At 38.8% G+C, this 112,488-nt stretch overlaps 4 protein-coding genes across 4 annotated transcripts; all 4 read right to left on the bottom strand.

Moving 5' to 3' along the window:
• Positions 1-3,486: 3,486 nt before the first annotated feature.
• On the bottom strand, positions 3,487-18,914 carry LOC113246944 (membrane-spanning 4-domains subfamily A member 12). The gene is made up of 7 exons (XM_048217652.2): positions 18,868-18,914; positions 14,729-15,008; positions 10,867-11,004; positions 10,202-10,258; positions 8,359-8,475; positions 3,926-4,036; positions 3,487-3,736 (listed from the first exon to the last, which is right to left on the bottom strand). Exons 2-7 carry the CDS (start codon positions 14,993-14,995, stop codon positions 3,677-3,679), a joined length of 750 nt encoding a protein of 249 aa, XP_048073609.1. The 5' UTR covers positions 14,996-15,008; positions 18,868-18,914; the 3' UTR covers positions 3,487-3,676.
• A 20,895-nt stretch (positions 18,915-39,809) lies between these two features.
• Positions 39,810-52,426, bottom strand: MS4A1 (membrane spanning 4-domains A1). The gene is made up of 7 exons (XM_057317343.1): positions 52,319-52,426; positions 46,731-46,905; positions 46,184-46,303; positions 44,994-45,050; positions 43,258-43,494; positions 42,444-42,545; positions 39,810-41,579 (listed from the first exon to the last, which is right to left on the bottom strand). Exons 2-7 carry the CDS (start codon positions 46,887-46,889, stop codon positions 41,361-41,363), a joined length of 894 nt encoding a protein of 297 aa, XP_057173326.1. The 5' UTR covers positions 46,890-46,905; positions 52,319-52,426; the 3' UTR covers positions 39,810-41,360.
• A 5,040-nt stretch (positions 52,427-57,466) lies between these two features.
• MS4A5 (membrane spanning 4-domains A5) lies at positions 57,467-76,284 on the bottom strand. Its single transcript, XM_026487720.1, has 5 exons — positions 76,132-76,284; positions 72,318-72,446; positions 69,925-69,981; positions 68,795-68,947; positions 57,467-57,562 (listed from the first exon to the last, which is right to left on the bottom strand). Exons 1-5 carry the CDS (start codon positions 76,282-76,284, stop codon positions 57,467-57,469), a joined length of 588 nt encoding a protein of 195 aa, XP_026343505.1.
• Positions 76,285-87,443: 11,159 nt separating this feature from the next.
• Positions 87,444-107,707, bottom strand: MS4A14 (membrane spanning 4-domains A14). Its single transcript, XM_026487721.1, has 6 exons — positions 107,570-107,707; positions 105,592-105,720; positions 102,994-103,044; positions 100,257-100,406; positions 97,434-97,532; positions 87,444-89,501 (listed from the first exon to the last, which is right to left on the bottom strand). Exons 1-6 carry the CDS (start codon positions 107,705-107,707, stop codon positions 87,444-87,446), a joined length of 2,625 nt encoding a protein of 874 aa, XP_026343506.1.
• Between the last annotated feature and the right edge of the window lie 4,781 nt (positions 107,708-112,488).

Below are 112,488 nucleotides of genomic sequence, written 5' to 3'. Positions count from 1 at the left end.
GTTTGGCCAGCATCTGCTCCATGGGACAAGGGAACAGTTGTGACTGATTGATTTTTAGAGGGATTTAACAAATGCTGCAAAATATACTCTGGAAAAAGCTTTCAGAAATGTTGTGCAGGCCAGGCATGAATCAATGATGTATATGTATCTGTGATGTATTTGTAGATTCTGGAAAGATAACTTTGAACCCATGCATTTCATGAAATCTTGACCAAAGTCTTAGAATTTAGAATTGGTTGATGCCCTGGAGCCCTAGAAATCTAATAATAAGCTGTGTTTTTCTGAGGAGGGAAGACAGTAAATATAGGATACACTTGGGTTTTCCTTGTATAGCTTTAGTTATATTTCTTGAGCGAAGTGTTGGTACTCAAACCCACCATTTATTACTTTTACGTGAAAAAAGCATGTGTATACTGGCATTAAGATAAAGCCTGCTCTATCCTGTTTTGTATTACCCCACATAAAAAGTATGTAAACCTTAATTTTGTGTAATAGCTTAGCACAGTGTTTGGTCACAAAGTAGTAATATAATATATTTTTTTGAGCAAGTGAATGAATAAATGAGTAAGTTTTTAGATAATCCAGAATGAAAATCCATAAGGTCTTTAGTAATTTAGTGTTAGTATTATAAGTAATTCCGTATTTTAGCAATTTAGTATTAGTAACAGGCATATGACTTCTGTGCTGGGATATAATATTTCTACTCCAGTCACTTTCTCAGGTCTTAGGTCACAGGTGCATTTTTAGAAAGCTTAGAAGATTTAAAACTTAAAGTTAAACTTTGATTTTATTTTTCACAGGAAGTCTAACACTTAGATGACATAAGTATCCAAGGAACAGAATCTTTGTTTTTCTCAAGTGCAACAGTGCCCCGTACAGAGTAGGCACTCAATTAATTTTGATTAGTGAATGAATGAGTACTTTCCCTAGTTGCATAAAAACACGATTGCATTGTTTAAAATGAATCCACCATATAAGAATTTTATGCTTACAACATAGTTAAAATTGCAGAAGTAGGCAGTCTTGTTTTTTATACTGTAACAAGCCTCAATTTAAAATACAAATTTTAGATGGTTGAAACCCACATCTATTAGCATCCTTTGACTCTCCAGCAAAAAGAGGAGTTAGGGAGGCAAATCAAATGACATTCTAGATACCAAGTTAAGGGACACTCAGTTGTGATTAAAAGTAAAAGGGTAACTTTCAGGAGACAAGTGCTGAAAGTAGTAGTATTATATGACTGCATCCCTTGTCTCCCATTAGAGAGGTAGGTAGTTCCTTCCACATGCACTACAGGTTGACTATAGAGAAACATGGTTGTTTGTTTGCTTGTTTTGGAGCTACAAATCTCTGAGTCTACCCCAGACAATAAGAATGGGAGTAATGGTTAGGAGCACTGCCTGAGCTTGCGGGCCAGATTGCCTGCGTTCAGATTCATGCTTCAGTCTTTGCTGACTGCATGTCTTAATGGCAGATTTCTAATCTCTCTGCTATAGTTTTCTCATCTGGAAATGATGTTGATTATAGTACTTGTTTCACAGGGGTGTTGTGAGCATTAAGTGTATTAATTTATGTAAGGGTTTGGGGATGTGTCCAGCACATAGAGGGGGCTAAATATTTGCTATTATCATTATTACTACTACTAAAGTAAAATGAAAAATAGAATATGTTTGACGGAAATTTATTTCAAAAATCAACTTTGCTAGAAATGCTTCTCTTCCATGAAGTCTTACTTTTTAAGTCGTTTATATAGATTTACAGTATGCCACTCCTACAGCCATTTTGGGGGCACTATTTAGTTTCTAGACCCTCAGACCATGGGGTATATGTCTTTACTTTCACTTAGCTGCTGAGCTTCATGGTGAAGGACGCAGCATTCCTGATCACTCAAATTGCTAAATAGTTGGGACCAAGGGAGACCAGGAAATTTGGAACTATGTCATATTCACCTGACATAATATATCTGCTTTCCCAGATAGAGAAATTCCATTCTTCTCATCTGCCTCTTCCTTGATTTTGATTTCTCTACCTACCCTTTCCCTATATGTTTTGTCCCATTTGGCTTGTAAAAATAATTCTGAAGCTTCAAAAATGGGTAATACTTTGCTGTTTCCAAACCGTTTTCACATAATGTTGTCTTATTTGATTTTTACAACAGCTCTACTAGAAAAAGGCAGATAACAAGTTTTGATCACTCTATCTGTCCTTTTTATTTTCTTCTCTCCTTAATCCAGTTTAGATTCATAGTCTATCATTGCCGTAATACTTTTGGCAATATAGCAAACTTTTTTGCACCTTTGGTATTTTATCATCCCCTCTTGCAAAATCCTAATCCTGGATGAAATGAAATAGTGCTTTATCTGGATTCACATCTGAGCAACGAAGTCTTGCCGAAGAAATCAGTTTGTGCTATAAATTTGTGACCACTCCTTCAGATGTGCCCTCGGTACAGCCTGCCAGTCCTCTTCTGTTTCTCTGATCAGTTTATTCTCTATTTCCATGACTTTTCTAACACTATCCTTTCTGTTCAATATTCTGATTCTACACATGGCCCCCACCTTGGGCGTGACCTCACTTCTGCTTTGATGGGGATGACATGAGCCATCATAATGGAACCTCCTACATACTCTGTACCATCCCTGCAAACCTAGTGATATCTGCAACAATGACATCTTCCTTTCTTTCTGTTATGTGGGTAAACCACCTTTCCTCATGACTTAGGCCATGCCTTCCATATACACATTTGATTTCTTGATACTTACACTGCAATCATCCCTTTTCTCTAATATATTCAATAGCTTTCTGTCTTATCTAGATTGTTCCCATTAGCTTTTAAACATGCCCATGTTATCCCCGTTTCAGAAACAAAATAGCCATAACCCAAATAAAACTCCCTCAGTGTACCATCCTTGGCCTGCTCTTGCCCCATTGCAAAAGAGTTTAATGTACATGAAAATACTCTGTAAATAGCAAATGTAGCTATCCAGGAGTCAGGGTTTGATGAAATTAATGTACAAAATACTGTGAGCCATTTTCAGTCTTCTGGTCATCTGCCTTGGCAGCATGGTAGTGGTATGTAGGAAGAAACAGTGGCAGAGAAATGCATGCAGTTATCATTAGTGACAAACTAAGAAAGATCTCAAACACAGTCTTGAAAGATGAGCAACCATCGTGGACAGTAGAGGCCAGCTTCTGAAGAAGTTCTCAAAGAGCAGTTTAACCTCATGAGATTGCATGGTGCTCCTTTTTGTTTTTAACCAACTTCTTTTTAAAGATTTATTTATTTATTTATTTATTTATTTATTTATTTATTTATGGGAGAGGGGAGCATGCATGCACATGAGTGGGAGGGGCAGAAGGAGAGGGAGAGAGAATCTGAAACTGTCCACATTGAGCGCGAAGCCTGACGCGGGGGCCTCATCCCAGGATCACAACCTGAGTGGAAACCAAGAGTCGGATGCACAACCGACTGTGCCACCCAGGCACCACTCCTTTTTTTTTTTTTAATAATGATTTTTTATTATATTATGTTAGTCACCATACAGTACATCCCCGGTTTTCGATGTAAGGCTCGATGATTCATTAGTTGTGTATAACACCCAGTGCACCATGCAATATGAGGCACCACTCCTTTTTAAGTGGCATAAGTGAAGTAGCCATCCTTTCTGGGAGGAGCTTAAGAAAATCCTGGTGCCAAGGGGCTGGCTGCATACATGTTGGGAATAACCAGGACAGGCTGGAATGAATAAAACAAGCGGTATTGTTACTACAATCCTATTGTGTTCTGTGCCCCACCCTGCTCCCCGCCTCATGACTCGAGGACAAAGTGCACTCTGGTTAACCCACGGTGGGACTTAGCTGACACTTGTCTGTATTTCTCCAGCACATACTCAACAGTATTTTACAGAAAAGACGCCCAGCTCACCCTGTTGTTTTTGGTGATTGCTTGTTTGGCAAAATGGGCTGTAGTACAATTTGTGCAGAACTCCAAGAGGGAGAAGATAATCAGCATGGCTGCAATTCCTTTCCCAGACAGCTGAAATCAGGAAAAAACACACCAAGATGTTGATTAATCAAGAAGTCTTCACAAAGGCTTGAGAAGGTTATTGACTCATCAAATGTGCCATTGCTCTTACTCAACTTACTCCATGATTGTTTCTCTGTTATCCTCAAATGCTTATTACAGGGGAATGTGAATTAATTTTGAATTTTCTTTAAGATGCCAGAAGACTTTCCTTTTCTCCAGACTATTTAGAAACATTAGAAAGGAAGTATATATATATATATTTTTCTTTCAATGGCTTTCTTGTTTTTATAAAAATGTTACCTACTTATTAAAAAAAAAATCAAGCTATATAGAAAACAGTCAGTCATCCCTAATGTCACTGCCTGGAAATAAGGAAAATTGAAATTTGATGCCTGTTATTCTAGATCTCTATGTAGAGGCCAAAAGGCAGATAGAGAAATGGATGCATGGAGAGACAGCAAGAGAGGAAGCACAACAAGAGAGAGGATGAGAGAGAGCAAGAGTTAGAAACACCGTTCTTGAAGAATGGAATGGTTTTGTACTTACTATTTTGAAGTGAAAGTATTACTTGATTTTTAAAAGAATAGAAATAAGTAAATTAAGTCTGCAAAAATTTAAAAGTTTAGGGAACCCATGAAGAAGTTGAAGTAACTTTAAACTGACAAGTTTCAATTTTAGACAGTATGAAATGATTGCTATGAAAAATGAGCCAAGTGGCGCTCTCATTTGACATCTCTCTCATCTTCCCTCTCTTCACCCCCCAGTTTTTGGTGATTATGTCATTTTTCATGTTTTTATTTTTTGGGGGGTAAACATTAAAAGCTTTATATTCACTTCTATAGCTGTCATTTCTCCAGTTGTTCAGTCTCACAGTTTTAGATGAATATTTAAATGGTTTAGTGCTCTTCACTCATCTTACACAGCTTCTCCCTGCCCTTCTGAATCTTGATTTAATTTACCTTCTGTGTGGTAGAATATTCCTTTTTTTTTTTTTAAGCACCAGTGTGTTATCTTTGTTTACTGAGAGTATCTTCCTTTTGCTCTTATACTTGTACAAGAATTTTATTGGATGTGTTATTCTTTTTTCTTTTTTTTTTAAAGATTTTATTTATTTATTCGACAGAGATAGAGACAGCCAGTGAGAGAGGGAACACAAGCAGGGGGAGTGGGAGAGGAAGAAGCAGGCTCATAGCAGAAGAGCCTGATGTGGGGCTCGATCCCAGAACGCCGGGATCATGCCCTGAGCCGAAGGCAGACGCTCAACCGCTATGCCACCCAGGCGCCCCTGGATGTGTTATTCTTGAGTCACAGTTTCTGTTCGTCAAAACTTTATGACATTGCTTCATTGTCTTCCCTAATTGAATGTTGCTGTGGTGGAGACTGAGTCACACTGATTTTTTTTTTCCAGCTCATAGGCAATTGGATTTTTCTGCCTAAAACCTTAAAAAATCCTTTGTTGTACCTTCTGTTGTAACAAGGGTCTATATCTATATCTATATCATCTATCTCAATTAGTTTACATCTCTTTCTCCCAGTATAGGTTATTCCCTTTCAGTGTACAAATTCAGTTATTCTCTTATTTCAGGATCTGTTTTTCAGTATTACTGGATACTTTTTTTTCTGTACCTTTTATTGGATTCTCTAACTCAGGGAAACCACTTATTATGTTGGATGAAACTTGCCTGTCTTCCATGTTTATCATCTTCTCTCTAATTATTTAATATATTTATCATTTTCTTGTGTGAAGACTGTGATTACAGTTTTTCTCTCTACCATTTTACCTGAGTCCATTCTATTTCTTGCTGTGTGTGATTTTTTTTTACTAGATCTATAATAGTGGTTTGGGGTACTCAGTTGGTGTTCTTTTTATTTCCTTCTGTCATTTTATTTTCTTTCTTTTTTTTTTTTTTTTAAGATTTTATTTATTTATTTGACAGAGACAGAGATAGCCAGCGAGAGAGGGAACACAAGCTGGGGGAGTGGGAGAGGAAGAAGCAGGCTCATAGCGGAAGAGCCTGATGTGGGGCTCGATCCCATAACGCCGGGATCACGCCCTGAGCCGAAGGCAGACGCCCAACCGCTGTGCCACCCAGGCGCCCCTGTCATTTTATTTTCTTGTTAATGATTTTCAATAGTATAAAATGCTCATGGGGAATCTTCTGTAGATAGTTGGGTAATGTTTCTTCCATATTTTTTTTTTTAAATCTGTACGACTGACATGCTATGGTTATAACATGGCTTGACCTGCTACTTGGAAATTACTTTTGTTGTCTCTGGGTTAGATTGAAAAATGTATACCTAGGATTGAATTGAATACCAACTCCTGAAACCCAAGTGCTATGTCTGGGTCATGTGGTAATCACAGACTGGAGTCACTGTTTCAGAGGATAGGAATTTGAGCTAAAATTTGAGGTTGTGGCTTTGCAGATTAGTAAGGAATCTAACCACGAGAATGAGGAAACTCATTGTATTCCCGATTTATGTGACTCGCATCCCCATCAAACCATGGCATATCTTGTGAGGAAGCGGGAGGGCACATGTGTTTGCATCCATTTTATTGTCTGATATATCTTTTATTCCAATCAGTTAATTGTATCTTTTGCTGAAAATAAATAATAGACATCAGAGTGTTTCTGCTGACCCCCTAACCCACGGGAATCTTAAGTCTTCTTTCCTTTTTCCTTCCTTTTTTCCTTTCATTTCTTCCTTTAATCACTCTAATGTATTTGGATAGTTTCTCTACCATTTTTTTTTTCAATTTTCTCATTCTTAAAGTGAACAACTGTATACAGGCTTTATGATTGCTTGGATATGGTGTAGGCGACTTTTCCTTAATTATATTTCTACTTAACTGCATCCACTTTGTCTTCCTTGTTTCCAGCTTCAATTTCAGGGCCACATATTGTTTTATGTTCATTTTAATGAGTGCTAACCATGCAGCTGTAGAAGTGAAAGAAATGGTTTAGCTGGCACTGAGCACAATTCTTGCTAGTGAATGTAGACTTTGCTTTCGCTTTCTTTTGAGAAATGTCTATACTCAGACCTGCCCCAAGGTGAGAGGTATATTTTGTTCCTGTGGATTTCTGCTCATTCCTCCACATTATCAAGGTGCACTGGAAGATGTTAATTCTGGTGCCCTTTCCTACTTTTCTTGAGGTTTTGGGGTGCTACACAGGGGCTTTTACCATTCAGGATTTGCTCGCTCCTTTCCTTCCTTCCTTCCTTCCTTCCTCCCTCCCTCCCTTTTCTTTTCTTTTCTTTTCTTTTCTTTTCTTTTCTTTTCTTTCTGATTTTATTAGCGAGAGAGAGAGTGAGTGCACAAGCAGGGGGAGGGGAGAGGGAGAGGGACAACCAGACTTCCCGCTGAGTGGTGAGCTGGATGCAGGACTCGATCCCAGGACCCTGAGATCATGACCTGAGCTGAAGTCAGATGCTTAACTGACTGAGCCACCCAGGTGCCCCTGCTTTATACTTTCTTAGAATTGACTGCTGTCCACCTAAATCTTCTTAACTCCAGATGGGAGAGCATTAGTGAGACTTGTCCATATTTTTTGGTGTCCTGCTTTTCTTAGTTTTATTTCTGGGGAGTAAAAGACAGGATCGGGAGCTGTACTTTCTTCTTCCACCTTGAGACACAGCAGAATCATTTGGTTTTTCACTTGGATGCCAATTTAAAAGGTAGTTTTTGAGTAATTTTTGTTTTTCAATTTGGTATTATAGAGGATACATTTTGTGTTCTTGCTTCTATCCACCTCACTTACCAGAAGTTCCCTCATATTCTTTCCTACTTAAAACTGCTTCTGTACACTTTCTCTGCTCTTGGGGTAATTGTCAGAGTCCATGCTTTGCTTAATATGATTGATAATGGATGATTCTGTTTTGGGAACATTCAGAAGCATGTGTTTCATTTTGAAGTTGCTTCATTCTTTGAGTTTCTCTAATAAAGTGAAATGTCCTTATGGCAGCCAGTCTCCCCTCATCCCATTCTTACTCTAACATAAAACTACTCAGTAACTTGACTGTCTTATTTACATAGAATTTAAAGTCTTTGGAAAATTCTATCTGGGTATCTTTAGTGTCTTTAGGTGTTTTCCCCATTGTTCACGTGGTTAACAGTGAGACCAATAAAGGATGTCCTTTCTGCCCCAGTTCCTCTGTAGAGGTAGCTCTCCCACTTTATTTTGCAGTCCTGGAGATCACGTGACCAGGAGTAGGGCTGGAATAGAAAAAAGGATTTTCCACTAGGGCTACTGTACAGTCATAAGAGATAAAAAATAGACCTGCTGTGTGAGAGTGGAGAGGAGGCCCGTGGTAGATCATGTGATACTTACAACTGCCCAGTAGTCTTGGTTGGGTAGGCCATTGATGCTCACGTCCACCAGCAGCAGAATCACTCCAATGAAGGCAAAGCAAGCACTGACAATGTTCATTCCTAGGCTGCTTTTGATCTAATGGAGATGACAGGAAAAATCATATATAGGAGAAAAAAATTAAATGAAGTAAGAATCAGTTACATGTAATGGTTCTTAATCTTTGAAATCTTGAAAAAATTTTTGAAGCTGAAATGACTTTTTTTCCTCTCCTTTTTGAGTTTTCATGAAAACTATTTTGTATGCAGCCTAAATGTAGTGTACTTCTGAAATCTGTAGAAAAATGTAAATAATACAGAGCAGAAGCTCATCTATTAGGCTTGCCTAAAAGCCTCATGCACAGTAACAATTATATTCCCTTTTTAAAGAAATAAAACAACAAATAAACCATTAATGAACATTTTTCTGTGACAGGCACTGTGTTAAATTATTTAAATACAATATCTTACAACCACTGTATGAGGTAATACTACATAGCATCCAATTTTATAGGTGGAAAAGCATGTATGCAAAAGCATCTTTGCTGATAAATTTAGAAATTGATGAAAACCCTGAAGTCTTTCTAGGGACTAGATAAAAAAACCCCAGATTTAGAATGAGGAACTCAGTAGGTTTTTGTGGGTAGAAGTGTATGGGTAGAGTACAAAACTTTCCTGTTTCTACAAGAAGATTTTGACATTAGCAGACTAATTGGGAAGTCAAGTCTGCAGCTGACTTGCCAGCAGTGGCTGAGTTCTTTAGAATGCATGATTGCTTCAGCATTGCTTAGGGTCCCCTGGAGGCCTTTAAAAGGCTGCTGGAAAAAATTGCTTCAGGTACCATTTTAGTAGTTGTCTTCTCCAAATGGACAGCTTCTGTGCTGAGACAACCCCAGTTAGAGGGAAGGATCCATAAATGGTGCAGAGAAAGGGTGTTCTACTTTCTTTTTTTGATTACAACAGAAGTGGTTAATTGGGATTAGGCTGATTTAGTTTAGTTCAGTTTAGTTTAGCCTACTCTTTAGTCTAGTCTCTAGTTTAGTGTTTAGTGTCTAGTTTAGTGTCTGTTATAGCCTGTAGTCTAGTCTCTGGTTTCTAGGAGAACATGAGCAGCATGGTTCTGTGTTCCCATTTTTCCATTCTTTCCTCTTGTGCTGAATTAAATATAATCTTGAAACCACCTCTGCTCTAGTTGTCGCTATTTCTTGGCAAATCATTTTCTTTCTCCTGTTTCAAAAGTAGACCAGAAAATTGCAAAAGGTGGAGAGCTGTGACCAAGAGAATTGAAAGACCTGTCTCAGTGATTATTTTTATAAACTCTTTTTGCGTACCCAGTTGGTGCTTTTAGTGATGATTTAACACAGTGTAAAACAAAAGTAAAATCTGAGTAAAAATAGGAGATATGTGCAAATAAAACATAAAAATACAAGGCAAGGCAGAACTGAGAAATGGCAAATGAATAATAGAGCCTTTGATAGTGAGGTGGCAGGTGGGTATTTCCTGACTCCTATATTCTGCTTTGGACTTCCCCTAATGCAGTGTGACCCAGCTGAGCCAGGTAACCTTTAGGATAAGCTAAACAACCTTATCTATACCACTTCTCACTTTTGTGATTAAAGAGTCAGAAGGTGGGGCTCTTCCATTTCTGAGTGGCGAATTGTGTGGACCGTGCTGGGGCACACATACCATAGAGGCAATCTATAGAAATATTTTTGGGAAAAAGCACTCCCCTTTGCATTTGCTGAATCCACTTTCTCAGTTTTCCTTTCTAAATCGATTAAATGAATCTTCAAAAGAGTTTAAAAAGTAGAAATATCCTGACTTACCAGACTAGGGGAAAGCTTCTTGGATGCCAGTATAGAGAGAGTACCAGTAGTAATGAACTGTAGAAACAGACACATTTATTTATGAAAGATGGGTTCTTCAGTCCTGGGAACTTCTCTCTTTGTAGGAAAGATTGGTCTATTTGTGTTCATCTAGTTTCCCTCTCAAAAATTCCTCTCCTACTTCTCCATTTTTCTGGAGTAACCTTCAGAGATTGTTTCCATTTGACTTCTCCCCCCTTTTTTTTTCTTTCCTTAGTTTTTCTGCATGATAGGAGCTTATTATTTTGTGAGCTTACCTTGTTCTGATGACCTCCAAGCTCACAGCTCAGTCTCTTGTCATTATCACTTGCATAGTTTTAATCATGCTTCCTGTCACCTCCTTTTGCCTCTCTCCACCCAGTGTATACATTTCCATTTAAAACGTAATTGGGAACTAAAACTTTGACTTGTTGGTTACTTGAACAGAGTAAACTTGAGGGTATGAGTTTAAGCTGCAGGTTAAAATGGAGAACAGAATCTTTCCCTTATTTACCCAACCAGAGCTGTTATTTCTCAATTTTCCAGCTGATCAGATGCGGGGCTTATCAGCAAATGACTTGTGCATAGGCTGGGGGTAGCTGTCCTCGATAAACTGAGAAGGAGAGGCATTCTAGCAGTCTACTCACAGAGATGCCACCCCAGAATGGATATCCACTAATAAGAGCAAAGGAAGCAAATCCCAAAACTTGTCCATAAACGACGTTCATGAAACCTAAAATAATTCCGAAACCAATGTGCATCAATCCAATCATGATCTGGATTGCCTGAAAAAAGAAAACAGGCATTTTAAAGTTGCTTCTTCATTTACAGGCACTAATGAAACATTTACTGACATTGCTGCTGCTGCTTATTTATTGTCCCCTCTGTCAAGCTCCACGAGTGTCCTTTAGGCATGCTACCTGTACAGCGAGGTGGACCATGAAGATTTTGGCATACACTGGAGCCAGGCCCTCAGTGTAGGCCTTGTCTGAGGTATTTGGGTGGCTTTAAGGGTGGTGCAAGGGGAGTTCTTCAGAAGGTGCTGCACGCATTGGTGTCCCCTGAGAGCCTCTAAAAGACTGAAAAAAAATGCTTTAACTATGACTTTTATGGCTATTTCAAATGGACCTATTCTCTATTTGGAAGATCCTAGTTATGGGGAAAACATCCATGAAGGAAGTATCAATGAATTTATGGGCCGTTGACTGCATATTTGATAATATTCTAAACACTTCACATTTATTGTTTCGTATACTCTTCCCAGCGACTGGTTGGAGACACAGAAGTGTCTGTTTTAGTCTTCTCAGGCTGCTATAAGAAATGTGGTGCTACCGTCAGAGTAGCTTCTAAACAACAGAAATATATTGCTCACAGTTCTGGAGGCTGGGAGGTTCCAAGTTCATGAAGGTTCTTCTGGTGAGGGCTCTCTCCCTGGTTGCTAATGGTATCCCCTCACTGGGTCCTCACGTAGTGGAAAACGCTCAGGATCTCTGAGGATCCTCTTTCATTAGCCCATGCATGAGGGCTCCACCTTCCCGAACTAAGAAGTACCTCCTAAAGGCCCACATCCTAATACTATCATTGTAAGGGTTAGGATTTCAACATAGGAGTTTTGGGACATCGTTCAGACCATAGCAGTGTCCACACAATTACTGAGCAGCAGATCTGGAAAGTTAATACAGCAAATTGATTCCAGCACCCATGTCTTTAACTATTGAATATGGCCTCCCCTCAGGCTTAGCTCCAGCTCTTCCATGAAGTTATCTTGATTATATTAGTCAATTTAAGCTATCTTTTTTCTTTCTAAATTTCTTTTTTTTTTTTTTAAAGATTTTATTTATTTATTTGACACAGATAGACAGCCAGCGAGAGAGGGAACACAAGCAAGGGGGAGTGGGAGAGGAAGAAGCAGACTCATAGCGGAGGAGCCTGATGTGGGGCTCGATCCCAGAACGCCAAGATCACGCTCTGAACTGAAGGCAGATGCTTAATGACTGAGCCACCCAGGCGCCCCCCCCCTTTTTTTAAGGATGTAAATTTCTGTTTTACCTGTAAATTATACATCTTATTACTTGGTTTTGTACTCATTTATATTGTTCTTTTTTTAAATTGCGGGTATGCAAACATTTTCTTTTTGGCCAAGACATATTCTCAAAGACAGGGGGTACATCTTTGTACCTCTTAGAGCAAAACTTTCCTTCATCCTGAATAAACAAATTTGTGAGAAATAGGCGCTTCTAGTTTTGGCCAGAAGCTAACTCTAGATTTACCATTTGTTTCTTCCCAAGCTTACATCTTATCTGTCCAAGGAGACTGCAAATACAAAGATTGCTATGTTTATTTCTTTAATAACTTGCTATTGAATACGGTTAAGTTATTGAGTTGAAACAGAATTGGAAAAAAATCACAGCTTCCTAAATAATGCTAAGAGATTAGTATTTTCTTTGACTAATGAATTTCTTTGAGAATCATAAAAGCTATGACTCTTCTCCTTGAAAGACTATTCCTACACATCCATCCATACACACACCACACTTTTGCATGTGACTTCAGCGGTGTCATGGGCTAAAACCAGTCATGGATCTCAGTTGAAGAACTCCTGCATTAGGCATTATAACTGGTTGTTACAAGCTCTTCCTTGGAGAACAATTCACTTGTCTGGCCACAAACTTCTTATTCTCCTCCTTGCTGTCATCTTGATGGCAGGTAGATATTGGATTAATACTGGCTTACTTTTCTCCCAGTGTAACGCTGACTCTACCGTTTACTGACCAAACTTGCCTACGGGCCAGACCGTAATGTGGTCATTTAACTCATTCTGGAGTTTTGGCCACAGAACTCTTTGCGTTCTGAGTCAGTTGGGGCAGACGTTGCACGTCCTACCACCTGAGGCCCCTGCATTGCTGTGGTGGCTGGGAGCTGGTAATAGCGTGAGTGTATAGTCTTCAGGGAGACGAAGTAGCTTTTGCCAGCTGCGGCTTTTAAAAACAAAATGGCATCCGTCACTTTAAAGTACTTTTCTTGTGTACCCGTTTGTTCAAAAGCAGAATGCTCCAGTGTTTCCCCACTCCACTTGGAGTACAAGCCAGAGCCCCTGTCCTCCAGGCCTCCCAGGGTCTGGCCCCCACCCCTCCTCTGCCCTCCTTGAGATGATGGTCTCCCTCCATCATACTGTTCTACTTTACTGGCCTCCTCCCCATTCTTCAAACACAGCACTCACATTTTCCTCTAAAGACCTTTCCAACTTGACCTGGAAGCTCTTACCCTGATATCTGCGTGGCTTGCTCCTCCCTTCATGTCTTTGCTCAAATGTCATCTTCTAAGGAAAGCCTACTCTGATCAACTTGAAATTGTGACCCATACACTTCACTGCCTGGTACTGATTATCCCTTTTACACTTCTTTATTCTGTCCATATCATTTATCACCTTCTAACACATCATGTACTTTAGTTCTTTTTTATGTGTGTAGTCTGAGGTCTGTGATTCTAATCTATATGAGGGCAGAGATTATGTCTGTTTTGTTCTCTGTAGTATTCCCCACACCTTTGTGGGGCTGGCTTTGTGGGGTGCTAGTTTGTCCCTTTGCTCAGTGGGAGCAGGAAATTTCCTTTCTCTACCAGGAGGAGGAGATGAGGGGCCACCCCCACAGCCTAGACCTGCCTGCTAGAGGGGGCAATGCTCATTTCTACTTTTCTAAAGTGGTGAAACTTGAAATAGGTAGTGAGATGGCTAGACAAGTTTCTGGTACATAATGGGCACTAGTATAACATACTGAGTGCTCCAGCAGAGAATTGAGAACTGCACACAGGGAGAGGCAGTACTGTGTGGTGGAATCGTTAGTGGCATGTATGAGGTACCTGGAAAGCACAGCAAAAACTAGCAATTCTGTCTCTGCAGGTGGAATCTTCACAAGCATGTCTTACAGTGCTTACATAAACAAGATTATGAGCGTTCGAAGCGCCCTTTGTAGAAGTAACATGGCAGTTAAGTGATAACGCCTGCACAGGCCCTGAGTGAAAGGCACAGCAGAGGGAATGGCCATGAATTTTTCTACACCCAGTTTCCCCAGACTGCCCATTTATAGTTGCTTCTGTTTTTAAGGCAGCCGTCAGTGTTCATTTTAATGTGAATTCACCTATATACAAATACCGGGCTTGCGACTAATCTGAGACAGGATTGAGGGTGCCCAAAATGTCTTTTACAGAAGTGATACCAAGCTAGAAGTAGTGCTGTTCCCATAATGTCAGTGTTACTGAATCATCCTGCTAGGAAGAGTCCTTTGTCACCTGTTAGAGTCTTGCTTGAATCTAAAATAAAGTGAACTCAGGGTAAAGTCTATATGCAGATGAATTATTTCTTCCTTAAAGGGACACGGTTTCCAGAGTAACAGAACTTTTTAATGATTGGATGTAGGTCATGAGATCAAAAACGTCTCTCCACCTATAACTTAGAAGTACAATATAACCTTGCAAGTTCAAAATTAAAATTCTCATAGTAAGTAGACTTACCCCTAATATCTTTGCGTCTTCTCTGAAGTTTGTGGTTTCTGTTCCTGTAGCTGGGTTTACCACCTGTGTATTTACTGGGCCTTGCTGACTGTTGGTGATGATTCCTGGAGACCCGAAGAAGGGAGGCTGACCACTCTGAGCTTGGTTTCCCAGGTGTATGAAACTCACAGGTTGTTGAGACCCAGGAGCCATGATGTGGCTTCGTGGATAAGGATTGAGTATGGTTTCATACATTCGGGGCTGGGTTGTTGGCTGGGATGACATCATTGTGTCCTAAGTACTACAAAACACATCAAACAGATCAATTTACCCACAAAAAAAGTTAAAGAAAATCTTGTCAAATGTCAAATTTCTATGTAAATACTATAGAGCAAGTGAGCAAGTAATGGGTAATGACAACCAATGTGAACATGATCCTCATTTGACTTTGGAATCTATACACCCTATAGTTCAAAGGAAGTCAAGGAGGGGAAGATAGGAGTAATTTTATTTTCCAATTCCTATTTGATTTTGTAAAGTATTTGTATATATTAACCTTCCCTGAGTTCATTGCATCTGAAGGACAACAGAGGGAGGGAGTTTGTTTTGTTACTCATGAAAGAAATTGAGGAAGACACAAAGAAGTGGAAAAATATTCCATGCTCATAGATTGGAAGAACAAATAGTTTAAAATGTTTATGTTACCGAATGCAATCTACACGTTCAATGCAATACCTATTAAAATACCATCACCATTTTTCACAGAGCTGGAACAATCCTAAAATTTGTATGGAACCAGAAAAGTCCCCAAATAGCCAAAGTAATGTTGAAAAAGAAAACCAGAACTGGAGGTTTCACTATTCCAGACTTCAAGCTGGATTATGAAGCTGTAATCATCAAGACATCATGGTACTGGCACAAAAACAGACATATAGATCAATGGAACAGAATAGAGAATCCAGAAATGGCCCCTCAACTCTATGGTCAACTAATCTTTAACAAAGCTGCAAAGAATATCCAAAGGATAAAAGACAGTCTCTTCAACAAATAGCATTGGGAATATTGGATAGTCACATGCAGGAAGAATGAAACTGGACCACTTTCTTACACCATACACAAAAATAAACTCAAAATGGATGAAAGACTTAACTGTGAGGCAAGAGTTGATCAAAATCCTAGAGAAGAACACAAGCAGCAACCTCTTCGACCTTGGCTACAGCAACTTCTTGCTAGACACCTCTCCAAAGACGAGGGAAACAAAAGCAAAAATGAAGTATTGGGACCTCATCAGGATAAAAAGCTCTTGCACAGCAAAGGAAACAGTCAACAAAACTAAAAGGCAACCTACTGAATGGGAGAAGATATTTGCAAATGACATATCAGATAAAGGGCTCGTATCCAAAATCTATAAAGAACTTATCAGGCTCAACGCCCCAAAGAAACCAAATAATCCAGTCAAGAAATGGGCAGAAGACAGGAATAGACAGTTCTCTAAAAAAGATATACAAACAGCTAATAGACACATGAAAAAGTGATCAACATCACTCGGCATCAGAGAAATACAAATCAAATGCACAGTGAGACACCACCTCACACCAGTCAGAATGGCTAAAATGAACAAGTCAGGAAATAATAGATGTTGGTGAGGATGGGGAAGAAGGGGAACCCTCTTATACTGTTGGTGGGAATGCAAACTGGAGCAGCCACTGTGGAAAACAATATGGAGTTTCCTCAAAAAGTAAAAAATAGGGCTACCCATTGACCCAGCAATTGCACTACTAGGTATTTATCCAAAGGATACAAGCAAAGTAATTTGAAGGGTCACATGTACACCGATGTTTATAGCAGCAATGTCCACAATAGCTCAAATATGGAAAGAGCCGAGATGTCCATTGGTAGATGAATGGATAAAGAAGACGTGGTATATGTATATGATGGAATATTACTTGGCCATCAAAAAGAATGAAATCTTGGCCTTTTGCACTGACAGGGATGGAAATAGAAGGTATTATGCTAAGCAAAATAAGTCAGAGAAAGACGAATACAATATGATTTTATTCACATGTGGAATTTAAGGAACGAAACGGAGGATACTGGGGGAAAGGAACAAAAAATATGATAAAAACAGAGGGAGGCAGACCATGAGAGACTCTTAACTATAGGAAACAAACAGGGTTACTGGAGGGGAGGTGGGTGAGGGGATGGGGTAACTGGATGATGGACTTTAAGGAGGGCACTTGAAGGAATGAGCACTGGGTGTTAATATGTAACTGAAGAATCACTAAATTCTACCCCTGAAACTAATAATAATAAGTATATGTTAACTAAATTGAATTTAAGTAAATTACAAAAAAACTCAAAGTGGCTGGTATGAAGATCAAGTAATCCTAATACTTAGTAAGCTGTTGAAGCTGCCCAGCCTATAGCAAGCACTCGATAAAAGGTAGCTATCCTGTTATCAGAGCCCAAAGGCTAGGTTTCAGAAGTGGATGTAGGCATATGAAAAGTTTATAATGGAGATTGGACTCAAAAGGTCAATGCCAACACCAAGGAGATAGGAGATGAGAGCTCAGGATGCAGAAATTAATCAGAGTAAGATTTTTTCTTGATTTTTTTTAAGTATTAAAGCAATTAAATAATTTCTACGTGTATGTGATCTCATTGCCTCCTTCCTTTCCTGTTATTGTCAGTTTTGTTTGTTTCATTGAGAAATGTAATATGAAACCTAAGTCTTCTCATTTATTTATCAACATTTTTAAATTTAGTATCTGCTGTTTACTTTCTGGACTAAGCCCTATTCTATGAGTTCTATATAGAATCCAGATTACTAATGGTTTATAATGATTATGCTAGTCTCAGAAGCATTCTTACAGGGTCAAGTTCTGGTTTTATAAAAAGAATTAAAGAGTTGAGCCAGTCTCAATCCTTTGACTTTACACCAAAATGACTTAATGTGTAAACAGCTCTACTGGTTACATAGTTTGGTACAAAAGGAAGGAAAAATGCTTGCAGAAATAACTAAGTAATTACGCAGTCGAAATGAGGATAATCCTGAAAATGATGTAAGAAAAGGGAAACCAATAATAGACTATTTTCATTGATTGAACCTATCATGGAATTTTTTTCTTGACTATTAGTAAAGTACTATCAGTTGTCTTTTCATCTAAAAATTAGACCAACTGTAGTTACTTGTAAACTCAAGAAACACATCAAAAAATAGGTCTGACAAGATTAAAAGGACAGGTCCGTCACAAATAAAAATTGGAATAATTTACTTTATTCTAGTTTCTTCCTCCCTTCCATATGAATTTCACTTTTAACATTATAGGGTGAAGATGACTGCTAAGTTTGATAAAAGGTTGTAGCATACAGTGGAGCATAACACCAGATCATTTCTACTGTGTCATCCAAGTACATACATAAATAAAAATACTGACTTAGTGAAAATTAGTGATATTCCCCACCTATTTTTGTTTTTTTCCCCCATAAAAAAGCACCTTAATTAAAATATGTTACAAAAGCAGTGCTACAGTGTTTTTGCTGGGCTGTGTAGTCCTGTGGTAGCCATGTTATCGTCTGATTTCTCACACTGGGACATTGCTTCCCCTTGTTGATTAATAGTCATGGAATGGCATACATTTGAACCTCCTATGTGTCCCCTCTCTTAGCATGAACTTTTGATTTTTTTAAAAGATTTTATTTATTTATTTGACAGCAAGACAGCACAAGCAGGGGGAGCAGCCGAGGGAGCGGGAGAAGCAGGCTTCCCGCTGAGCAGGGAGCCTGATGTGGGGCTCGATCCCAGGACCCTGGGATGATAACCTGAGCCGAAGGCAGAGGCTTAACCAACTGAGCCACCCAGGCGCCCCTGAATTTTTTATTTTTTTTTCTTGAAGTATCTTTTACCTGTGTTACAGCAACTGACAGTCCTTTTTTATTTCTGTCCTGTTTTTCATTTTTCCCTATTTCATTTCCTGTTCATCCCTCTCATAACTTCTTTTCCCTTGTTTATCTTCTTGGCCTAAGTTAAGAGTCAAAGAGTTGGCTTCATCCCTCTAACCTAGAGGGTGGGATGCTGCAGAGAACCCACACAGACCAGCCCTCCTGTTTATGCCCATTGATTTGGGTGAAGAGATAGATAAATAAGTCAATGGACTTACTCTGTTCCTTTGGCACCTGTCTGCTTTCTCTTTCTCCAAGTTCTGTGCCAGCTGGAAATGTTTATCTGGGTATTATAGGAACTTTTTACTTCCTCGTGTCAATCCAACCTGTCTCCTATCTTTATTTAATTCCAAAGTCCTTCTATCCTTGATGCTCTTCCACCCCAAGTGGATACATAGTCCCAGTTATAAACTTTGTAATATGCTTGCTCTGCTTTCACAGTTTCATCCCCTTTGTCCTGGGAAGCCTTTTCTGGCACACCCAAACACTTACGTGCTCGTTCTCTCCAGCCCCTTTGTACTTTCTGATACTCATTAGTGCAACATCATATTGCATTTCAATGCCTTTTAAGTTAGATGAACAAAATTGGAAAATGTAGATAACAAAAAAGAAGAGAAAGTATAAAAGCATCCATACTCCCACCAGCCACACATAAGCAATGATAATAGTTTCATTTAGATTTTTATTTTATTATTTTATTATTTTTTAAGCTTTTATTCATTTATCTGAGAGAGGGAGACAGAGCACAAGCAGGAGAGGGACAGAGGGAAAGGGACAAGCAGACTCTCCGCTGAGCTAGAGCCCAACATGGGGCTCGATCCCAGGACTCTGAAATCATAACCTGAGTCAAAGTCAGATGCTTAACTGACTGAGCCACCCAGGTGCCCCTCATTTAGATTTTTAATCTTTTGCTTGGAAATATGTATTTTACAGAGAGACATTTATGATTTTGTAAAATCACCAAATTAGGATCATCTTGTATATACGTTTTATAACCTGCTTTTGTAGCTTCATGTTTTAAGACAGCTTTTCATGTCAATGAACACCTAAGTATTGTTATTCTTAATAGTGGCATGCTATTCCATTTTGGGAAGTGTCTTACTACATTTCAGTTCTTTCTCTTCAGGCCTGTCTCACAGATACAACTGAACACCTTAAGGGCAGAGGCCAATGTCCCTTCCCTAGCGTTGTGTATTATATAGTGTCTTAACCATGGTAAGATCTGTTTAATATATGTTGAATGAGTCAGTGGAGTGAATACAGATTCTTCTTCCATGTTCTTTTTTTCCTCCTATATATACTTTTGAAGATTTTCTTTCTCTTGTGGTTTTATATTTTTATGTACTCTTCTAAAAGGGAAAAATAGGTACTGAAGATTTATTAATGCTGTGAGCTTAGGAAAGTGGCAATTTCAGACAATAACATTGCTCAAAGGCTGAAGGTGAGTGAAGGACAAGAAATCAGCATTGTTTTAGAAAGACCACAGAGTCATAGTAACTGGCTGGCAAGTATCTCATGATTAACATGATTCGTATTATCCAGACAGCAGAAGAAGAAAGGTGAAAATAAACAGTGTTTTTTAAACCTAGAATGCCCTCCCTTCTCTTGTGGCCTTGCAGACCCACCTCCACGCAGTAAATCTTACTTCGTAAGACTTCTGCGTTGTTCTTGTTCCTTGCTGGTCTCCAAAGTGTGTGGTTGGTGCTGCTGGTGATGATTCTTCATGTATTATTTTGATTCCTATTTCTCAGCCAGTCTCTAACTTCTAAGAGGGCAGGACATATACCATCATTTCATAATCTCTTGTGTGTGACTAGCTTAGAAACATTTTTGTAAAACTGAGTTTAACTTTAAAGAAAGGTGACATGTTACTAGTTAAACGTTAATTTTTGAAATAAACTGCTTGCTTTGTTTTTATAAAGGGAAGAGAAAACTTCTTTCAGAGCTCTGAAATAAGGGCTACCAGGAAGTAAAAGTATTCTAGAACATGAGGTTTCTACCTTCAGTGATCTTATCCAACAGCTGAGATAAAGTTGTGCCCATGGTGGCCTCCTGTGGGCTTGCAGTTCTATGACCTACAACTGAAAGGATTTCCAGAGAAAGTATGGGAATTATATCAGTAGATAATGACACCCAACAGAAGAAGGGATATTTGATACTAGTTGCTATTATTATGATAGTGTAGCTAACAGTCATTAAAAGCTTATGCTTTGATGTGCCTCATTCTAAGCGTTTTTCATAGGTTAACTTTATAAAACTGAGTTATGAGTAACTTGCCCAGGATCATACAGTTAGTAAATGCTGAAAATTAAGACCCCGCAAATACCACTTTTACATGTATTGTAAAACCTGACTTTCATTGCAAAGTTGGACTGCTCTCTGTCCATAGTAATTTCTGTAGGAAACTGAGCATCAGCCCTTTGAAGCATGCAAATGTTTTCCTTTCAGCACAAATGGGTGGAATTCTTTCAATAGGTTCCCTGCCTTAGGGGTACTTCCTGGGGTAAGCAGGTCATAATCTAAATTTCTTTTGTCTGTTGTTTTCTTGATCACATCCTGTTGTTTCACAGAAGGAAATTAAGATGCTGATGTATGAATTGCTGAGTTATATTTTGTTAACATTCATTCTCAAATCAAAGGCTAATACACCTTAATTAAAGAATTCTCTTTTACCAACAAGATAATACCCTTGCTGTTTTTCTATGGAGTTTCAGCATGATTTCAAGTATTCTCATGTCATTTATATCAACTATATTAATTTCTTGGTCAACTAAAAGTACACCCCTACTCCATTTCTCTAAAAAGTGGACAGTATTGCCTTTTTTTTTTTTTAAGATTTTATTTATTTATTCGACAGGATAGAGACAGCCAGCGAGAGAGGGAACACAGTCAGGGGGAGTGGGAGAGGAAGAAGCAGGCTCATAGCGGAGGAGCCTGATGTGGGGCTCGATTCCATAACGCTGGGATCACGCCCTGAGCCGAAGGCAGACGCTTAACCGCTGTGCCACCCAGGCGCCCCTGGACAGTATTGCCTTTAATTTTTCTTGCCAAATCACTCTTGCAAGTTAATAGCCCATTTCACTGACTTTATGTTGTCACTGGATTGTCATTTTAGAAGTACCTTAATCTGTGCCTGCTCGATTTCTCGAAAACCGGAAACAGAGGAGGGGTACGGCCCTTGTGAGAGAATGCCATGCGTGTTCACAGGTATAGTGTCTGTCTTCTTTCTTGTACAGCATCTGAGAAATGCAGGCTAGCTATTAAGGTGGGTTCTTTGTCCTGCAGACTGGTTAGCTGTCTACTGTTTTCTCCTATTTGTTTCTATGTAAAGGCACATTGTCCTGTATTAAGAGAAATTGCTGGTCAGTTTTTTAAATTGCGTACATCCCAGTCTTCTAAGCTTTGCACATGTAACTGAATGATCTTCTCTGGCAAAAATATTATGGAGCAAATGATTTGTTCTTTCAGTGAAATTTTTCTGTGTGTATACTTACTAGAACTCTACTGGAGTTCTGTTATTACAACGTAAATACAATGAAAACACTTCTCTCGTTAGCTTTTCTAATAAATAAGTCATTATTTTAGAAAGTTTTAAGTCTGGGGAAATTGTGAAGCTGGATTCCTAAGAAATTAATCGACAGTCCAAATTTTAGACAAGATCCAGGGAGGCATGGCCCGAGCCTGATTTTGTGCGGGTGTGAGGCTCCCCCCTGGTTCCACAGGTGGGGTGGAGGAACAGGCCAGGGACACAGCCCTCCAGCTCAGTGCTTCACAAACTAGCTGTGAAGAAAGACCATTAAAATTTTTTTCTTCTCAATGCATTGGGAGCTAAACAGTTTTGGAAAATATGGAAAAAAATTATTTACCAGGAAAAAATTTAAAAAACTTTTCAAGTCCAGTTCTTTTGTTAGAGTCAGTAGGCATAAAATTATAATAAATATAGTCTCAGGAGACATAACAGGAAAATAGTAAACAGTCACGTATTTGAAACCATTGATTCATAAGCAATTAATATTATATTGCACATAACTTTTTGGCTTTTCAAAATTGTAGCTAAATGAAAAGTTACAAAGGAAATCCTGAGTTCCCATGTTAAAAGTCTATACTCATGCTTAGAATGAACATTGTGTAAGCTTATAGTGAAAAGTTTAAAGTTCCACATTTAAATGAGTTTGTTTCTTATTTGGTTATTCTAAATTGCATCGAGGGCAACGCTACTTGCAGAGGATAATGTATTTTTAAATTGTTTCTGTGTTTTGTTTTAATAATACTCAAGAGTAGAGAAATCAATCACACAGTGAGTGGTATGATGATAGGAAAAGGAGAGATTTTAGAATATTTTCAGCAAACGCCGGATATTCATTTTAACATTTTATTCATCATAAGGTAAGTGATGCCGTATTTTCACATTACACTTTCAGCCTATCAGTAGTCAGTTCCAGCAATTTATCCTGTAAAGTTATAGAGTAACTTTTTTTCTTTTGATTAAAAAAATGGATTCTAGAAAGGTTAACTTTTGATTTATGGAGCTTTTTTTTTTTTTTTTTTAAGATTTATTTATTTAAGTGAGAGAAAGAGATAGAGCACAGGAGGGAGGGACAGAGGAAGAGGGAGAGAGAGACTCAAGCAGACTGTGTGCTGAGCACAAAGCCAGACGCAGGTCTCATGACCCTGAGATCAGACCTGAGTCAGACGCTCAACCGACTGCACCACCCAGGCACCTCTGGACCTTCTTTGACGGGATATAAAATTCAGAAGGTGATTGGTCATGGCTTTTTGAAGATATGTTAATATCAAAATCATCCAGCATTTCCTTGCTAGTTGTTCGATTACCTGCCATCATTGTTTGTAATCTGTTTTTTCTAACTTTTTGGCGTTTGCTTTTGCCCTTTTATCTTTTCATTGTAAAACATCTTGCTGCCCTCTTGGCATAGAAATATTCAGAGTATTCCCTTGCAGGGAGCTGGGTCTGACTGAGTCTTAGATCCCTACGAGCCAACCAGGAGGAGGGCAGTCAGACAGACGCAGAGTGCACTCTTGAATGGATGCATGCGGGTTCCAAGGTTGTGGCTTTTTACAAGGCTTAGAAACTGCGTTTGTGTGGTTTCTGAGCCTGAATTGTGGCCTCAAATGACAAGGGTGGTATGAAGAAGTAATTTGACATAATGGTGACAGAATTCACCACCAGATGTCCTTCGTGGTTAATCTTTTTTTTTTTTTTTTTCATTTCACTTTTAATTTTTTTTCTGGAATATCAGGAAATTAGTTAGCTTGGAACCTTGGGAGGCAAGAAAACATGTCTTTGTGCTTCTCCCCTGACATTGTGTGATCCTAGAAAGTTATAACAGTTGGGAATCTTAGAACAGTGCTTGCACCGTGTATCTTTGGGTCAAATACCTTGAACCTAAAGAAAGTATTTGTCTGCTAAAGGCCTTGAATTCTACTAGGTATGGATTAATTGGTTTTGTGTCACTGGTCAACACTAGGAAAGTGCAGAAGAACAGAGGATGTTTTAAAATTCACTAGCTATTTACTGAGGTCCAGTTCAGTGCCAGGTACTGCCTTATGTTCTGATGAGTGAACAGGACAGAAAGTACTTTCACACCCTTAGGGGCTGTGTCTTTTAGGGGCTCCTCTTCCTCCTGTTCTGCATGAAAGCTTCAACTGAGCCGGCAGGCCCAAGTTTCCTAAAATAGGATCCTCTCATCAGAGCCCTCCAGTTCATGACATAGGTAAGGGTAAAGGCTACAGACATTGTCAGTTACTTATATCCTGTTCATGAAAGGGTGGGGGATGTTTCTGACATATTAGTACCTTCCATTTCACCAGTGGGAACCCATTTCTAATATGCCACTGATGTAGTTTTGGAAGTTAGTGAGGAAGAATTCTTGAGACCTCTTTGGTGCAAAAAGGTGATTTTATTACAGCAAGGGGACAGAAAGCTGCTGCCCTGGGGTTGTGAGGAATGGCTAACTACATACTTGGGAGTTGGGGGAGATAAGGAAAAAGGGAGGTGTCCAAAAGGACTTTCATGTGGTAAAGAAGACCCTTCTGGTTACTGGAGGCCTGACTATTATCAAGATAAGGTTGTTTTTCCCTCTAGCAAAGCATTAACATTAAGATAGTTGGAAGTTTCCTGGAGGAATGTGCCACGTATCCCACCCAGGAGTTGGGGTGTGGGGGGGGTTACGGAATGTCAGTTTGTGCTTTGTCCCCAGCTTGCCTTCTGCTCCCTCAACACCAGTGCTATGTCAGAAGCCACCCATGTGCAAGACAAATTATGACATTTATTGCTGTAATTAGCAAAGTGTCTAACGTCAATAGTTACAATTAATTGCCTCCGGAGAATGGGTTTCATAATTAGAATGCTAGTTAACCATCACCATTTCTAATTTACATGGTAGTAGCTACATTGGTTTCTAGCTTAATGCTGCTAAAAAGTAACCATTATTACACTGCACTGTAGTGTTTGAATTATGGATATTGTAACCCTAGGTCTTACCCACAGCTACTCAGACTGAATGGATCTGTAATGGGGTTCAGAATTTTTAATAATCATTCCCAGTTGAAGGGAGCCACCATGTTTTGAGAATCTCTGGATTATTGTAGTAGAGGAATATAGGAAGCTAGAAAAAGCTATAGAGGCAGGAAAGCAAGCTGAATAGTTTTCATTCAATGAATACTATTTAGTAATAAAGAGTAATGAACTGTTGATGCATACAACAACTGCTGGATCTCAGGGGTATTATGTTGAGTGAAAAAAGCCAATCTCAGAAGGTTACATACTATATGATTCTACTTATAGTATAATCTTAAAATAACAAAATATATGTGATGGTGGACAGATGGCTTCCGGGGTTGGCAATGAGGGTGTGCCTCTGAAGGGATAACATGGGGGAGTTTGTGGTTATGGAAGGGTCTGTATTCTCAAGGAGTGTTTTTGGGATGGTAGAAGCATTCTGAATTTTGACCGTGGTGGTCATTACATGAATCTATACACATGATAAATGAACTATATACACATAAAAATATTGTATGTAAAAGCTGGTGAAATAAGTTCTAAGGTTTATTAGTTAGTAGTATACAAATGTCAGTTCCCTGGTTTTGGTAATTATACTATGATTATGGAAGGGGTGAGCATGGGGGGAAGCTGGGAGATAAGTACCCCAGGAGCTTTCATACTATTTTAGCAACCTGTTTGTGAATCTAAAATGATTTCAAGATGAAAAGTAGAAACAAACAACAAAACAAACCTAGGTGGACGTGAAGTTATAAATGTAAATGTTGAAGATGGTGTTTGAAAAGAGAAAAAGAAGGCCCAGCCTAAGGTGGGATCTAATTCACATACCCTGGGTTCAGATTCCTATTTTTGCTCTTGCTAGTTGTGGCCTTGGGCAAGTTAGCCTCTCTGTGCTTCAGTCAGCTCATCACTGAAAAGGGGACATCGCGGTCAGTATCGATGCCAAAGGCTCATTGTGCCGGTGAAATGAATATGTATACAAAACACTCTGTATAGTGTTGGATACACAGCAAAGACTCAGAGACTTTCCTTATTTGCTTAGAGAAGTTGGGAAAGAACCATCAGGATGGGGGTTAGAGTGGCTGCGGGGACAAGGGCAAGTGCAGGACCCCAGAAATGCCCTGCAGGGCCGGAGGAGGAGGACAGCCCTGCCCACCTGCAGAACCCGTAGGAATACACAGTGGGGACTCACCTGTTGGCTCAGAAGTTACAGACAATAGAATTAACTACAGTAGTGCTTTGAACTACCTCTCTCCTCTCTCAGAAAGTTTGAGCCAAGAAAATAAGAGCTGAAGTACTTGGAACTAATGTTTGGGGGATATTTGGAGGAAAGGAAAGTTGTGTAGAGGATACAGACACATTTACTTTTGTTCTAATCCAAGTGCCTTGAGAAGTTAGTGCTGCTGATGGAAGTTATGTCAGAGGTGATTTCACTAGGTTCTTAAAGAATAAGGTCTAACGTAATTATTCAGAAAGGATTGACTGAGCAGGAACTGGGGATGCTGAGGAGAGTAGAAAAGCTGATATCCTAATGAGAGAGTCAGTGAATGAAAATCAAAGAAATATGCAGTTACTCTGCAATCCAATCAGTTCATAAGAGAAGAATTTACAGTGCTTGGTGGGGAAGGATTTCCGCAAGTCATCCTTGAGCCTGCCTTTGAGCAGGACTTCCTGTGAGATAAGCAGTCTGTGGGATCTTTGGGGCTGAGAAGCAGTCTTTGGTTTAAAAGCAGTGGCCTGAGAATGTCATTTTGGCTAATACTGGGATCCATTAGCAGCCTCTAAATCCTCTTATTGACTCTCCTCCCAAAAAAATCAATTAAAAAGGGTGAGTGGCCATGTTTGGTGGTCACCTTTCATATTCTCCCATGAGTTTTTGAGTGGGAGAAATGCAGCCCACTCTCTCCCTGTGTTAGGAAACGGGTAGGGATGTGGGGAAACACAGGACTGGTCAGCTCCTCTCTCCATGTCCAGATGGACATCCTGTTCACTTCACCTTCTTCCCGCTCCTCCCCATGACTTACTGCCTTCTGGCATGAGAGATGAAGGAAGTGCACTGCGGGCCTGATCTCTTGATTATGGGGGGAAGGCCCTGAGTTTTCTCCTCCATGATCCTTCTCTGATTTTACAGGATACCCCCTGCCCTCCAAGCACACCTTAGCTTTTGCATTATTAATAAAAGATTCTTTTTGTGGGTATAGTCTATCACAAAATGTTCATTTTTTTTTTTCAGACAAAGCAAAAGAGCTTCTGTAGAAAATGATTTCTGCCAATTATTGGAAGGTAGACTATTTCAGGGAGAAGAGCCATCATTTAAGTGTAAAGAACATAGCCAAACAGGGGTGCCTGGGTGGCTCAGTCGTTAAGTATCTACCTTCGGCTCAGGGCGTGATCCCAGGGTCCTGGGATCGAGCCCCACATGGGGTTCCCTGCTCCGCTGGAGCCTGCTTCTTCCTCTTCCACTCCCCCTGCTTGTGTTCCCTCTCTCGCTGGCTGTCTCTCTCTGTCAAATAAATAAATAAATAAAATCTTTATTAAAAAAAAAAGAACATAGCCAAACAAAGAAGCCACCACTTAGAAATTTTCTCTTCCAGATGCCTGCCATCCATCCAAGAGTGAATATCCAAATCTAAACTTCTTTTTTTATTTTTAACACTATCTCTGCCAGAAGTTCTATCTGGAGCCAGTCATATATCTAATTTCACTAAATCTGTCACATCATTGTTGGTAGGATGCACAGTTATTTTATAAAACACTAAGAAAGTAAAGTGGTATCACTTAACCTGTAACACTGTGCAATTTCAAAGATGTTATAATGTGAAAAAAAGGGTGAATTGTAGAATGGATAGAAGATGGTGCATCTTTAAAAGAAAGACAGAGATTTTCCTTCATAGCCTTAAGAGAGACGGTAGGAGGAAGGATGAGGAGTTTGTCGTTAGACTGATTTGTGAATCGCAGTGGCCCTCTTCCCGGCCCTGTGACTTTGAGAAGTGACATTTCTTTAAACTCCATTTCTTCATCTGTAAGATGCAATCACACCCACTGCAATTGGGTAGAGGTGAGGAATAAAAGATTTACTGGTTGTAATGCTTCTACCCTAATGCCTGTTACATGGCGTATATTTAACAAAAAGCAGTTTCTCTTCCCCTTATTTAAACCAATATATTTCTTGTATTAATTTAAATCCATTTCCTCGTTTCGGTCCTCTCGTAGTTCTAAATCGAGATGCCTTACGGAAGCAGTCTTCGTTCCAGCAGAGCATCGCTCTTTCTTGCCATTGCTGTCCCTTTGCTCTTCATCCTCATTCCTGCTCTGCCGGTTGGAATGCAGACCTCAGTGATTCATTACCTGACTCATTCATTACCTGAGCTGCTTTGCATCTAGACATAAGCAAGAGGAGCTCATCTGCTTCTGGATGTCTCATCTAGTTCTTGGTTTTACCTCCTCTTGTTAATACTTTTTGCTTCTTTCATAATCTCTGAATGCCTCATTCTCTGCTGAATATCCAAAAAGAGCAATTCTCATTACTTCAATGATGAACAGTAGCTTGGCTCAGCAGGGTTATCCCCCTGTTCAGTGTCTTCCTCTTTCTTAGGTAATGCTATAGAATGCTGTTAAATATTGCCTTCCCGTTTTCTCTTTTTTCTCTGATAACATTCTACTCCTATCTTCTTTACTCATTGTATCTTTTCTGTCACCAACTCTACTCTTTATTAAATTATCTCTTCATTATCTTTTTTATTTCACTTATTCACAAATTACAGCATCCACCTTCTTTAAAGGTGCCCCCTCCAAAAAAAAAAAAACACCCCAAGAAAAACAGAGAAGAAAAAAGAAGAAAAGAAAAAGAGAGGTAGAGAGAGAAAAAAGGAACAGAGCTTTATTCCACACTATTTGGGTCTTGTGGTTTGTTGTGTCTTGCATTTCCACTGTGTTTTAAGTATTTGATATTACTAATTTACTAAAACCATAAGCAAAGGTGAAACAGTTTAGCAGGCCAATAAAATGAAAAAGGGAAATTCAATTAATATATTAGAATGCTATTTCATTTCACTAGCAATAAGAAATTATCAAGATGACATACAAATTTTCTGCTTCATGAATTAATAAGGAAGAGGGTGTGTGAGACAGAGAGTCGTAATTTATTAAAATTATACATCTGTCTTTTAGGGGGACAGTACATCTTATCTACAAACTATTAGAACAAATTGTCACATGTGAAAAAATATTGAAATCCCTTTGATTCACTATTTCACTGACTTCTAATGTAAATTTCTTTAATAAATGGATAAAAGAAGAATAAAACTGAACATATTTTGGTAGTTAAATGAGAAAACAGATACCTAGATATTTGGACAGCTAGATAGAGTGTATAGCGAGAGTCAGCTGGAGTGCTCACCAACAGGATAGTTGGGTAAAATAATTCTGGCATTTCTAGTGATGGACTAATACGTAGCCATTAAAATAAGTATATGGAAAGATAAAAATACATACATGAAACCCATTATAGGGATGCCTGGGTGGCCCAATCTGTTAAGCATCTGCCTTCAGCTCAGGTCATCATCTCGGGGTCCTGGGATCAAGCCCTGCATCAGGCTCCTTGCTCACAGGGGAGCCTGTTTCTCCCTCTGCCTCTGCCTCTCCCCCTGCTTATGAATCTCTCTCTCAAATAAATAGTCTTTTTTTTTTTTTTAAAGAAACCCATTATAAATGTTACATAGAGAAAAAGAGTATGTCTCTTGATTAATATGAATACAAGTAACCATATAAGGAACTGCTTTTCAGCCATCATTATTTTATAAATATTATTTGAGGACCTTCTCTGTATCACACACTCTTACGTGCTGGAGGTTCAGTGAAGAACACTGCAGTCAAGTCCCAGCTCTCAGGCACTTGTGTTTTTGGAAGGAGAAATGAACAAATAAAGGAACATCAGATTGTGGCAAACGAGTGCCAGGCAGAGAATTACAATGAAGTGGAAGTATCTAGAGAACAAGGTGAAAATTGGTCAGAAAGATCATTAAATTTTATGCTGTCTTTTTTCCCTATCATTTCTTCAAAATTCTTGAAATAATGTCTTTAGGATGCAAAAGTGTATTTTAAGAACTGCTTAAAGTGATAAGAAGTTAGCTAAATTCTTTTATCTTAATTATTTGGATTCCACAGAAGGGATTTAGACCAGTGGTCCTCAAACCAAAGCACCTTAGAATCACGTGAGAGTTTTTAAAATTTCAACTTTAAAAGAAAAAAAATGCATGTGTCTGCTTCGTGTAATAAGTTTCAATAAAATTTTCTACCATCTTGTGACTTGGATTGTTCCTGCCATACACTTAGATTCGCTGCAGCTGTTTCCTGCAAACGTAAAAGCATAACTTTAACAGGTTTCATTTCCTACGAAGACGAAAGCACAGAGTGGCGGCTGGATCTTTCCGCAGCTCTTTTACTGCAGGAGCTGTTGAAAAATGGTGCCAGAGTTATTTACACGATGAGAGCTTCTAGGGCCAGCGACTTCTCTCTTCCTTCATCTCACCTGGTTCGCCGAGAGCTACTGCTCTTGTTGCTGATGCTGCAGCCCACGGATTTGTTCCGACAGCGCTGCATATTCCTTGCTCCTATCAAAGCTGAGAATATACTGGTTTGAAGATCAGGGACACTGTGAAAGCCACCCACAGCTGTTAAGTTGTCAGAGTGTAAGTTTGAAGTGATACAACTGAACCCCGGCTTAAGTGTCCACACTTGGCCACAACCTCTTCACCACTCACTAGTGACAGCAGGTAAATACATCTGAATGACGTGAACCCCACAAGGGCAGGAATTTTTGTCTGTGTTGTTCACTGCTTACATACTCATCACTTAGAACAGTACAAACAAAGCACATGGTAGGTGCTCAAAAAATACTTGAATTTGTTAAATGAATGTAGCCTCATACTTCTGTGTCTGCAGATTTTAGGCTGCCTAGCATTCTGGGTAATTCCCTCCCTGCTTCTCTCTCAAACCACTGAATCATCTCTCTGTTTCCCTTAAGGACTATACATCCCAACGCAGATGCTCTTACGGTTTAAATGTTTTCCTGCCACATTCACTTTTTGGTGAATCGCAGTGTGTCTTCTTTCCTGAACACCCCTCTACGATTGTTTCTCCTAATGCTGCCAGTGACTGCCTGATTCCTGAACCCAGTGGCCTCTACTGAGTCCTCATGCTTGAGGACTGCTCAGCAGCACTGCTCTGCTGCCTCCTTGCCCTTTGAGACACATGTCTCAGCGTCCAAGACAGGATACTCAAGAAAGTCCCTCTCCTACTTCCCTGGACATCCTCAATTTCCTCCTTACTAATTTCACTGTCTGTGGCAGCAGCTAAGTGTGGGCATTCTTTACAAAGTGTCACCCTGCCCCGGAAACTCCCATTCATCAGCTCTGTCAGTGTTAAGTGAATCCTTCCGGCAATTCCATTTTCAGTCCTGTTCTGCCATCTGATTTCCGAACTTGGATTTGCAGGTAGGTGTCTGCGTATCAGAATGAATCTTTAGTCTATAATGTGAAATCCTAGAACCGGTCCAGTCTGAACTCATGATCCAATTCCTGTACCTGCAGTTTCTCAGCTTCTCATCTCTCTCCGTTAGCATCATCCCCATCTCATGCCCTTCCCACCCCTGTCATCCAAAGTCAAAGCAGAGAGAGATCTTGGATTTCTTCCCCTTTATAGCTAATAAAGTCCTTCACATCCATTAAGTTCTGCCTGCTCCAGAATATCTTTAAATACACGCTCCGTTTTTTCTAGTTTTTAATTCAGGTCTACTTTCTTATTTATTCCTGTTGTCTCACTTTTTTTCTGAACAACTAATTGTAATTTCTTGTTTACCCACTCAAACACTTCCAGTGATTTCCTAATGCTTAAGAATCTGAGTCCAGATGCGGTAGGCATTGAAGATTCTGCATACTGTGGTCCCAGCCTTTTTCTATTGCCTTGGGTCTAACTACCCACTAATTTAACGAAAGCCCATTTAGGTGATTCTGTTATTGCCCCTGAGCACAACTAGAATGTTTCCGTTTTCATCCTGTATAGGTATTGCCCCACCTACCTGGAATATTTTTCCTTATTCTCTTACTATAGAATTTCTACCTATTCTCAATTCAATTCAGATCTTTCCTATTCCATGAGATTTTCTTGCAATAGTCTAAGCCCTCATAGAACTCACTCATTTCCTTAACACTGTTGAGCAACTATTTTGCACTATACACTAGGCATTTTACTGTTATTTAGTCCTTCCCGGCCATCTTCTCTTTTTTTTTTTTTTTTTTGAAGATTTTATTTATTTATTCGACAGAGATAGAGACAGCCAGTGAGAAAGGGAACACAAGCAGGGGGAGTGGGAGAGGAAGAAGCAGGCTCATATCAGAAAAGCCTGATGTGGGGCTCGATCCCATAACACCAGGATCACGCCCTGAGCCGAAGGCAGACGCTTAACCGCTGTGCCACCCAGGCACCCCCCGGCCATCTTCTATCTCTTTTAAAATTATTTTTATTGGAATACATTCACACACCAAAAACCCACCCATTTTAAGCATTTTTAAATATATTCTCAAAGTTTTGTAACCATCACCACTATAAATTCCAGAATATTTTCATCACCTCTGAAGGAAACCTGAATTAATTAGCAGTCACTGACCCTTTTTCCCCACTCCCAGCCTCTGGCAACCACTGACCTTGGTTCTGTTTCTATCAATTTGCCTGTTGACAGGCATTTTGTATAAATAGAATCATAAATTTGTGGCTTCTTGTTTCTGGCTTCCTGTACTTAATTAGATGTTTCCAAGATTCATCCATGTTGTGACATGTACCAGAATATCGTTCCTTTTGATGGCCAATAATGTTTTATTATATGGATACACCACATTTTCTTTATTCATCAGTTAATAATAGACATTTGGGCTGTTTCTGCTTTTTGTATACAAGAACATTTGTGTACAAGTTTCTGTGTGATCGTATGTTTTCGGTTCTCTTGAGGATACACCTATCAGTGTACTACTGGATTTTTTAGTAACTTACATTTAGCTTTGTGAAGAACTGCCAAATATATTTTTCAAGGAGTTACACCATTTTATATTACCACTAGTAATAGTATATGAGGGTTCCAATTTCTTCAAATACTTGGCAACTCTTGTTACTTTCCTTTTGATTACAGCCATCCCCGTGGGGGGTGACGTAGTTTCTCATTGTGGTTTCGATTTGCATTTCCCTAGTGACTAATGATGCTGAGCATCTTTTCATGTGCTTATTGGCAATTTGTATGTTTTCCTTGGAGAAATATGTACTCAAATCCTTTGCCACTTTTTAAATTGGGTATTTGTCCTTTTAATTGTTGAGTTGTAAGCTTTCTTTATACATTCTGAATACTAGGCTCTTATCAGATATATGATTTACAAATATTTTCTCCCCTTTGGTGGGCTGTATTTTCACTTTCTTTATTGTGCCGTTTGAAGCACAAAAGTTTTTTTTTTTTTTGAAGCACAAAAGTTAATTTCTATGATGTCCAATTTATTTTTTCCTTGTTCCTTGTGCTTCTGATGTCATTCCTAAGAAACCTTTTCCTAATCCAACGTTGTGAAGTTTCCACCCTTGTTTTCTTCTAAGAGTTTTCTAGTTTGAGCTCTTACATTTAGGCCTCGGCTCCATTTTGAGATAATTTTGTGTGTGGTGTGAGGTAAGTGTGCAATTTCATTTTCATGTGTCTATCAGTTTTTCCACCACAATTTATTGAAAAGATTATTCTTTTCCTATCAAATTTTCCTAAACCTCTACTGGTTTCTTTTTATTTTTCCAATAAAATAAAATTTTGTTGTATGTTTTTATTGAAGTAAAGCTAACATACAATATCCTGTTAGTTTCAGGTGTATGTATAATCTTTCAGTGTTTTTATGCATTATGAAATGACCTCAAATTAGTGACCATTAGTCACCATATAAAGTTATTACAACATTATTGACTATACTCCATTTCCTGTGCTATATATTATATCCCCATGACTTATTTATTTTATACCTGAAAGTTTGTACCTCTTAACTTTCTTCACTGATTTTGCTCCCCCCTCCCCCCGCAACGCCTCCCCTCTCTGGTAACCAACAGTTTGTTTCTTGTATCTGTGAATCTGTTTGTGTCTTGTTTATTCGTTCATTTTGTCTTTTAGATTTCACATGTAAGTGAAACCATTTGATATTTGTCTTTCTTTGTCTGACTTATTGCATGTAGCATAATGCCCTCCATGTCTGTCCATGTTATCTCAAATGGCAAGATTTCATTATTTTTTATGGTTGAGTAATATTCCACCATACACACACACACACACACACACACACACACACACACACACTTCACATCTTTCTCCATTCATCTATCATTGGATACTTAGGTTGCTTCCATATCTTGGCTATTATAAATAATGCTTCAGTGAACGTAGAGTTGCATATCTCTTTGAATTGGTGTTTTTATTTTCTTTGGATTCTAAGAAGTAGAATTGCTGGATTGTATTATAGTTCTTTTTTTAAATTATTTTATTTTAACTAGACTCCACGCCCAGCATGGAGCCCATTGTGGGGCTTGAACTCATGGCCCTGAGATCAAGACCTGAGCTGAGATCAAGAGGCAGATGCTTAACTGACTGAGCCACCTAGGTGCCCCCATAGTTCTATTTTTGGTTTTTGAGGAAACCCCATACTGTTTTCCATAGTGGCTCTACCAGTTTACATTCCCACCAACAGTGTATAAGGGTTCCCTTTTCTCCCCCTCACCAATACTTGTTTGTTTTTTTTTTGTCTTTTTTATAATAGCCAATCTGCCCTGTGTGAAGTGATATCTCATGTGGTTTCCATTTGCATTTCCCTGATACTTAGTGATGTTGAGCATCTTTTCTGTTGTCTACCTGTATGTCTTCTTTGGAAAAATGTCTATTCACGTCCTCTGCCCATTTTTTAATTGGGTTTTTTAAAATATGAAATTGTGTGAGTTCTTTATATATTTTGGATATTAACCCCTTATTGCATATATGATTTGCAAATATCTTCTCCCATTCAGTAGTTTACCTTTCTGTTTTATTGTTGGTTTCCTTTGCTGTGCAAAAGCTTTTTAGTTTGATATAAACCCATTTGTGTATTTAAGCTTTTATTGTGTTTGCCTGAGGAGACTGGTACAAAAAAATATTGCTAAGATTGATGTCAAAGTTTACTGCCTATGTTTTCTTCTAGTAGTTTTATGGTTTCAGGTCTTACATTTAAGTCTTTAATCCATTTTGAATTTATTTTTGTATATGGTGTAAGATAGTGGGCCAGTTTCATTCTTTTGCATGTTAGCTGTCCAGTTTACCCAATTCCATTTATTGAAGAAACTGTCTTTTCCCCATTGTATGTTCTTGCCCCCTTTATCATAGATTAATTGCCTATATAAGAGTGGGTTTATTTCTGGGCTTTCTATTCTATTCCATTGATACTATGTATGTTTTTGTGCCAGTACTATACTGTTTTGATTACTATAGCTTTGTAGTAATGTTTGAAATCAAGGAGTGTGACAACCTCTGGTTTTTTCTTTCTCAACATTGCTTTGGCTCTTTTTGGGTTTTTCCGTGGTTCCATACAAATTTTAGGATTCTCTGTTCTAGGTCTGTGAAAAATGCTTTTAGTATTTTGAATCTGTAGATTACTTTGGGTAGTATGGACATTTTAACAATATTAATTCTTCCAGTTCATGAGCATTGTGTATCTTTTCATTTATTTGTGTCACTTCAATTTCTTTCATCAGTGTCTTACAGTTTTCAGAGTGCAAGTCTTTTATTTCCTTGGTTAAATTTATTCCTAGGTATTTTATTCTTTTTCATGCAATTGCAAATGGGATTGTTTTCATTAATTTCTCTTTCTGATAGCTCATTATTAGTGTATAGAAATGCAACTGGTATCTATATGTTAAGTTTGTATCCTGTGACTTACTTCATTTATTAGCTCTACAGTTTTTGGTAGAGTTTTTAGGGTTTTCTATATCTAGTGTCATGTCATCTGTAAATAGTGACAGTTTTACTTCTTTCTTTCCAGCTTGGGTGACTTTATTTCTTTTTCTTGCCTAATTTCTGTGGCCAGGACTTCCAATACCATGTTGAATAAAAGTGGTTAGACTGGGCATCCTTATTCCTGATCCTAGAGGGAAAGCTTTCATTTTTCATTGTTGAGTATGATTTTAGCTGTGGATTTGTCATATGTAGCCTTTATTATGTTGAGGTACATATCTTTCGTACTAACTTTGTTGAGAGTTTGCTTATCTTTTAATATGTACCTTTTTAAATTACTTCTGAATCACCTCTAAAATTTTTGAAGGCTGGGAACTTCTCTTATCTTTAGGTATACCCATCTGTACTTAACACTATGCCTTACCCATACTAGGTGCCTGGTGGATATTTTGCTAATGTCTCTTTCTCCAACCAGATAGTAAACTCTAAGAGGAGAGATCTCTGCTCATTTTTGCTCACCAGTAGGCTGAGATCAATAGATATTTTTGGATGAATGAATGAATGATTTCCGAATGATTAGTTTGTGTCTTACTTTAAAATTTTTGTTCTTTCTTGCAGCAGAATGCATACAAGGTAAGAGTAGTTTTCTTACAGTAAGGGGAGAAGTGAGTAAAGGGCAAACATGATTCCAGAGGAAAATCTTAAGTTAGCTTTGATTTTGCCACCATATGATCCTACCATATTCATTTTATATTGCTTGGTCCTCTTTTGTTCAGAACGTATAATCAAGTATTGAATTAAAAGAAACCCCTTTAAGAACTGTAGACTTGGGGTGCCTGGCTGTCTTGGTCAGAAGAGCACACAGCTCTTGATCTCAGGGTTATGAGTTTGAGCCCCACGTTGGGTATAGCAATTACTTAAATAAATAAAAATAAAAAAGAAAAAGAATTTTAGACTTAGGAAAATTTCCAATTTTAACCTTCCCCATCAATGTTTTAGATTTTGCACCAAGAATTTAAAACATATCAAATCTGTGAATGAATTTGTGCTAAATCAATCTGAAGCTACCATTTCTATGTATTGAATCTTTGACTATTCTCTTGTCAAAGTGTAAAATTAATTTCCTGGCTTGATGTCATTACTTCCTACTTTGACAATGCTTGAAGTGCAAAGCCACATTTTGAATAATGAGAAGAGGAAATGTATATCTTGCTCATGTTTTCTGCAGCTCCAAACATGATTTCAAAAAAAAAAAAAAAAAAGGCCCTTCATACCCAATTGTAGAGAAATATTGAATTATTCTATATTGACTCAATGAAGTACTAAGTTGCAACTAAAGATAACTTATGAAAATTATATGCCAATAAGGAAAAATATGATATAATGTTAAGTATAAAAAGCAGATTAAAAGACAGCATGGTACTGGTGCAAAAACAGACACATAGACCAGTGGAACAGAATAGAGAACCCAGAAATGGACCCTCGGCTCTTTGGGCAACTAATTTTTGACAAAGCAGGAAAAAACATCCAGTGGAAAAAAGACAGTCTCTTCAATAAATGGTGCTGGGACAATTGGGCAGCTACATGTAAAAGAATGAAACTTGACCACTCTCTCACACCATACACAAAGATAAACTCTAAATGGATGAAAGACCTCGATGTGAGACAGGAATCCATCAAAATCCTAGAGGAGAACATAGGCAGCAACCTCTACGACATTGGCCACAGCAACCTTTTTCATGACACATCTCCAAAGGCAAGAGAAACAAAAGATAAAATGAACTTGTGGGACTTCATCAAGATAAAAAGCTTCTGCACAGCCAAGGAAACAGTCAAAAAAACTAAGAGGCAGCCCATGGAATGGGAGAAGATATTTGCAAACGATACTACAGATAAAAGACTGGTATCCAACATCTACAAAGAACCTCGCAAACTCAGTACACAAGAAACAAATAAACAAATCATAAAATGGGCAGAAGATATGAACAGACACTTTTCCAATGAAGACATACAAATGGCAAACAGACACATGAAAAAATGTTCAAAATCATTAGCCATCAGGGAAATTCAAATCAAAACCACACTAAGATACCACCTTACGCCAGTTAGAATGGCAAAAATTGACAAGGCAAGTAACAACAATTGTTGGAGAGGATGTGGAGAAAGGGGATCCCTCCTACATTGTTGGTGGGAATGCAAGTTGATACAACCACTCTGGAAAACGGTGCAGAGGTTCCTCAAGAAGTTAAAAATAGAGTTACCCTATGACTCAGCAATTGCACTACTATGTATTTACCCCAAAGATAAGGATGTAGTGAAAAGAAGGGGCACCTGCACCCCAATGTTCATAGCAGCAATGTCCACAATAGCCAAACTGTGGAAGGAACTGAGATGTCCTTCAACAGATGAATGGATAAAGAAGACGTGGTCCATATATACAATGGAATATTACTCAGCTATCAAAAGAACAATTTCTTAACATTTGCTGTAACATGGACGGCACTGGAGGAGATAATGCTAAGTGAAATAAGTCAAGCAGAGAAAGACAATTATCATATGGTTTCTCTCATCTATGGAACATAAGAACTAGGAAGATCGGTAGGAGAAGAAAGGGATAAAGAAAGGGGGGGTAATCAGAAGGGGGAATGAAGCATGAGAGACTATGGACTCTGAGAAACAAACTGAGGGTTTCAGAGGGGAGGGAGGTGGGGGAATGGGATAGGCTGGTGATGGGTAGTAAGGAGGGCACGTATTGCATGGTGCACTGGGTGTTATATGCAACTAATGAATCATCGAACTTTATATCAAAAACCAGGATGTACTGTATGGTGACTAACATAATATAATAAAAAAATATTGAAAAAAACAGATTATATAGTGATTGCAACTAGGTACAATTATGTATTGCTGTGAACTGGGGTGACCAACCATCCTGGTTTGGCTCTGGCTATCTGGGTTTTAGCACAGAAAGTTCTGCATCTCAGGAAGTCCTTCGGTCCCAGATAGACTGGGATGGTTGGTCACCTCATTAGGAATAAATTGCCAAAGGGATAACTGGGGAGAAATCATAGCAATTACCTTCATTCTTCTTTAACACTAGACGTTAGTGCTGTCTCATGAGTTACATGAGGTCAGTAAAAACTAACTTGAGATCATAAAAATGAATAAAATAACTAATATAACAGTATGCTAATTACACTTGAATAAAAAATATATATAAAATAAAATTCTTAAAGACACAAGGGATTCAGAGATGGATCCTCTATATATTCCAGAAGTGGAGAAAATAAGATAGAGGTGAGATCTTTTCTTCCTTGAAGGTTTTGTCATTAATTTTTTCCCTCTGGTTTGCCACTGCTCTTGTCCCTTTCCTCTAGTTCAAGGCAAGAGTGCCTGCCTCATATTTTAGCCACATTCTGGAGTGCTAACTGGGAGAAATCTGTTTCTCGATTATTAAATTTTCCATGAAAAATTTCCTTGGGGCTCTGTGTGTGTAAGAATACACTGGCATATATAGTTACGTCCAAACATCACACAGTTCAAACCCAGATTGAGCTTAGATGAATATGAGTTTAAGGCTATGGGAGCTTCCCTCGTGGGCTGACATCACAAGCACAGAGAAGGCTGGGCAAACACCATGTTGGAATCACCGGTTTCAGACAAGAACACAAATATAGTTTTATTCATTTAAAGCTAATTTTGAGGACTTTACATAAACAGAGAAATGTCTTATCTCTTTTTTTTCTAATCACAGAAAATAGCTTCTATTGGTTGTCCCTAACAAAGTAGAAATATCACAGGGAGTGAAAATTACTTAACATATAGAAAATGCTTAAATGTAATTGATAGATTATAGTAACATTCTTTCTATGTAGGGTACTAGTATGTCTGAATAGAAACAGGAATTGAGATGTAAGGTAGCTATTACCTGAGATCTGGAATCGTAACTAATCATATTATTTTCAAGCATGATCTTCTTTTTTGAGAATGTCCATAGCACTTAGTGTCTGGATTATGTAATCTAACAGCTAAGTATATATTAATCATGTAGGTAGTTTTCCAAATATTGTGAATTTCTAAGTCTTTTTATCCCCAAGGAGTAAAATTTGATTCCTGACTCTTGTGTCTCTCAATACCCATTTCATGCTGGTCAGAGAGCAGGTGCTTACTAACATCTGTCGACTTTGCTCAAGTAGTTTATGCAGGCAGTTTGATTATTTCAAACATTATAGGATTTGAGTAAGAAGATCTGGGTATGAAATAAGGCTCTCAAAATTACTAGCTGTGACCATTGACAAATTACCTTTACTTATTTATAAATTACTTAGCCTCTTTGAATCATTTGTAAAATATGGATAGGTTTCTTTTTTTCTTGTTTATGGAAGATCAAATGTAGTTATTTGATAAACTACTTTGGGAACTAGAAATTACAAATACAACTGTTGATTATCATTTAAGATTTGGGTACTCATTATGGCATTTTCTTTGATTCTTTCTTCTCTTGCCTAAAGGCTAAAAGTAGGTAGACAGTGCAACCAAGAGCCTAGAGCAGGAGTTAGGAAGAGTTAAGACAGATACAGATATGTCCATTTATAAGCTGTGCTGTTTGTGCAAAGAAAGGGTTGGGTATTGGCCACTTAGAGCTTCCCTGATGGGGTGTGATGTTCTAAGAATGTACCACAGTGTCAGCCCCATAGAAAGATAGCTGGAATAGTTCCTTATTGCACCTCATTATTACTATTTTTTACCTTCCTTAAGACAGGGGTGCAAAAGAGACTCTACAAAATACGTAGATGTGGAAGGAATTAAAGATAGTTTCGGGATGGCCTGGAGCCCACATTTATATTTCTCATCGGGGCCAGAGATGGAATTGCCACTCTGACCACTACTACAAAGCCTTATCCAAGGAAAAGGCTAGTGAGAAATCATGTGGGGCAGCACCTAGTCTGTCTTGTTGTAACGTAAGCAAGCTGCCCCAAACAGGAAGCATGCCGACATAGTTGACTCAATGGCTGTATTCTCTGCATGAAAGAGAGAGAGAATGCGAGCGTGAGCGAGCTGTGGTCACTCCATGCAAAGGTCAGAGGGACACATGGAGGATACTTGCAGAGGGCCTCAGGAAATGGCAGTGGATATGTCTCTTGGAAGCTATGAACACTAGTTTCTAATGCCTAAGAAAAGGAAACAGAAAGGAAAAAATTCATCTAAGGAATGCTGTCATTTTCTATTGGTGAAGATTCCTGATCCTGGGGAGGTTCTGGAAAGTTTACTTCCATTTCCTCTTCTTCTTCTTGGACTGGAATAATTTCAATCTCTTCTTCATTTTTTGGCTGGGAAGATAGTTCAGTCAGCTCAACCATTTCTTCTGTTGTTTCAATAGGCTGTTCTTTTTTTTCTTCAGCAGCTAACAGGACAACTACATCCTAGGACACAAAATTAAACAATTTTGTTTGTGACATTAGCACATTTGTCAACAAACTCTATGAATATTTATCAAATACCTCCTGGTTTTTATGTTGTTTATATTATTTCCTATATGCCTCCAAATACCAGGATTGATTTCCCAACGGAGCAAATCACTTATCAAAGCTCATCTTCAAGGTCAGCAGATATTTGCCCTTTGCCTGGAAGGATCACACAGTATTTGGGAAAGAACACTGCAGTAATAGAGGAATTTAGATTCTAGTTTTGATTTGCCTTTATTGGATATAACCTTGAGAAGGTCGTTTTCTCTCGAATCCTGTTTTTCTCATCTGTGAAATGAAGGAACTATGATGATTTCTAAATTTGAATCTAACATTCTGTGGTTCAAAGTAGTTGATAATCGATCTGTCACTGGGATATTCGTATCTCCCAATTGTGGAGCCTCTTTGAACCTATTGTGGAAGTGGGATTTGATGAAAAGGTGCAGTTTGCGGGGGGGGGGAATACTGAGAAATGAGGTGGAAGAGCTAGTGCTTTTATCAGCCTTCGACCTTCAGCCATCCCGCTCTTACACATTAAGTGTGGAATCATGAAATCAAGATGGGCACGTGGAGTGAAGTGGAACTCAAGGTTAGTAAGTGCACATACTAGAGGGCTGTACCCTCTGTCTAACCTTTAGACTTATTTCAAATTTGAAGATACTTTTGCCTCATTAGGTATTTTCTGCTTTCCAGAAATCTGCCAAGGACATTTTTCATGAAGCTCCTAGTCTCAAAGTTATATTAAATTCCATTCTCCATAAATGATTTTTTGTAGACAGGATTTCCTAGATCGGGTGAGTAGACGGAGTGGCTACTACTTACAGATTTAGGTTTGGAGCACAGTTTTTTCCATTCATTCTCAACAATGCCAGCTGTCACAAGTTTCTGGAAGAAGGTAAAGATCACCATCACGGCAAAAATGCCCTGAAGAACAACGGAAAAAACGAGGGCAGAAATATAATAATGGCTCAAAGAATATGGTAGGTGCTCAGTCAGTGAGTGTTGGCTAACATTAAATGATTAAAAGGTCAACTCTGTAGGTGAGGAATGACCAACTGTAAGAGCTGCTCCACCACAGATGGTTAATGCATGCTGCCGATAGAGGATAAGGCAGCAGTAATTAGTTGAAGAATCAATTCTGTGTCGGAAAAATTAACCGCTGAATCCCAAATTAAGTTGTGTCCAGCTCCAGGTGGTATGGTATCACAGCTAAGAAAACCTGTCTATACTTGGAAGATGCATTTTCCCCCTTCAAACTGTACCCTAAAAACTCATTGAGGCAAAAGATGTTCATGATAACTTAGGTACTTCTTCAGTGTTCATCTTAATCATACTAATAAATATTAACCAGTAATAATAACAATAATAATAATAATGCTAAAGCAAACACATAGCACTTTCTGTGTACCAGTTCTAAGTGTTTCGCATCTGTTAACTTATCACTCAAAACAGCCCTACGAGATAAGTACTGTTAATTCCCCCATTTTACAGCTGAAGAAACTGAGGCAGAATGTGGTTAAAATTCTTGCCCAAAAGCCATATAGGCAGTAAGTAGCAGGTATCTTCATCCAGAGTTGACACTCATAATAAAAGTGCTAAACTTCTCCCCTGAAAAGAAACCTGATTTCACACTTACCAAGAAAACAGATCGTATGCTATCACAATATTGTATAGACAGAGAGTTTTTCTCAGCGGGGTTAGCCGGTTCACAGTTGTGTATGTTAATATATGGCGTGGAAACTTTAATAAGATTTAAATTCTCCATTTTAAAAAAATGGGAAATGGTAATATTAAATATGTCCATGATCAAAAAAATTATTCCAGAAATAGCAGCAAAGAGGCTCAATGAGTTCATTATCATCTTCCCTTTGATCTGAAATGGAGACATGAAGATTTGTTAATGGGGTTTGATTTCATTTGGGGAATCTGAGCTAGGAAGGAATTCCAGATCCCATTTCTCTGACTCACAAGGGCGCTACACCAAAATCATACTAAATTACACTTCTCTTAGTGGTTTTAGTGTCCTTGTCACTGTAATGTGACAACCTTCATCTCTAACTCACGTTCCTTCCTCAGTCTTCCCTATCTCATTTTACCCCTTCACATCCAATCAGTTTATCAAGAAAAAATTCTAGGAGTCATCCTAAATTCTTCTATTTTTACCCTTGCACTTCCTTTCATTGCCACTGCCACACCCTGGTCGGCATTCAGTAAATATTGGTTGAGTAAGTGAATATAAATACTGTTCAGATTGTATCTGTCTGCAAAGGAAGGGAGAGGGAAGAGAGAGAAGGAGGTCCTTCCATCACAATGAAGTGAAATGGTACTGTGGGTGTAGGGAGGGAAGGCACAGAAGGAACCCTCTGGGTCTGTACCATCAAGTGGAAACAAACAGTGGCAAGAACACCACCACCTACTCCCTGTTGACACAGGTTGCATTCAGCCTCAGTCTACCATCTTTAAAAATGTCTTTAGGGCTGATGTCTCCGGGTAGCATAGGTAAAGGTTGTCAGAGTGAGTGTTCTACTTGTAGGAATGATCAAGGGTCGAAACAGGAAAATATATATGACAAGTACCTAATAGTTTAGGTTATTGATTATTTTAAAACATAACATAGTTCTTCCCTGGCTATAAGACCTAGAGACGGCAAGTCAGTAGGACTGGCTATATCTGGAGAATAAAACAACTTGTTTTTTTCCCCCCAAAACTGAGTCTGTCAGACCACCTCTAGAGAGGAGCCATTTCTATCCACTCAGTCCCTCACTGACTTTGCAAATGACACACATTAGTAATAACTTATTAGTAAGTATAAAAAACTTGGGGGAAGAACTTGCTGGTAAGTTCAGGACCCTGGGTGTAAATGTGTTGTGGGATTATACAGTAAGTCCCTCTGTAGCTCCTTAAATTCTCTGAAGCACTTGCATGTATATCGGCCCATTTCATCCTCTTGACAATGTGGTAGCACCATTCACAGAGGTACATAGAGGTAAACTGACTTGCTCAAAATTAACGAGGATTGAATTCATCACAGTATTGATTAGAGTTTTCCTAAATGCTGGTCTAAGAGAAATGACACAGCTCTCAAAGAGATCTGTTAGTCTCACACAACATTCAACATTCCTAAGACCATAAGCATGTTGCTGTTCCTGGCTCTGCCTTTAGTTGTGTTTCCATGGACATAATTAGGTAGGTCTCATTTCCAAGTTTATCATGAATAACATCACACCAGCTTTGTAGAGAATCTTTTGCATTTGGGGATTGAGAGATAACTCAGTGCGACTGTGATCCCAAAGGTCTTTAAAGGTTTTTGTTTTCAACTGAGAAAGTAGATATTTCTCTGATGTGGGGAAAAAAGGACATATGATTACTTGCCAAACTCTTCCTGGGGTCTTTGTCCGCTGCTGCCAGGAGTGATCCAGAAATGATATACTGTGAAAAAAGAGGTGGTGGGTGGAGAAGGTGTGGGGGACATGGGAGAAGAGGCAGAGAGGGAGGTCACTTTTCACATTGAGAACTGGTTGTAAAAAAGCTATCCACATTTCCAACCACTTTCACTGAAGTGTCCAGCCATTTTTACAGTCCTCATTCATTTTTCAGCAGTCATATTTCTCCTTTATTCATGCTCAACTATGTTCAGTCTATGCCTTTTATTCAACTAACTGGGGAGCTGTGACTAAGAATATAGTAAGACCAGAAGCAGAACTCATGTTTTAAGGTCAATGAATACTAACAACTGTGAATTTCAAAGTTTTCTTTTTCTTTTTTAAACTTATGGAATTTCTCTTTGGAGTTCACAGTGATTTCAGTGACTTTGATGCCAGTGAAGAGTGATCAGTGTGGAAGGAAATCCTTGGCCTGAAGGCCATAGGCGCTCCACCAAAATTTTGGCTGCTACAGGAAATGATGGCAATTATTTCTCATCTTCCTTGTCTACCCTTCAGGCCACAAAAGAGAGGAAACTCTTGTTTTAATCCATCTCTCTTTGTTCTGAAAATTTCAGTGCTGGGCACATCTTTATAGTAGCAGCTATGGAAGTGTAGCGATGGTATAAACACAGCTGCCCCATACCACACCCAGACAAGGTTACAAGCTTGGAAAACATAGTAGATGAAACAGCCATAAGGATTGCTGCTCTGCAGATATGCCAGAAGAGATTCATTTGGGATGGGACTGATTTTACCACTTGTGACAATAGCTGCACAGAATTGTAGGAGGAAGGACCAGGTGGGAGGGAATGGGATGCTCCTGTGGCTTCCTGTTTCTGAAACACCATGCCGTACAGTCCAAATGTTTAGTGCCCTTTTCCCCCCTCTCCACAATGACTTTGCAGAGGTCCCACTTTGGACAATCTTCCTTCCCTGTGTAGATTCCTGGCCAGGTAGGGCATCTCTCTGAATTCACATGAAGCATGACCACTGACTTTCAAGGGGATTCATGCTCAATTTAGTCAACCTCTCTCTCCCACTAAATTACTTTAACCTCATAACCTATTTCCCAGCCATATACTTTCCTCAGCGTTTTTGTCTGCATCATTTCCCAAATGGTTGTTAGTTTTTACTCACCATAATGCCTCCCCAGAGAGGGTACCACACAGTTATACAGATGGGTGCATAGACATCCATGTGAATCATCAGGAGGCCACCGAGGGCAGTGTGGAAGAGCCCATTCATAATCTGGACAGCCTGGAGAGAGAATGAGGGCACTGATGATGAGCTGAAGTCATCATAAAGTCAGAAAACAAAGGTAAGGCTGGAAGCCCTGGCTCCTGACTTGGGGGTGCGTAAATTGCCTAAAGGACGTGGCGAAGGTGCCAAGACCTTTTTTTGTTCAGACCCATTTTCCCCACCGCCTGGGGCATTTCCAAGGCAGACGTGCCTGAGATGCTGGTGGGAGACCCCTAAATATGCAAATCACAAAATCAAAAGGAGATAGATCACTGTAGTAACTTCTCAGCCCATCCCTCATTTGGCGCATTGTGTCAGACACAAAGAACACCTCGGGTTGGATCAGATACCTTCTAGTTGGATTGCATTCTGTGCCTGGCCTATGGCATTTGCTTCTGTAGGCCAGAGAGTCTCTAGGATACAGAATGGAGTGCAGCTGACTTACCCCCAATGCCTTAGATTCCCTCATGAAGAAGTTTTGTGTAGGGCCCACCACTGAAGGCATCCTTTTGGGAATTATTTTTTGAGCAGGATGCATGGCAGTAGGGCCTTTCACAGGACCTGCTTGGAAAGTTCCACTCATTGAATTTCTGGGTGTCGTCATTTCACCCTCAGAACTCCTAAAAATAAAACAAATAATAAAATGGGGGGAGAGAGCAAGAATAGGATTTTCAGCAGTCTTTTGACTCATGCATCTGAATACTTTTCTCCATATTCTTTCCATGAGTGTCATTGAGACAATGGCCTCTCCCCAGTGGCTTTGGGTCTGAGGCAAACCCTACTGCTGTGTTTAAAGACAGGATCTGAAGGGGGCATCTCAGTCAAGGACCTATAGGCCCAGGGATCCCTGCCAGAATTCTTGACAACAATGGGGCACACTTTATCATTGTAGAGAAATCCATGCTTGTCTGTCTGCATGTCCTGGGTGTCTCTCATCCCTGGATGCCTTTCTTACACTCTCATATTGGAAAATGTATTTTGACTTGTCCTCATCCTTTTGCTTATCGGCTTTTGTCCATTGTGCTGGGCCAGAGGCATCATGAAGGAGTATGGTGAGGAGCTGGTTCTAGTCTTCCTCTACCATCAACTCTGCAACCTCGAGGAAATCAGTTTAAGGAGGCTCTCTGAGGTTGTATGTAAGACTATGGCCTCCTGAGACAGGTTGCCTAGGTTCAGATTGTGATTATTCTGTTTGCTGTGAAACTACGGGCAAGTTCTTTAAATTCTCTGGGCCTCAAGTTTTTCAACTGTAAAATGGTAATAATAATTCTTGCCTTATAGTGTAGGGTTTCTGTAAGACTTAAAGGGACTGACGGGCTGTACATGGCTGCTGTCTTTTCATTCAGGTGTAGCTCAAACGTCAGCTCCTCAGAAAAGCCTTGCCCGAATCCTCAGTCCACAGTGATCCCTCTTTCATAGTACCCCAGTTTTTTGCTTCGTGGCACTTAGCACTATGGGAAATTACCTTGATTACTTGCTTGCTTGTTTATTGGCAATCTCTCCCTACTAGAATGTAAATTCCACCAAAGTAGAGACCTGTCAATCTTGCTCAGTATCTAAATTATGTGGATTGAGTAGTTTCTTAACACTGCTGAGGAAATAAATGTATGTAAAGCACCAGCGTCTGTATAATTATTACCTGTTTTTGTTGTTCTTTAAGTTCTTAATATTATTACCTTTAGGAGCATTAGTTTCTGTTTTTGCCATTGGAAAAATGAGACCAGTACCCCTGTCACAGACACGTTGTGAGAAATAAGTAAATTCACATATGGAAGTGCCTCGTACGTGGGGAAAAAGTAGGAAGTGCTATCTGTTCTTAGCATTCATGATTTATTCATTTCTCAAGTTAGACAGTGATTATTACCAAGACCCTTCCCAGTTCTCATGTTGTAAGACTGCTCAACTTTCTTCATCTTGTTTTTCCTTTTGGCATTTATTTGTTTACGTCAATTACTTACATGGATTCCATTGGGTCTTTCCTGGGCCCTGGAAATCTCTCTTTAGGGACATGTATTTGGTCTCGTCTTTGTCAGCTGTAAGTCATGTAAGGGGCCTTGGACCATGACTGTCCATCCAGCTTGCCTTTCCTATTGAAGTCACACCAAGCCGGGTGCCTGCAGAAGTGCTGTGGGACAGGGCTTGGGAGTCGCCCAGGCCTCATGTTTGCACCCACTTTATAATGACAAAGAGATTTCACATCTGGAGTTCATATAAGCCTCACAGAGTGGACAAGGGATGAATTGTTCATTCTGTTTTGTAGAAGAGGTGACACGGGCACGGAATAGTTAGGTCACTTGTTCTCAGTTACATGATGACTGGAGATTGAAAGTGAGGGCTTGGACCTATCTAATAAGATATCTGGCTGCTTTGGGCCCTGTGCAGCATAGGGGTTCAGCCCTTCAGTTATGACCTTCTCCCCTCTTCAGATGGATGTGCTATTTGGATGACCAGAAAGCAACTGAAAACACTATTTTTCAGGTCTGTGGGCTGAAGGGAAGAGGGGAGTCTTCGACTGGGTGCTTTGCACTGGATTTTGCTCCACCTTTCAATGATCAGGTGTCATGTGGTCTTGGAGGTTTTGGTGCTTTGCACCACAAACCAACCAACAAGATCACTGACGAAAAGGAATGTATCATAATATAGCCCACAAAGGAGTTTACAGACCGATTGTTATCACCAGGCAGAATTTTTGGAGCTGGTTAGAACCTCAGAAACCATTCTGTTCATTTGACAAAGAGGAAGCTGCAGCCCAGGGGTGGGCTGTGGCTCGTTACAGACCTTGCACTCAGTGACAGCCGAGCCAGAAGGCGGTCACCGCAGCCCTGAGGCTGGTGCTTTTTCCGCTGCCTCACGGCCAGACCACGTAGTTCAGTTGTTTACCTAGCACCCTCTGCATGCCTGGGATGTCATGCATCCAGTGCCAAGCCTGACGCCTGCCTTACTAAGTAGGCATTTTATCTCTTTTGCAGATATGGAAGTGCAGGCCCAGAGAGGTAAATTTTCCCATTGGTGGGAAGGGAATGAGCTGGGGTCCCCACACTCCTCTCCAGAGGGCTTTTCTTAGTGAGGACATCTTAAAGAGCAATTCTCTGGATAAAGGAGATGAGTTGACTGGTATTGTTTTAATTTCTCCTTATTTTTCAACTGCCTGAGGCTGTGTCTATTTTTGGTGAGATAAACCTCCTGTATAAGCAGTTTCTACTGGGGTCGTGCCTGCAATGGCTAGTGGCAGTAATGACCATCGGGGAGAAATACTTTATTTCGCTATTAAAATTGATGTCTCACTATGGCAACTCTATTTCTATGAAGTACTTTCAACACATATTATTGTAACATAGTAGTTTATAAACATACCCATTTCAGTGTGCTACTTCATTTTTTTATGGAAATAATCTCTCTAAATGCCAGGGCATTGTAGACTAGGTAATGAAATTTTTGTTGTATGGGAATATATAAAATTAGAGCACATACTCCTAAGGATAGCATAGGTTCCTGCAGCTTTGCCTCTCATTGTTTTTTAATTATTCACAATGACTTAAACAGTGCCCAACACACAGCCGTGCTCAAAGCCTCGTTGGTACTTGAGCAGGGGTTACTGGGCACGTTGGTGATCGCAATGGAATTTTGTTTTCACTAAACTATATTACCATCAGGGCTCAGTCGATCAGACACTGCTGCATCTTATTATAGTGACTTCTGCAAATCTTTTTTGGTTTTTAAAAGGCGCCACTGTTTCTCTGTGCATCCGCTGCAGAAAATCTCACAGCCTTTATGGGTTTTGGTTCAAATAATGACTTTTAGGTCCAGTGATTACATCATTTAATGAGAAGTTCAAAGCTGCCTAGCTTTTGTTACCTCAACTTCCTCCTTTGCCACTCAAAATAGTTCTGCATTTTTATCCTTTCTGGCCTCATGCACGTATTATTTCTGAGGAAGGGTGTTCTGACTTCCTTTGCCTCTGCCTGTCTCCTCAGCCCATCTCCTTCCACCGGGATGTAGGTCCTTCAGAGCAAGTGGGTCTTGTATCCTCAGTCTTTATTTGCGGTGCTGCACCGCAGAACATGCTAGCCTGGCTCTGCTGCTTGCGACTTCTGCCCTCTCACCATTCAAAGTAGTGTTTGAGAACGTGAGATGATTTGCAATTCATAATGTACTAAACACTCAAACAGTAATAGTTACTGGACCTTTTTATGATTAAAATATGTTGCAGTGCCCCCATTCCCAAAGCCCCTTCCTTCGATCTGGCAATGTTCCCAGCCGCTGCCAAGTGTCTCTTCTCTTAGGGCCAGGTTCTTCCAGGCTTGTCGTTCCAGTCCGTTCCTCCACTTCCTCACCACCCACTCACCCTCCATGCTTCGCTGCCGCTGGCGGCCGGAGCCGCTCAGCTGAGGCTGCGCTGTCCAAGGACCGTGCTGCAGAGTCAGTGGTCTTTCCTCAGGCGTGACCGCTCCCATTGCTTTATTTCTGTTTCCCTGTGCCCCGGGTTTAAAAAGAAGGAGCCACGTTTCTCTCCAGCTCCTTCACCCCCCTGTTCGGTCAGGGGCCAAGTCATGCCGTTCTTCCTCTGTAAGGTATCTCATCCTGTGTGTGGACCATTTTCTACTTCCAGTGTCACGCCATGAGTTTGATTCTCATTTCCTCTCCTGGTTTAGCACAAAAATCCTGCTCTTCTGCCTTCGGTCTTCCTCTTGTCTAATCCATCCTCTGCAGGACTGCTAGATCAGGCCCTGAATCACCGATTCAAGGCCTGCTCGTCCCGAGCTTGAGAGCTTGAACTCTGTCTGGGCTGTCATTGCCTCCGGCAAAAACCTGCACCTGGCCCCCCATGGCCTTCACAGTGCAGGTCTCTGTCCCTTCTGAAGCTGCACCCCCCTGCTCCCCACTGAAGCCACTGATCTGGACACATCGCCTGCTTTCTTTGGAAACATGTCTACATTGAAATGCTTCCCTCCCTCCCCCTTCGCTGCCAGACTCCTCATTAGACACTCCTGTCATCTGAGACTGTCCGGCGTGGCTTCTTCAAAGCCCCCAGCTCTCTGCATTCCTTCCTTGTCACCCAACTATTTTTTTTCTCATGAAGTAATACCGTAACTCCTCTAATGGGGTGTACATTTCTTAAGGGATGTCCTGCTAGGGTTACATAGAGAACCTATTTTCTACTTGTACTATGAACTCAATAAATGTTAAACTGAACTTCTTCCTCAGGGAATATTTACACATAAATGCTGAGGATGTTGGACCAAAAGGTGATCGTTTCACCTCACTTGATGACCAGTGAGATCAAGCCATTTTGTGGGAAACGGGAAAGGTAATCACATTATATACTGGTTTTAGGAAACAGTTATGACGTGGCTAAAACTCATCTTTGTGGCCCTTCCTTAAATCTTCCTAGTCTGCAGTGTCCACTCTCACTGTAGGCTTCTGTGATAGATTTGAGGCAGGATTTTGTGCTCAGTGTGATGTCCTCCCAGTCCCCTCCAGAAAATGGTAGCCTGTGATGTTTAACAACATCTCAGGGTATTCACATCTAGCAGGATATCTTTGGAGAAAAAGCATTCAAAACAAGAGAAGTCGAAATATTTTCATGATAGCCGTGGCTGATCATTTTCTTCTTTGGAACCGGGTGGTTCTAGGAGCTTTAGGATTTAAGCTCATTTAATCTTATAAGGCAGTGGGTAATACCACTGCTCCCATCTTATAGGTGAGCAAACTGAGGAACGTAGAGGTTTGGTAATTTGCCTGTAGACTTGTAGGTGGTGGAGCTCCAGTTTGAGCCCAGGAGCTTGGTAACCACGCTCTTGTCTACATTTTGCAATCTGCTGCTTTTGTAGAATGGCAGCAGGCTCTCTCTTGAGAGAGGGAGTGGTTAAGGGAGGGGGTGGGCAGCAAGCCCTGGTACCCCTCCTCAAATTGTGACAATACCAGAAAACCTGACCGGGGAAACCCTTGAGTGAATGGCTGTCTCCCAAACCATCCAACGCTTTACCCACCGCTCCCTTTTAGTTGCTTAAAGAAAGCAAACTGGCTCCTTACCTGAGTGTCCAAGGCCTCCGGGCGCGTGGCTGATTTGGATGCTTGCTGCTGAGTTCACTTCCACTGCTGGTGTCTCACGTACACAGGGGTGAGTGACATAAGGCAGGTCTGGGGCCTCTCATAGATACCAGGTGACAGGAAATCAGTGGCTTCTGCTACCTTGGCCTTTGCCCCAATCACTTTGGTTTAATGCACACTTACCAGAGCCAAAGGATATACAAAAAAGTTTCTGCCTTACCAGGAGGTTTCACTTCTTGAAAAGGACCCCAGGGGACTGCCTGGCGTACTTTACGCTACCTTAATTAGAAGAACTTTGCAGCCCCCACCCTGTAAGCAGGTGTGGATGGTGGGTCCCCAAGGGCAAGAAGGGCTCTAGAAATTCTCTAAAGATGGGCTGTTAGGACTTTTACCTTTTTACTTCACTTTTAGGAGTGAGTAGGTGGGAAGAAGGCATCCAAGCGGAGAGATTCAGGAATCATTAAGCCCGGTCATTTGGGAATGTTGTAGGTATCCCTCTCCAAATATTGTCCATGTTTACCCATCTTAGGGTTCTAGTGGGACCATGTATGTGTTGTGTGGGATTTACTAGAAATGGCCTTAAAGTATACTTTAGTGCTGTAGAATATGTCCTAAGAAGCTTGAGGTAAGAGTTCCATGTTTTGGGATACAAACAGAAGTAGCCCTTTTACCTACAGCCCCCCCCCCTTTTTCTTCCATCTGCTCATTCCCTTGTGTCCCCTCTCTTTTCAGTCTGGCCTGGAGCTATGCCACTGCTAGATCAAGTGAGGGAATGGAGGAAGCCGGTAGCCAGGAAAGTGTAAATATTTGGGAAAGGAATCAAATAAAATTTTGTCCAAAGGTATTATTTCCCCTGCCCCCACCATGTACAACTTTTATGTTCGTATGTTGGATTTTTCTTGCTTTTTTTTTTTTTTTTTTTTTTTTTTTTTTTTTTTTTTTTTAAAGATTTTATTTATTTATTCGACAGAGATAGAGACAGCCAGCGAGAGAGGGAACACAGGCAGGGGGAGTGGGAGAGGAAGAAGCAGGCTCATAGCGGAGGAGCCTGATGTGGGGCTCGATCCCAGAACGCCGGGATCACGCCCTGAGCCGAAGGCAGACGCTCAACCGCTGTGCCACCCAGGCGCCCCGGATTTTTCTTGCTTTTAATTTCCTTGTATGTTGCCTTATTTTATTAGAGACCCAGGGCTGTAGTAGGTAGTTTGCCTAATCTAGAAGGCTGGAATATGTCAGCTCTCCTGCCAAATTTGAGGTTAATTTCTACCTTCCCTCTGTCTCTCCTTCTCCCCCTCTCCCTTCCTCCCTCTCTCTTCCCACCTTTCTCTCTCCCTGACCTCCTTCCTTTGTTTTCTGTTTCTCTCTCTGCCTCTCTCTACACGGTTTGGATCAGAGGGTTAGAGCCTATAGGTAGGAGTAGTTCTGGAGTGGCTGATTTTGGGGCAACATCAAAACAAATCCTATCTCCCCACCGTGGAAACAGTTCATTAGTGAAACAGGCTACCATTTGAATAGAGAACTTGCTGTCATCAGGTATACACGAGTAAAAGGCATGCAGTCACCTCTCATAAATCTTACAGAGAGAAGAGGAGCGGAAACACAAGATCTGCCATCTATTTAAGCTTCTGGTTATAGGTCTGATGATCTGCTGGAGTGCTTGAATGTTGGTGAGGGATAATAATTACAGGAGATGTGAACTGTGGGTTATTGTGAGGCCTGAGGTTGGAGTCCAGGACGGTGGGTGGTTACCGGAATGTGCCTTCATGTTAGTTGGCATGGAAATTTGGCAAATGCCTGGCATCAGTGAGGCTTGGACTGGGCTCACACAACCTGAATTTTCATGTCCTTTTCTCTGTATAGGCCCTGTTTTCCGAGTCTGTCTTAGAGTGTTTGCTACTCTGTTTTTTGTGACCAGTGGGATCAGTTGGGCGGCTCTTATGTGATTCCTCCTGAATAAACTTGAATTTGAATGTATATAAACAAACTAACTTTCACTTTGTCTTTGCTGGTTTGGATTGATTGACTTTTCAGTGCTTGAGTGTGTTGAAGTCCCCACTATAGTCTGGATTTGTCAGTAGTACTTCTGTGTTCAATAATTTTTATTTTTCTCTGTAATGTTTGAGGATATTAGGTCAAACATTTACACATTTAGAATCGCTCCTCCTCTTGTCATTACCTAGTAGCCCTCTTGCTTCCAGATGATGGTCTCTTCCTTCCAGATGATGGTCTCTTCCTTAAGGTCTGCACAAAAGTTTATTAACTAAACTTGAATTTAATTCGTATTTCCCTTCCTTTTATTTCCGCTAACTCCTAACACTCTTTTTTTTTTTTTTTTTGTCTTTGGAACATTTTGCCTCTCCTACAGAAATTACATCATAATTACTTGTGTCCTTGCCTTACTCAGCCATTGAAAGTCTCTATGTCCCTTGGAAGTGGGGCCATTTTTTCTGATTGCTGTGAGACATTGTGATTCTGCTTTGGTTCTTTCTCCCAGCCAGATGATTATCACAGTGCTATCCAGTATCAGGAGAGCTTTGTAGTTTATGAGGTCTTCCTTCTGTTCTGAGGGACTGCTTTATATTTTTAACAGGCAGATAACATGAGTTGAGCACCTACTTATAGGCCCAGCACTGTCCACGTAACACCTATAGTATTGGTTCCATTTTATAATTGTGGGGACTAACAATCAGGAAATGAGGGAAACTGGCTCAAAGCCACAGATGTGATAAATAGTGATGCCTAGAAAGCAAGAAAACCTCAATTATAAATTTAAAAGAAAACCTACCATTTACCATGTGATTTTTAAGTTCCAGGCACTGATTAAATTAGATCACATTTCATTTAAAGCTCATGGTAAACCCATTAGGTATTATTATTGCATTTTAGCCTAGGAATTTAAATCTCACAAAGGTTAAATAACTTGTTAAAGCTTTAAATTGCAAAACTGACATTTAGACCTTGGGTCTGACTGAAGAGCCCTTACTGTTAGGTGATGGGGAGTCTCACCCTTAAATGTATGTCACATACCCACACATCTCAGCCTCACTCAGGCGCCAGATATTTTTCATCAGAACATGACTCCACTGGGAATAAATTTTTTAAACAAATATTTTTTCATTAGAATCTCACTCCCCTGCCTCCTGCCCTCACATACATACCCATAGGCCTTTCTCCTTCCAGCTTACGTCAGCAATGGAAACCTGATAGTTTATCTCTTTGCACATGCTAAGTGTTTTCTATACCAAAAGAAGCATAGGATAATGAGATTTGGAGTTAGGCATCTTGACTCAAATCCTGGCTCCAAACCCTACTCACTTTTGTGGTCTCAGAAAAATCAACCACGTTGAGCTTCAGTTTTCATGCCTGTGACACAGGCTAGATGTACCTACCTCAGAGGGCTGTCGTGACAGCTGGGATGACAGAAAGAAGATTCCCTAATGCTTAGCAGGTGTTCAGTCAGCGGAAGGAAACATAATGTAAGGCAGCCGTCTCCCTGTGCGGCCTGGGAAACTCCCGGAGTCCTTGAGGCTCTTGTAGGGTGTCTGTGACCTCAAAACAGCTTTCATTATAATACCAAGACTTCAGTTCCCCTTTCCACAAGTTTATAGCAGTCATCTCCGCAGGCTGCAGCACATGAGGTACCACATCAGACTGAACGCAGAAGCGGTTACTGGAATCCAGTTGCCTTCCATTAAGCTAGAGAGAACCTCTGCATTGGAATCACCTAGAAAGCTTTAAAAACTATTGATGCCAGGCTCTCGCCACATTCTGACTTAATTGCTATGGGGTGATATCTGGTGCATTTGGGGGCAGGGGGGCACATTATTAAAGTTCCTCTGGTGATTTGAATGTGCAGTAAAGTTAAATTGGCCTTTGTTTTCCAGTGGGTATAAAGTTTTTGTTATGCAAGATACGTTCTAGAGATTTACTGTACAACAGAATACTTAGTTACTAATACAGAATTGTACACTTTAAAATACGTTAAGAAGATAGATCTCATGCTAAGTGTTCTCATCAAAAAACAAAGAAACAAAACCCCACAACAGAGCACAAGAAAATTTTGGAGCTGATGGATATGCTTAGTACCTCAGTTATGGTGACGGCATCAGGGGAGTACATAGACATGAAATGTGTGCATTTGTTTGTAAATAAACTATAACTAAAAACAACTAAAAATAAAAATAAAAAAATGTTAAGTAAGCTGAAAAAGGAGATCTGTAAAACTATCAATGCCACTCTTCACACTCATTTTTTTTCTATTTTGGAAAATAACAGTTATGTTAATAAAAGGTTATTTGTGTTAATGTGTAATGAGTCTTCAGAATTTTTTTCAGAGTGTAAAGGGGTTCTGAGACCAAGAGTCTAAGAGGCGTTGGTATGTTGGTGCAGGGATTGAGCCCCCGGGCTCTGCAGCCAGACTGCCTGTTGATATGGCTCTGCCATTGCAGGCTTTGGCACCTGGCGCACTTTATTACCTTCTTTAGGCTTCAGCTTCCTTGTCCATGAACTGTGTATAATAATAAAATTTGCCTCTTAGACTTTTTGTGAGGTTAAATGAGTAATACACAAAAAACCTGGGCACAGTGTCTGGAACGTTATAGTAGCTTTCACCAATCTATGCCCTCCTTGTTACTATTCTAATTGTTATAAGCGGCTAACATTGATGATCTTGCAGTATCAATGCAAACTCTGTGGGCCAAGCCATTCTTCCAACCAACTCATTTTTTCCACACAACCATGGAGAAGGAGCCACGAGGTAGCCTTTTGGAGAAATGACCAGGAGATGTCGTAGACCTGGTCACTCCACACCGTGGGCTTTGGGTCATTTCTTTGTACAGTTTCAACACTACATTGCTGTCCTTCGGTTCAGTGAATGCATGACTAACAGAGGAGGTGGCATCAAGATGATCATGTGATTTGGGGAGAGGAAGAGATGGCATTGCAAAGATGCAGGATGTGTTTTATTAGCCAAAATGTTCCCAGTCCCCACTCCCTTAAGTCACTCCCCTTTACTTCCGACAGTTGCCAGCCTTAAGATCCTGTGTTCCTTCTGGCTTTTTCTCACAAACATAATTCACCTCTTGATGATATTATAACACATCTTTATTCCCACGGTGATATTCAGCACCATTAGTCACAACAATAAAAGGGTTTCCTCAAAACTGAGAAAGACAGAGAGATGAATAATTCAATAATGCTGAAGGCCATCAACATAATCAAAATTCCCTGTAACAGAAGAAAAAAAAAGAATCATGGTATTAGCACAATAATGGTTTTTCTGATACCAATGAGGTAGCAATGCCCAGTTAAGAAAAACTGTCCCACATGTCTCAAGTGTGTCTGATGCTCAGGAAGTAAAATAGTGGAGGATCATGAGAGCGTACAGCTGTTTCAGCACAGGAAAGCACAGCACGGCAAGGGACAGCACAGTATTTTCTCAGAGAAAGTCATACAAAACAATCCACTTTCTATATCATATGCCGGATATGCTCCATTTCATAAGTATATACAATACAAAGAAATAATGTCAAAACATGGTGTGTTGAAGGAGAAAGAAAGGTTAAGAAATAGGAAAAAAAATAGAAGCAAATAGAAAAGGAAAGAAAAAGAGGGGAAAAACCCTAAGGGCACAGACAAAAGAGGAACATGTAGAAAAAGAAAGCATTGGCAAATAGTACCATCTCCTGTTCATTGTATCAGCCCTAGAGACCATTTTCAAACGCTTTGTAGCTTGGCAACAGAGAGCATGAACGGGATACACACCTTGTGAGGAGCCCAGAGGCTGGACACACAAGTGTTTTGCCAGTGAAAGTTTGTGAAGGTTGATATGGTTAACATTCTGTTCTGCAGCTGTATCTATCTACATGTTTTAAGCATAGGTCTAAATATTGTTTATTTTAGAGTCACATGGTTTTTAATGGCCACATGATAATATCTCATGGTATAGTTGCCGTAATTCATTTATTCTGTAGTGACAGTGGAAATCATTTATTTCCTTTTCCTCCTCTTCTGTTGTGTTTGTTCACTCTTAAAGCTCTGAATACAATGCTTCAATAAGCGTTCTTGTACACGTGCCCTTATATGTAGGTGTCTAATTGCCATGGAGAGAGCTACCGTGGTATCTTTCATTGAAATAAATGCCTCCTTGCTTTCCAAAATGGTAGTAACATTTCAGATATCTGCCACGGATACTCAGGAACATCCTTTTCGCCATTTTCCTACCTGTGATAATTTTTATAACTTTAATTTTTGCCAATCTAGTGGATGTATTTTAGTCCACTATTAATTTAATTGGCATTTCCCTGGCTACGAGTGAATTCGAGCATCGCTCTGAGTATATTTGGCCACCACATTTGCATTTTTGTAAATTCCTTCCTCATAATCTTGTCCATTTTTTTACATTGTGTTCTTGACTTTTTGTATGTAAAAACATTGAAACTGCTGTTATCTGCTTTAAAAATATTTTCCACTTCTTTTACCATACCAGATTTTAATATGTAAATATATATTTTACCCTTTTTTGATTCCAAATCAACATATATTATACACTCCCATCACCCCAGTAAGTTCACTTGTGACCCTTCCCAGTCAGTCCCCCGACTCCATCTAGAGGCAACCACTATTCTGATTTCTAACACCATTTAATAACTTTGCCTGTTCGTTTTTGTATGTGAATTTGTTTGTTCAGTATAATGGACTGAGATTCATGCATGCTGTTGCATGTATCAGTAGTCTGTTTCTTTCTTGTTGCTAAGTAGTATTCTGTTGTTTGAATAATCAGTTTCTCTAGCCACTCTGTTGTTGATAGGCATTTGAATTGTTTCTAGTTTTTAAGTTATGAATAGGTTTTATGTAAACAGTCTTGTATATATTGCTGACACGTAAAATACGCCTGGTTAATTTTAATAGAAACTACCAAATAGTTTTCCAATGTGGTTGAGCCATTTTACATTCCCACCAAAAATGTATAAGAATTCCATTTGCTTCACATTCCTGCCATCATTTGGTTTTGCCAGTCCTTTTCATTAAAGTCATACTGGTGTGCATATGAACATTGTGATTTTGAATTTGCATTTCTCTGGTAACTAATAATGTTGAGCACATTTGTACATGCTTACTGACTGTTGGCATATCTTTTATTGTGAAGTGCTTGTTCAAGTCCTACTCATTTTTTTGGTCTTTTTATTATTGATATTTGGAAGTGCTTAATATATTCTGGATATGGGTCTCCAGTCCGATATATGCATTGAGGAGATTATCTCCCATTCTGTTCCTTGCCTTTCCCTTTTTTTTTAATGGAGATATAATTGACATATAACATTGTGTAAGTTTGCATTCAGTGTGTTGATCTGAAGCATTTATATGTTGCAATGTGATTACCATTGTGGCATTAACTAACACTTCTCTCATGTCACATAATCATCATTTCACTTTTTGTAATGGGAACAATTTAAGATCTAATCTCTTTGCGACATTGAAGTATATAATACAATATTGTTAACAATAAGTACAATGCTGTGCATTTTATCTCCAGAACTTTTTCATCTTCTAATTGGAAGTTTGTACTCTTTGACAAACATCTGTCCAAATTCTCCACCCCACAGCCCCTGGTAACAACCATTCCACTCTGTTTTTATAAATATGGCTTTTTAAGATTCCACATGTAAGTTATATTGTACAGTATTTGTTTTCCTACATCTAGTCAGATGGAGATCTAATTTAGCATAGTATCTTCAAAGTCCATTCACGTTGTTGCAAATGGTAGGATTTCCTTCTTTCTTGTTGCTGAATAATATTCCATTGTAAATGTACCACATATACATCCATTGATGTTTCCATGTTTTGGCTATTGTAAATAATGCTGCAATGAATATGAAGAAGTTCATATCTTTTTGAGTTAGTGTTTTCTTTTCTTTCTGATAAATAGAAGTGGAATTGCTGGATTATATAGTAGTTTTCTTTTTAATTTTTTGAGGACCCTCCATATTGGTTTCCATAGTGGCTGCACCAATTTTCATTCCCACCACTAGTGCACAAGGGTTCCCTTTCCTCCACCACCTCACCAACACTTGTTATTCATAATAACCTTCTAACAGATGTGAGGTGGTATTTCATTGTGGTTGTGATTTGCATTTTCTTGATGACTCATGATACTGAGCATCTTTCCATGTACCTGTTAGCCATCTGTTACGTCTTCTTTAGAAAAATGTCTATTCAGATCCTCTCCCCATTTTTTAATTGGGTTTTTTTTTTTTTTTTGGCTATTGAGTTGTACAAATTTTTTATATATTTTGCTTATTAGATATGTGATTTGTAAAATTTTTTCCTATTCCATAGGCTTCATTTTCATTTTAATTGATGATTTCCTTTGTTGTGCAGAAGCTTTTTCAAGTTTGATGTAGCCCCACTTGTTTATTTTGCTTTTGCTTTGGGTGTCAAATCCAAGAAATCATTGCCAGGACAGATATCAAATAGTTTGCTACCTATGTTTTCTTCTGGGAGTTTTATGGTTTTAGTCTTACATTCAAGTCTTTATTTTGAATTGATTTTTTGTATGGTGTAAGATGGTAGTCTAGTTTCATTTCTTTGTATGTGGCTGTTTAATTTTCCTAATACCATTTATTGAAGAGACTGTCCTTTCCCTGTCATATATTCTTGGCTCCTTTGTTGTAAATTAATTGACCATATATGCATGGGCTTATTTCTGGACTCTCTACTCGTTCCACTGATCTGTGTGTCTATTTGTATACTAATACCACGCTATTTTGATAACCATAGCTTTGTAGTGTAGTTTGAAAATCAGGAAATGTGATGGCTTCAGCTTTGTTTTTCTTTCTTTCTCAAGATTGCTGGTGCTATTTGGGGTCTTTTATGGTTCCATAAAATTTTAGGACTATTTTCTATTTCTGAGAGAAATGTCCTTGGCATTTTGATGGGGATTGCATTAAATCTGTATATTGCTTTGGGCAATATGGACATTTTAACACTATTAATCCTTCCAATCGTGAACAGGGGATATCTTCCCATTTATTTGTGTCTTCAATTCTTTCATCAATATCTTAAAGTTTTCAGTGTACAGATCTTTCACCTCCTTGATTAAATTTATTTCCAGATACTTTATCTTTTTTGGTACAATTGCAAATGTGATTGTTTTCTTAATTTCTTTCTCATAGCTCTTTATTAGTATATAGAAAGGCAATGATTTTTGTATATTGATTTTTATATCCTGCAATCTTATTGGATTTATTAGTTCTACTAGTTTTTTGGTGGAGTCTTTAGGGCTTTTTAGGTATAATATGTCCTCTGAAAACAGAGATATTTCTGCTTCTTCCTTTCTGATTTGGATGCTTTTTCTTTGTTCTCTTCTCTTCTCTTCCCTTCCCTTTTCTTTCTTTCTTCCGCCAGTTGTTCTGGCTAGGACTTCTTGTACTATGTTGAATAGAGATTATGAGACTAGGCATCCTTGTCTTGTTCCTGATTTTAGAGGAAAAGCTTTTGGCTTTTCACTGTTTAGTATCATATTAGCTATGGGTTTGTCATATATGGCCTTTATTATGTTGAGGTATGCTCCTTTATCTCAGTGTGTTGAGAATTTAAAATTTTTCATATTGAATTTTGTCAGATTCTTTTTCTACGTCTATTGAGATGGTTATTTGATTTTCATCCTTCATTGTGTTAATGTGGTATATCACATTTATTGATTTGTGTATGTTGAACTATCCTTGCATCTGGAATAAATACCACTTGATAATAGTGTATGAGACTTTTAATATACTATTGAATTCAGTTTGCTAACAATGTGTTGAGGATTTTTGCATCTGTGTTCATCAGGGATGTTGGCTTGCAATTTTCTTTTCTTGTAGTGTAGTTGTCTGGTTTTGGTGTAGTTAATCCTGGGCTTAAAAATTGAATTTGGATCCTTCTTTTCTCTCTCTCTCTCTCTTTCTCTTTTTTTTTAAGAGTTTAAGGATTGGTGTTAATTCTTCTTTAAGTTCCTAGTTGAATTCACCAGTGAAGCCATCTGGTTCTGGACTTTTTCTCTTTTGGGAGGTTTGATTCCTGGTTCAGTATTCTTACTAGTAATTACTGTGTTCAGGACTAATTTGCCAATACCAATTGTTTTCAGTTTTTGTTAGTCTGATATCTTTACTTCAACTTTACTTTTGAAGAACATTGTCACCGGACACAGAATTCTGGAATTTTGGCAGTTTAAAACATCATTCCACTGTTTTCTGGCCTCTGTCAGAGCTCCAGATGAAAAGTCAGTTCAAAGTTTACCTTTGTTTCTTTGAATGTAGTGTACTCACGCCCACCCCCACCCCCACCCCCAGCTTCGTTTTAGGTTTTGCTGTTTAGACTTTTTCCCCCCAGAAATTTGAGTACCTTGTGCTTTATGTAGTTTTCCTCGTATTTTCCTGTTTGTGGTTCATGTCTTCTCTTTTTTTTCCTCATTTTCTTGATAGTCTCCTTTATCACTTTATTGAATTATGAGGATAATCTTCTTTCTTTTCTATTTATATCTTTTTTATTATGTTATGTTAGTCACCATACAGTACATCCCTAGTTTTTGATGTAATGTTCCATGATTCATTACTTGGGTATAACACCCAGTGCACCATGCAATACATGTCTTCTCTTTGATTCCTTTACAAAATCATCAGCCATTCTCTCTGTAAGCATTAGTCCTGTGCTACATTTTCGTTTTCTCTCTTGTGGTTCTTCAGTTGTATATAAGGCACATTTTTCTGTTCTGCTCTGTATGTCCCCTAAGTTTATTCTTTCTAATATTTTATATCATTTTCCTCTCTCCAGGCATTAGTCTTCATATTTTACACTGATTCTCTTCCTGTGCGCTTCTGATGTGTCTAATATGCTGTTCGCCCTATCTGCTGAGTGCTTAGTTTCAGTTACCATAGCTTTCAGTTCTTTAAATTCCAATGACTTCTTTCTAATAGGTGTCATCTCCTGTAATATTCTCCGACTTGTTCTCTTCTCTCTTGGACATAACAGCCATGTTTATTGCCAAGTTTATATCTGATGACCCTACCATATGGGTCACCTCTGGGTGGTTTCTATCATTGATTATTTTTTTTTAAAGATTTATTTATCTATCTTAGAGAGTGAGAGAGAGAGAGAGTGGGGGAAGGGGCAGAGAGAGAAGGAAAGAGAGAATCCTGAAGCAGACTCCCGGCTGAGTACAGAGCCCAATGTGGAGCTCGATCCCAGGACCCTGAGATCATGACCTGAGCCAAAGGCAGACACTTAACCGACTGAGCCACCCAGGCACCCTGATAATTTTGTTTTTGTTTTTCAGATGTTCAGTCCTATCTTCTGGTATGACTAGTTTTTTTTTTGTTTGTTTTGTTTTACACTTAATAATAAATGTAGTATGCAAAAAATGGTGGAAATTCTAAATTATGTTATCTTCCTCTGGGGATGAGTTAATTTTCTTCCATGAGACAGATTAGGGGAAGGTTACCATGATCACAATAATTCAAGGATGAATTTCAGTTTTGTGAGGCTGGTCTGTGTCCTTTGTGCTTAGTTCTAGGGTGTAGTCTTTCTTCAGAAGTGAAATTTTGGGGTGTTTACCAGACTCCACTACCCCTCTTGGTGGGCTCTGAACAATGTGTGTCCACAGTACTGCATGACTGCTGAAATCTCTTCTTGGCCTTTTAGCCTCTTAGCTTCCTATCAGCTTGGCTTCTGAGCTTTGCATCCTACATATCTTAGGTATCAGCAAATAACTTGTGGAGGAAAGCGATGGAGAATTTTGGGTTTATTCATTCAACGTGTACAACTCTCACAGGATCCTTGCACTTTAAATCCTGGCTGCCACGGTTTCTTTCATGTTTGTTCAAATGGAAGGTTTTTGTTATTTTAATAAGCTTTTAATAAAAGGTGGTTTTCACTAGAGAGATGCTCTGATATAAATTATTCTGTCATAACAGAAAAAAAGGATTTGTGTATTTTACTAGTATTTTCAGTAAACCATTCATTGGCTATTTTGATCCTTTCTAATATGTGCATGATTTTTTTTTTTTTTTACTAATTTACTAATTTCTTGTCATTATATATTAATTGCTTTGTTCTTCTTTCTTTGGGCTAATTTTTTCTCCTTTAATCCCTGAGATTAATATTTGGGCCATTATTTTTCAAAGTTTCATATTTTATAGTATCCACATTTCCAAGCTATGAATTGCCTTAAAAGTATTGCTTTACCTTTGCCCTCAAGTTTTTGAGCTTCATCTCAGAACATCTTTGGATTCATATTATGATTTCTTCCCTAATCCAATAATGACTTTGAAGCCTACTTCTTAGTATCCAACCATGCAGGTTGAAATTATTTTTATCATTGTTTATTGTTTTATTGCATAGGACATACACTAGGACTTCAGCCTTTGGTATTAATCCAAAATTGTTGTATTTACCAATATATAGTCATCTTTTGTTAGTATGTGTTACAAAACTGTGTATTCTTTGTTGTTGGGTATAATAGACTAATACCTATTACTTCTAGTTTTTTACTTTTGATGATACCATTAAGTATTAAAACATATCAAAGTCTAAAAGTTCTTCAAACTTTCACCCTCTTCTCAAGGAAAACTCAGGTCCTTAGCAAACACCAATAACAAAAACACCATTTGCTCCCTTCTCTACTTATATGTTAATGCTGATTGGTATTTTAAATACTTTTTTAATCTCAATATATATTATTATTACTGCATTACACTGGCAGTATTCATTTGTATTTGTCCACACATTTATCACATTCTTTGTTCTTCATTCCTTCTTGCATATCATTGTGCTATCATTTTCTTTCTATTTAGAGTTCATTCTTTATTCCTTTAATCCTGGTTGCAGGAGGCAAGCTCAATTTTTGTATCCCTAAAAATTTTTCATTTCACTTCATTCTTCTAAGATTTTTTTTCTTCTTTTTTTCTGTTTCAAGTTTTTATTTAAATTCTAGTTAGTTAACATATAGTGTAATATTGGTTTCAGTAGTAGAATTCAGTGATTCATCACTTACATATAACACCCAGTGCTCATCACAAGTGCCCTCCTTAATCCCCATCACCCACCTAGTCCATCTCCCACTCACCTCCCTCCAGCAACTGTCAGTTTTCTCTCTATAGTTAGGAGTCTGTTTCCTGGATTGACTCTCTCTTTATCTTCCTCCCTTTGTTCATTTGTTTTGTTTCTTAAATTCCACATATGAGTGAAATCGTATATTTGTCTTTCTCTGACTTATTTCACTTAGCATAGTACACTCTAGCTTCATCCATGTCATTGAAAATGACAAGATTTCATTCTTTTTATGGCTGAGTAATATTCCATTGTGTGTGATATATCTCACAATAATGGGTAGTGAATGATAGGTTATTTGCTGGCAGTTATTTTTTTCAGAACACTGGAGATATTGTTCAGTCTTTTGACTTTTATTGTTGCTTTTGAGAAGGTAGGTATCAGTCCAGTTCCTTCTACTTTTTCCTTTTGGTACTTTTCATAGTTTTTAGTTTTTGTCTTAGTTTTAGTTAAGATTACTGAGAATTGATAATGAAAAGAAACCATGATTTGAAAATTAATTGTACTTTGACTCAGCAAATTGGTGAAGTGTACCAAAGCATGATATGCAAGACCAAATAGCTAAGTTCAAGGTTTTAACATAAGATGTCTCAGAGCTTTATGTTCAAAATAGGGCCACAGAGAGATGTTTTAATGGTAATTCCATGTGAATTCATGTTTTCCAAGAATTAGACCATTGACTGTCTCTGCAACTCTTCAAGTTTGCAAATCTAACCACTTCCTTTCCAGACTACTATTATTCTCCCCTAAAATTACCTTATGACTCTTCCAGCTGATGAAATCCTATAAATGCCCTTTTCTGTTTTCCTCTATTATGTCTGAGATGCTATGCTCCCCCTCGATTAGCAGATTTAATAAATTCAGCCTTTAACCGTCATTGATTTTCCTGGTGGTCTTTGAAGGTGCTAGACAGTCACAGAGGCCCCAGAGATGTCTAGTCAGACCCCTCATGATTATCGTTCTGGTCCTTTGACTCATTTAGTGCCTATTCCACTGACTGCCTGTGAGCAACCCTGTCCAGGGTTTGCACATCTATGTTGATGAGGTGAGTCTAGCACTTTTTACTGGGTAGGGTTTATTTTATTTGTCCTAGGAATCAGGTTTCCCAGGACTTTTTCATTATCCCTGCACATCTCTTCTTGTTTTCTTTTCCCTTAGTGGGGTGGGGGTGAAGAAAAAGATAGTCTGCCAAAGCTTTGCCACATTACCCATCTTGTCTATCTGCCTCTTATCTATATTTTTGTGTATCTATAAGAATAAATCCTAGGAAAGGAGTTATGTCTTGTTAGCCAGCCACCAGGACTAATAAGTGAGGTGTCTCTTTGACCAATATCCTTTCTAGGACCTATTGTCTTGGATTACTCATTAAAATCTTTTAAGAACCTTCTCCAGCCTTGTCTATATGTAGGAAATTGGCTGTAGGAGAGAGACTTCACATTTTCCACCTGTCGGAGGCTGCTGATTTCTTGTGTCAGCAAGCAGAGGTGGATATTCCAAGGCCTTCACTGTCCCTATTATCTTCTTATTTCCTGGTAATCATTGACTAAATTCTCCAAAATTATTTCTGTATTATATTTCACTGAATGATTTGACTTTCATTCTGATAACTGTGATTATATAATAAATTTGTCAGTTTTTTCCACTAACAGACGTGGACTACTTTTCCTTGCCAGACATCTAATTAATCAGTCTTTGTGACCTTAGGCAGGTGATTGGTTATTTTGGAAATATCATCAGGGAAAGAGTACACTTGAGCCTTGTTGAATAAGATCTTACTAAAATCACCACTACCACACTTATTACAGACATTAAGCTGTAGTCCTCTAGAAACTTTACAAAAGTAGGTGGTCTAAAAGATAGGACAGCTAATACACAGGTAGCCCAAGCCCCTCAGAATTAGGAATTAGATTGCTTCCACTCAAGGTGACTGGAACAAAACTACTCTCACTCAAAATGACCAGCGCCATTGATGGTGATGGGCTTATACTCTTGGCTATTTTATCTCCTCTATGCTAATTCAAGGTTCTAGATTATTGGTAGACAACTCTACTAACACAGCACTACCAAGACAGCCTTCTTGAAAATCAGTATTGTCATGTTCCTTCATTCACTTATACTGACAATAAGGGACAACTCCTGAAACTGATCCAAGAAGAAATAGGAAATCTAAATAAACTGATAACAGGTAACTTAAAAAAACTTCCCACAAAGAAAAGCTCAGACCTAGGAGACTTTACCAGTGAAGTCTTCCAGATGTTTATGGAAAATTCAACATAGTTTTTCTCAAAATTTACCAGAAAGTATAAAAGGAAGCAATATTTTCCAACTCATTCTATAATGCCAATATTAACCAGACACAAAAAACAAAGACACCACAAGAAGAGTATAGTCCAATATCCCTTGTAAATAAAGATGCAAAAATCTTAAAGTACTAGAAAATTGAATCCAACAACATTTAAAAAGAATTATACAGCATGACTGAGTGTGATTTATCCCCAGAATGTGAGGTTTATTTAAGATAGAAAAGTCAATCAGTGCAATGCACCGTAACAATAGAATAAAGGACAAAAACCACATGATCATCTCAGTTGATACAGAAAAAGCATTTCACTAAGTTCAACACACATGGTAAATATGTTCAACAAACTAGGGGGAGAAAAAACTTCTTCAGCCTGATCAAGTCCATCTGAAAAACCTTAGCCGACATCCTGCTTAATGGTGAAAGACAAGATGTTTTCCTTCTAAGTGAGGAAGAATATCTGCTCCTGCAACTTTGATACTTTACTTCTATGAGGACTCCCTTTTCTGTAGGTGATTGATTACTTTCCAGCTTTCTCGACAAATTCTGATGGGTCTTGTTGGCTGTTTTTTTCTCTCCATGTAGATTTACATCTTTTACATTCCCTTGAACTAATATTAGTGGTGTTTTGGAAAGAGCAGAAATAAGTGCCTGTTTTCAGTATATACCATGTTTTATCAGAAGTCCAGTCTAAATATTAAAGCCAAAACCAAAACCATAAAAACATTCCACTTACGACTCTAAAGCATATCTGGGACTAAGAATTACCATCATACTGTGATACCTGCATTTTACTTCCTGTATCACTCTACCTTTTATATTATACTCATTGGTGTACATGTTTTATCTTCTCTACTCATCTATGAATTCTTGAAAGTGGGAGTTGTATTGTGTTTATTTCTCTATTCCACAATGCCTGGTATAACCTATCAGATATTATGATTTCTATAAATGTTTGTAAATAAAAGAAAATACATGTGTCCACAACATTATTTGGATTTTGCTGATTGGATGCCAATAAATCTTTATGATTACACCCATTACTCCTAGCCATAAAAATGCTGCATACTTACAATGAATAGGGTGGCAACAGCCTGACACTGACTAATCGTTTCAGCGTAGCCACAAAAGAAGTGTTGATCTAGAACGAGACCAAATGTGAGGAGAATGGTTCCAGCTGTTGCTGCCAGGGCACTAAGAGAATTCATTATTCGGCTCAGCTTCACCTGAAAGAGATGAAGACCGTAACACTGAGTCTACAGACAAAAAGCAATGGTGGGGAAGACTGGAGGGAGGGTTCTAGTCACAGCATTGCAATGCCACAATACAGCTGTGTGATCATATGCGAGGCACTTCGTCCTTTCGGGCTTCAGGCTCTCAGCCAGAGAATGAGGGAATACAGTGAACTTTTAATAACCCTTCCATCCCCCACAATCTGTACCTAAGTTAACTTCCATTTAGTTGGGGGCAGTGGTGCACACTGAACGAAAGAGGTACGTAAGCTTGGCCACATTGCACTGCACTTTGATGCTCTGGTAGAAGTCATGACCTATTTACATTTTTGTTTTATGACTCTGTTTAACTAAACATTGTATTTCTTTGCAATTCTTATTTCTTCCTAAAACTTCAAACCTGCAGGAGAAGTTCTGTGTTGGAAATAATTTACTGGCTTGTTAATTGATATCTCATATTTTTGATTCTTTGAGAAAAGTAAAAATATTCTCCTTATAATTTATCTGTAAGTTAAACTTTTGCATTCATTAACACTGTATTATTTATTTTGAACTTCTGCTTATAAGGTTTATTTTATTTATTTATTTATTTTTTAATTAGGTTGTCTTCACAGTGAGCCTATCATGGGAGTCAAACTAATGCCTTTCAAAGTGTCTGGCATGACAGAAAAAATGAATGAAGGAGTTCCTGGAGTACTGGGACCCATTTTACCATTTGGCTTAGCAACTTGGCTCTCATTCTATGCCTCAGTGTTTTCATATGTAAAATAAGAAACCGGATAACCTAGAAAACTCTTCTGACACTAGTGTTTTATGATTCTATGGACAAAAGACCAATGCCGTTGATTGGTATCAGTACTTGACAGTTTGTGAAATTATAGTGGGTTAATGATTTTCCAAATTCATTTTCAAGGCTAGAATTAATTATTTCAAAGTTATTAATTTTTAGTGAAGGGGAAAATGTAACTCACCAGAGTTTTTGTGGTCTTTCTTTCCAGTGCAACTAGGAAGGCTCCAGAATTAATGAACTATTAAAAAGAATAAATATTTTAGTGATGGGCTTGCTTAGCTGATGTTGAAGAGTTATCAGAGAATAGACTTCTATGTGTTTTGTACACATGCCTTCCTTCCTCGTTCACACGATCCTCGGAGCAGTGAGCAGGGTGAGATGCCTGATAAGATTGTCCACAAGTGAGTAGTGGACAAAATACTGAACTAGGAATAAGCTTTAGCCTTAACTGTCTATTCGAACATGAGATTTTTCTTTTTTTTTTTAAGCTTTACTGGGCTTTAGTTTTCTCATCCACCTTCCTCTTATAGCTATTGTGGACTGAGCTTTGATATCATGCCACACTGGTGTCAAATCGGTTCACAAGCAATAAAATCAGATTCTGTCATTCTTATAAGAAACATCCTTGCTACCCATTTGCAGTCCAGAGTGCTCTGCCAGCTAATATGCTGGGCATTCTAATGAAAAAAAAAATCCCAAGAATTTTCATGGAGGTGAGTCATATGTGGTAGCATCATTATCTGATAGAAACTCCAAATCGGACTACAGCAGATGCATTTTTAAGTTTCCATTCCACTGCCTGGTATTTCTTCAGCCTCATCTCTTCACCCTCACTCTTACAGTTCTCAGGATAGGAAGTGTTCTCCCATACCTTGAGCCTTTTGTTCATGGTTCTCCCTTGGCATGCAGCAAGATAGTCCTACCCCTTATGCTCAACCATTCCCCACTCTCCACCATTCCCCCGCCCTTCCTCTGTGTATGCGCTCATCCTGATTAACCACCCATCCTTTAAAATTTAGCTAAGCTGGAGTGTCTCTGGACATCTTCCCCTCCTTTTTGTAGGAGCCTTTCCTGTAGAGGCAATTCCTGTGTTTGTCACCACTCATCACACAATATGGTGATGATCTGATTCTCTCCTTGAGAGACCTTGAGACCAAGAACTGCCTTTTCCCTGAATTCCCACACACCATCCATTCTCTGGCCCTAAACTTGGTGCTAAAATAATGTTTATTGAATGTAATTAAGTAAATGCCTCTGTGTAGCTCAAAGGTACATCTGAGAAGCCTTCCTGTTTCTTAACTTCTCTAAAGAGTAAACTGACCTTTCATCTCTGCTTACACAACCACTTTCTACACCTGTGTGATATCATTTATCACATTACCTTGAAATGACCTGTTTACATGTTTTCGTCTTGCTAAACTGAGAGCCCTTTGAAGGAAGGGCTCAAGTATTATTATTTTTGTTTGTTTATTTTCCCCCAGGTTTATTGAGATGTAATTGACATAGAGTACTGTATAAGTTTAGGGCGTATGCATAATGATTTATGTATCTACCTTGTATATATGTGAAATAATTATAATAACTTTACTTCCCATCAATTATTTCATATAGATATGACCCCCCCCAAGAAAAGGAAAAAGAAAGAAAAAGAATGTTTTTCTTTGTGATGAGACTCTCTTAAAATTGACTCTCTTAAAAAATTTCATAGATATCACGCAGCAGTGTTAACTGAGTCATCCTGTTGTACATTGAATCCCTAGTACTTATTTATCTTATTACTGGAAGATTGTGCCTTTTGACCACCACCCTCCATCCCCTTTCTCCTCACTCTCTGCCCCTGGTAACGTTAAATCTGAGCTCTTTTTCTATGAATTTTTAAAAATTCTAAATATCAGTGAGATCATACAGTATTTGTCTTTCCCTGTCTGACTTATTTCACTTAACATAATGCCCTCAAGGTAACTATGTTGTTGCAAGTGGCAGGATTTCCTTGTTTTTTTATGGCTGCATACACACACACACACACACACACACACACACACGTATATATATATATACACTTTATCATCCATTCATCTCTTGATGGACACTTAGGTTGTTAACATGCCCTGACTTTTATGACAAATGCTGCTGTGAACATGGAGGTGCAGATATAGGGCGCAGACATAAGGTTTTCATTTCCTTTGGATATATTCCCGGAAGTGGAATTGCTGGATCATACAGTTGTTTTAATTTTTTGAGGAAACTTCATACTGTCTTTCATAGTGAGAGTCCATGTATTATTAACCTTTGGATCCTCATTGCCTTCCTCTGTGTATCCGGCTTATAATAGTAACTCATTTTGAATGAATGGACAAATCACCTCAAGACCCAAGGACATATTCCCAAAGGAGCTTCAGGACCCAATGATGGAACATCAGTAACTCTGATGAATTAATAATTTCAACAAAGTTGATTTTTATTTTATCTTTTCAAAGCATATCTTGCAACTGAATGCAGCTCGTTTTGTAATTAAGAATTCCCTAGTGTCCCTGTTAGCATGGCTTCAAATTGAACTCAATTGACTGTACTCACCAAAACGGAGCTCCAGAATGGATATCCTGAAACAAATATAAAGGGGTACCTTGGGTATGGATTTTCAAGGGTGAAAAGGAAAACAACTCCAAAAGAAAAGTTCATCACTCCAAACAGGATCTGCATAGCCTATAAATAGAGGAAAAAGTCATGGTAAGGAAAAAGCAAAATGGTAGGTTTCCTTTTCAAAAATATACACCATCTTCTTTTGGTGAGAAGGATTTGGTGATTACCTTCTTTTAGAAATAGGGGAAGGATAGTAGAAGCCCCTTTATGATGCTCCCAGGTGTTTTCTTGATCCCTTTATCTGACATTTGGTAACAGGTAAAATGATCTAAATCAGTGCTCTGGAAAATGTAGCCTGTGGATTGGCAACATTAGGATCACCTGAGAGTTAGAGATGCAGACTTTCAGGCCCTATATCCTATATCCTATACTTACTGAATAGAATCTCCAGGTTAGACTGAGAGGTCCATGTCAAACTCTCCAAGCAGCAGGGAAATGCAAATCAAAACCACGAAGCAATAGGACCTCACATCTGTTAAAATGGCTATCATCAAAAAGACATGATAGCAAATGCTGGTGAGGATGGGGTGCACTGTTAGTGGGGATGTATCACTATGGAAAACAGTGTGGAGATTCCTAAAAAAATTAAACAAATAGTGAAAAAGGTAAAGCAATGGTTTGACGATTGTTAGGGAAGATTGGTGAGAATGACGTAAAGCATGGAGGGTGTACCATGTGTGAGTGTTATGTTCTCTGCCCTCTTACTCTCCGTCTGCCTTCTCTGAGTCCTCTCATTCACTCCCATGGCCACTATGACCTTTAAATAGGTGAGTTGCAAAGGATAGCCTTTTCCTCAAGTCCAAGTCAATTTGAGTAAGTTTAACTGAATAGCCACTACCCATCCGTCTAAACTATTAAAATTGTTTTCTAAGTGGCTTTTCAGCACCAGCTTCCTTTTCCTCTATTCCAGTGTTATGTCAGTGCTGAAGAAAGATCACAAAACAGAACCAATCTGGTTACTCCTCTCAGTTTGTTTGAAACAAAGGTTCCAAATCTGGTGGCCATCAAATTCAGAGAAGTGTTTACAAAATACAGATTTCAGTTCCCCTGCACAACTCCCCCCACCCCCAATTGCTGTTCGGTAGTTCTGGAACAAGGCCTGGGGACTTGGTATACACATTTTATGAAACTCCTTAGGTGCTTTGTTGATTTCACAGATTGGAAGCTACTTGTCAATATTGTAAAGTCTAAGTAGGGATGGATATAGGATGCTTGGCAATTAGGTCTCCAAATTACCTTCCTGGTTGTTTCTTTTTCTCCCCAAAATACTATTTTTCACATTAAAAAAAAGTTGGTAAAATATCCATAACAAAATGTACCATACATACTTACCATTTTATTTAAATTAATAAGCTTTATTTTTATATATTTTTTAAGATTTTATTTATTTATTTTACAAAGAGAAAGAGAGCACAAGCAGGGGGAGCAGGAGTGAGAGAAGCAGACTCCCTGCTGAACAGGGAGCCCGATGCGGGGCTGGATCCCAGGACTCTGGGATCATGACCTGAGCTGAAGGCAGACAGATACTTAACTGACTGAGCCACCCAGGCGTCCTTAGGCTTTATTTATAAAGGCAGTTTTAGGTTCACAGCAAAATTGAGTGAAAAGTACAAAATTCCCATCTATTTTCTCTTTCCCTCCCCTATTGCACTATCAATATCCCATATCATTGTGGTATATCTGTTACAATTGAACCAACACTGACACATCATTGTCAACCAGAGTCCGTAGTTTGTGTTAGGCTTCACTCTTGGTGTTGTACATTCTGTGGGTTTTGACAAATGTGTAATGACATGTATCCACCATTATAGTATTGTGCAGAATAGTTTTCCTGCTCTAAATATCCTCTGTCCTCCACCTATTCCTCCCTCCCTCTCTACTCCATACCCTGGCAACCACTGATCTCTTTGTCTCCATATTTTGGCTTTTCCAGAATGTCACATAGTTGGAATCATAGTTTGTTGTCTTTACGGGTTGGCTTCTTTCACTTAGCAATGCATATTTTAGATTACTCCGTGTCTCTTCATGGTTCGATGGCTTATTTGTTTTGAGCACTGAGTAACATTCCCTTGTATGGATGTACTGCAGTGTATTTATCCATCCTGATTTTTCTTTCTTTTTTCTTTTTCTTTTTTGTCTTTTAATCCCCTTTAGTCTTTCAAGTCTAACTTGCTTGCTCCCAGCTCTCTTTTGCCATTCCCAAACTATGCTACCCTGAGCTCTTTGTTCACAATGCTTTCTCTATCCAGAATATTCTGCTTTCCTCCTCTCCTTTCATTACTACTTACTAAAATTTTGTCACTTCTTCAGCATTCAGATTAAATGCCAAATTTGCCATAATGTGGTGCCATTGCTTTTAGACAGAAGTAAATGTTCCCTCTCTGGGTTCCCCTGCCCCTCACCCCCAACCATTTATGGCTCTTATTAGATGCTACATTGAAATGTGGTATTTAATATTGTTATTTTATGATTTTAAATCATGTATTTATCCTCCTCAATGAGAGAAACTAGGTTGTATTTATTTCTGTAACCCCCATATTGTCTCACATAGTTTTTTGCACATAGTTCAATCCATATTAAAGTATTTGAACTCTTTAGCAGAAGTTTCAGTACCATTATATTTGAATAGATGCTAAAGCAGTTTAGACTGATGGCCCTTATCTACATGTCAGGGCCATCTTTCTCTACTTTTTTTTTTTTTTTCCTGGAAAAAAAGTCAGTTTCTTTCTATTTTCCATTCTTGAAGGCTTGGGATTGAAACGACAAAAATTTAGAAGATATAGACACTATCACAGCCTTAAACATACTGAATCACATTTTCTGAAAGGAAGATTGGTAAACAAAAAATAATTAATATTCATGAAATGGATAGGTGGGTGGAGAGATGAGCATTTACGGTATTAAGGAGATTTTCTGCAAAAGCCCCAGATATAAAAATACCATATCATATTGTGAAACTGAATTCTGAGTCTTGATTGGGAAAATGTAAAACTGTAGAACTCAGTAACCCAGGATATAAAATCTAAACAATTGACTTCTACTTGATTTTCTCTTTCTCTGAACTTGACTAGGAAAAAACTCCTAGGTGGTCAATTTGGAGATTTTTACTTTAACCTCAGCCTTCAAGAGCCCAAAGATTTTGGCTTATTCATTTTATATCTTCCTCTCCATAGAACCTTGTACATAATTGGTTTAGAAATATGACATATGCTTCCTGAATTGGACGGAAATAAAAGTTGGAATTAGCTCCTACCTTGAAACATTGTGCTGCCAGATATTTCTTTCCCTCTTCTTCTCCCCCCACCCCTTATCTTAATTCAGCTTCTATTGCAAAGTTATAGAATCTATAAAACCATACTGGGGGTGGCTAATTAAGCCCATGGTTCATAGACTGGGTGGCTTATAAACAATAGAAATTTATTTCTCATGATTCTGGAGACTGAAATTTTGAGATCAGAGTGCCAGCATGGTTGGGTTCTTGTGTAGACCCCTTCTGAGTTGCAGACCACCAGCTTCTCTTTTGTAACTTCACATGGTGGAAAGAGAGCTAACTACCTCTCTGACCTCTTCTTATAAGGACACTAGTCCCATTCACGAGGGCTTTACCATCATGAACTAATTACCCCCCAAAAGACCCACCTCCAAACACCATTACACTGGAATTATGGTTTCAACTATGAATTGTGAGGAACACAAACAGTCCATAACACACCTCAGTTGAGTATACATTGGGGCAAATCTGACTTACCCCTAAGATTTTCATTTTTGTAGCAAGTAATTTTGGAAAAGGGCCGCTCGTATCATAGGTTGTGGCTGTGAGGTCTGTTGACTGCAAGTCAGGAATAGTGATTTCTGGAGGAAATAGCAGAAACACAGGATTGTGTGCAGTGTTTGAATCCATGATGGCACAGTTGATATTTTGAAATGAAAAAAATATTCTTGGTGGTACTTAAGTCTAGACCATGTTCTTCTTCTGTACCAAGGCTGTCTGGAGCACTGGCATTGTTGTGCTTTGTCTTGGAATTATAGAACCATAGAGTCACAGAGTCATGGAATCTCAGGATTGGTCGAGATCTCAAGGTTAGTGAGTCAAATACCCAGGACTGGAGGTCAGAGGACCTGCCAGTAGTCCTAGTTCAGTTAGCAACTCACCGTGACCTTGGGCAAGTCACATCCCCTCTCTTAGTTTCGTTCCACATATGTACATTGATCAGGCTGGGCTAGGTGATCTGTGAAGACATTTTAGTTCCCAAATAAATAAGCATTGTGAATATTTATTCTAGTTCTCTGTCTTCAGGAGGTAGGGGACAAAACCTCTCAGGCCCTCAGAAATAATTAATAATCCACTTCTTGAATAGACATAGTATCTATTTAGTCTGTCACTTTTGTTTTTGCCACCCGATTTTATTAGCTTTAGTTGTGAACAGACCACCTCAAAAGTTTTGAGTGGCTTCAAACAACCAGCATTTGATTTTGCAAAGAATTCTGTGGGTCATGTAGGTGGTTCTACCAGTCTGGTCAAGCTCAGCTCTTGTGTGCCAGGTTTTCTCTGCATCTGTGGTCAGTTGGTGAGGTGGCCAAAGGTAGATGATTTAGCATGGCCTCAGTCACATATCTGGCAGTTGGTAGGCTCTTGGCTCTTCTCTAACTCACAAATGTTTTTTAAACTTCTGCTGAATCATGTATGCTAATCTCTCATTGACCTAAGCATATTGCAGAGACCATCCATATTCGAGGGTAAGGAAGCAGACTCCATACCTTCATGGGAAGATCTGTACTGTCATAGTGCAAGGACATGGATGAAGGGAGGAGAAGAATTTGTATTCATTTACACACTCTACCATGTCATTTTCTGGTGTTTTGTAATAAGATCAGGTCTTCCTAAATCAAAAATCCTGATGTGACAGCCTCTAGCCACTTGCTGGTTAGAACATACTAAAGGACCAACCCTCTTACAGTTTTTCTCTGAATTTACCTTCCAGCATTCAATTTTTCATGAACATAGAATCCTAATGGTGATCTTCCCTTATTGTTCTCTGAGTTAAGCAAACTCTATTCCAATATATTTTATAATACCATTTCATCTTTATTTATTCATATTTTAGCTTTTTCTGAACCTTTTCCAGTTCCTCTTTCTCTTTCTCTTTTTCCCTAGGCATGATTACTAGAACAATGTTTTAATAGCCATCAGACAAATAATAGAAAGATTACTTGAAGTTTTTATTGTGCTTTAATTCTTGCAAGCTAATTCTGGAGGTGCAGTTCTGAAAGACTCAATCCTTCGAGCATAAGAGCTTAGAATTAATTCCAAACCCTTTTATTTACTAGGTATGAGGTCTTGGCTAAGTGATACATTAATTTACATATTCATGTTAACTTACCTATTTATTAAAGTTTTACATCTTTTATCTAAAAATGAGAATAGTCATTGTTACCTTATAGGGCTATTGTGAGTGAATTATAAAGTATTTGGTATGTAGTTAATGCTAAATAAATTGTAATTACAAAAATAATAGCAATTAGCATTTTTTATTCTTATTTTTTTTAAAGATTTTATTTATTTATTTGACAGAGATAGAGACAGCCAGCGAGAGAGGGAACACAAGCAGGGGGAGTGGGAGAGGGAGAAGCAGGCTCATAGCAGAGGAGCCTGACGTGGGGCTCGATCCCAGGACGCCGGGATCACGCCCTGAGCCGAAGGCAGGCGCTTAACCGCTTTGCCACCCAGGTGCCCCAGAATTTTTTATTATTCTTACTATTTTAATCATAGTGGCTAAAAGCTTCGTTTTATGTTTTCATTATTTCCAAAGTTTATTTTGGTTGGTTCTTTATCAGCTGAATGTTCAGTGTATTTTTGTAAGCTTAGCTATAGGAACTTTGGAAATGTCATACTGAGTTGGTCCAGAAGTTATTTTACCTCATTTCTGCATTTCAGGGTGGCTGTGGAACTCCATAGCCCTCCTGCTAATAAAGCATCTAGGCCCATTGATACATGGGTAAAATAAGTTTGTGCACTACTTTTCTTTTGTCCCATATCTTTAGGTTTCTTTTTATTTTCCAGTCTGCCAAAATCTACTCTTTTTGTGGGAATTATTCTAGCTCTAAAGTGGTTTATGGAATAATGTATAATATCCCTGTATTCCTCAATGTTCCCAAACCAAGCTTCACTTGCTGGTTATTCCAGGGAAGTTACAGTGGTCCAACTGATTGGTGTTCTCAGCATCATAGTTAATGGGATCAGGCTGCCCCTTGTCACAGCTTCCCTAATTTCCTTGGTAGAAAGTTCCAAGAAAGGCCCTCTGTGCTCTTTCTCTTTCTCTTCTCTTCCTGCAGCTGAAGCTCAATTTTGTTTTTAAATTTCTTATCTTTTTCTGTGTTGCAAAATCTCCCCCCTTTTAGAGATCCATAGTCATATTCTAGCCAATAGCAGTCACCTAGTATGACCAGATGTCATCTGTTTAGGGGCTTGCAGATCCTCTAGATTTCTCTTGCTCTTTAAATTAGAAATATCTTATTCCATGAATGATAATAAAACCCAGTGTCCCTCCCAGATATATTTCAGAAGGGGTAATCAGATATGAGGGAAGGGGATTATTTTAACCATGGACTAAAGAGGAAATAAAATCATTGCCCAGAACTTCACACAGGTAAAAAACATAGAATATATAAGAACCTAAAAATAAATTAAAGTCCTTAGTTAGAAAGATATGAAGGATACTGAAATGCAGGGTTTCTTAAATCAATGACATAGTAAATTTATTTAACAGAGAAGCTCACAGACGGCAAACACTGTATGCTCCAACCTTCCAATAAAACTTTCTCATATTTCCCTCTGTTATATGAACAGATAACCAAAAATTATATGAATTGTGAGGAAACACGAAATATAGAAACAGAAATAAAAAGAAAAAATCAGGGACTATATAAGAGAAGAAAACTTGACCAGAAATCCACTAATACACTCAGAAGTGTAGGAAGAAATATTGCATCCATGAAATGAGAACGCTATAATATGGAAAGAGAGAACAAATAAATCTCTTGAAAATGAAAATGATAGCCAAAAAGAAAATCTGAGTAGACATGTTGGGATGTTAAGTAGAGAAAATTAACCAGAATGTAGAAAAAAAGAGCAAGGTAACAGAAAATAGAAGAGAAAATATAATAGTAATAATAACAATAACAATAATAATAAAATGGCTAATTCAGGAGATTCAACAGCAGTTACAGAAAGAGAAAAGAGAAAAAACAGGGGAGAAAATAATTTAAAAATTTATATTTAAATAGAAGAACTGATGAAAATAGACACATAAATAAATTTCAGAGCAGTTTGTACAAACAAAACATCCTTTAGGATTCCAAGAGGAAAAAAAATTGAGTCACACATAAAGGACTAGAAACCAGAATGGCTTTGGACTTTCCAACATCAGTGCTAGAATTGAGAAGACAGTGAAGCCTTAAACATTCAGAAGAAGTTTTTCTAATCTAGAATTTTATAGCCAAGATAAACCATTGAACTTTTGAAGATATATGAATTAAAATGTTTTCAGATATACACAATTTCCAAACTTTATCCTCCATGTGCTTTTTGTCAAAGGGCTACTGGAAACATAAAAGGATGGTCAAATTCATTAGCCACTAAGGAAAATGTAAATCAAAGCTGCAATTATGTATCTCTACAAACTTAGAGCAGTTGAAATAGAAAAGTGATAATACCAAATGCTAGTGTGGATGTGGAGAAACTGGATCTCTCATACATTGCTGACAGGAGTGTAAAAATGGTAAAGTCCCTTTGGAAAATAGTCTGGCAGGCTCTTATAACTTAGCAGTTGCACTCTTACACATCTATCCCAAAGAAATTAAATTTTACATTTATACGAAAACCTGTATGTGAATGTTTCTAACAGCTTTATTCATAATGGAAAAAAAAACGTGAAGCAACCATTTAATGTCCTTCAGTAAATGAATGCTTAAACAAAATCTGGTACAATCAACAATGGAAGACTATTCAGCATCTTAAAAAAATGGACAGTTGATATACACAACATGAATGGACCTCAATAGAATTATGCTCGGTGAAAAAAAATCTCAAGAGCTTAAGTATAGTATGATTTTACTTATGGGACATTCTTGAAATTACTAAACAATGGAAAGGGAGAATAGTGGTTGCCAGGAGACAGAGATAGGGTTGGTGGTGAGGTGTTAATACAAGGACGTATCAAGAAGGAGTTGTTTTGTGGATGTGAAACAGTTCTGTATCTTAATTGTTGTGATAGTTACAGAAATATATACCCAGGATAAAATTGTATAGCACTAAACACAACTAAATACACAAATACATACACATACAGACGTAGGACAAAAAATGTCAAAAACTGAACAAGGTTTGTAGTTTAATTAACTGTAAATGTACCAGTGTCAATTTCCTGGTTTTGATATTGTGTTTCAACTATGTAAGAGGAGGCCATTGAGGGAAGTTAGCTGAAGGGTACATCTGACACTTATCTTTGCAGCTTCAAAGAATTTTGAGTAAGTCTAAAAATACCTCAAAATGTAAAGTTGAAAAAAACTTCATAGAGCTTGAAAAGTAAAAACACTGAAGTATGAAACAAAATATATATATGTATTCATTTTTTATTTTAATGTTAGAAAATTATCCAGAAAACAGTTCTTAGGAACATTAAAATCAATAAATGAGCTTCCATATTTTGGCTGTTGTGAATAATGCTTCAATAAACATAGGGGTGCATCTATCTTTTCAAATTAGTGTTTTCCTTTTCTTTGGGTAAATAAACAGTAGTTGAATTATTGGATCATATGGTAGCTCTATTTTTATTTGTTTTGAGGGACATGCATTGTGTTTTACACAGGGACTGCACCAATTTACGTTCCCACCAATAGTGAAAAGGGTTCCTTTTTCTCCACATCCTTGCCAACCCTTGTTATTTCTCGTCTTTTTTATTTTAGCCATTCTGACAGGTGTAAGGTGATATCTCATTGTGGTTTTGATTTTCCTTTTCCTGGTGATCAGTGATGTTGAGCATCTTCTCATGTTGGCCATATGTATGTCTTCTTGGGGAAATGTCTATTTAGGTCCTTGGCCTATTTAATCAGATTGTTTGGGGCATTTTTGGTGTTGACTTGTATAAATTCTTTATATATTTCAGATATTAACACCTTATCGGATGTATCATTTGCAAATATCTTTTCCCATCCAGCCAGTTACTTTTTTGCCTTGTTGAAGGTGTCCTTTGCTGTGCAAAAGATTTTTATTTTGAGGTAGTCCCAATAGTCTATTTTTGCTTTTGTTTCCCTTGCCTTAGGAGACATATCTAGAAAAATGTTTCTGTGACTGATGTCAGAGAAATTACTGCCTGTGTTCTCTTCTAGGATTTTTATGGCTTCAGGTTTCGAACATTTAGGTGTTTAATCCATTTTGAATTTATTTTTGTGTATGGTGTTAGAGAAAGTGGTCTAGTTTGATTTTTCTTAAAGATTTTTTTTATTATTTATTAGAGAGAGAGAGCCAGCGAGAGAGGGAACACAAGCAGGGGGAGTGGGAGAGGAAGAAGCAGGCTCCCAGCGGAGCAGGGAGCCTGATGTGGGCCTCAATCCCAGGACCCTGGGATCATGACCTGAGCCGAAGGCAGACACTTAACGACTGAACCACCCAGGCACCCCTCTAGTTTTATTTTTTTTTTTACCTGTAGCTGTCCAGTTTTCCCAGCATCATTTATTGAAGAGACTGTATTTTCCCCATTTGTATATTCTTACCTCCTTTGTCATAGAATAATTGACCATGTAAGTGTGGGTTTCTTTCTGGGCTCTCTATTCTGTTCTGTTGATCTCTGTGTCTATTTTTGTGTCAGTACCATACTGTCTTGATTACTGCAGCTTTGTAGTGTATCTTGAAATCTTGAACTGTGATGCCTCCAGCTTTGTTCTTCTTTCTCAAGGTATCTTTGGCTATTCAGGGTCTTTTGTGTTTCCATACAAATTTTAGGATTATTTATTCTAGTTCTGTGAAAAATGCTTTTGGTATTTTGATGGGGATTACATTGAGCCAAGATATGGGAGCAACCTAAGGGTCCATAGATAGATGGATAGATAAAGAAGATATGGTGTGTATGTGTACACACACACAGACACACAGACACACAGACACACACACACACACACAGTGGAATATTATGAGGCCATAAAAAATGAGATGCCGTCTTGCCATTTGCAGCAACATGGATGGACCTAGGTTTTATGCTAAGTGAAATAAGAGAGACAAATACCATATGATTTCACTCATATGTAGAATCTAAAAAACAAAACGAATGAATAAACACAAAGTAGAATCAGACCTATAAATACAGAGAACAAAGTGATGGTTGCCAGAAAGAAGGGAGTGGGTGTTTGGGAAATCGGTGAAGGAGAGTCAGAGATGTAGGCTTCCATTATGGAATGAATAAGTAATGGGAATATAAGCCACAGCATAGGGGATATAGTCAATGATATTTTAATAGTGTTGTATGATAACTGATGGTAACTACACTTGTGGTGAGCATAGCATAATGTATAGAGAAGTTGAATCACTAGCTATTTACCTGAAACTAATATAACATTGTGTATCAACTATACTCAAAAAATTTTTAAAAATCAATAAATGTGTTATACCCATATATGGCAAAAGAGGGGGAAAATCTATGGAAGTATTTTGTTTTGTTTTGCTTTGTTTTTCATAACAATGGAGGATAGCAAGAGAGAGAAGTAAAGGAGATATAAAGTAAAACAGAAGTTATGGGAAAAAGTATCAGGGAGGAATGATGGGAAAGAGATTTGGGGATGACAGCTATGTACCGGCAATGGAGGGTGAGTAGGCTGCGTTTCTCCAGTAGAAATTCCTTCAAAATGATAACATTGATATTATTTGTAATATGAATCAGTATGTTAAGAGATTTATAACATTGGAGAGGTTTGGGGTTGAAAAGGAAGTAAAAAAGAAAGAAAAAGCAAGAAAGCAGGCAAGCAAGAAAGAAGTAAAAGAACACCATTCCAGAGGTGGGGGGGGAAACACTGTGCAAGAGAAAGAATAATTTAGGTGGCTCAATTCCAATGCCATATATGGTCATAAAGAGATAAATAACACATGTCTCTCTGCCCAAATTATGGGCTTTGTAGAGAGGGTGGGGATGGGGAACGTTTATGTGTGTCATCATGGTTGGGGGTTGGAGAGAGGAAAGAGTTAAATTTTGATCTTCCGCAATGAGGAGATCAGTGCTTCTCAACTTTCATCACATAAAGGTATTCATAGAAAATTATATTTGTCTGGTGCGTGGCTGAATTGGAAGTATTTAGAGTTCCAAATAGAGCTACTTGTTACTCAAGATAATTTTGTATGACTTGTTTATTTTTAAAACCATGTGAATATGTAACTGTGATTATTGGAACCCCAGAAAATGACTACTTTGGTTGTGTGTGTGACAAAGCAAGTTAATATATCAAAAGGAAAAATAATACATCAAAATATATTGAATCCTTTTTCTTCTTTCTTTATTGCACATCAAGGATGTAATAGGAATTATGGCACCCAAGAAAATTTCATGCCCTAATTCCTAGAACCATGAATATGAGAAGATACCACACCCATGAATAGGCTACCTTGAGCTTTACTAAGTTTACTTCTAAGTGGGGAGATCATCTTGGATTTGAGTAGGCCCAGCGTAATCATGGGACCCTTAGAACTAGAAGCAGGAAAAGTTTGAGAAGGACAAATCATCATTGGGTTGGGAGATGGAGGGGGCCACATGAGAAGAAACGGAGGTGTCTTCCAGGAGCAGAGAGAAGCCCCCAGCAAAGAAACAGGGTCCTCTAACCTCAGCTGTAAGGAACTGAGTTCTTCCAACAATGAATGATCTTGGAAGAGGATCTCAAGCCTCAGAAACACCGAGCTGGCCAGTACTGTGATTTTAGTTAAGTGAGGCTCTGAGCAAATAATCTGACTAAGCTATGTAGGACTTCTGATGTATAGAAACTGAGAATGAATTGGTGCTGTTTTAAGCAGCTACATTTGTGGTAATTTGTTAGACAGCAATAGCTAATACAAGGGGATAAAGGTAAGGCTCTTACCATTTTGAACAAGGTTTTTTGCCTTAGTGGCTCTGTTACTCAGAGTCGGCTAACTTCTGTGACAAAAAATTCCATGCTTTCCTTGGCCTAGTACCATAAAAGTTTTCTCTCTTAGGTCACAATCCAACGAACGTTCACCAGTGGATTTAATCTATGCAGTTATTAATGGGTCAGGCACAATTCTCCACACATCTCAGCATCTTCTGGGTCCTGCATTCTCTGCATCTGGCCAGTACAGATTATGAGAAAAATGCAGGGGATTTAAGGGGCCAAGCCTGAAAGTGTGGTGAGCATCACCTCACCACCATTCCATTGGTAGTCACCTTCTCACCGACTCCGACCCCTCTCACCTACTATAACCCTTAAGTGGGCGATTTAATCTAGCAAATGAAGGTGTACTTGTGAGCAGTCAGCCCAGTTTTCCCACAGGATCTTGGGAACTGTAGGTATAAGGTAGCATCTGAAAAATCAACTCTTCCCACTTCTACCAAAACAAACCTCAGTTAGGAGTAACATAGTTTAAGAAAAAAAGCAGGTTGCCTTTAAGTAAATCATCAGTGCTCTGGCTCCTTACAGCCTTTTTCACCTTGTTTTATAAACAGCTACTTCACACATTTACATTCCTTTATTGGCTCCTAAACACATTTGATTTTGTCAGCTCTAGACCCAAACTTATTGACAGGACAGTACAAGGTATCTCAGAAAGAGGAGGTAAGGGGGGGGGGGACTGCCTTTGAAAAACAAAGAAAAGTGGAATTCTTGCAGATTGGAAAGTTGTTTGTGGGCCCAAAGGGGATTAGGGGCTTCTGACTTGCTCCCTAGCATTCTCAATGGAATGGAAAAACCTCAGAGAAGATGGTTTTTAACTTTCTTACATTTTCACATTGTAAGCCCAGCCCCTAGGCACTGTATTTTTGCAATTTGGGGGAAAAAACCCTATATTCCAAGTGTGGTATAGAAGCATTATTCACAGGACACTTACGTTCTAATAGGAACTGAAACAATGAGTTTCTCATTGGTGTGGTGTGGACTAGCCAATAATGACAGGAATCACCTCTCCAGTGACTTACGCTGTTTTAAGATAAGACCCTGTGCATGGTGTGTGTGTGTGTGTGTGTGTGTGTGTGTGTGTGTGTGTGAGTTTGTTGGATGGGTATGAAGAAAAATGGGCAGAACTGACTGCATGGGTTGGATTCTCAAATAATATGATTAAGAGTTGCAAATATCTATTTCTTGAACACCTGCATTTGTGGACTGAAAGGTAAACATATCATATAAGCACCACATAAATATGTGCTAATCTAGCTGAAGCAAAAGGGGAAATTATTAGTATTATTCAGAGTGAGTTGAATACAAAGTGGCAACCATGTAGGAATGGGAGGCCAACTCAGGTAAGGACCCTACCAAGGTGGAACCACGTTGGGAAGTTCAGACGGCTAATCCTTACTACAGAGGCAAAGGCAACAAGGAGCCGATTGCCAGTCTCTCCAGCTCCATGCCTCATTATTCTACCACACATAAATTCACTCACCTCTAGGTGGAGAGTTTGTGTTTTAAAAATGATTGAATGCCTACTCAAAGCAAGCCTTTGTGTGGAATTCTGCTGAAGACTCAGCTATGACACGGTTTGGGATTATTCCCAAGGATATGAAGGAACTATGAGAGTGTATGTGATTTCAAAAAAGGAGGATGTTGGAGAAAGATGTCCCTGGAAACACTTATGTTAGACTTCTTGAAATGGGAAGAAAAATGCAGAATCCAACAAGAGTGGTGAAGATTACAGAGAGAAGGAATGGTTAACAACTCCAAATGTATTTAAGAAATTGAGGAGAAAAAAGATTGAAAAAATGTTATTAGCCTTGGAGGATGCAGAGTAACTGATGGCTTTTGACCACAAAACTGACCACCAAAGGTCAGTTTCCTTTGGCCATTGAGGTCATAAGGGTTGATAAATTAGAAGTGAGTGCAGGCATACAGAAGTGAGTAGAACTTCAGTATATCACAGTTTGTCATACTTTGTTACAACATCTGCATCTCTGCCATTCCCTGCCTCCTACTTTCTTGTCCCTAGGTATGTTTGATTCTCTCCTTATACACTACAGTCTTTACCCATTGCCACATTATATCTCATTAATAATTGGACAAACTCAACATAGATTTGTGGAGGTAGTTGTAAATTGGGTGATTGAAAACAGGAAAGCAGGGGAATGGTGGGATTGATTTTTATTTCTCACTGACTCTTGGTTCTTGAGCCCTTTGAGAGCCTACATAGACTTCCTGGTTGACTTACTGAGCCCCTATAATACCCAGAGGAGGAGGCAAGGAATTTTAGCACCATAGAAAAGTAGGTCCATTTAAATATTAAACTGTAAAACAGAAATAGACTCATAAATAGAGAAAAAACTGGTGGTTTGGGGGGAGTAGGTGAAATAGGTGAAGAGGATTAAGAGGTACAACTTCTAGTTTTAAAATAAACAGGATTAAAAGTACAGCATAGGGAATATAGTCAATAATATTACAATAACTTCATATGGTGACAAATGGTAACTACACGTATGTGGTGAGCATTTCATAATGTATATAATTGTCGGATCACTACATTGTATGCCTGCAACTAATATTGTATGTCAACTATACGTCAGTAAAAAATGTATTCAGCTGTAAACTGAATTGGTGATCATAAATTGAAACACTCATACTGGTAACAGAATTTAAATGTGAATTACTCCTTCAAACCCAAAAAGTTTTGATATAGCATTAATATTTGTTGCCATTTTATTTTAATTAAGGACAAATCCTTTGAGTGTTCTGCATGCCCTTTGTTTTCTGCTGAGTGAATAAGGTAGCAACTATACTTGAGAACATAGGTTGGAGAAGACTATATTGTTCTTCCTTGTTTTGCTTCCATAATTAGGAGCAGTGTGGCATTTGGGTAGATTTTGCATGTTAGTCACAGTCTTCAGGTTGCTGTTGGTCTTTAGGGTAACATGAGGTAGAAGTTAAAGTAATATCTTCTTGGTATGAAGTTGAGCAAGTTGAAATGTTTTTCTGCACATCTTGTTCTGAATTTATATCAGACGTAGAAGTGAAATGTGTGTCTTGTACTGAGCTTTGGCAGGAGGAACAATTAAAATCTGGCTTTTTGTCTTCTGACTGCAGGTCGTATAGGTTTTGGCTCTCCTGTTTCATGTCTTTTAGTTTGTTGTCTTTCGTTTGCATGGTGTCTGTTTGCATAGCTTCTTTTTGGGTATCTGTGGATTTAAGGTCTTGTTGGTTCTTATCTTGATACTGACTGTCTTGAAATGGAATGCTTTGTAATTGTTGATGTCGAGTTATGGCATGCACAGTTTGGACTTCTTGTTGTAGGGCTTTCTGCTTTACAGATTCTTTCTCTAATAGATCTTGGGTTTGCCGGATTTGAGAGTCCCACGTTAGGGAATGCGGCATTTCTAATTGTATTTCCTGCACTTTCCAGTCTTTGCTTCTCCAGCTTTGAAGTCTCCAGTCTTGGGATTGTTGGCCTGAAAATTGCCAGCCTTGGTACTCCTGGATTTGGAATTGCCCATCTTGATGTAGCTGCTCTTGGACCTGCAGGTCTTCAGCTTGATGGGTGTGTTTCATGAGGGCTTGCTCCTTATAAACCTGTAGAGCTCTATCTTGTCTATCTTTGTGTTGTTTCTTTGGGGATTGCTTTTCTTTGTCCTGTTGATCTTCACCTTGTCCATAGGGGGATTGTTGCCTTCGGGATTGTTCCCATTGGGCCAGCTGGCCTTCAGCTTGCTGATCTGGGTGTTTCTGTCTGTCTTGCTTAACTTGGATTTGCTTATCTGTGGAGCGCCTCTTTGGGGATAGCCAGCCCTTGATGTGCTCGTCTAGGGATTTCCTTTTTGGAGATTGCTGGCCTTGGATTTGCCGGTCTGGGGATTTCTGTTTTGGATATTGCAAGACTTTGTTTTGCTCCTCTAAATTATTTGACTTTAGAGATTGCCAGTTTTTGTTTTGCCAGTCTAGGTGTTGCCACTTTGAGAATTTCCTGCTGTGGAATTCCTCCTTAGATTTCCATTCTTGGGTCAGTAACTTGACTTCTGATTGCATGTCTTGATATGCTACTTGCATAAATTGCTGATTTTGTTGTTGAAGGGACTGCTGATCTAGGCGTTGTATATTAGAGGACTGTGCAGCATGAAATGTTGGAGCATCAAATAGCACGACTTGTGCTGGCAGAGCTGGTACTTGGGAAACCAGATCTTGGTTAGTTATGCCTTGGGGTGGTGGATATGGGGACAGCATGTCTTGGGATGCCATGTTTTTAGATGGCATGTCTTGGTATGGTGCATTCTGATATGATATGTCTTGGTATGGTACATTTTGAGATGGGATATCTAGGGATTGTGTGTCTTGGGATGATAGGTCTTGGTACGGCATGTCTTCTGATGTTGGGCCATGAGGATGTGTAACATAGGGTTTTGGGGCTTGTACCGGCACAGCGTGGGATAGCAAGTCTTTGGGTGGTAACGCTTGGAGTTTTTTTGTAGAATAGGATGGAATAACTTGGAGTGGTGAAGCTAGAGGCTGCAGCAGCTGGGTTTGCTTTTTTGGGGATTGTGCGATAGCAGGTTTTAGATCTTCATCTTTCAGTTGTTCAGTGTATGGAATATTTTCTGTGGGCTTTTTATCTGATGTTGGAGGCAAAGGTTTCAGCTTAGTTTGTTCTTCATGAAGTTGTGAAGGTGGAGGAATATTTTTATATTGTTCATCTAGCATAGATTCAGAAGATGTATAATAAATATTGCTACTTCTCCTCCTTGAATGTCGAAAGGCCAACGGATTTTTTGAGATTCTTAACTTGAAGAAAGTATAGCCTCCAATGAAAACAGGTTGCTTGTTTGTTGTGGAATCATCAGTGGAAGACTGTTCTTGAAGCTCAAATTGTATTGTGGCATTTTCTTCAGGGGCAGATAGTTCACTATCTTGAGTAACATCCGAAGGCAAGAAAAATACAATCTATAAAACCAAGGGGTAGGGGAAACATTAATGTAACAACCAAATTTTGATGTTCTTTTTTTCTTGTATTCCCAAATGATTTTTCATCTCTGCCTTAAGGTAGTAGATAGAACATAACATCTACACAAGGAGTCAGAAAACAAATACCATTACTAGCGCTGCCTTTGCCATCAACTCATTGGTTTTATTTTGGACAAGTCATCACCCACCATTATCTCAAATATTGAAAAGGGGAATTTGATTAAGATTGTCTGAAATATTCTTCCTATACTTAATATTATAAAGTGTCTCAGAAATTTAAAATTATCCACTTAATACTCATGTATTCAGTTTTTTGGTTTTTAAAAAAGATTTATTTATTTCAATGAGAGGAAGAGAGAGCAAGTAGGGAGGGGCAGAGGAAGAGGGAGAGAGAAATTCAAGCAGACTCCTCATTGAGTGTGGAGCCCAATGCGGGGCTCAATCTCATGACCCTGAGATCAGACCTGAGCTGAAACCTAGAGTCCAATGATTAACTGACTGTGCCACCCAGGTATCCCCATATATTCAGTTTTATAATGATTTACTGTTCACCTACTAGATGAACTAGATACTGGAGATCAAAAATAATTGGATGTGGGTTTCATCTGTAAGGTACTCACAATGATAGGTATACCAAGATAAAAATAGATAGCAATACAATTTAGCAAATGTTATTATAGAAATAGGTACTAAATGCTTTATGGGAGTGTAGAAGATGACCTAATTTTGAGTGCCAGGAAATGCTTCATTGAAGGGTGATATTAGATCCATGTCTTGGTGGATGAGTAGGAATTCCTTAGGCAAAAAGTTCAGATGAAGTAAGATAAGAGTTGAAATCCAGGTAGAAAGAAATAGTGGGTACCAAAACACTATGTTATGATGCAGCATTGTGTGATGGCAGATGGTAAGCAGTTAGATATCGTTAGATAGTACATAGGTGCTCTAAATTGAATGTTTGTGTCCCTCCAGATTTATATGTTGAAACCTAATCTCCAATGTGGTGGTATTTAGAGGTAGACTCTTTGGGAGGGAGATTAGATAATGGGGCTGGGCCCTTGTTAATGGAGTTAGTGCCCTTATAAAAGGACCCGAAAGAGCTCCCTTGCCCCTTACTCCATTCAAGGATACAGTGAGGTTACCAGCTATGAATCAGGAACCTGAATATGCCTGAATCTGAATCTTGGACTTCCCAGCTTTCAGAACTATGAATAATAAATATTTGTTGTTTAAGCAACTCTGTCTTTGGTACAGCAGCCCAAATGGACTCAGACATAAACAGATACCAAGAAGTGGGAGTGCTGCTGTAACAAATATCTAAAAATGTAGAAGCAGATTTGGAACTGGGTAATGTTTGGAGACTGGAGGAGTTTGGAGGTGCATACTAGAAAAAGCTTATATTGCTGTGAATGGGCATTATATTGCTGTGAATGAACCATTAAGGGCAGTTGTGGTGAGGGCCCAGGAAGAGAAAAGGAGAGCCATAGATTAAGCCTCAGTCTTCTTAGAGAATACCTAAGTAATTCTGAATGAAATGTTGGTGGAACTATGAAAGATAAAGGTCATTCTGATGAGGTCTCAGACAGAAACGAGGAATATGTTATTGGAGACTAGAAGAAAAGTGATCTTGGCTATAAAGTGACAAAGAACTTGGCCAAATTGTATTTGTGTTCTAGTGTTTTATGGAAGTTAGAACTTGCAATAGTGAATTAAATGTATACCAGTATATAAAAGTAAATTGCATTTCTATATGTAGGAATGGATATTAGGAAAATAAAGTTTTAAAATACATGTACAATAGCAGGAAAAAGCATGAAGTATTTAGGGATAAATTTAACAAAATATGCTAAAGACTTATACATTGAAAACTACAAAATATTACTGAGAGAAATAAAAGGATATGTAAGAAAATGTAGACATATTCTATGACATGGGCAAGCAGACTAATATTACTAACAAGTAATTTTTTCCTAAATCATTTATAAGTTTAGTGAAACTCCAATCAAAATCCTAGCAGCATTTTTTTAGGAATTAATAAACTAATTCTAAAACTTATACGGAAATCTATAGGATGTAGGACAGCCAAAAATGGTTTTGAAAACAACAAAGTTAGAAGATTTACACTATCTGATTTTAAGAATTATTCTAGGGTAACCTCGAAGAAGAAAGCAGAATAAGGGAGCTCCTGGAATCTGTCTGTTCATCTATACAGCAATTGTACTGGCGGAAACACTCTGAAATAACTATTTTGCAACTCTGGAGTCTATGTGAACACCTGCAGCTTCCAGTGGAAAACTTAGCTGGTAAATTCGTAGGTTATGTCAGTCAATTTAAGCCTTCAGCATAGTAGTGACTACCTGTCTCCCACTCCGAGCCCCTGACAGGCAGCTGGGGGATGGCAACCCATGTTGCTGGAGCCAGGATGGGCAATTTAGGATCATGTCTTCCAAATATCAGGTTTCTGTATTCTTATTGCAGATTGCTGCTTCTGATCACTGATGTGTAGGCACAGAGGCTAGATGCCATTATTTCAACCCATACTGGCTGAAACAGCTTCTAGAAGAAACTATTCAACTTCCAACTATTTTTGTTTTTTGGTTTGTTTTGTTTTCTTGATATTTAAAAGCAATGGTATTTATGGGAGAATGTAGAAACCCAACATGCATGCCCAGGAAATGATGCAGGCTCAGAATAGACTTGAGAAGACCTGAAGCTTTCCTCTCAGGCTTATCTCTGGCACAGAGAAGCTCTACAGCAATAAAACAAACAAACAAAACCCCCTAGCAAAACCCAAAGGCAGATGGATAATCTGATTTCCAGAGTTAACACATAATAAGATTCAAATGTTGACTTTTCAACAAAAGAAATCCCAAGATATACAAAGAATCAGGAAAGTATGGGCTATTCAGTGAAACAAAATTAATGAACACAAACATACCCAAGGAAGCCCAGACATCATGCTTACTAGACAAACACTTTGAAACAACTATATTAAGGATGCTAAAAGAGCTAAAGAAAGTCATGGGCAAATACAGGAAAATGATGTATGAACAAAATCAGAGTATCAATGAAGAGATATAATTATAAAGCAGAACTCAAAGGAATTTCTGGAGCTGAAAAGTACAATAAAATATACACAAGAGGGATTCCAAAGCAGATTTGAGGAGGCAGAAGAAATAACCAATGAACTTGAAGGTAGAACCATTGAAATTATTGAGTCTGAGGAACAGAATAAGAATTCAAAAAAGTGAACAGAGCCTAAGTGACTTGCTATAAGGCATATAGAAAGCAAATAAAAAATGGTAGAAGTTCATCTTATTAGTATTTACTTTAAATGTAAAAGGTTTAAACTCTGCAATCAAGAGACAGAGATGGCCGAATGGATAAAAAACAAAACAAAACAGCTCAATTATATACTGTGTACAAGAGACTCACTGTAGATCCAAGGCACAAAGAGATTGAAAGTGAAATTATTGAAAAAAACTATTCCATGCAAATAGCAACCAAAAGAAAACTTGAGGGGGAGGCTATACTAATATCAGATAAACTTTAAAATCAAAAAAGGTTATAGGAGACAAAGAAGGACTTTATATATTAATAAAAGTTTCAACAGAAGATGAAGATACAACAATTATAAACTTTTATACATCTAATAACAGACCCTCAAAATATATGAAGCAAAATTGATAAAGTGGAAGAGAGAAATATTTCAGCAAGAATAGTTGGAGGCTTCAATACCCTACTTTCAAAATTGGTATAGCGACCAGACAGATGATAAAGAAATAAAGGGCTTAAACAACACAGTAAACCAATTAGACTTGACAGACATATCCTGAACACTGCAACCAACAACAGCAAAAAGCATACTCTTCTTAAGTGCACGTGGGACATTCTTCAGAACAGACCACATATTATGCCACAAAGCAAGTCTCAATAGAGTTAAAAGATACCCTACAAAGTGCCTTTTCTGGCCATACCTGGATGAAGATAGAAACTAATGATACAAGGAAAACTGAAAAATTCACAAATATTAAAGAAGAATTAATACCATTCATTCTCTTTACTCTTCCAAAAAATTGAAGAGAAGGGAAAATTTTTCAGTTCATTCTGTGAGGCTGACATTACCCTGATACCAATGCCAGATAAAGACATTGCAAGAATAGGAAATTAACAATATCTCTTGTCTATGTAGATGCAAAAATTTTCAACAAAATATCAGTAAGTCAAATATAGCAATATATCAAAAGGATTATTCATCATGACCAAATGAGATTTATGTCCCCAATACAAGGGTGAGTATGGAGCCTGACACAGAGCTCAGTCCTATGACCCCGAGATCATGACCTGAGCTGAAACCAAGAGTTGGATGCTCAACTGACTGTGCCACCTGGGCACCCTCATAGATTGATTTTTGACAAGAGTGCCAAGACCATTCAGTGGAGGAAAGGATAGTCTCAACAAATAGTGCTGGAAAACAGGATATCCACATGGAAAAAATGAATTTGGAGCCTTGCCTTACACCATATATAAAATTGAACTCAAAATAGATCAAAGATCTAATGCTAAAAGTAGCCAAAGCTGTAAAACTCATAGAAAATATTGAGGGAATTCTTCATGACATTGGATTTGGCAGTGATTCCATGGATATGACACTGAAAACACAGACAACAAAAGAAACAAGTAGTAATTGAACCTCATCAAAATTAAGAACTGTTGTGCATCAAAAACTACTGTCAAGAACAGGAAAAGACACCTAGAGAATGACAGAAAATATTTGCAAATCATATATCTACTAAGGGGTTAATATCCAGAATATATAAAGAACTCCCACAGTTCAACAACAACAACAAAAACAACCCAATTAAAAATGGGCAAAGGACTATAATAAACATTTTTCCAAAGAAGATATACAATCAGTAGGTCGATGAACAGATACTCAACATCACTAATTGCTAGGAAATTCAAATCAAAATCACAATGAGGTATCTACCACTGCATACCCATTAGGAGGGTTATTATAATGAAAAGAGATAAATGTTGGTGAGGATGTGGAGAAATTGGAACCCTTGTGCACTGCTGATGGGAATGTAAAATGATGCAGCCATTGTCAAAACATTTTTGCAGTTTCTCAAAAGGTTAAATACAGAACTACCATATGATCCAGGAATTACACTCTTAGATATATATCCAAAAGAATTAACTAGAACAGATATTTGTATACGAGCGTTCCTAGCAGCATTATTCACAATAGCCAAATGGTGCAAAAAAGCTGTGTCCATCAGCAGATGAATAGATAGACAAAATGTGGAATATACACAAAATGGACTACTGTTCATCTATAAAAGGAACGAAATTTTGATAGATGAATATGAATGAACCTGGAAAACATGTTTAGTCAAGTAAAACAGATAGAGAAGGAGAAGTATATGATTTCACTTTTATGAATTATCTAGAATAATCAGTAGATAATGGAAAGTAGACGTAGAGACATAAAATAGACTAGAAGTTACCAGGGGGTGGAAGGTGGAGGAAAGGGGAGTTATGTTTATGGTACAGAGTTTATATTGGGATGATGAAGAAGTTTTGGGCATAGATAGTGGTGATGGTTACACATCATTCTGAATATATTTAATGCCACTGGATTGTGTACTTAACAAATGGCTAAGATGGTAAATAGTACGCTATGTATATTTTACCACAATAAAAAAAGGTTACTATACGAAACCTGCAGAAATTAAGACAGTGTGTAATATGTGGAAGGATAGACATACAGATCAATGGGACAAAATAGTGTCCAAAAGAGACCTATAAATACGAGGTGAATTAATTTTCAACCAAGGTGCCAAAGTAGTGGGGGAAAACAATGTATTTTCAACAAATAGCGTTGGCATAGCTGGGTTTCTCCATGGTGGGGGGTGCATGAACTTCTTACCTCACAGCTATATAATATGTAGAAGTTAACTTGAAATCTGTTACAGACCTAAACACAAAAACTAACACTATAAGACTTCTACAAGAATATAGAGAAGAAAATCTTTACAGTCTTGGTATAAGCAAAGCTTTGTTAGAACACAAAAAGGACTAACCATAAAAGAAAATAAATCATAAGTTGGACTTCAACAAGTTTGTTATTTGAAAGAAACTACTAAGAAAATGAAAAGGCAAGCCAAGGCTGGGGAAAATATTAGCAATACACATATCTCAAAAAAAGACTTGTATTAAGAATTATTTAAGTTCTTATAACTCAATAAGATAATGCAATAAAAGTTGGCTAACGATTTGAACAGACACATCTCCAAAAAAAAAGAAGATATACAAATGCACAATAAACACAAAAAAACTCATCATCATTTGTCATCAGGGAAATGCAAATTAAAGCTACAATGAAATTCCACTATATGCCCGCTAGAAGAGCAAAATTAGTAATACAACTGGCAATTCCAAGTGTTGGTGATTATATGGAGCAACCTGGCGGGGAGATAAGGAGCTATGTCTCAACAGAGATGACTGGATAGCAGAGAGGACAGGAAAAAGAAGCATAGTTATCTCAAAGGGTGGAGTGAACCATCAACGTTTTATACCTCTCATATATTGCTGATAAGAAGGCAAAATGATATAGCCACTTTGGAGAACTGTTTGACATTTTCTTACAAAGTTAAACATTCACTTGCCATCTGACCTGGCAACCAAATCCTAGATATGACGCTCCAAGAGAAATGAAACTGTATGTCTACAACAAAGACACGAACTCAAATGTTCCATGGCAACCAAATGCGCATCAGGAAGTTCACAGATAAACAAATTGTGGCGTGACCTCACATAAAAGGAACATGGTATTGATACATGCAACACCATGGCTGAAGTTCATGGATATGTTTCTTGGTGGAAGAAATCTGGACACAAAGAGTACTTATTTATGATCCATGTATATGAAGATTGAAAAAGTAAAAACTTATCAGGACAGAGATACTGACTGTGAAGAGGTTCCAGAGAATCTTTTGGGGTGATAGGAATTCACTGTATATTTTTTTAAGATTTTATTTATTTATTTGAGGAGAGTGAGAGAGAGAGAGCACAAGCCAGGGGAACAGCAGAGGGAGAAGGAGAAGCAGGATCCCTGCTGAACAGAGAGCCTGATGAGGAGCTGGATCCCAGGACCCTGAGACCATGACCGGAACTGAAGGCAGATGCTTAACCAACTGAGCCACCCAGGCACCCTAGGAATTCCCTGTATCTTGATTATGATGGTAGCTAAACAGGGGTTTACGATTTGTCTAAACTCCTTGAATTAGGTACACTTACAATGGGTGCATTTTACTGTTAGTAAATTAAACTTCTATAAAATCGATGTAAAAGAAAAACACCCACCTTACACAGGGCATGGAATGGTTTTTTGGGATTGAGACAGCAGGCTCTGGAGCCTCATTATTTTAGTCAGAATCCTGATGTTCTGTGACACTGGAAAGGGTACTCTTTGTGCTTTAGTTCTTTCAAAGGTAAAATAAGGGAGTCTTGATAGTTTTGATGAGTATTGCTGTTAAATTTTATTTTTCTTCTCTCCTTCCCTTCTGGTGAGGGGATTGTCTCACACACCCTTATGGCCCAGGTGTAAGCTCCCCATGACATAGTAATATGGGTTCCCATTAAGTCTGTTTCTCTTCATGTATTTTGTCAGGGAGATAAGGTAAAATGTCTGAACAGAGTCTACTGGATATTGCAGAGGGCAAGAAAAAGAGGCATAGTTATTTCAAAGTGTGGAGTGAGCCATCAATGTTAAGCTTATCTCTCCTTGACCCTCTTCACCTTAGAAGTTTTAGTTCAGCATCTGAGAATACTGCTTTGGCAGCTGTTAGACCAGAGGTCATCTTGCAGTGTCCCAATAGGAATCTGTTCTTATAACACCATTGAACGCACCTCATCGGCGTTTGTCCAGCACTTGCTTCTGAAGGAGGCAATAGTCACAGCGATGCTGAGCTCTACTATACTGATGACCAGTAAGACTGACAAAATTCCCTGCAAATAATAAGGATAAATATATGGCATTTGGAATGAAAGCTGTATCATTTTAAAGATATAAGCCAAGGACTACTTACACTGTAGGACCAAATAGGGGAAAACCCACATTTTAGATGCTTCCATAGCCATTAGTGATTGAACAATTTTCATCTTACGTCATTTTGGTAAGTGTGGATAACAAACTCCAGTGCTTATAGGAGGCAGGCAATCATCCCAAATGAGTGGAACGGTTAAGAGGGGAGACAGTAGAGAATAAGCGTTCCTAGAATGTGTCCATTAATCACTTCTGACCAGTGGTTACCACGTGGGAACATGGGTCCCATGATATTTTTTTTCTTTCCTAAGGAAGCTGGATATGCATATTTTTAATGTGACATTTTCCAGCTATTCATTCACTTGTGTGAACCAAATAGAACATATCTGCAGGCTGGATATAACCCACAGACTGCTGTTCTGCACACTCTGCTTTAAGATAATAGTTAGATCAAAAAGCAGGGTAAGAAATAGCGTGGTGTCCAGAAAGCTTGGGTTGGGGAGACTGGAAAAGCAGGGTGCAGTCAGGCAACACTTAACCTGGTCAAGCAACTGAGTCTGTCTGAAGCTTGGTTTCCCTGCAACACATTCAGAAGCTTGGGTATTCCCCCATTTGTTGGTAAAACCAAAATGTATGAAGTGTCTACTGTAAATTTGCTGTTGGGCAAGATAGACCTGTTCTTGGTCATTGTGGAACTTATAATAAGGGAGGCAAACAGTGGCAAATAATTAGACAATTATTTACTTAACTGAAGTGTGATAAGTGCCATGAAAAATATTGGGAGCTACACACTACTGTAATGGGAGATCCAAAGAGGTCAGCACTGGGAAGGGTAGAGGTGCAATCAGGAAGGACTCCTCAATGAAGTGAAGTTTAAACTGAGGTTCAAGAATGAGGAGGAGTTTTAACTGGGGAGGTGGAAAAGGGTAGGCACCAGGCTGGGAAACATTGGAAGCAAGAGAAAGCTTGTCTTATGGTCCTGGGACAGTGGGTATTTAATACATTAAGGAATTTGAGGAAGTGCCGGATGTGTGGAGTAAGAAGGACAAAGACCTGGAACAATGTTGCAAAGGTAGGCAAGGTAGGTATTATAGGGTCTTGTAAGCCTTTTAAGATTTGAGTCTTAATTCTGTGTTTCACAAGAAGCCATTGTGTAATGTGCTCAGATTTGCATTTTTAAATGATGGCTCTGGCCACAGTGTAGACAGTGGATTGGTCTTTGGGACAGGGGTCCATTCAGGAGATGTCTATAGCCCACGGTCCTGGCTTTTTTTTTTTAAACCTTATTTGTGATATTTAAATTACACCAAGGAATTGTTGAGTCATACACGTGAGATCTTGGAACGGGTTCTCCCTGATTCTGTATATAGAAACTAATCCTGCAGTTGCCATCCATGCAGAGTCAAAAACCTGGACATTTAACTGTCAAGTATACAGTTTCTAACATATACTAACATAATGTACAGTAGTGGTCTCCTGTCCACTAGGAAAAGAGAGTAAGGGATTATAATGTTGTATGTCTTGGCCCAGTTAGGACAGGACTGTGTTCCTCGTATAGTTTTCTGGCTTTCCTTAGTAACTGTTTTTGAGTCTAATTCTGGAGTTTATCTCAGAACATACGAGAGAGTTCTTAGCCTTGCTTTTGTGGATGGTTGTGAGGATTAAAGATCTCGTATCCAGGAACTGGTAGCTCTTTTCTCTTTCCTCCTTTATTGGGGGAGACAATTTCCCATGATTCTTTTTCACTTCCATCCAAACAGGTCAAATCTCATTAATGTTCTAAGACAAAAACCTTCAAGATGTGGCTGGCAGAAATAAAATGAAAGCCCAGGATTTACTTGGTGAAGTAAAGGGCAAGGCCTTTTGGAGTCATTGACATGCATAAAAATGATGTCATTGAATGCTTACTAGATAAATACTGAAAATTACACTTAGAGTTGTGTTTCCTGGCAACGGTACATCTCATCTGTTGTAATGAATAAAATTGCTACATTTGTGTAAAATGACTTATGTTCTAAAATTATTAAAATACTTTATTAAGTGGCTCAAACACCTGCTCCCACTATATTTTGTTTTTAGTATTAACTGGGTAAACTTTATTTTTTAAAGATTTTATTTATTTATTTGAGAGAGAGATCGTAAGAGAGAGAGCACAAGCTGGGGGAGGGGCAGCAGGAGAGGGAGAAGCAGACACCTCACTGAGCAGAGAAACTGATGCGGTGGAATGCTGGCCTTGATCCCAGGACACTGAGATCATGACCTGACCCGAAGGCAGCCACTTAACCGACTGAGCCACTCAGGCACCCCAGTTGAGTAAACTTTAGGTCATTTTGCTCCTCCCTACTCCTTTACAGGTAGAATTTAATCCAATCCATGTCGTACTAATAGTAATAGCCAAAACCTATGACTGTTTACACTGTGCCAGGCAGTGTTCCAATTTAAGTAATCCTCATGACACCCCAATGCAAGACATATTCTTATCATCTTCATTTTCCACACAAAGGAAACTGGGGCTCAGAGAACTTACAAAACCAGGATTCAGATCCTGAATCACAATACACTTCTCAACAGTCAGCTCAAATGCTAATTAACTTCCATTTTTGGAATCAAAAGTAATGAATTGATGCATCATGAACATAGTTCAAATAAGATTGTACAGATTCACCGTACAGAGTAGGACCACTTACATTGAAAAGAATTCTACCTATAACACATATTCCTTCGAGGGAAGGCACCTGGCAGTACTTGTGCTGGTATCTGTAGCTGATAATGGTTAGAGTAATCCCAGCCACCGCAACCAAGGAACTGATAACATTCATGGCCGTGGCACCTTGTCCCTGAAAAACAGTTTTGAAAATAATATTAAAATAAATAAAACCCAACCCAAACCAAAAATACCTTGTAAGAAATTCATAGTGCCTTTGTCTTTCCAAATACGCCTCAGGGATGAATTGTTCCGTCAGGTCAGTATGCCTGAAAGGCATGGTAAGTTAAATCCTGATTCACTGAAGTCAGAAGGCAAACTAAGTTTTAGAATGAGCTAGGAAGCCAAGAAAGAGAACAGGTAGAGAAGAAGGAGTGCCCTATGGATAATGCTAAAGAAAACTTTCATTTTATCCTCACGCACGGTCTTTTGTAATCTACAAGGAAAATGGTGTGTTAGGAAATATCTTCACCTTGTAATTAGACCTGATTTTGAATCCTATTGAACAAGGGCCTTGTACAAGGTAACTTAATCTCTCGGAATCTCGATTTTTACCTCAAAAAATGAGAATAATGTCACCTAATTTTAGGGCAGTATTCACTTACTCATTTATTTTAACAAGTGTTTAGTGGGCCCCAGCTATGTGTCCAGCACTGCATTAGGCCCATGAGACACAAAGATCGACACAGTAGATGAGGTCCTGCCTTTGTGTGGTTTTCATTTATTCTCCCAGGGATTCAAACAGTAGCCAACTAAGTCACTAACATATTTACTGAAGGCAACAAATTTAAACGGGGGTTTAATGATTTCCGTTCTTGATTTCAGTGTCCCAACATAGAAGTTATTAAAAGTCCTGATTGCCCCACTGTATGCCAGGAAGGGGGAACTGTCTTATTCATACCGGCTCCCAACACTGCTATTGCTTTTTTAAAGGAAAAACAAAGAAAAGCCTCATATCTCAGATATTTACTGTATCTTGATTGTGTATGCCTGTTGTGATGAGAGATGCAGTGACACGTTTACCCAGCCTGTCCTATCCAGGAGCAGTTGTGGCTTCGTGTGGCAGGACTTGGAAGTATACCTATGACTTAATGCTTACCTCAAGCACAAGTCTTTACTACAAACAGGCATTTTGGTAGAAAATGTACAGGGACATACAGACATTCTATCTCTATCAATCCTCAGTCCTTTGCTCTTTCTGGGCTCTGTTCTGGCTCTCATAGGACCTTTAATGGACTAAAATTTCTAAGTAAGCAACCTCCTGTTTGTATTGGGCTTTATGGTTTGCAAAGAATATGCCCAGCCTTTGTCTCATCTGATGCTCATTATGGTTTTGTGATGTAGGCAGATCACTTGTTATCCCCACATTACAGCTTAATAAGGTTCAGGGACTGCGTGAATCCTGCAGTTGGTGGCAGAGCTGGGATGGAAAGCCAGATCTTCGGATACCCAATTCAGTGTTCCTGCCTCCGTGGTGTCCTGCCTGCCTTCTTCTGCATAGCTCTCAGTGAGTCTGGGGTCAGTCTGCCTATCCTTAGTTTATTCCTCAGCTCTGAAGGGAATCGATATGGAAAGAACAGCAGCATTTGGACTTTATCTGCATTGTCTGTATTTATTTCTACAGGTAGAGAGAGATGGTGGCTTTCATCCCCTCAGAGCTTTCCTATGGTCTGTAGCTATGCCTGGAGGAAAATGACAAAGGACCATAAAAACACAGTCAAAATGGCTTCAAGAGAACCCTTACATCTCTAGAGCCTTAAAAAAATGAGTTGTTAGAAGGGAATATAAATTTTTAAGTATCTTTTATACATAGTATATTTTTTAAAAGATTTTATTTATTTATTTGAGAGAGAGAGAGCAGAGCGAGACAGAGTACGAGCAGGGGTGGGGGGCAGAGGGAGAGGGGCAGGCAGACTCCCCACTGAGCGGGAAGCCTGATGTGGGGCTCAATTGCAGGACCCTGAGATCATGACCTGAACCAAAGGCAGACAGACACTTAACCGACTGAGCCACCCAGGCACCCCTATAATGTAATATCTTATTAAATTCTCAGAATAGCCCTTTGAAGTAGGTACTTTTCCCTTCAAGTTGACACAGCAATGAGTGATAGCCTTGATTCCATCCCAGAATGATCTGCCATCAATGTCAGACTCTTTCCTGCAGACTTTGGGCAGGTCCTGTAGAAAAGCTTCTGTTGGTGGGGATGAGGGGCAGGGAGATTACAGTGATCCTGGGATTGGTTTTGGTTAGAGTAGGGTTTCTCAGATTTGGCACTACAGACATTTTGGGTTAGATCATTTATTTTTTGTTATGGTGGACCTTCTGTGCATTTTAGGATGTTTAGAAACATTCCTGACTGCGACCCCTAGGTAACAATAGTACCCTGAAACCCAGTTGTGACAACTAAAAATGTCTTCAGATACTGTCAGATATTTCTGGGGGAGGAGGCAAAATTATTCTCCGTTAAGAACCATTGAGTTAGAGGAATGTAGAATGGTTTCCAATGAGTAACTCTTTCAGATTACTTGACCAGGGAAATGGGAACTAGTAGAAGGGTGAAGGCTAACAGTGACATTGGCAAATAGGAATGACCTGAACTGCAAATTTGATGTCTAAAGATTTTCCCGGGAGATCCTTAATTATTAAAGGCTTTATATACAAAGATGATGTAAAGCAAGTAGAAGGTCATAAATTATGTAGAAGTCACAAAAGTAACTTACCAGACATTTTTCCTTGTCATTAATTCCTGTGAGGTATCCTGTAATAACATACTGTTAAGAAGAAAAGAGATAAAAGTTAACAGGTGATGTGTTTGACTCCCTTACAATATAATCTCCAAAGTAAATTATAGCATAACATTGTATATTATAATTTCCTTTGGAGATTATATTGTAGTCTGTATGTCTGTGAATCTCCTTGACCATATAGTCTTTCCACCTGAGCATCAAGGAAGAAGAGTAGGCACTGATGTAAGATGAAATATTGTGTTGGGCATACTCAGCACTGAAAAATACCCCTTTTGCCAGGGTCAGCTGGAAGAGGCAGGCCCCTCCTTAAGGTCCCAAACATACCACCCAGAGGTTTTGCCCAGCGGGGCTCTAAATAGAAAGATAATTCTGAGCTCTGGGCCTGGCAGAGGGAAGGGACGGGCAAACTGTGTCTGCTCTAGCTGATGGAGGGAGACTTTCTCATGGCAGATCTCTCTAAAGGCTGATATGAGGGCTTGAATCTAGTATAGTTATCTCAGCCACTTCTTTATCTGGAACATAAAGAATCTATCTATCTATGGACCCTTAGGTTGCTCCCACATCTTGGCTCACTATAATCCCCATCAAAACACCAACAGCATTTTTCACAGAACTAGAACAAATAATACTGAAGTACTTTGTATGGAACCACAAAAGACCCTGAAGAGCCAAAGCGATCTTGAGAAAGAAAAACAAGCTGGAGGTATCACAGTCCCAGATTTCAAGATATGCTACAAAGTTGCAATAATCAAAACAGTATGGCACTGGCACAAAAATAGACACATAGATCAATAGAACAGAATAGAAAACCCAGAAAGAAACCCATGATTATATGTTCAATTAATCTGTGATAGAGGAGGTAAGAATAAACAATGGGGAAAAGACAGTCTCTTCAATGAATGATGCTGGGAAAACTAGACAGCTACATGTAAAAAAGAATGAAATTGGACCACTTTCTCTAACACCAGACATAAAAATAAACCCAAAATGGATTAAACACCTAAATCTGAAACTATAAAAATCCTAGAAGGGAACACAGGCAGTAATTCCTCTGACATTGGCCATAGAAACATTTTTCTGGACATGTCTCCTAAGGCAAGGGTTTAACAAAAGCAAAAATAAAATTATTGGGACTACCTTAAAATAAAGGCTTTTGCACAGTGAAGGAAACCATCAACAAAATTTTAAAAGATAACCTACTGGATGGGAGAAGATTTTTGCAAATGATATATCCAATAAGGGGTTAATATCCAAAATATATAAAGCTCTTACACAACTCAACACCAAAAAAAGCAAACAATCTGATTAAAAAATGGGCAGAGGACCTGAATAGAAATTTTTCCCAAAGAAGATGTACACATAGCCAACAGACAAATGAAAGATGCTCAACATTATTAATCAGTGCAAGTCAAAACCGTAATTGAGATATCGCCTTACACCTGTTAAAAATGACTAAAATCAAAAAGACAAGAAATAAGTATTGGTGAGGATGTGGAGAAAAAGGAACTCTCATGCAATGTTGGTGGGAATGTAAATTAGTATAGCCACTGTGGAAAATAGTATGGAGGTTCTTCAAAAAATTAAAAATAAAAATACTATATGATCTAGTAATTCCACTATTGATTATTTATCCAAAGAAAACAAAAAACACTAATTCAAAAAGATAAATGCACCCCTATGTTTATTGCAGCATTATTTACAATAACCAAGATATGGAAGCAACCTAAGTGTCCATTGATAGACAAATAGGTAAGGAAGATGTGGTATATTCAGTGGAATATTACACAGGTATAAAAAGGATGAGGTTGTGCCAGTTGAGACAACATAGATGGAACTAGAAGGTATTACGCCAAGTGAAGCAAGTCAAACTGAAAAGGATACCATGTGATTTCACTCATATATGGAATAAAAAAAAATGGACAAACAAAAAGCAGATTCAGACCTATAAATACAGAGAACAAGCTAACAGTTGCCAGAGGGGAGGGGGGAGGGGGATGGAGAAAATGGATGAAGGGGAGAGGGACAAACAGGCTTCCAGTTATGGAATGACTAAGTCATGGGAATAAATGGCACAGCATAAGGCATACAGTCAGTGATACTGTCATAGAGATGTTTGGTGACAGATGGTAGCTACATTTGTGAGCATAGCATAATGTAAAAACTTTTCAAATCATTATGTTGTACACCTGAAACTAATGTAACATTGTGTGTCAGCTACACAGATAAATTGTGTGTCAGATAAATTATTATCTACTCTCAAACTCCATTTCTGTATTTGCAAAGGAGAAAGTAGGATATTTGCCCATCTGATCTCCCATTGGTAGTAAGGAGCACATGACTTCCTCTACACACAGGGCTTTGGAAACTTACAACACTGTACACCTAAGAGTGTTATTATTGTGATGCTGGTAATGCAGTGACCAAATGGCATCACTTCTCTTGCCACAGAAGGGATTGGCTATCTGGTCGCCTTGGGGACCATATTCATGGGTTTCATTATTCCAACACCTGAAGCAGTTCAAACCAGCCTTGACCTTAATTTTTCAAAAGCTCCTGACTAATGGTACTCACAATAAGTGCTCCCCAGAATGGATATCCTGTGAGGAAAACGAGGGGAAATTTCTGGGAGAAATTGATGTAATTAAATGCAAATATAGTTCCGACGCCCACAATGATCAGTGCAAGCAGGATCTGGATAGCCTGTGAGGAAAGAAATGGGTCCATGAGATCACAAGTGCCCCAGTCTCTTTGGACTCTTCCAGGTCCCTGGGGCATCCCGTTATGCTTATGTCACACCTCCTTCCACATGAATGCCTTCCTCTTCTGTGTGCCAACTGCCTTTAGATTTGCAGAAATTCCAGTGTCTCTTTCCTCATCACACTTACCTGGGTCCTTCAGGTTCACATTCCTCACTCTCATCCCTAACTACCTATTATGTCCCCGGTATTACCAATTTGCCTTGCACCAGACAGATTTAACTATAACCCTGACCTACTTGCAAGCTTCTTGAGGACAGGGACTGCAAACTATTCACCCTTAACTTATTCCCCTTTGGTAGCTCCAGCATCCTACTATTATCCCCACCCCTCAGCACACACATTTTCCACATTCAATATAGGCTTTTGCAGTTACAGCTCAGCCCACTTCTCTAAAAGTTTGAAGTTTGCTGATGTAGAGTGGAGAAGCTGGGGTGAGTTCTGTGTCCCATCTGCTCTTCAGACAAGGGCCTCTCTAGAGGTGAGAGTGATCTAGTGGGTTTTTCAGCCTGTTAGGAGACTACACCATGCTGGTCTTGGGGTTGGCAGCTCTTCTCAGGACACAGCTTCTCCTCAAGCATTCTGGGTTTTTCCCCAGGCCACACTCTATAGCACTGTCCCACAAGTAGTGGTTCTCCTCTAGGCACCTTTATGACTTAAGATTTTTTGGCTACCCTGTGGCTCACTATGGAGCTTTGATTATAATTTTTAAAGAACTCCCAATGCCTGTAACAGCACAAAGAGGAAGTTTAACCTCTCCATGAATGGCTTTTAGCACTAAGGGAGGTGCCACCACGCCCTGAGTGCACCTCCTCAATAAGATGTTTGGAAAAAGTACACCAGTTTCCTGCATCCTCTCTGCTAGGATTCAGAGAGCAGTACTAATGCCTCATGAAATAGCCCCAGGATTTCCTCAGTGTTAGGAAGTTATAGCCAAACTGTGGAAAGAGCCCAGATGTCCATCAACAGATAAATGGGTAAAGAAGATATGGTCTGTATCTACAATAGAATATTCCTCAGACATCAAAAAGGATGAAATCTTACAATTTACATTGATGTGGATGGAACTGGAAAGTATTATGCTGAGTGAAAGAAGTCAATCAGAGAAAGACAATTATCATATGGTTTCACTCGTATTTGGAATATAAGAAACAGCACAGAGGATCATAGGGGAAGGAAGGGAAAACTGAATGGGAAGAAATCAGAGAGGGAGTCAAACCATGAGAGACTCTTAACTATAGGAAACAAACTGGCTGGAGGGGAAGTGGGTGGGGGAATGGGGTAACTGGGTGGTGGGCATTAAGGAGGGCAGGTGATGTGATGAGCTCTGAGTGTTATGTGCAGCTGATGATTACCTGAACTCTACATGTGAAACTAATGGTGTACTATATGTTAGCTAATTGAATTTAAATAAAAAAAGAAAGATGTTTTCTAAATAAATAAATACTCTATTTCCCAGAGTTAAATAAGCCCCCAGAAGCATTTCTAAGACATGCTTATAAATAAGACATTTCTAAGGCAAACTGTGTGCATTTCTAAGCAGAACTTTTATTTCTCTTGTTTATCAAAATCTAGGGAAATAGTATTATTGGCTACATATTGGCTCTTCTACTGAAGATCAAGTTATTTGTACAAGCATATGACTTAGAGGTTCTTATGATTAATCAAGAAGGAAACATTAGCAACAAAAAGTGAGAGAAAAGAAGGGGAATCAAAGCATCCATGCAGACACACCTGGAAAAATAGCTTCTTTTCTCCCTTCCAGGAAAACCCATGGATGGGAGAGGACTTACCCCTAGGACTTTTGGTTCTCCCTTCAGGAAATCCAGCAGAGAGGGATGAGGTTCATAGGGAAATGCAGTCAGTACTGTATCATTTGGTTGTATAATGATGGCAGGGGTCGATCTTTTGACCTCGGATGATGACTCCATGATTCAATGGTAGAACTCTTAAAAGAGTGAGTGACTGAACATTGCAGCTAAAATCATGGTCTTCCATCAGTTTCACATGGAGCCCTTAGCAATGAGCCTTAGTGATTGCTCTCCTCACTCCTAGAACCACAGAATCACAGTCATTGAGTCATAGAGTCTTAGAATTCTGGAGCATATCCAGGCCTTGGATCCTGGTGAAGGATCAGTCCAGTTTTCCAGAAGACCTACTTTCTTGTCAATTTGATTATAAGCAGGTGGTAAACGCAAAATAAATACATGATGTATGTGAAAACAAATCCCATGTACTGGGATATGAAGGAACTGAAACTTACAGAGCATCCCTTATGTTCTAGTTTCTGTAGACAGTTTCTGTAACTATTCTGTAGTGCCCATACTGAGGTACAGAAAGACTACATTGCCCAGCGTAACCTACTAAGGGACTGAGAAAGGAGCCATACTCCACCTGTCTCTAAAATTTGTATTTCTTCTACCCTCTTTCAAAAGGAGTTTCCCACTTGTAGTTGATGAATTGTCTCACTTGCTGTTTAATCCTATTCCTTCATAGTGTAAAAATCCATATTTAAGGAGGTATAGGACCAGAGGCAGTTGCTACTTTACTAGAGCGTATTTTAGCTTGAAAGATAAGTAAAGTTAATCCTGCTCAAAGCCTTCCTGATTTAAACTACACAAGTACAATGAAAAGAACAGAAAGCGCCTTTTGGAATTTTGCTTCCCACATTTAATCCTTTATAATCCTGTATTTATTATGATTTTAACTATTAAACCACAAAGGTTAGTGGTCTCACAAATCCAAAAGATCATATGAACCCATGTTGTCTTGAGTATTTCCTAGTTTGCGGCAACCATGGCTAGCAGGGTTTCTCAACCTCAGCCCTGCTGGCATCTGGGGTCTGCCTCTACTCATTAGATGCTACTACCACATCCCCAGTTGTGACAGCCCAAATTGTCTCCAGACATTGCCAAATGTCCCTTGGGGGTGGGGGGCAAAATCATTTCAGGTTGAGAACCACTGATGTAGAGAAATAATTGTGGACTGTGTTCTCTGTTAAATTTTTTTTTCTGATAGAATGACTCTTTGTTTTCACATCCAAACTTCAGAGAGAGTACATATTCCTAATTTACAACATTTTTCTACTAACATTTATTCAAGTAAATTTTAATTTATGTACCCAAAGTACAAGGCAGCATTTTAAACAAAACAGAGTGTGAGACAAGTCTGTATTTGAATTGTAAGTAGAATTGATAGATGATCAGAATCATATAGAGAAGTTTTGGAAAGAATGCTGTGTCAGTAAAGGGGAAGTGATCTGGGATGGTACTGACTCAGACGGCAGCCATGCACTGCAAAAAAAAAAAAAAAAAAAAAAAAAAAGCATCTGTTTGTTAGCGACCATTATGATTATTTGACAATCAAGGAATTACAGTATTTTAAGCATTTGTATAACCTGACATGTTAGTTTACTATTCACACATAGATATTTTACTGCCTTTTACTTGCATTTTTGGAAATTGGGTGGAAGTTTGGGTTGACTAATAACATATGGTTCTTCCTTTAAAATGGTGGGAAAGAACTGTCTTTGTGCAGAATACCTGATTTTTAGGAAAGAATAAGTGATATTAAGCAGGAGACAAAATTTCATCTGCCTTGGTTATTTCAAAAATGCATCTCATTTTATTATTTCAACTAGGCTATAGTTGTCAGCCTCAGCCCTTTGCCCCTGCTTGCCTTTCAAGCTTCTTAAAGATGGGTCCTCTAATATCAGTCTGCAGACTTAGACCAGAAGGCAGGAACTAGGCTATTCCATGGAGAGGTGAAATGACAGGATCTCCATGGGACAGCTACAGTCTGGGTGATATTCTTTGGGTGGAAATGGCATTCCTCTTGCTTTCCACCTGCAGAAGACCACACTTAGCATTTGACAAGTACCACTTAACATGTGCCAATGCTACTTTAAATAAAATGAGATATTTACTCCTAAATTCCTCCTTCTGCATATACTATCACATCCATTTTAAAGAAGGGGAAACTGAGGTCCAGCATTACTGCTGGCAAGGGTTGAAGCCAAAATTTAAGCTTGGCCTTCCCCCTTTCGTTTTCCATGCAACAATCTAATGTGTATTTTTGTTTGTTTAGTTTAGTTGATTGGTTTGTTTGGGGTTTTTTTTGCTATTAACTACTGCAAATTTAGTGGCTCAAAACAACACACATTTATTATCTTATGATTTTCACGGAGCAGGAGTTGAGGCATGGCCTAGTTGGATGCCTCTGTTCGGGGTCTCACAGGGATGGCTACAATCAAGGTGTCAGACAGCCTGTATTTTCATTTAGAGGCTCAAGTGGGGAAAACCCACTTCCAAGCACAGTCAGGTATTGACAGAATTTATTTCCTTGTGCTTATATGACTCAGGGCCCTGAGTTTTGCCAGCTGAATGCCCTGTTCCTTGCTTTCTCAACATGACTGCTTACACCAGGCCAACCAGGAGAATCTTTCACCCCCTGTTGGTTAAGATGGGAGGAAGGACAGAAAGTTTGTGATAAGGATCTGAGTATGTGCGGCTTAGCCACTAATTTTGAGTTGCTTTTTGGGGAACCTGCAGTTTTATTCTAAAACATTGAGAGAACACAGAATTCTAGTATATATGTTCAATATCTGCAGTGTCTGCTTGGACTCGGTTGAAACTGTTCACTCCTTTTCTTGCCATGAATTTGTTCAACCTTTCTGCTAGTGGTTCTTGCTTAATTGGGTTCCCAAAGTGAATATGGTAGTGAGGCAGAAGACGAAGTCAGAAATGACTCCCAAATTTCTGACTTTAGAAATTGAGTGGATGGCCATGCCATTTATGAAAGGCAACCAGGCTGGGGGAGTGGAGGGAAGTTGCAAATGAAATATGCATTGTCCTTACTGCACCTCATATTATTCCAGGGAATTCTGAATCTAGTCCAGATAATATTATTTGAAATATTATTCCAGATAATTCTAAATATAATTCTTCTGATATTCTGAAGAACCTTCCTGTTAACAGAAAAACAAACTAATAAGAAATAGGTCCTGGATTAAATATTTTATTGCATTGCTTGGCTTACAGAATGAGGAGGAATCTCAAGGCCCTTCACCCCTAGTATAAAATACTAATACACACGCACACACACGCACGTGGGAAAACATAAACAGGAGCTGAAAACCTCAGTGGAGACTAGTAAGTGAGGGTCCTCGCTTACAGACTAGTGGGGGTAGACATACAATTAATAAACAAAGAAAATACATAGTATGTCAGATGGTAGTAAGTGCGTTGGGGAAGAAATAAGCAAGTGAATGGGAGAGGGGCCCATAATTTTACGTTGGTTGGTGGGGGAAATTTCACTGCAATAAAGAGATTTGAAGAAAAACCTGAAAGAAGTGAGAAAGAAAGCAATGGAAGTAATTGCAGAAAAAGTACTCCACGTAGAGGGCCTGCCAGTGTAAATCTTCTAAAGAAAGAATATGTGACAGCAGAGGGCCCATGTGACTGGAGTAGATATAGTGTATGAAAAAAGTAGAAGAGCCGAAGATGACTCCAAGGTTTTTGGAAGATGATGTTTCAAAGGAAATTGACTATGGAGAAGTGAGGGATGGCTTAATAACCAGACAGGCCAAGGGGTCAAAAGTAACTTCTTTAAAAACATTTTTATTCAATTATAACGTAGAAGCAAGAGAACACAAGTCATATATGTATGATACCAGCACCAGATCGAGGAAAAGAATGTTTCTGCAAGCCCATAGACCCTCTGGGTTCCCTTCCAGTAAATACGTACCCCCCAAGGCTAACAGCTGTCCTGCTTCTAACACTATCTACTAGTTTAACTTGTGTTTAAAGTTTATACACATAGACTCATACAGTATGTACTCTTTTATACATGGCCCTTTTCTCCTTGAACATTATGTCTGTGGGACTTATCTATATGGCTGCATGTAATTATAGTCTGCCCACTTACATTACTGTTTAGTACTCCAGTGTATGAATATACCACGATTTTTATTTCTCTCTTTTATTGTTTATAGTCATTTGGATAGTTTCCTTTTGGAGGCAATTATGTGTATTACCTCTATGACCATTTCTGTACATGTCATTTGGAAAACATATGTTTGCATTTCTGCTGCATCCTTCCCTTGGGATAGGACCCAAGGCCTAGACCCAGGGGACAATATTGGGCCCCTCTCTGTGGGATAGGTCATGTTGTTTATTCCAGTACAGTAATAAAGTGGATATTCTTTCTATATGGCTAATTTCTTATTTGGCCTAGAACTTAGATGGGGAAGAGCATTATGATAAATTATGATCTTTGAAGCCAGATATTTAAGAATAAAATCATTAAATGAGATAGAATATTGAGCCACATTCAGTTGACAGAAATTCACTTCATTCAATTGGGAGAGATGGAGCCATATATTTCTAAAGTACTTTTAATTTAAAAGTTCTTACAGTCCCTAATACCTAATGTTTAAGCATTGTAAGTGTGAAGGTAATACAGAAGTGGAGCCTGCGGAGCCACGTGACTCAGCCACATCACAGTAGCACAAGAGAGCACATTTTCTCTTCTTACTCATGGGTAGATGAATCACTTTCTGTTCAGTTTACCCACATGGGCTTTTGTGAGATTATTTTCAAGAGCAATGAAATTACACAGTGAGCAAGTGCCAAACAAAAGCTGTTTTCTGCAAGTTTCTTTCAGTGTCTAAAGTAGCTGAAATTTCAGGAAAGTCTAATCACACTTTGCCAGG

This window comes from Ursus arctos, unplaced genomic scaffold (genome assembly GCF_023065955.2).
Source record: "Ursus arctos isolate Adak ecotype North America unplaced genomic scaffold, UrsArc2.0 scaffold_23, whole genome shotgun sequence".
Taxonomy (NCBI): Eukaryota; Metazoa; Chordata; class Mammalia; order Carnivora; family Ursidae; genus Ursus; species Ursus arctos.
Note: the sequence above shows the minus strand (reverse complement) of the source record. Positions and strands in the feature narration are given on the sequence as shown.

Excerpts from the sequence above, each read along its gene's own strand:
- MS4A1 (XM_057317343.1), bottom strand. The coding sequence starts at position 46,889 with ATGACGACACCCAGAAATTCAATGAGTGGAACTTTCCAAGCAGGTCCT. Across the intron at positions 46,304-46,730 it reads GGGAATCTAAGGCATTGGGG|GCTGTCCAGATTATGAATGG; the intron begins GTAAGTCAGCTG and ends TTCTCTCTCCAG. Across the intron at positions 43,495-44,993 it reads AAGACCCCAGGAAGAGTTTG|ATCAAAGGGAAGATGATAAT; the intron begins GCAAGTAATCAT and ends TCTCCATTTCAG.
- MS4A5 (XM_026487720.1), bottom strand. The coding sequence starts at position 76,284 with ATGGATTCAAACACTGCACACAATCCTGTGTTTCTGCTATTTCCTCCA. Across the intron at positions 69,982-72,317 it reads CATTCTGGAGCTCCGTTTTG|TTCATTAATTCTGGAGCCTT; the intron begins GTGAGTACAGTC and ends TCTTTTTAATAG. Across the intron at positions 68,948-69,924 it reads GAAAGACCACAAAAACTCTG|GTGAAGCTGAGCCGAATAAT; the intron begins GTGAGTTACATT and ends CATCTCTTTCAG.
- MS4A14 (XM_026487721.1), bottom strand. The coding sequence starts at position 107,707 with ATGGAGTCATCATCCGAGGTCAAAAGATCGACCCCTGCCATCATTATA. Across the intron at positions 100,407-102,993 it reads ATGACAAGGAAAAATGTCTG|GGACAAGGTGCCACGGCCAT; the intron begins GTAAGTTACTTT and ends ACTGTTTTTCAG. Across the intron at positions 89,502-97,433 it reads GCTGGACAAACGCCGATGAG|ATTGTATTTTTCTTGCCTTC; the intron begins GTGCGTTCAATG and ends TTGGTTTTATAG.
- LOC113246944 (XM_048217652.2), bottom strand. The coding sequence starts at position 14,995 with ATGATGTCATCCCAGCCAACAACCCAGCCCCGAATGTATGAAACCATA. Across the intron at positions 11,005-14,728 it reads AAGACGCAAAGATATTAGGG|GCAATCCAGATCATGATTGG; the intron begins GTAAGTCTACTT and ends TTCTTTTTTCAG. Across the intron at positions 4,037-8,358 it reads ACCAAGACTACTGGGCAGTT|CTGTCTGGGAAAGGAATTGC; the intron begins GTAAGTATCACA and ends TCCTGATTTCAG.